Source organism: Pagrus major, chromosome 21 (assembly GCF_040436345.1).
Source record: "Pagrus major chromosome 21, Pma_NU_1.0".
Taxonomy (NCBI): Eukaryota; Metazoa; Chordata; class Actinopteri; order Spariformes; family Sparidae; genus Pagrus; species Pagrus major.
In genome coordinates this window covers 8,877,074-9,021,252 of record NC_133235.1, presented here as the reverse complement: position 1 = coordinate 9,021,252, position 144,179 = coordinate 8,877,074, and the positions used below count along the sequence as shown (strand labels likewise).

The 144,179-nt window shown below is 41.2% G+C and overlaps 2 protein-coding genes across 11 annotated transcripts; both read left to right on the top strand.

The window, feature by feature from the left end:
- Positions 1 to 26,185: 26,185 nt before the first annotated feature.
- carmil3 (capping protein regulator and myosin 1 linker 3) lies at positions 26,186 to 123,597 on the top strand. Of its 10 annotated transcripts, none has more exons than XM_073490469.1 (40): positions 26,186 to 26,464; positions 30,889 to 30,983; positions 44,520 to 44,570; positions 46,436 to 46,495; positions 46,590 to 46,711; positions 50,497 to 50,591; positions 51,019 to 51,089; positions 51,286 to 51,359; positions 57,659 to 57,734; positions 59,476 to 59,564; positions 62,172 to 62,266; positions 63,671 to 63,757; positions 66,811 to 66,920; positions 70,605 to 70,682; positions 75,342 to 75,418; positions 81,719 to 81,823; positions 85,535 to 85,604; positions 85,715 to 85,796; positions 89,937 to 90,033; positions 90,122 to 90,176; positions 92,846 to 93,018; positions 94,038 to 94,106; positions 94,523 to 94,616; positions 97,533 to 97,631; positions 97,765 to 97,884; positions 99,639 to 99,752; positions 100,387 to 100,562; positions 100,672 to 100,759; positions 103,535 to 103,660; positions 105,543 to 105,609; positions 106,174 to 106,361; positions 107,106 to 107,185; positions 112,532 to 112,651; positions 113,668 to 113,833; positions 115,213 to 115,579; positions 118,002 to 118,108; positions 118,213 to 118,426; positions 119,735 to 119,803; positions 120,117 to 120,236; positions 122,810 to 123,597. In XM_073490469.1, the coding sequence occupies exons 1-40, from the start codon at positions 26,407 to 26,409 to the stop codon at positions 122,848 to 122,850; spliced, it is 4,245 nt and encodes a 1,414-aa protein (XP_073346570.1). In that variant the 5' UTR covers positions 26,186 to 26,406; the 3' UTR covers positions 122,851 to 123,597. The 10 variants fall into 10 exon arrangements, with proteins under 10 accessions (XP_073346570.1, XP_073346568.1, XP_073346569.1 ...); XM_073490467.1 differs by having other exon boundaries at positions 113,665 to 113,833; XM_073490468.1 differs by having other exon boundaries at positions 100,672 to 100,765; positions 106,180 to 106,361; positions 113,665 to 113,833.
- Positions 123,598 to 136,736: 13,139 nt separating this feature from the next.
- Positions 136,737 to 139,420, top strand: LOC141016997 (somatostatin receptor type 5). The gene is made up of 2 exons (XM_073491618.1): positions 136,737 to 137,143; positions 138,697 to 139,420. Exons 1-2 carry the CDS (start codon positions 136,737 to 136,739, stop codon positions 139,418 to 139,420), a joined length of 1,131 nt encoding a protein of 376 aa, XP_073347719.1.
- Positions 139,421 to 144,179: the final 4,759 nt, after the last annotated feature.

Below are 144,179 nucleotides of genomic sequence, written 5' to 3'. Positions count from 1 at the left end.
TGGTGTCTGAACATTTCAATCAGAGACTGCTTTCAAACACCCCTTTTCAGCCAGATATTAGAGTAAGCTCATCTGTGTGTGTGTGTGTGTGTGTGTGTGTGTGTGTGTGTGTGCATGCAGGAGTAGGAGTAGATTTCGGGCCTGCAAGGCATCACGCTGTTTCTGAAATTCATGACAATTGCAATAATGGAGCAACTCTGATCTGCTGTGCTCTGGTAAATGAGTTGAGGGGCGCCTTATTAGAGCGCCCACAGTTCCAATGAAACTGACACCACAGCATGTCCAGCCACACTTACATAAACAGGCTCGTCCAGCTACGTGCACATTGGTTTGTCTCTGCTGCCACCTGCTGGAACGATAACCTTATATTCATTCCCAGGCTGTCCGGAGCCTCTCCCAGTGAGCACCCTTCACAGATCATCTGTTCATTACAAAGCTAACTCACTTGTACGGACTATCATTCACATTCACGCCCTCGGTCAATTAGAATTCTCCCGTCTACCTGACCTGCATGTCTTCAGAACACGGGGGAAGAAATTCAAATCCCACAGAGTTCACAAAGTAACGGCCGGGCTGAGGAATTGAACCTTTTTGGTTGGGAGATAAACACACCAGGGGTTTAAGCTCCAGAACACCTCGACTGACTGATGTAAAGAATTTCAATTTGGTTGAAAAGCTTGTTGAAATGACTCATTGCATAAATCAAACATGAGGGAAGGGATTACATGTGCATGCTGTTTTAGAGAATAGACGTGCTCATTGGAGCTTCATTAATATCATATATATGTAATGATATTAGCTGATTCTGCTACGTGATGAAAAAAGTACGTCTTTGCAATTACAGTATCTATATAAGCTGACATTTATGAACTTACAGTAGAGTACAGTTCAGCTCATGAAGCTGATGTCAATCCACTGAGAAATCCTGAGGTTGGGATAGATGTCAGGAGGGTGAGAAGCTGTAATCCTGCTTTGGCAATGTAAAACTGCCCTCAAAGTATTTTAGTTTATGTATGACGCCTGCATGACAACTCTAATGAGATTATGGGAGTTTTATTGGCTTTCTGTGAAGTCTGACGATGAGCAGCCTGTATGGCCTAAAAGACAGCCGTGAAATGTCATGTCTATTTTAAAAACCCAACGTATACGTGACTATAGCATAATTTACATGTCTGTACTCTGTGACTTCGAGTATTCAGCACTTGGAAATCATTTCTCCTATAAAGGGATCTCTTGGCAGCTGATGATAATATTTCCACCATGTGTCTGAAAAACACATTATATAAGGACGTGATCATACAAATATGAACCCTGAAAAAAGTTAGTGATTATAAAACAGAATCACAGACTTTCTAAAATATATGTATAACAATATGTATCCACTATTTGCATTTATATTTTGATTAACCTCCTGTCTTTTGCTGACATTTGCTTTACTTGTATCTTTTATTTTTTTTCCCCTTTTTCTTCTGACCTTATTTATTCAAGCTTTTATTTAAGATTCAGGGAGTCTACAGACCCTTTTCCCAGAGGACATTTTGACTTGTCAGAGCAGGAAAAGCACAGGTAGAATTTATAACATTAACGATGGCTGCATTCCATTTAGGTGAGCTGGTTTCATGGCTCTGGTATTGTGCGTGTTCGCTCACTGACATGGCTTACTGGGACACTTAAATGGTAACACATTAAAGTGTGTTTACAGGTCTTGGGGAGCACTACTGCATGTGTTCAGAAGCAGTATAAAGCCTTTAGTGGCTCCAGAGGAAGCTGTATGTAATCTGATAAACTGCCTCCAGTGATGTCACTCAAATGATCCAAATAGATACAGCAGAACCAGAGATATCACCTCCTTTTCAAAACCGTACGTTACCCACAATGCAACTCAGCAGTCCGCTGGTCTAGCATTGCACTAAACAAATGGTCAAAACTAATGCAGAGACATCGCCTTTTTTGTTTCACCTATTCTTCTTCCTTTTCAAACCTTGCACCTATATTACCCACAATGCAACATACCCACTGAGTGACATCACCGGAGGCAATTCATCAGATTACATGTAGCTTCCTCTGGAACCACAAAAGGTTTTATACTACTGTTTTCACATATGCGGTAGTACTCCTCAAGACCTCTTTGAAATTGGTGGAGGTACCCTTTAAGATGTGGTCATTGGTTAATATGTTAATATATTGGAGCCATCGTTAACGTTATTAGTCACATCTGTGCTTTTCCTGCTTTGACACAATGTCAAAGCAAATGGTCTTCTGAGGGAGAGCCTCATTTTTAATTTTGCCGAGCTGGAACAAAGACGTCAGGCAAACAATCAAAAGCAGACCAATTAAAATAGAACTATAAACATACAAAAGTGGACCGTTATTGAGTAAAGACCTAAAGTAAGCAAAATAAAATTCAGTTTTGGGTAATTTTGGGACAGATTCCAAGAAACTGCAGCAGTAACACTAAAAGCAGTCTTTCCAAGATCAGACCTGGCACGAGGCACCTGAAGAACCAGCCGGTCACTGGAGCGAGTTAAAAGTGGTCCTTGATTCTGATGGAACATAGATGTAATATTTAAAACTTTTATGTAGAAAGTTTTGCAGTAAAAATCCTTTCCCTTTGCATAAGCTTGACTGGTGCATTTGGTGAAGGTGACAAAGTAGGGCAATGATGAGAAAGCATTGCAGTGACACCAAGTATGACCTATGCATGAACATGTGCCTCATTCATCATGTACAGTGGGGTACAGTGTGGTTACTGTGTGCTCGGGGTCAGATAGACCCTGTTTGACCTCCTATGAACAAACTGTTCTCAAACTCCAATAACAGAAATGCAAGTAGATTGTTTTAGGACTTTAGAAAATTGTTGTGAATGTCAAGCATAAATGAAAATCCATTGTATTGCACAGGCGATTTGAAAAGTGATGCCATCACCCCTTGTTAGCAAAATGCCCAAAAATCATCCTCCTCGTTTACCTGCCATCCCCTATCATCTTCCCCTTAAAGCACAGAGAGTGCAGGAGCAGAGGGGGTTGTTTAGTTGAATATGTTGGTCTAGTCTGCCTGACTCATTCATCCTTTATCTGACTGAGGTTTGTACAAGCAAGAATCTATGGCATCGACCATTGGCTCTGAAATATCAGCAGCCTGACTGTGCTGTGTATTGATAAACAGTGACACTGTCCGTGGTGCTGAAGCAGCAGACGTAGTGCCCTTTTTTTCTCTCAGGCCTATGCTTCTGTTAGTTTCGTCTTGGATCTATAATATCGTTTATAATCATATGCTATGTCTACTAACAAAGACTATGCCATTATATACCATAAAAGTAAGTGGTCAGTCGCCGGGTGGTGAATGGAGTCGTGGTGTGGCTGCAGCATCAAGGAGAGGGTGATTGCACAGATAATTGAAGTGAGGTGGGTAAATTAGTAAGAATGGTGTGGTCTTGTTCCCGAACCTTAATAACTTCATTCTTTACTATCGGGCTAAGGTTAGTATTAAGAGGGGTTAGGCTTTGGGTCATCCCCCTTGTTAAAAATGAATAAATCATCAATTGGTGGTATTTAACCATGTTTAACTATTAATGACTAACGACAATATTGACTATGTTGAGTAAAAGCCCCACAGATTTTTTTCTGTTTGAGGTAGAAACACAGAATTTGAGTTCACATATTTTTCGTTCTTAAAGGGGCAATATGTAAAGTGTGTTAGTTGATCATTTTTGTTAATTTTTGAACTTTTTCAAGAGAATGTGAAGAAATGGCAGTTCTGAACTTATGAAGTCTGTGTAGTGGGTGTCTTCTGAAGTTAGCATGCTAACCAGCTAGCCCAAGCCCATCCCAGTCCATAAAATCCTACTAGCAGTGTAAACACTAAAACTCCCCTGGCCCCAGAGTTCCCAGTCTGGATTGCTAGCTGCACGGCTAAATGAGCTAACTTGCTAATGGCAGCTACAGTTAGCAGCAGGAAGCAGTTAGTCTGGTGATATGCTGCCCCCTATTTGTTTTGAGTATGAATTTGACAGGTGGTCTGCCTTTAATGGTCGACAAAGTTGATTTTCTTTGAAAGGTGCAAACATTCTGAAACAACTGGCACCAAGAATTTGATATAACTCCTTGTAGTTTTTTGATAAAGCCATTTGCACATCATAACATTTAGTCGTTTGTCATATTGGTTTTCTCCCCTGAGTGACAGTACAGGTTCCTGTGATCCCTTTGGACTAACGACTAACTGCTCTTTGACCGGTTTGGCTGAGACAGAGACACCATTCACCCTCATTCATTCATAATGTTGCTTTAATGGGTTAATAGTTGGGGTCTAATTAGCAAAAATGATTTATAGTGGACTGTCAAGCTGACAAAAACTGATGTTTGATTTAAGATCTGTTATGGAAGGGTGATATGGAACATTAAACTCTACCTTAAAAGTCCTATCAGTCACTTTTGACCAGGTATATAATATAATTGGAGTTTGGCTGATGGATCAAAATGATGAATTTGTTTCTTTTATTTTTTTGTCTGATCTTTCATGCCTAGTTTATTAAAAAAAACTGATGTAATGGCACTTTCAACAGTATCAGAAAGCATCTCAAGCTTTGTGCTCATTGCCATCTAGATTGAGTCTTTGTATTAGAAAACCTGTCGGTCCCTCTGGGAGTGATAGCTGCTTTCAAAGCTCGGATCTGTTTACATTTGGATCACAGACCTTTAAAGCTTCCAACGCTTTGTTTATGACTACATATGGATCAAGAGACAATCTGGTGTTTCACAATTTCTTGGGAGGCAATAACACAAAACTTTTTTATGAGTTTTTGCAGAGCTACATCTGCTTTTTCAAACATAGTCACTCACAAAAGCAACACTGTGGATATATATGTCGGATAGAGTTTTGTGTTAAATGTACTTTTGCCCTCACTTTTGCTCTGACTTTTTGTTCACCACGGGCTGTTTTATTTCTCAGACTAAGGCCTCTCAGTCAGTGATCATTCTCTTTCATCCCATGTCTATCAATCTGCTCTGCTCCAAACCCCTGTCTGCCTCCTACCTTCTGCCCCCTGGCCATCATCTCAAACAATCACATTCAAGTTTTGGTTCCAAGTAACATAAAGTGGGACAAGCTGAGAGACTACCATGTAAAGTTTCCTCAGGCTTTTTGCAGCATGACACAGGAAAACAGCTTGCATGGTTGCCATGTTTCAGGATATATCTTTGCAGCTGGAAGATGAAAAATCGGTATTTTTATATGGATAGACTCTTTTGCTTACACCTACACTCTTTCTGATAGAAACACAATTTCTGCTCTTTTATATAAGGGCTAATAAGACAAAACATTACTCCTCTGTATGCAAAATAGAGCTGGATTTGGCATCTTTCATCTTTTTCTTTTAGCCGTTTGTATTCCACTCACTTTTCTCCACCTCCAAGTCTCAATAATTGCATTTTCCACATTAGGGCTCAATTCCCTATTGAGTGACAACCACAAGAGGTCAAGTGACACTCCTATGTGAGACATCAGCACAAAAAGCACTGAAGATAATACCCCATTCGGTCTCCAGATAACAATTTAATACATTTTACAGACTTATAGACTCAGTAGGTTTTATAACCCAGCTGTCTCAAATCCTTTTCCTGTGATTGCTGTCATCAGTCCCCTGCTGATGAAGCGGTGGAAAATATAGACCACAGCTGCTTTTTTGATAGCTGCTGTGAAGGATGGGCAAACAGAGCTGTCAATAAAATTAAGGGCAGAGAAGGAGGAAACTCTGAATGGGCACTGAGAGAGTTGAAAGGCACGACTCAGATGAATAAAAGTGGAGCAATCGGTCCATAATTAGGGCCACAATAAATCTTTTGAAAGTGGATACTTGAAAGTGTCGAAAAGGGAACGCTTAGGGATCCTTGGGTGGATTCCAGATGGTCCCCTGAAAAATTAGCAGGCATTTAGTCTTAATTCCCTAATTAGCACATATTTATTTATCAGATTTTATTCCTCCAGTCATTATCTGACCATTCATTGACTGCACATTTTACTACCATTCAAACACAGTCCTTTGTGTTAACTATTAGTTCACCTGGACATACAGGTGTCAAAGCAGGACAGCACAGGTGTGACCAATAATGTTAATGATGGCTCCATTCTATAAAGCGTTGCAGTCAGCCATGTCAGTCGGTGAGCATGTGCAATACCAGAGCCCTGAAACTAGTTCACCTAAAGGGAATGCAGCCATAATTAAAATCATAAATTAAACCTGTGCCGTCATTTTTTAATTCCAGTGACCTTCTCGCCTCCTTTTGGACAACACTTTGGACCATGATAAAATGCCTGATGAAATCGGACTGACCCACATATGTCATCGATTCTTGCGTTTAGCTGTGGAGATTTCTCTTGCATCACTGTGGAAATCCTGCTGATGGAGATGGAAAAGCATGTATCAAGTCATCAAATAAAAAAGAACACTACTTCATTACTTAGCCTCTAGCGGCGCTTTATAGGCTAACATTAGCAACCCGTGCTCCAACCCTGTGCACTGATATTAGAGGAGCGGTACCATTTGCAGCAACTTCACTGCTGGACTACAGTTCAATTTGTCATGCACAATTCAGCAGTGACAATGTGTCTGTAGCTAGCCAGCTAGTAGCTAGTTAGTTAAGGACAGTTCAGAAAGATTGGAGGGTCATGTAGCCCTAACACTTTGTCCTTACCCCTCTATTCCAACAGGAATCAGGACACACTTCCCCTTGGTGTGAACCCACAACATGGAGGGGTGATGCTAAGTGGTAGAGACAACGGGTGTTTTTGGAATTGGGCCCTAGTGTTGATCTGATCTTTTTTTTGTACATGAAAATGTACTGGCTGATGGTCTTTCTGAGAAATGTCTTGGTCCCCAGAGGATGAGTCCTAATGTCCACAGGTGATATTGTCCTCTTTTATGCAAAAAATCTCAAGTGGTTTGACATTAGAATGTACTATGATAGCGAAGAATAAACTGCAGTAATGCCCACTGCTGCAGTAATTTTTACCTCGAAGATTTTCATTGTCCCGAGAAGATGATTCCTAGTGATTTTGGTGACTTCTTGATTGTTCATTAATCATTTTAACACCATCAGGTAAAAAAAAAAAAACACTTGGCTAAAACATCAGAATAACTTTTGGCCAATTTTCCCTAAACCTTGCTCTGCCTGTTCATGGTCCTCTGAAGACGAATCCTACATTTTCTGGTGCCACCTGACCTCAACTTCAGCACCACCATCAAATCGTACTTTCCTTTTAAAAGCAAAGCAAAAACTAAGAAAATGTTACATGCAGCTGCTATTAAAATGTGTTGAGTTGTTATGAAGGTATCTATCCACTGGGGAGCATGAATCCCTACCATTGGACACTCCATCAACAGTCCTTTTGCACCACCTTCAGGCAACAATGTCACCTTTCCACAGAAGTCAGTGTATCTCATAAAAAAGTAAAGAGCCTATTAAAATTTTTTGGGAGCGTGGTGAAAGAAGGTGCGGAATTAATCATCACTGTGGGAGGTGAGTCCTTGAGAGAGGTAATTTTTTGAATAACTTTGAAAATAGGAGGCTGCTGTGAAGTCGAATCTGTCTTCTGTTGTCACTGTAAAAACACATCAATGACTGCTTTTCTCATATCTTCCCTTCTCCTCTCCTCAGTTTCTATTGAAGCCACAGACTTAAAATAAAGGAAACAGAACATTTGTCACTTGTCCAAAGCCTAAGAGAACAATTCCTCCTCTGTTTGTTTCGCTGCCTGCTGGTTATTGAAAAGTAATTTGATTTGGAGTCTGTGATCGATGAGTAACTTCGTGTTCAACCTGCGCTTCTACAACAAAATATCAAAAAGGTACAACTGTTTTCAAATGAGCTCTTTCACAGTATGTAGTATTGCTGATGATACTAGAAATCCTGAAACAGTTTTTCATCCACCAAACTAGCAGTCCTATTTCTGACATCTCTACTTTGATGCTCAAATAAATGGCAAAGGCTGTGCTGCATATAAATCTTTACCTTAATAAATCATTAATCCCGTCTCGCGTCCAAGCCACCCCTGAGAAATATGTTGAGAAAATCCTACTTTCGGCGCCTAAGAACTTGTTTCAAGTCCTTTTTTCAGCTTGGCTTGACTTATTCTGAATTAGACAGATGACTATTTTGTTCAGGATTGTGCGATGAGCTCCATTTGAACTTTCCTCACTTGAGTGGCAGAACTTTGAACTTGTGGAACTATTCTTTTGACTGAATATGAAATAACATGACACGGGACACTGTGGAAAAAGGTGTACTTGTGCGATGACAGCTCTGTTATACTCTGCAGCCCTGTCTCTTTCAGCTTGACCTGTTTGCCTACCATCCTGAAGAAACCCACCATGTACTCGCCTCTCTCTGAGAAACAGACTAGCCGAAGGGCAGATCTTGGCAGGGGTCTGCAGCGCAAATATCCCCGGAAAAAACAACAGAGTCTTTGATCATTTTTCGCTACAGCAAAAACTCCTGCAGCTCATATTCCCACCCAGAGATTTATATCACGAGTTCACAACCACTCGAGTGCATCAGATCAAATCACGTTGTATGGGATTAAATAAGGGTCATAATGCCCTGAACTTTTGAAATGATGTTGAGAAACAATAACACAGCTGGTGGTTGGGTATAAGCTTTTGTGAGCCTGTGAAAAACAACCATCTAAGAAGTGAAGTTTGTGAATCTGCAGAAAAGAAGGAAGGAAGTGAAAATAACACCAGCTGATTTATGAAATGAAGGAACACAGAAGGTCTACACATGGCCATGCATACGTGAATGCCGCCTGCCGGTGTTGAATGTGGGAAGTGCAGGATGTGACACACACGCAACTGAGTTTGGTCGGTTTGAGGGGTGAGATGTGTGTGTACATCTTTGCTGTTGGTTGTGCCTGCTACTTTGCCTGTCAAAGTTCGCCATCATTGAACTCCACTCAAAACCGTGATGTGAATTTGCCTCACCTCTGGAAACAAATCTTGTATTTGACCTTTTGCTCACATAGAATGGAAGTGAATGAGAGGCAAATATTTGCCAATGTTGATTTTGCACGTTACCTTGCCCTAAGAGATCAACACTCAGAATGCAATTTCAAAACAGAACACCCAAACTTCCAACTCTTTGGGTGACATTAAAAGTTACAAGCATGATTTTTGTCTTTACAAACACGCCATCTAGAGTGAATGACTGCCTACTATTAATCTAAACAAAAAATGAGTTGTAACCTCCAGTTACACCTCCAAAATAGGTGTGACGTCTCCATTGTAAAGGGGCAAAGTGTCTCCCCTGTTACCAGCTTTTCTTGTCAAACTTTCAAAGAAATGCAATGTTTTGTTCGCATTCAACTCAAGAGCATAGGTTCAGTCTCAATATTGAATAGGGACTCAGCGACCTCCCCCTGTACCAAGCTTTAGTAACTGAAGTTACTGTTAAGAATTGCAAGGGGGCGATTATTTTTTCATCATATAAAATTAATTAGTTCAACCATTTAACTTCATAGTTTCCCAACGCCGTCCACCTTATTCGACAGTTTACATGGGTACTCATGACATACATTGTTAGAAAGCTGAGATTCTTGTGTATCCATTCACGCAAACCATTTCAAGATAAAACCACATCAGGCAGATACAGTCAACAAACATTCAAACAAACAAGCAGACAAATAAAAAAAATAAGCATTTTGAGTTTTGGCAACTCACCAATTAAGTGTTTTCTTGTTTCAATAGTCCAGGTCAAGATCCAGTAGATCTATACCAGTAAAATATTTAGTCCAAAACACAGTATTCCATGCATGACAGACGCCAAATAGCGACCAACTGTGATCGTGGATGCTATTATATTCTTTTATCTGCCCAAAAACTCCTTCCAAACACTCATTATTCTCAATACAGCAGATCTGTATCGGCCGCTGTTTGATATTTCATTTGAACAGATATGAGCTTCTATGCCCGCCCTGGAGCCTACAACTGCCAACGAGTGATCACGTAAACAGGAGACCCACTCTCTATTCTCTCCTGAACCACTTAGACGCCAGTCACTGGATGACACATCATGTACCCAATGAGATTTCAAATCTGGCAATATACAGTTAATATCGGTTATCTAAGGCCAAAACTTGGAAATCATGTAAGTTTATATTGTTTTGCTCTTTGTATGGGCTGTTTTACAATTCAAACATTTGTTTTTGACTCTTTAATATGCACAAAGTTAGTGGAAATAAGTAAATAAAGAACTACAATGAGTTTATGCTCATGTTGATGCTGTTTATTTGCCAGGCACCTGGATATTTCCTTAGAAAAACATATGTTAAGTGTTCTTTTTCAGTGATATTGTTATCAAATTTGAACTTGGACCATGTAAGGCTATAGTTGTTTTTACAAATATTTTTTTCCAATATTTCAGTGTGTTCAAACTCAATGCCAGAAGCACTTACACAGCTTCTGACAAGAGCCCAAAACCATGCCTGTACTCCAAAGGGTTCAACAAAAGCTTTGACTTGACTTTGGGATAGGCGTTTTAGGATAATTTAACATACATTTTCAGGAGTAGTAAGAGTTAATATCCTCAGAAAGGCTAAAAAACATGCCATGGGTGGGTGTTCATACAGCATTTTTTTTCTGTGGCAGAAAAGTGCTGGCAGGGCGCCGGGGAGCGCTTGGATTAAGCGCTTGTGTGGCGAAAGAAAAAGATGCTATTGGGACACAAGTCCTAAAGCTAGTGTTTCAGAATCAAAGAATGAATTTTAAAATCAGAGCACTCACATAAGAAAATAGCCTAGTGGTGCTAAATGATGAACGTTTCTATGTCAAAACTCAGCAGGGGGAGGCTCGGAGAAACAGTTGTTTGCTGCTTGTATATCTCTCTATTCCACGGTTCTGACACAACAGCAGTGTTGAGTTTGCTCAAATATTGAAAGGTCCTCTGTCCTCCCTACTCCTGCTGTCCACTGTCTACTGAATATTAACCAAATAATCTTTATTGTACTGAAATGTCCCCTAATGTAGTGAAAACCATGATGCCAAATGTGTCCACCAAGTAAGGTTATATCAAATATCATCGCACAGATATGAGGTGTCAGAGCCCTTCACCTTTACTGTTAGACTGTGATATGTTGTCAAGCTGTAAACTCCACACTACCCTGAAAGGACTGACAGGTGTGTTGACCCCTCACCCACAGTGTTGTCACATCTCGTTCTGTTCTGGCTCTCTAAGTTACAAAAGACACTACCTGGCAGTTTCCCTCTCATAGTGGTTAAGGTCTTCAAAACTGATGACCCGGTATCCTGCAAGATGTACAAATTAATTTGTCTGTTAAAGAGTCACAGCTGTGCTCATCCTTTGGGACATTTGCATATAAACAAAGCATCACCAGATGTACTAAAGAGAATAAACTTTTACATTGTTATTCCTCTTATGCTACACTGAGCATCTCTCTCTCTCTTCAAGATGAAAGACTGAAGTAATGAAAAAAAGATATGTAAGTGCCTTACTCCTGATCTGGAGGATGTACTGTACTGACTAACACAAAGCTCCTGATAAAAGAGTGCTCCACATATTACATCTTTCCAGTGTAAAATTGTTTCTTGACGTAAAGGTTGTTGCACGTACTGTATTGATGTGATGCAGACAGAGCATGAGAACTGCATGGATCGGTCCTGTCCTGTAAGCCAGAGGACGTGTACCTGATGCCCCAGGTCATTCATTAAGCTTCCAAAATGAGAATTAGTATTGTTGATCTTTTTAAGCATGCAATGCATTGTAATTCAGTCAATAAACACACACCATTTGAGTTCGACTAAATTACACTTTTGACTTTTGTGCCCTTGCAACATTCTAAATCACATCTTGATGGAACCATATGGTGTTTTTTTTAGAGAAACGATGTGACAGCATGAATACATCTTAGTTAAGAAATGTTGGCTGCTTTAGTCATCAGTATGACTGCACACTGTCAGCAGAGAGTCATCAAGCCACATTTTAAAAGTGCGACTGATGGTTCAAAGAACTATGTAAGGGTATTGGTAAGGAATTATGACTGACGAGATGTCCTTTATCAGGGATTAATGGACAAACGGGTGCCTCCACAGAGTCCATTGATTCCTGATTACAGTCACCTTGAAGGACGTTATCCTGCTTACACCATGGCCACTTGCCAAAGAAAAAAATTAGACCATTAATTTATATTTTCATGTGCTTTGCGACCAAAATCAAACATTTTTAACATCAAGCAATAACTTTCTCTCCCTAACAACACCCGGAGGTCTGACTAAATACCTGGAGCAGTTATTGCAATCCCATGAGGTTCTTATGCAATGGAAAAGTTGTTCACTACTTCAGTAAATAGGATGAACTTCAGATACGACTTGACAACAGGAGATAAGCTCAGCTATTAACCAGAAAGCTAATGGTATGCTAGCAAGATTCAAAGTCAGCAACCTTGCGTACAATTGCCAAACAGTAAATATAATTTGATGGTATGTTTAACAGACTAGCTAGCCAGCCACGTTATTGTCTCCAAATCAATATCAAGATTTTCACAAACGATCGGCCATGATGCATGTCAGCCTAAAGAAGCAGCCAATCAGAATCAAGTGTTCACCCATAAATGAATATAATATAAAATCTGGTCCAAACTCTTAGCCACAACAGATCAATGAGCCTACAGACAAATTACAGCACGGCACTACACAGAATATTATAGGAAACCATGTGGAAAGCTCATGCTGCTCACAATAATTTAAACAAAAGACATTGTGGGGGACAGGTCCCGTGAGGGGGTGTACATGACAAAGAAAAACCTATACACATAATATTCCCCAGAATTAACCACCTGGGAGTGGGGAGCTGCTGCAGCACCCACAGCACCTTCTCACAGCTGTGTCTCTAGTCTCTGAATCTAACACAGTGGAGCATTTAGCAGGTAAAGAGCCAGATCTATCCCTCAGGGGGTGGTGAAGACCAAAACAGAGCTAAAAGGAGAGTGAATATTGAACCTATATTTCCTGAGGATCCAGAGATGTGATTCTCATGAGACAATACTGTTGGTCTTTGTTCTGTGGATGAGTAAGAAGGCAACATGTTAGCCATAACTACTTGACTCATATGACAGGGCTGTGTGTGTGGAGTTTTTCAGCCACCTTGAGGACAAAAATAAATGCAGCCTTTAAAGAAGAGTTTTAAACCTTATATTGGTTATTTAATACATTTATGTAGGTAGTTTTAATGTTAATGAAAAAATCATTTTAATCTTTTAAGGGCAGATTAATGAAACAGAATTATTAATTTGCACTCCTAATTACAGTCTTATAAAAGCATATATGTACATATAATTGCACACATTTTTACTAATATCTTTAATTGCATAATTTAAGTTCAAATTTAATCAGTCACTTTGGAAGTGATGTTTAAAGGCAATCACTGAGTAACTGTTAAGTTATAATTAACCAGTAAGTAGTGCATCATTATTCCGGTGGTGTGCCTCAGAATCCCAAGTGTTGTAGATGGATTCAGGTGATTTTCAACACCATGATTTAAAAAAGAAAGAAAAAAGAAGGAAGGCTACAGAACATGTAGTCTGTGTATAGAAACAGCATGACTGCAAAAAGAATAATCAGGTATTCAAGTGCTGTACTTAAGCACAAGTTTGACATATTTCTACTTTAAATGGCATGCAATTCACAGTGCTCTTATCTGTAATCTTGAGTCTTCATGCTGTCAATGATTAGCAGTTGTGAAAGTAAACATTTCTGTGAGAGGCTCAGTCTTTATCTGAAGTGTTCTGGTGTCATGAGACACACTGATGCTGCTTTATTGAGTGGAATAGACTAAATTGGTTTGTTGTGGCATTTATACGCTAGATTAAGTTTACATTGCTGTGCTAGTTAATTTTTAACTTCAGGATGCAGATCCACATCCACAGAGAATCCAACTGCATTAAGTGTGCATCAGCCAGCTTTAACAGAAACAACATTATGTTTTGCCTGATGCAATAAGGCATGTGTTTGTTACCAGGAATGAGTTCTAATGCACAAAACTGCACTCTTCTTGTGTTGAGTATAACTTGTTTTTTCACCGATCTGGTCTTGCTTTCCATCCAGTGCATGCTGGGATGGGCTCCAGCCCTCCTGCCCCTGAGAAGGAACAGATGGGCAAAGAAAATTAATGAGTGAATAAATGAGGAGCTGCAGGTATGCTTGACTAGGCTGCACACAGATTCTTAAGGACTGAAGGAATAGTACTTTTAAATAGTTCAAATGCATCCATCTGTGGTCTAATATTAAAACTTCTACATTTAGTGACTTTAGATTATAATTTTTCTCATTGTAATTTTGAAAACATGTTCCTGAACATGTGTTTTCATGACAATGCATGCAATACTACTACAAGTACTACTTTGTTTCACTAGGGTGTCACGTAAAATGTGGATTACTTCTTCTATTTATAATTTTGTACCAAATATTTCCAATCCTTTTCCTGTCAGACATGTTTATTGCAGCGTTTGAATGACACTGATTCTTGCTGTTCCCCACAAGATATTACATGTCAATTCAAAGTGTCTGTTTGCAATAAGGCCCAGAGCAAAGATGAATAAGATGCATCAAAAACATACATTAGTATAGAATTCATTTGTATTTAACAACCATATCTGCAGCAGTCCATCATGGTTCCACAGTCAGGTACATCTGTAGTCTGGCACATACAGTGTGATTGACTCCATGGTTACCATCTTTGATTAATGTCATGCACATTGTTATGCAAATGCAATTAAACTTTTTATGACTGCAACCTGTTAATGTGTTGTAATGTGCTGCTGGTCACAAATGTCTGGATGCTAATATGTAGGACTGTTGTCCAAAAAACAACATAAAAACTGAATGGGATTCAGTCAGTACTTTTTCAGTGGATTTGTTATGTAGGGATGAAGCTCTGAACAGGGGGAGTATAGCTCTTTCATGTGCAGGTCTTAAAGGGTAACTCCACCAATTTGACATATTAAAGTGTGTTTACAGGTCTTGGGGAGTACTTCATATGTGAAATGTGTAGTTTAAAGCTTTTTTGTGTTCCAGAAGAAACTGTATGTAATCTGATAAATTTGCATTGTGCGAACACTAACTTTGCTTTGTGGGTTGAAGTGTGGGACATTTCTCTGTTATTTGATGAGTGAGGGACCTGTTTCATTGACTGAATGCCATCAAAAGACAATGTGAATGGGGCTAGTGTTATAGGAGATATGCTAGACCAGAGGACTAATTTCAAGACCTACATTACCCATAATGCAACCTGGCCACTTAGTGACATCAGTGGATGCAATTTGTCAGATTACATGCATCTACTGGTGCAACAAAAGTCTTTATATAGTATTAGTATTATTTTTTCACATATGCAGAAGTACTCCCCAAGACCTGTAAACACACTTACACATGTAAGATTGGTGGAATTACCCTTTAATATGTTTCTGTTTGAATTTCTCCGCCATACCACAGTAAAACCAAATTAGCTCTAATACACCAAAACACAGATGAAACTTAAACCACAAAAAAAATTTAAAGATCTCAATTGGTTATTTTGTCGGACTGACAGTACTCTCCTCTCAGTATCATATAATATGCACAAGCACCTAAACAACTACCACCTAATTACTGTAAGCCCATGGGCAAGCTGTTATCTGTTAGGGATGGAAACTAACCCTGCCTACTCCCTTTCCTTAATTTTCTTACTTCCCTGCATTTTAATTTATTATAATTTATTAGTCTACCCAACTGTGTTCTTATTGTATCTCTTGCTTTCGTGTCCCTTAATAAAGATTCTTGGGGGGAAAAAACCTGAATGGACAGATGAGCACACGCAGAATAGAGACTTTTCAATACCACAGGTGTTGTAATAACCCTCTGTAAGCTGGAAGTGGTAATCATCCCCTGCAGCACCCACTGATCACACACCCATGAATGTCGTCCTTAAAAGCATAAACATTTGCCCACTCTTCCACTTGAGCTATGCTGTTAATTTAAATGGAGTGTGCTTTACTATGTCTCTCTTAAACTCTTAGCCCAAACTAATGCAGGCCGTGCAGATATTAAAACCTGATGCTTGAATACATTTATGGACTTTTTAAGCCATTAGAACCACTCTGTCTTTTGCTTTATTCATGTTTTACCTCAAGAACCTTAAAATTCCTCTTTTGCGTCAAGGACCAGGAATAATTATCTTTGCTGTAACTCAAAGCCTTCTGCTGTATGCCACATAATTCTTCAGGGTCTGGGCTCTATTGAATCAACTCAGAATGGGAGTGCATATCACAACCAGGCAGCTGGCCATTGTTGTCAAAGTTACCAGACAGGAACACAGTCAACAGAGTCCAGACCTCTACTGAAGCCTAACAGGCCTCGCAGTTAGCTACCACTCTCACAGTCATCACTGTACTGACATGTTAGTTATATAAGAGAAGCCAAAGAGTGGCCTGATGGTGGTGATTTTCTTGTGGGAGTGTGAATGTACACAACAGCTCTCATGCCAATTCAGTCATTAGCCTTCAAAATATGTTGAGCACAGACAAAGAAAACAAACACAGATGGATGGAAAGGATCAGATAACCTTCTTGGTCGAGTCAAATAGATAAAAATCGCAGAGAAGAATACGTTCCCTTCTTGGTATTGGCTTCTAATCGCAAAAAAGACATGCATCACTGCTTCATTTTGTGAGTTTCTGGTATCACGTATCACCTACTGGACACGGGTACTTGTTTCGGTGTGGCTACAGTGTGGTCAGCTGGTAAAAGCTGCTCTCTGGATGCAGCTGAGATTTGTCGAACACTCTTATCGACTCTCTCCAAGCAGCAAATATTTGTCCAAAAGTTGATATATTTACGCTTGGCTTGTTTTTGAAAAGAAAATGTTGTAAAAGGGACATGTGTATCCTTTCAGCTATAAATGACACCGTGAACATCTGTTATGAGAATTTGTTTTTCTAACAAAACTAACAAAAGAAAGACATTGGTGGAAGATTATATATTTGGACAGAGTCAACTAATACAGGCCTATTTTCATTCACTCCATTATAAAAAAAGGCTCCAGTTTAAGGCTATTACCATGTGAATGTTCCCATAAATATTGGTCTTAAATTAAATGATGAAAATAAACATTTTGTATAATAAATGGTTACACATATTTCTTTTCTTTTAGATTTTAAAGGACAGGACAGACACACACGCGCGCGCGCACACACACACGTGCACACACACACAAATACACACAAGCTTACATCTTAAAATGAGATATTATGGTACATTAAACTGCATTTTAAAGTAGTAATTTCAATGATTATTGCTTATTTAAAGGTGCAATATGTAAGAATTGTTTTTTAATGTTCAAAAATGAACTACAATTATCAACTTATCGACTGCAAAGAAATAACATTTCTGACATTATGTCAGATGTCTATGTATTGTGTTGCACAGATATCTATGTAAGTTAACATGCTAACCAGCTAGCCCCTAGCCACTTTGTGAGGTGATAGTCCTATAGTAAACAACACAAACACTCCCCGGGTGCTCTGAGCTCCCAGTACAGGCAGAGTCAACAAACACAACTGGTAGCTGCACAGGTAACTGGGCAGCTACAATTAGCAGCAGTTAGCGGTTACTCTGGTGATATGCTGCACCCTGTATGTTTGGAGTGTGAATTAGACAGGGGGGCAATTCTCACACATTGCACATTTTAATCTGTTTTGAAATATTTGAAAACCTAACAATGCAAATATCCTGCCTTCTTTTGACTTGAAACATTATTGAAAATACACTGTAAAAAATGCTGATGAAGACCTTGCGATGTACCTGAAAGCCTGTGTAGGATTATTTTTGTCAAACTACTCTTTCCAAAATTGAAAAACAAAAAGGAAATTTCATGATCAAATAGTTTTAAATGTGCAATATGTGAAAATTTTAGTCTCAAACATTAAAAAAAATCAACTAAACTTAAACAACTAGTGATGTAAAAGCCATCACTCCAACACCTTGTAGCCTGGTTAGCTGCACGGCTAACTGAGCTAACAGTAGCCACAGTAATGGACGTATAAACATAATACAGTCAGCAGCAGTTAGCAGTCACTCTGGTGGTAGCTGCCCCTATTTGTTGGGGGGCAATTCTTACATATTTTACCTTGAATGTGTCAGAGGTTATATATACTGTATATATACTGTCCAGACATATATGTCCACTTTATCTTTGGTGCTTCTTCCTTCTGCCTACTCCAACGCTCAGCACAGATCCTTGTTGCCACACCACCTCGTTATGCTCCCTCCACCTCCCCTGCCTCCCCCTACATTAGCATTTAGATGTTGTTGGATGTTTTTCTCTATGGGTTCGTGTTCATTCAAATGGTTTGTATCTGAGGCTGTGCCGGAGGGGTCTGAGAGCTCAGAGACAGTCAAACCCTCTTAAGTTTGTGTTGGGAGCATTTCGAGGGCAGAGCCACCACCAAACCCAGAACGATTGCTGCAATAAAAAGTCAAAACCTTGATGTGAGTGTCTTGTCGGAAATTTATTCAAGTGAAGGTCTCGGCCGTCCACCCGTTCTGGCATGATGTCAAATCCTGCCTGTTACGAAACATCTAAGACCTCAAAGATGTCTGGGAAAGGACAGTGGAGCCCTTTAGGCATCATGTCCAATCAATACTCTTTTTGGTGTGTGACATTAACAGATCAGTGGAGCCATGAAATAGAAAGCCAGAGAGTTCAGCTCATGCTGTTATCCACTCTCCACTCTTAAAAGTGATCTTCCGCGTTACTTCCAATAAGTCACTGACTTGCTATCTCTATTTTTTTTTTCTTTCTGGAGGCGCCAATGCAGTAAGGAGGAGAATCAGACAAAATAAAGCCTTGTAACAGCAGGAACCCTGACAAAGCAGAGTGTGTAGCCTCTGGTGGAGTGCAGCACATGCAGGCAGTCAAGATGTCTCCATGTAGCCAGCTGTTCGACACTCTCTCTTAATCTGTATGCAGGCTCATTTAGCGACGGGCTGCTGTGGATTTGGTTTTCTCAGGCAGAGTCATTGCTGTGAAGGTCAACTAAAATGTATGCTCCTGGGAGGCCCCAAAAATAGATGGGAGTCGAGCCCTGGAGTACATCTGTGAAAGTGCTAGCAGGATAGCAGTGGTGGTTAGTAACAAAGTATATTTAATCAAGTACTGTAATTTGAGCTACTTGTACTTTACTTGAGTATTTTCACTACACAATATTTCCTCTGAAATATTGTGTAGTGAAAATACTGAAAAGTGACACTGTCAAAAAATGTAGTATAAGTATACTACATTTTTTGACAGTGTCATTTTTCAGGTTAAAGGAGAACTTTTATTGTTTTTCCCCTTCAGTGTTTTATGTTCTTAAGATCTTGAAATTTAAAAAGGTCAAAGTCAGCACCAACAGAAAACACTGCTCCTGAAGTGCCTAAAACGCCTCGTCAGCAGTCTCGCCTTTAATTACATGACTCTGTGACATCACACTATCACCATGTCACACATTCGCATAATTTATGCCTAGTTTGGCATGTAAGAATTAATATAGCACTGCTGCCCTGTTGTTGTTATTGATGCTTGGTCAGGTGTATGAGAGCTGACCAATCAGAGCAGACTGGTTAATCAGGAGGGGGTTGGTCTTAAAGAGACAGGAGCTAAAACAGAGCATTTTAGACAGAGATGCTGCTGAACTGTACAGTATGAGAAAACTGATGTGTTTTTTGAGCACTGAAGCATGTAAACCTATTCTAGTAGTAACTCAAACAAAATTATAAAATGATATTGGTATGGTTGAGTTGTGCTAAAAAAAAAGTAGTTCATGTGAAGGGTTGTCTGACCACGTCAGGAGACAAAAGCGTTTGTTTTAAGTGTGACAGTCTCTCCCAGAAGGCGATCATAGTGTTGCACTTGGCTGTACACATGAAAATTCCCACAAATAGTTGCGTAACAAATTATCAAAGAGAGCTTTAGAGAGAATTTTAAGCCCAGCTTAATTTTTCACCTTCACACAGCCGACCAATCATGACATGAGGTGTATATATAGAAATAACTAGATGCAACCATCCAAATTAGACATCGGGAAGGTGAGTGTGTGTGTGTGTGTGTGTGAGAGAGAGAGAGAGAGAGAGAGAGAGAGAGAGAGAGAGAGAGAGGCTTCTAAACTCCTTAGGTGGTTTCATTTAAATACACATTTGAGGCCAATGGAGGTAAAATTGTCCCAAAAAAGATAAGATTAGAGAAAGAAAATACAATTTTATGCAGCAGAACTCTATTCTTCTCTCTTCCCTGCCTCAATAACCATCTTACAACCCCTCAGATTTATCTTGCGACTCAGCTGAAGGGGTCTGATCAGTGTTTGCAGATTGGGATTTGGGCGGCCTGTGATCATTTTACTGCTTTTTGTACCATTCGGCTGGTTTCCCCACTGAAACAATTTGGCTATGTTCCCCTCAGTATATACCTATCATTGAGACTGACAACACACACAGTCAGGCTGTGTGCACAAGAGGCTTGATACATGGTGAGACAAAACCTAATGACAGTTCAGTTCTTTTCAACTGGGCTGAAAAACCTTATTTCATTTCATATAGTATGCCTTAAAAAAGCTAATTATAAGCCAACCATCCATATAACAGACGACCAAAGTCACATCTTAGGTCTTGTTTTCAGCCATATAATATATATTTGTACATGTGTAGAAAAAAAAAAACTGGGCCACTTTGTTTTTGTATTTATTTGTTTGTATGGGACAGTGTTCATAAATCAACAGTGACGTGAATAACATCATAAACGTGCTTGGCTCAGCTTGACAGCTAATTTGCACCCGCAGTCCCAGACACAACTAAAAATGACAAATGATAAAAAGCATTTTCTACATAATTACATTACAATGAGGAGAAGAGAGATAATAAACTGGATGAGATGTAACAGAACACTTTGTGAGAACAATCTCAAACTAACAACACAACCAGACAAGTATAAAATACTACAAACAAGCTCATCAATAAGCAGCAGCAGATCATTAAAATATGTATCTGAGTAAATTCAAACAATATGACCATCAAAATGCTGAATGTTGTGCAGTTCCTTACTTTCATGGCATTTATATTGCTGCTCTCATGGATCATAATTAACATTTTATGATAATTGAGTATATTTGGAGCAACAGATCTGGGCTACCAGGAGGAAGACAAAACTGGCAACACTGGGCCTTATCATTAAATTGGGAACCACTGGACTAAACTACCTCAAGGTTCAAGGTTAATTTAATTGTAAATCAACAGCACAGGATTGTACAAAGAAATGCAAGTTGTAGTCCCTTTATGCTACACAAGAAAATGGTGGAATGGTGGATGATGAATTGAGGGGTCTCACAGCCTGAGGAAAGAAGCTGCTTAGTAGTCCAGTGCTATGGCAGTGTTGAGGATGAGTTCAGGAGTCTTAACCTGATGAAAGAAGCTGCTCTGTACTCCGTTTGTGTGGCAGCAGATACTTCTGTATCTCTTGCCAGACAGGGAGGCAGGGTGAACAGACTGTGGCTGGGGTAGAAAATCTCGTTGTTATGATGGAGTGTTGAGGATGAGTTTAAGAGTATCACAGCCTGAGGAAAGAAGCTGCTTAGTAGTCCTGTTGTATGGCAGCGGATACTTCTGTACCTTTTGCAAGAGGGCAGCAGTGTGAACAGCCTGTGGCTAGGGTGGGTGTTGTCTTTTAGTATCCTTTGGGCCTCTGTGCAGACAGCAAACAACAGTAAAATACTACACATTGATGTATCAGCAAAAATGTAAGTCATATATGAAAACATATCAGTTACCAGGACCATTTTTTTTTTGCAGAACACAATTGACTTTTTATGCTTGGAAATATATTTTGCTGATACATCTTAGGATAAATAGGATTTTGATTGCAGGTGTTTTGCTTTCAAATGAATATTTTTACACTGCTGTCGTAGTGCATTGCCCCAAATAAGGTATCTGGAAACATTTTGGTCAAAAGTGTTAAACAGTTAACAGATTGATGCATCCTAACTTGCATTTCAGAATGTACCTTCTTCTTGCATGAAATAAACTTGTCAGTGGGAGAGATGTTGACTGTATTCAACCAGATGAGGGCAGTGTATCACAGCTCTGCCGCACAGCCTCAAAGTAACTCTAGCACATTCTATCCACTGAGGAGAACCCAGCCTGCGGTGAATATTGGGGACTGATCGAAAGCCTGCTTTGAAGCATTATCTTGAGTTATTACTGACATCAGGAAGAACAGTGATACGGCGGCTGCTAACACTTTTATATCCGCTGGCTGTTACAAACTGGATGTGGTTGCCAGTGTGTTATACAATGTTATCCCTCCTCTTCTGTTGCCTCTCTCTCTCCCTCACTGCCTCCCTAAGTGTCTCTGTGATATGTGGATTGTCTCTCATCGTCTATGGGCAGATGTTGCGTTGTCTTGTGTGGTTATTGCCTGCCAAATGACTACCAAATGTCTGCAGAAGTAGGAGCACAGAACGCATTTCCAACAAATGAGTGTTTTCATTGTAAAACATTGTGCTGCCTGAACAGAAGCGCCTTTGTAAAATCCTTTCATTCCTTTCAGCACCAACATTGTTTTATGCAAGCAGATTCATGCACATACCTAGACAGACAAGTAATTGAGGGCATATTGAGCATCTCGACTCCTGTCTACGAGATGCTGCATTGATGAATAAATAATGGAGCGTCTTTTCAAGTGCTTCTTTGAACAGTGCTGAAGTTTTTAACCCGATCAAACCTGGAGACAGCTACAGTCCCCCAGACTATAAACCTCTTATTCAAGCTGTCTTGGCCCCCCGCCCTTCTCCTTCAGCGTCCCCACCCCCTCTTTCGCTGGCATGATGCCCCCCACTGGGTCTTCTTTCATCAGAGTGAAGTAACAGTGAGACGCAGACACAAAGGTCTCTCACACACATGCGCAAATATAGATGCATACATGCATATAATGTAGCAGACGCTGCACTTCTGTTGTATGGCTTTGAGGGGCCAATTTTTGGAAATGACACCCAACACAGCTGCACCCTCCACAGCCCATTCATTTATGTCTTCATGAGCACATTTGTCATATTAGGAAGTGATGTATGGGGTCAAAGGGTTAAAAATACCAAGCTAATTTTGGCTGCATCAATGAAAGACAGCTGAACTGTGTTGCATAAGCGATGACACTGACAAGTAGCAGCCATTCAGATGAGTGGATGAATCATATATCATTGTTACCTACAGCTTGAGCTTCAACCTGGCCTCCCAATTCTCCATCCCAAATCCTATCAGAGCCATGATTGGTGATCTCACAACTCCGAGCAGAAAGGCACTGAATGAAGCTGTTTGATAAATGACTCTATTTCCTCAGTGTCCTCACATCATTACAGAAATATTGCCACAAAAACACATCTATCAACAGCATCGAATCAACTTTCTGCTCTGACATAATAAAACATTACTTTTGAGGAGCCATAGTTTAAACCCTTTCAGATAATATGATTGCTTATTTTCTGTCCAAAGAGAAGCAGACACAGGAAGGATCTAGATGTGTGCTTTGATACATGAAAGCCTTTCGAATGATCTAATCCTAGATTTTTTAAATCATTTTGAAGATTTTTTTTTTTTGATCTTCTCATTCAGTCAATACATGTGTGCCTTTCTATTCATGTGGCAGAATGAAAACATCAGAATAACTCTGACCTCCATTTGGTTATCAGACTTATAGCTTTAAATGTATGATTCTCCCTCTGCCTGGAATTGTCACAGTTGGATCTAAACTGGCAACATGTTGTGCTTTTCAGAAAATGTGCTCCTCTGGCTGCTGATGTTTGGGGAATTTTAGAATCTTTATATGTATAATCTGACTGAGTTTCATTAAGTTTTTTGATTGGTCTTTGATTTTATAGGTCTAGCCAGCTTTTCATTAAGGTGTAATTTAGGTTGCCTCTAGGATGAAAATCTTTTGTATCAAATTGTATTCATTATTTTGTAATCACATTTACGATCAATTATTTTTTTTAAGCACATTTTTATTTATTGAGTTTGAACAATTGGCAACAGCCCCTGGTAACAGGAGGGAACAAATAGCCATGCATACATAAATTGGTAGGAGATCTATCAGAAGTAGGCCAGTTCATGTCTGATTTTGTTGAACATATATTGTGCCTTTTAGGAGTACCTGGTCTGTTTTGGTCAGGATATTTTTTATAGTCTTAATCAGGATTTCCAGGATAAACATTGAAAAAACATTATTACACCCTTAACTATTCAATATTGCCTAAAAAAGTAACCCATTCTGAAATAAATTATCATATGACTGAATGTAAAATATCTTAGGAAACCAAACAATTCTGAAATGCTTAATCAAATGTAAAATTGTATTGTGTGTGTTTGTTTAAATAATGTTACTTTTCATTATAGTGGAGTTGTCATCAGTGACCGCCCCCCCTTACCTTTCAGCCAATCACATGCCCTCAGCCTCCCAGTGGACTAACAAACCGCCACCGTCACTCATCAAGTTTGGCTGCAACAATGGAGGAGACAGGCTACATATATAATTCCCAGTAAGTGAGTAAATGAGGCCATGTATACATACAGCACGTTTGTGTATGCTCTTCACGGAGTTGTGTCTTTCTCTGAGAACATCTTTAAAATCAGGGCACTGCCAAGGTAACTTTAAATTAACTAACGTTAGCTAGCTAGCTAAATGTCGCTAACACTGGCTCTTTCTTGTATTGCTGAATAATATTTCGAATTAACTAGCTGACAGTTAATTAGCTGGCTGGTTGGGTAGCGTTTGTAGCATTTTTAAGCAATAAAGGGAGAAGTTGCTTCGCGCTGCGTTTAGGCTGTAGTTCACAAATACTTGGCAGTCAACTCCAGGAGCTAGCTTAGCAGGCTACATTTTGGTAACTGTTGGCCTGTTCAGTGATTGGATGAAAGGTGAGGGGGGCGGGCACAGGTGACAACTCAAAATGTTTTAGGGAAAACTTTTTTGAGAGGTTATGAAAACAAAACAAAAATTATAATGAAAAAAATAAAAAAATGAATTTTAGTCATTCATTAAAATACTTTGAAGCTAATTGGCTCTTTTAAAAAATTTTTTTTACTGTATTTTAACTATATTCATATATTTAATAATGTATTATTAATGCTAGATATTTAATGTTGAACAATTTGCTGCTTTATAGAAACAGCCATTAAAAATAAGAAAATGATTGCTTAGAACTATCAAAATATCAGTGGATGGTTCAGATAGATTTACTCACCTCTACTATATGTTGTCAGTGATGGATTGGTCAGTCAGGGATTACAAGAAATCCCCTGGGGTAATACTTCTTGCAGCTGAACCCCCCTCCTGTCTGATTATTTATTGATTGATTACTTTCAATCGGAGACATCTTTCTTGTGGAATTACTAAGTTACAGGATCTTCCCAAGTTTAATTGCTACCAGGGGGAATCAATGTGTGTTATTTTATTGATTATAAATCTCAGATCCCCTTCAGCTGTTCCCAGTGACTTAAACTCACTTAAACACTGACCAGTACCACACCCATTGTGTTACATCCATGCTGAGCAAAACCAAATGACAAGTAAATCACGACCCCTTGTCCCTTTGCATTCGATTCGGTTTTGTATGATCTTAACATTAAAGGAGCACTATGTAGTTTTGGAGAATACATTTTGAATCTGAAGAGAAAGACTGATTTTTTCAATGCCTAAACAAACTAAATAAACAAACTCTTCGTTTCTGCTTCAAACAGTGTTCTGGGGACCTCATTTTCTTCTGAGAACGGCTTGTTTATGCAGTTACGGAAACGATAAATAATTCTGTTTTTTTTGTTATCACCTCATTAATATTATAAATATTAAAAGTCTGAGTTTCAATTTCTTCTCCAAAACTACATAGTGCCCCTCTAAGGGGCCCCTCTCTGTTTGGGGGCCCTCTGAATGTCATTCCCTGTCATTAAAACATACACTGAGGTGAAAGTGGCAGATTTTACAAAAATATATAGAATTTTAAACATAGTGATGCAAACACAATGGCACAGCCTGTAACCCCTCCACCTCTCATAACCCCCCCTCCTCCCTCTCTCTCTCTCTCTCTCTCTCTCTCCGTCTCTCATGTGCTTCCTTGAGTGAGCTGAAGTCCTCGCACTCCTCGGCTTTTTTTTCGCCAGTGCGCACCACGGCATCATCGCTCCACACCACACTGTGTACGGACTGTTGCTGCGTCCGGAGCACCTGCAGGTGAAAAAGAAGGGGGGTAAAAGGAAGAAGAAGGAGAAGAAGAAGAAGGAGAAGAAGAGGCGCGCTCAGGGGACATTAGAGAGCGGAGGAAGGAGAAGGGGCCGGACCGGCGGCAGGAGCGCACCATGGCCTCAAAGGAGACCACAGCGGCGGGCTTCGCCAACGTCAGCAGAGAAATCACAGGTGAGCACGAGTTTTTCGGGGGGTGGGGGTGGAGGGGAAGTGTGTTTTAACCTCTCTTTGAGAAGATGAGACTGGAAGTAGGAGCTTTCTCAGGACGCGCGGGGTTAGTTTGCCTTCGCTCGGCTGCTCTTTAAATCTTTCCCAGCGCGTTTCATCTGTAAGGAGTTATCACCGCAGGCAAAGCGCAGGAAATGTCTCCCAAGGTAAAAGCAGAGTTAATGGCTGTTGAAGCTCGTGAAGATCGTAATCCCATCGATCTCGGAGCGGTGGAGCTCCGGGATTGATTTGACATAAAGATCTGCTGTGAAATTTATCGCGCACAAGAGTCCTGTAGAGTTATTTTTAAGTGTTATGCCCGTGCATGTGTGTGCGTGTCGTTGCTTTAATGTGCGTTCGTTCGTTAGTTTTCATCTTTTTCTCCTCTGCGTGTGCGCGCGTAGGAGTTACTGTGCGACTGCGAGCGCTTTGCGTGCAGCAGCAGCAGGCAGCATGGGTTCAGCTGCACGAGGGGAGATTGGACAGTTGTACAGCGCGCGCGCGCGCGCACACACACACACACACACACACACACACACACACACACACACACACACACACACACACACACACACACACCAACATGTTTGGATGATCAGGTGTTAGAGAAGGTGTGTCTTTCACTGCTAATTATCCTGACGGCGAGTTAAATCCCGATGTTTACCAGCTCAACCTGGTCAAAGCCCCGTCTGTCTGGCCTGGTGATCAGAGCCAGGCGGCATTAGGCCATGATCACACCTGTCAGGACAAGATGGGGAGGGGGGAGTGGGGGAGGCGAGTGAGGATCTGTCAAAGTGTCAAAAAGGCAAAAAGCAGAGAGAATTGAGGAGGAAAAGGTGACCGACCCTTCCTCGTTCTTTTTCTTCATCCCCCAATCTCTTTTGGGAGCAGATGCTGAGGTCACACCACGCAGCAGGCCTTTGGGAGGCGGGGGAGACCACAGAGTGTGTTAAAAGGTTTAAGCGATTGGGTCTTACCCAGCTTAATGTCAATAACTCTCTGTTTGTCTTTGGCTGATCCTCCCTTCGATCCCCTCACACCCCACCCCTGCCCTGTCCCTGCCTCGTCCTCCTGGCTGCTGCTGCTGCTGCTGCTGCTCGCTCAAGTGTGAGAGCCAACTTCATGGCTGTTGCTGGATGTGCAAAGTGAGAATTATGAGTGTGCAGTAGTGAAAGAGAGAGAGAGAGACTGGGAAAGAGAGTTGGGAGATTGTGACACAGTGGAGCATCGTGACACAGCATGACGCACTGTATCTCCATCTGGTGGGCTCATATTTAGAATGGGTTGCCCCCCGTGCCCGCAATGTGAACATCGCGCAGCCTGCAGGCATATGTGCGCGTTTGCCGTACGAGTTTATAGGTTGACATTGTGTTTGTGAAGAGCAGGTCGTATTGTGAAGGGGATGTAAATGGTGGAGGCCTCTGGTGCGGTTCAGTGAGCCTCAGCAGGGTCGTGTCGTGTGGTGGAGTAGAGGCCCCTAAAGACTGCAGCTCTGGGTCTTGTGGTCGGTTCCATTGAGATGAGCCAGGCTGCTTCTTTCTTTTATTTCTTTCTTTCTCTGAGGCTAAAAATAGCCCAGTCCTCTTCAGCTAGAGGATATATGTGTGTATGCGTGTGTGTCTCCCCGGCCTCATGTTTGTGTCTTTGTAGCTGTCTACTTGTCTCTGTGACTGTTCACCCCTGTGCGTCTGTCTTTAAAGGAATAATCTAGCAGTCTATCCCAAAGATGAAAATCAAAGACAAAACACGATGACAGCATCAGCAGCTCCAACACAGTGAATTTATCGGGAGACGGGAACACTTTCTAATACTCGGCTATATTTCAGACACTGTAGGACTAATTTGGATGGAAGATTTCAAGCAAAGGCTCACAGATAAGAGTCGCTGGTGTCCTAGTACTCTGATGTGCAGCTTACTTTACTATTGTGAGCCACTGTACTAATAGCACAATGTACAGGTGGGTGAAAAAAGGAAACCCAACATGAAGTGCTTTAGCGAGGGCTTTGGCCACCACTGTCCTTCAGAACAGCATTGTTGCTTCTTGGCATAGCTTATTGAGAGCACTGCACTGATTTAACATTGCCCTCCTATAACATTGTCAGGCTCATCACATACAGAAAAAAGGAATCAATGCAGCAACTCTACAGTTTTTTATTCTGTGCGTTCTTCCTCCTTGTCAAAACCTGGTGCCTACATTACACAGAATGCAATTCAACTGCCGTCTGTCCACAAAGGGGGTTCGTGCAATGTGTAATGAATGTTATGGTGTTAATGTGTTAGCGGCTAATGTAGCCTCGAGCCACTTGCCTCAAGCAGAGATAAGGAGCATGCTGCAGAGGTCTAATAGGCTCGCTTCTTTCTGACTCCACACCCCTAAATTCTTTATATTTTTAAACTTGTAGACTCCAACTGACACTGACTCAAATGACATCACCTGAGGGAGTTTATCAGACTTCACACAGCTCCCTCTGGACCCACAAAAGGCTTTGAATAACTTTTATTTTCATGTGCCGTGGTGTCCCTCCAAGATCTGTGAACAGACTTCGGTGTCTGTTCCCCTTTCAGTGTCTGGTGATCTACTGGAGGGATAAACATTATTCTTGGCTGACAAAACAATCTCGGCGCGAGAGCCACTTACTTTTCTTTTGACGAGGTCTGCAAGTGAAGATTATTTTGATGAATCTCTTGATTTTTTTCTCTCAATTTAATCGTTTGGTTTATAAATGTGAAATGGAAATTCTGACAAAATGTTCCGGAAGATGCGGAAAAGATGCCTTTTCATTTTAACTCTCAAAAATCAAAGTGTTTCATTTGAGTTTCACGGAATGATCAGAAAAAACGGCAAATATTTTTTTTAATTTTAAACTTTTGGCATTTTTGCTTAAAAAGTGCTTAATCAGTTTAGAGCTACAACTATTTTGACGGTCGATCGAATAAGAAGATGTCAGTTTGGGCTCTGGGAAATTACGATGAGCATTTTTCACAATTTATTGACATATACAAACTCAATGATTAATACAATTACAAATTATAATAATCGATAACTTGTGAGAATAATCGTTAGATTAATGTATAATGAAAATAATTTTTAGTTGCAGCCCTGAATCAATTATCTTTTTTTTTTATTAGGCGAGCAAATGGCATATTTAGATACGTTTCCAGGTATGAAAGTGCCATAAAATAATAAAATGTATAATGGTGTCTGTTTTACCTCCATGTATAGCTTTCCCTTCTTTATTTAGTTTGTTTTATTTTCATCTGTAAGGAGGCTGCACTGCTGAGGCGCGATTGTGTGTACACTTTACCAAAGAGAAATCATTTTGTTGCGGTTAGCCAAGTTCTTTGTTCATTGTTGGCGTTTTCCACCTGGAATGCTTGGAGGTCGAGGTTTTAACTAGTTTAATTTCAACAAGGAAATTCCGACCTCCATCGCTCACTGGAAGCAGCTTTTCACACATTGTGTTCATCAGCAACAGATTTTTGCTTGTTTGTCGTGAAGCACTTATGTTAAAACTTTTCATTATTCTGAGCCCTTTCTTAAACTTGTCGTCCGTTTTGGCTTAAATCTTGAGCTTGTCAGTTCATTCTTGACCTCAAGCAAATTTGATCTGCTAATGAACTGATGATGGTGGTGGAAAGCACAGTGTGACTCACTCCAAAATTCTCCTATAGATGTGTGCACAGGTATTATGTACACATCCAGTATGATCAGTATCATCAGCACCAGTACTGACCTTGTTAAGAGGATCGCGTATTGGCCTGATCTGCTTTCAGATTTGCTTATTAGTCACTGCTGTTATAAAATGCAGCGATCTAACACGATCTCATTGGGTTGTCAACAGCATTTTGAGCACCACAGCATCCCCTTGTGTACAATATTGTCTTGTATATCAATATTTCCGAGGAGTTATTATTCCCTCTCACCGCTTAAACAGCGTTGTCACAGCAGGAGCTCCATTTTTTCTGTTTCGCTCCCTCCATTTGCTGTAGTGAGCTAATTTCACATAGTTAATAAGTCATGTGTAGTTATATCCTCATATTAACGTACACAAGAGGAATGACCCAATCATACGCTTCCAGTGAGGCACAAAGGGGTAAAAAAGGCCCTGTTATTGGAGCTTCACTCTAACATCCTGAGTTATGTTATGAGAACTGGTATTGGCAGACACAATCTGTGTATCTCTAATGTTTCTCCACTCATTTATTACGGTTTTTCCTTTCATTCATCACCCAGCCGCATTTTTGAATTTATCGATTCCCCCCCATAAAAGCTTTTTACAGTGTTTCAGAGTGCATCTCAGGGCAGCGCTTTTCACTCTGTTATGTGTTTACATTATGTAATTAGCTCTCCTCGTTTTCCCCTCTTTTCTCTCCACTCTTCTCTGCAGAGAGCATCAGGAAGGTGCTGGACAAGCAGGCCATTAAGTTTGTGCGAGCCATCAAGCAGGACACGAGGAGCGGCAAAACGGAGGACAGGATTCTGGTGAGAGACGCCAACACCCTCACACCCACCGACACCCCCCTCCTCCGTCTGCCGTCACACCAGGTCACCTGAAGGGGTTTTTATTGTTAAAGTGAAAGCATCTTCACATGCCAGTTACTGAATATGGAATGGAATGGCACTTGCAGAGCAAATGGAAATCAATGGAAGTTAATTACAGCAAGTTGAAAGAGCCATAAGAAGTGGCAGATTGCATCCTGAGACACCCAACAGACGTGCTGAAAATCAGGCTTAAGACAGATGCTGCCAAAGCAGAGCAAAGTGGACACCATGCCATGGCCTACTGAGTCTATCCTCAGAGTTTATTAGATGTGGCAGGATGGCCTTAATGCCACAGGCAAGAGTTCGGCGTGTGTGTGTATGTGCAAGCCTGACACAGTGTACATACAGGGGCATCAGTTATTGTTTTCTTTCTGTCTGAAGAAGCTCACGTGAGTGTATGCCAGAGGGTGTGTGGGCAGCCTGTGATGTGTTGAAGGAGCTTGTGCGAAGCAAGGCCACCGCTGTTATTGTGAAATCGTCAACTAGTTGTCCACATTAGTGACTGATCAGTTACTCACACGCTTTGTCGCCACAGCATGTGAGAAAGCGAGCTCGTTTCCTCCCCTGAGGACGACAGAAAAGACAAGCTGATAAGCCAATCAAAACTATTAATCAGTACTTCTCTCGGTTTCCCGTATCTGCTATTATTTCTCTTCCTCTCCCTCGCCTTCATCTATCCCCATCATTACCACCACCCCCTTTATTTTTGTCGTCTCCTCTCTTTGTTTCCTCTCTCCCTCCCTCCTTATCTGTCCATCTCAATTATTCTCTACCCCGTCATCACCCCCCTCCTCCCACCTTCCACCACCACCCCAGTCGCCTCTCACTTTCTCTCCGTCTATCCCCTTTCTGCCCTTCCCTCCATCTTTACTCAAACCTGTTAAAGGGTATTGAGCTCCTCCTTCCATCAGAAGCAATTCAATTAGGTCTCTCTGCCTTATGAGAGTTTTTTTTTACTATCCAAATGGGCCTTGGCTGCTACTACTGCCACTGCTCCAAATTCTTTCAAGGGAAAGCAGGCGAGGGGGGAGGTGGCTTGATATAAGCATTCATTCTAGCTCGTTGTCAAGGTCTCCCCCTCTAAAAGGCAATCTTTTCACTCTAATGGATAAATTTGTTTGGATGTATGAAAGGTGAACAGATGAGGGAGTTTGTAAATAGACTGTTTGTTTCAGTCTCGCTGGGTATTGTGTACAAAATGTTCACTCATGCTTGAAAATGTCATACATGGTTGTTAGAGAAAGTGGAGTAATTTAGGATTGCCTTCTAATACGGTGACAAGACTTGGTCTTGCAAACAGTTTTTCTAAGCCTGAAGGCTTAAGCGAAGCCTTCTCCTACCTTCATCCTCCCTTTCATGTTGATTCCACCTTCATGGCTGAAGTGGATTTAGCAGGACAGGATCATAGCTTTCATCTCAGTTCTTCTGTTTGTTTAGTTTTAGTTTTACGGAAAGTTTTTTCATTATGTTATCTATTGGGTTTATACTGACTGCATCAAAGTCTTTGTTCTACATCTCGCTCTTTCTTTTTGGCCCCCTTCTCCCTCCGGAGACTGCTGGTATCCAGCTGTCTGTGTGTGTTGACTGTACCAGCCATCATGCAGCGAGACACACACACACACACACACACACACACACACACACACACACACACACACACCCAGGGTCGACTCCCCCCCCCCCATGGCAGACAGACACATGGAGTGCTCGGCATGACATCCGAACGGCACCCAGGGCAATGCGAAGGGGAGCATCAACATTCATGTTTCCATCACGGGGCGTGCATGCACAAAAACACATACATACGCGCACACACATGCACACACACACACACACACACACACACACACACACACACAGACACACACACACACTCGTGGGTACAGTTTGACATGTGCAGAAGGCATCTACGCAGACACACATGGTTCAGCGCATCAAAACTTGCCCGCATACACACACTTAGGGCCATTATTAGATCACCCTATTTGAAGATTAGAGGCGAGTCAGAAAACAAAGCATCTTCAAAGGCAGAGAGAGGGAGAGACACAGGGAGGCTGGGGGGGAGGAGTGGGTGGGTGTGTTGGAGGAGGAGGGGAGGGCACCCCATATTAGGAAAAGGAATGGAGGAGGGAGACAGGGGGAAGGAGATTTCTGATGTGTTGTGATGCCCCAGTTGCCGATTTGGTTCTTCCGCCACTTATTTATCCTGATTGGTCGCTCTGTGTTATCCTCCGTTGACTCTGTGGTTCCCTCGCTCCTACCTAATAATGGGCCTATTACTGGCTGAGATTGCCACTGTTTGACAGTCCTGAGCACACTCGGATGCTTCGGACGCTTATTTCCACTTAGGTTGTGCGCTTACGCAAAGGCCCCGCTCATGAGACTCTCGGAGGACTGAGGTTTGAGGTTGAGTCAGTGGTGCAGCATTTAAAGATTTGGTTGTGGTTGTGTGTTCAGAGTCTGTCCGAGGAAGTTTACAGCAGGCCTGTTATTTAGAAAGTTGTTGGTTGTTATATAATAATGATTTATGGTCAGCAATCATTTTTAAAGATGATTTATTCTGCACAAAAATCATTATGCATTACCTAACCCTTTTATCATCCCAGCCAGTTCCCTTGGCACTTACAATTTATGTTTATACATATTTACATTTATAAACTACCAAATGATAGAAATGGCCATTTGCAGTTAAAGTACACTTTTAGCAATCTGCATGAATTTTTCTACATTTAAGTAAAACAAGACATTTTTATTGATCTATTTTTATGGAGAAGCAATTTATGGACACAAGAAATAAAACAATTCATAATGCAATGTAGTATTTTCTGTGATGGATCGTCTTTTTGTGGTTTGCTACAAACTTTAGCCGACTTTGCTAATTTTTTATTTATTTTTTTCTGAGGGAGTGTCTCGCTCTCATGTCCACAACTGTTACTGTGAATAAATGTGGCTTTGTTGTATTAGTTTAATTGAATTGGTACCAATAATATCAGAATCACTCAAAATACTACAGACACTGGAATAAAAATACTTATTAAATACTAATTTAAAATAAGTTTCGTCCTCGCTCTAGTATATTGTTTCAACCTATTAGTCTACCTAGTCACGTTCATGCACGTCGCATCATCCATGATTAATTACAAGCTAATCTCAAAGGGAAGGTAGTAAACGGAGGTAAAATGAAAGGTTCAAAAACACTACACATGAACTATCAGGAAGAGAAGTGCTCGGCAGGAGGAGAATACTTCAAACAGCCCTGTTTGAATAGAAGTTGACGGCAGTGTTCCAAGCATCATTGCCAGTGGCTACTTTAAGCAGCACTGTTGAAGCATTCATGCCACCTGCTAATGTTAGCAGCATGATATGACTCGACGACAGTCGTAACAGTGGTACTTCAAGAGCTTAATATCTTCTGAGGTGGTACACTGGGTAAAAAGTTTGAAAAAGGTTTTAGACATTTTGGGGGTATTCATTTACACAGCTTTTGCACAGTAAACCCTCTGTACCTAAACTCAATACAAACAATATAACTGCTTATGAAAACTTCACCACAAGCAGGATACATGCTGAGTGATTTCTCCTTGAAGGCAGCCCCCTGAAAACATCTGAGCTGCATTCCAGATCACATACTTTTTATTTTTGCTTTTAGTACGTACTGCAGCTGCCCTTACAAAGTACATACTGTTGCATGCAGTATGCATACAACTAGGAAATACTACTTTGTCAGAACATTGTGCACTGAACTTTGACCCTCTTGCTCTAGCATCTGTTGAAATTTTGAAGTAAAAAATCTGGGATTTGGAACACAGCCAATGAGCTGTCATCAGTCTGTGGCTCAATAGATGTGGCGTATTTTTTGCTGCACAGATGATTGTGGGTCAGAATAGTCAAAAAAAGCATGCTGGCTTAACTGCAAAATTTGACCGGATGAAATCTGACATTAGGTTTGGGCGATATGTTAAAAATTTCCAACCGGCCACCGTCAGCTCATCAACCAGCGGTTGCTGATATATTCGGCAGTTGTGTATGTGGTGGAGAAAAAAAAAAGAGGGGGGATGTTGCATTCATGTGATGTCGGAAAAAATCTAAAAATGACTTTCACAATGGGATAATTCACATGAAGTCACCTCATGTCAGAAAAACAACTCGGCAACTCGGATCTTCCGACACCACATGAATGCAGCAAAAAAGTTTAGCGTGCTTTGCGGGCGCAGGGGGCGAGGCTGCAGTAGGACGCATTCACTCACAGCCTCTAAATGAGCAAACAGGTGGGAGATCAGGATAACATACCTGTCCTATTATAACGATCGGGGTGCACAACTGCACAGCTTTTTTTGATGTAGTTCTCAAATATGGTTTATGAATTAACGTTACTTTCACCACCGCCATTTTGTGAAAGACTCGTTGGAAATACGTGTGAAGCTGCCAGTTCCAATACGCGCACACTTTGAATTGTGCTCTACATAGTAATTATGAACTATATGAACCGTGTTGAATTCTGTGGAGGCAGACCATTAATTAAGCAAAATAAAATGACAAAAATCGCCCAAAAAATCACCAAAAATGAAACCAACCGTGATGGACTCAGCTGATGGGCGATTGGCGATATATTCGTACAATCGCCCAAGCCTATCTGACATCCATGTATTTTCGGAATAATGCATTTAATATACAAAGCATTGGGATATACTAAATCCTTTTTCTAGCATGCTAAAGAGTATAGCAGAATTGGTATTAGAAAATGTTTTTGAAAACTGCAGTGCACCCTGGGAATATTTTTGGGCATAGTATGTAAAAAATCTTTTTTCTACATATAACAGGTGAAAATATCCTCTATCAGATGTTTGAGAGGACTATTCAAGGGTTAATAAACTTTCTTTACTTTTAAGAACACTTCATATTATTATTTTGTAAGTTTCTTCTGATACTCTTTCACCATATACTAATTCAGTGACTGCTACCTCTATCTACCCTGCACGTTGCATTGAAGAGGGATCCCTCCTATGCTTCTTTTTTTATGGGCTTCTTCCTTGTCTGAGTCGATAGTCTAAACAGTTAACAGACTGTGAAGACCCTAACCCTAATCCTGAGAGAAACTTGTTTGTGTGCTAAATGCTGTTTGACTTTAAATTTATTGCAGCTGGCAGTCATTAGCATTGCCAAATCTGGATCTGTGGCTAAGAGTGTTTTGGGACTAAATAAATAAAATAAAAGTAGTGAAAAGCTGGTTGTTTCAAGATCTGCCTCCAGTTTGTAGTGAATCAACATCATCAACATCTTTCTTTGAGCTTTTTCTCATTTGCCTTTGCTTTTTAGTGTAATGTTGTTACTGTTGTTTTATTTTTTCTTCCTTTATTGTTTCGAAGCGTCTATGTTTCTTTATACTCCTTGGGGTCTTGTAACCTCATCTGCATGAATTAGCGTTTTCAATCTCCTCGCTCTGCATCTTTTTAATTATTGAATTTTATCGCTCTTTGGAATTGTTAAATTGCTTCTGTTCCTCAGTGGTCTGTCCTGTGTAAACCACATCATTGACTTGTGCTTAACTGATTTGTCCAGACCCTGAGGTAATGCGCTGCTGCAAAATTCAAGCCTGCGTAGTTAGGAGTTCTCATATTAGACAACTGACATTAAATTATGTGTATTAATTTACACATCACGTTCAGTTACTCATCATGAGGAGTGCAGCTCAGCCTGCCCAGCCTTGTTATTGTTGTTGTCATTATTATTATAATATAGTGTCTACTGCGGCCTTGGAAGGAGCTCTTCAAAGTTAGAAAAAATACCGCTGATGATGTTGTCTTGGTTATCTTGGCCAGGAGACTACAGATTTTTAATGACAAGCTGCCTTTCAAAACAGAGACGTAGAGTTTGAAAGACATTGGCATTTACCAGGCAGAGATGGTCTAATAAAGACATACTATCGGTTGCTTTATTGGACAATGTAGGATCTAGCATTTTTGGAATCTTAACGAGTATTTGGGACTAATATGTCAAGCAAAGTCACAGTCAAATGATTTATACATGTTTCAAGTTTAGATTTGTTTCAATGGATGTATCAAATGATCAAACTGGAGGGGCACTCAGTAGAGCTCATACTTCCCCTAAGGCCCAACAGTCCCCTTTAAATCAACCAAACCTAATCCAATATTAAATAAGATATATTTACAGCCACTACATCTGGATTTTTATTTGGAGCCGCATGAAATTGTACTCACTCAGAGATACCAGCCCCCTAAATACGCCTGATTTTTTTTTTTCCCATCAAGATCCATGCATTATTTAAAACCCCCTATCTCACAATGTTATAGAAAGCAAGAAAAAAATCCTGGGTCTGTCCCTATATCCTGATCCACACCAAAAGTTAATGGAGTCTATTCTGGGCCGAGATCCATCCTCAGTCCAGGTTTTGTTGAAATCCACTCAGTACATTTTGCGCAATCCTGCTGACAAACCAACCAACCAAAAGTAAAAAAAAAAAACAGGGTCTGGACACTAGATAATGCTCCCATGAGCATTTATTACCTCCACGGGTGATGGTCCCAAGTCCTTCTTCTGTCATAAACCAAATGCAGAGACACACCATACAAGTACAGAGGACAGGTCACCAACCGACCAACCAGTAAGCCGACACAGGCATGGTATTATCACAGTGACCTTCAATCTTTGCTGAAATACTCTCGTTAGAGCTAAAATGAAATCAGCCGTGAATAGTGAAAAACACCATGTTTGCCTTAGATATTATCAAATCTAACAAACTGATCAACACCAAATACACTTTACACACCATTAACAAACACAGGCTGGTTGTTAGAGGTTGTTTTCATAGATGGACTGATATGTTTTGCTTTAATAGTCACAGAAACAACCAAAATAACCCTAATTCGTTCATTTTGCCTAACCTACCTACTCGTCGAAAAATAAAGTGTGTACAAGAAATGGATGACGTGCAGGACTTTTTGGTTCTTTACAGTATATGATTGGACACGCCTGTCTGAGATGCAAGATTCAACCACCAGGCATTAGCTACTAAGCGTTTATGGCTAGAATAATTTTTAAAAGACAAAGCACACTGAATATCATAGCAATGCATCCTGGCACAGTTTGAGTTCTTACAAACCTCTGCACACTCGGCACTCCTCCTTAAACACCACGGGCAGAGCAGAGATGTTAGCATAGCAATCCATGGCCAGAGTAGCTCAAGGTGGATGAGCAGGAGCCTTATTTGTTGGCACCCTCTGAAAACCTTGATCTCAATCATAATCAATTTGTGATCATTATGTTGTAACTGTAGTGATAGGTGTTGTAATTTACTCTGTCAGTGAACCCACCTTCCAGGATCTTGCCTCACGTTATTCAATTACCGATTTGCTACATTTCCCAGAATCCCTTTTGACAACTCCTAGAAAATGTGACTGAACTTGCAGGTGCAGTGAGAAATGTAGCAAGGCCAAGCAACAAAAATGCTCCAAACAGCGTGGAAGATTTACGAAGCCTCTTTCCTTTTCTGACATTTATGACTTCCACACTGTACAACCAGACAGAGGCGATCTGGGGAGGGAGAATGTATTTGACTCTCATGGTCCCAGTCCGGATTCAATTTTGTACTCTACATTGTTTATACGCCTGCGGGACAGTGAATACACAATCACTGGGGCTTAAACAGCGCCAGCTTCTTAGCATCTTTTCAACTACCTGTTTTGTAAGCTCTGAAAACCGTGGTTGATGGTAAACAAAGTCAAACGATTACACGCTCACTGTATTACATTATCATCTTGTACATTTTAAATGGTGAATTTGGGCCTTGCTTTCAAGATGACACCTTGTTGCAGAGGGACTCCGACGGTGCGCTGGGCTGTGAAAGAAAGCCGAGTACAAAGCAGTAAAGCAGAGACAGCCCGTGCTCGCAGCAGAATCTTCTCTTTCTTTTCAGTCTCTCGACAACAACACTTCCATCTGTTAGTGTAATATGCTTGCGTAATGTTGCGAACGTTACCACTGCATCATCCACGGCTTTCTCTTCATGGCTTTTCGCTGCAAGATGCTCAGCATGGAGTCGTTTTCTCTGTGAGCGTTCGGGATTTAGCATCTGACGGTGCGTAGCGAGCGCTCTGTGCTGTAATTAGGACTGTGCTTTCCTTTGATTATCATAACACATGTTGGTAGCCTATGGTGGAGGGGCTATGAAGTGTGACTGCTGACCTTCTCTTTTCCCCCATGAGAAGGCGAGAAAGTGTGTGTGTGTGTGTGTGTGTGTGTGTGTGTGTGTGTGTGTGTGTGTGTGTGTGTGTGTGTGTGTGTGTGTGTGTGTGTGTGTGTGTGTGTGTGTGTGTGTGTGTGTGTGTGTGTGTGTGTGTGTGTGTGTGTGTGTGTGTGTGTGTGTACTGAGGCAGCTCAAAGTATCTCTGCCTCTCCTTTTCTCTCTCCTTTGCTCTTTTGCTCTCATTGTCCTGATGCTCCTGTATCCTACCCCTCTTTTCTCTTTTTTCCTCCATCTGTCTGGCCTCTCCCACACTCGCTGCTCACTTACTTGTCTCCATCTCATCCCACATTCCCCCCTTTTATTTGTATTTTCCCCTACCCCTTTCTTTCCTCTGAGCCCATTCACCCAATCGTGGCAGGTCTTCAGCTTCTGTTTCTCCTCGTATGCACTCTATCCCATCTCTAGTACAACCCTGCAACCTCTTCCCATTATCTGTCTCTTACCCTATCTTTTTTCTCTTTTTTTTTAAGAGGTCCTTTGGGTTTCAGAGCTCTCTCTTTGCCATCTCTTTGATTTCGACGCATTGGACTTTTTTTTTTATAAGAGAATCTGGAACAAGATGTGTTTTTGAGCTTTGCATTTCTTTCCTCTCATTTGGCTCCATCTCTCCCTCTCTCTCTCTGTCTTTCAACCACTCTAAAGTCCACTTATAAAGCCAGACCTGGGGCATCTGTGCTTTCAAACCCCCGTCACTTACAGACACACACACACGCACGCATGTAAGCTGACAGATTGACTGATGGCAGGGTTGTGTTTTTGTGATGCTGAGTTCACTTGAGTGATGGGAGCTGACTGACTCTGTGTGTGTGTGTGTGTGTGTGTGTGTGTGTGTGTGTGTGTGTGTGTGTGTGTGTGTGTGTGTGTGTGTGTGTGTGTGTGTGTGTGTGTGTGTGAGAGACAGAGAGAGAGAGAGAGAGAGAGAGAGAGGAGGAAAGATGGGCAAGCGTAGTCCAAAGCCAGCTTAGCAAGCTATTGTGCATCATTATACGTGCATGAGAGTCAAAACGAGTGTGCGCTGTTCTAGCATGTCGGACTTATGCAAATGTTTGTATCGGAATGTTTCTGATTTCGTAGTGTGTGTGTGTGTGTGTGTGTGTGTGTGTGTGTGTGTGTGTGTGTGTGATGTGCGTGTGTTTTAAAATGCCCTTGTGGACGAGCCAGAAATACCGCAGGCGGCAAAATCTGGCACTGATCCTTAGCTTGTTCCCTCAGAGGCAGCGCTGCAACACACACACACACGACCCAGAGACACACTTTGATTTGCACCATCTCGTTTGAAGTGCAAGACCCAGAGCCTGACAGCTTATGATTAATATAAGCCCCCGCCCTCTGCCCTCTCGGCTGCGAGTGCACGCAAACGCACACATCCAGAATGAGATACATTTGTTGTTTTTCATGCGCGTACTGTACACGTGCTCTCTCTGTGTGACACACACTCCCAGCCTGCCCTCGCAGGCTGTTTCAGGGGTTGGCCGGCTCGCTGGCTCTTTGAACTGGTGCTTCTGACACTGTGCTGTCACAGCAAGGGCACCTCTGTACCCCCCCATCCCAGCATCTTCGCCTACCGGTCCTTCTCTCTGCCACTTCCTCATCACTTCTTGAGATTGTCACCTGCTGCGTCCTTTGCTGACCACAAGTCAAAAAGTCGAACCATCTCATCTCTGAGGATTTCTTTGGCAGGAAACGAATCTTTGTGCAGCTTTTAGGATTTTTGATTGATCCGTGGAGGAGGAGATTGCCAAAAAGCTACACAAGGGGAAAAAAGTCCTGGTTATGGTTTCTGGCTCATGGGGCTTGAATTTAGCTCTGGCTATTTGTGGCAGTTAATATTCATAGCTGGATAATTTATCCTTATGGCCTGATACTTCAGAGAAAAATAATTTTATGTTACTTTAGAATAACCTTCATTGTCTCACCTGTTTCTGGCAGTTCATTTATCTGCAGAGTATGAGTCAGGCTTGTCTGGTGGGCCCATTGATACTTTTCTAGGGGGTTACAACTCCATCTAGAATACTGTGAAAATATACACACAGTGAGTGCTTTAAAATATTAAAATAGTATGAAGTTTTTAAACATATAGTTGTTAAACACAACCAATTTTCTTTTCAATTACTCTGAGGAAATCAACATTTCTCAATGAAAAATAGAGTGAAAGTAATCTCCTTTCATCAGGACTTAACTTATTCTGAATGCGCAGTTATTCGCAATTAGTTGGAATGATCATTTTTGCATCACAATTTTCATTTTCAATGAAAGAAAGTGTTGAAATCATAATGACGTGACATTTGTTGGGGTCTGTACCAAACAAACATGTTTTCTTTCATCTGGAGAAAGATTTGTAGGCCAGGGCGTCGCTGCAGCACTGCTGATTGATTGTGCAGCCTTAGTATTTCACTTGTAGTCAACTACAAAGTTAATCTATACCTGGAAAAGTGGACCAATTTACCATAGTGTACATTAAGTGTTAACAACTGCTTGACTGTGATAGGTGAAATTACTTCATTCATTCATTTTCTAATCATTACATATGAAATTGGAATTATATTCAGAGGTGAGTTCTAAATGAGTCACATCTGACAGAAAGTCACATCTGCCAATTAAAGTGGAAAAATTGGATATCTTCTGAACTCCTCTTGCTGACAGTTCAGTCTACTCTTTAGCCACTGAGCTAATGTTTAGCTAATACTACATTAGTTAACACTATAATTTCACAGGCTGACGGGACAAGCTGCTGCTCAGCTCTGAATCCTGTATAAGGTGATTAAATACTGATGTGATGTAGGATTGCATGATGCTGACTAATGTTAACTGTAGCTGTGCTAGCATTAGCTCTCAATTAGCACTATGCAATTGCTATCTTGCTACCACGTACAGGCTGGAAAATGACATGCGTAGCTATCACTACTAGATCATTTATCAACTGACAGACTTCTCTCTCTGTTGGTCTTCGAGAACAGCAAAAAGACTCTTGCTAACATTTCAAATATAAAAATAAAAAGTAAAAAAAAAAAGGGATTTGCAGATATTTCAGTCCCTAGAAAACACTTTTGGCTGAGTGTACAGACACTGGCTTGCAATGCAGGTTTATCAGATAAAAGCCAACAGTTCATTTTGGCTAACTTTGGAAACGCATGTTGGTACTGCTTAAAAAAAATCTAACACTGTGTCTAGCCCACATAGTGAAAGCAGCAACAAGTTCAGTTCTCCATCTGTGTCTACACATGATGCGTTCAGGCACTGTAGTAAATGTAGGCCACCAGTGTTTTTGACAGCGCTCAGAACTCAACACTTGATTAAAATAGAAGCATAACCGTTCAGTCAGACGTGCGTGAGACAGACCACACTGACATGCACTGTGTAGATATGCTGTAAAAATGATAAGCCTGCCAACAGCATAGATCCTGTCCTCGATATTATGCGAGACAGTTGGGCGCAGGGAGGTTGTAGTGAAGGGACTTAATAAGTATGTAGGGAGACAATAGTGTGCTCTGGTTTAAACCCTGTATCTGGTATAGATATTGAATGAATATCCTGTAGATTTTTTCCATTACCGCTGCACATACCCTGTCCAAGCAGGCAAAAATAACAGTCCTGAGTATTGATTGTCTCTAATGATACTTCAATGGGCTGTAAATGATATATCAAGAGAGGAGAAACCGTACGCAAGAGGCCTTGTTGAGCATCGGAGGATCAAATCGGCACCCGTCAGAGACTTTGCATTATTGATGCCTCTGTTTACACGATGAGACCTTCTGTCAGCTCACAAGGCTTTTGAAGGGAGAAGATGCTTCTGTCTTTCATTTTCCCTCTCCATAGATCTCTCTCACCTCTTTTTTTCCTTTTTCTGTGTGCCTCAAGGTCCCATCACGCTTCCCCCGCTCCTCTCTGGATTTATATAACAGAGTTTTCAAACTTGTCAAGAAGCTGTGATTGGACTAACAATCTTCTGAGAAGGCCCCTCCACTGGCTTAGTGTGCGAGGGATTTTTTTTTTTTTTTTCTTGGTGGGGCTATCATTCTGTCTCCTTCGTTTTAGTCACTCGTTCTCATTTGTCTCCTTCTCCTCTGTCTCTTCTCTGTGGGAGTCTGTTATGGATGTCTATATAGTTAAGACACACGGCTGATCTGTGAGGCCTGCTTTGCTGGGACTGTAGTATCCGAGGACTTCATTATCATGAGGGAAATCTGGTGTCTCTGTCCTTCTCTCCCCTCCTCTATCTCTCCCTCTTCCTCACTCTCTCTTTGTATGTTTGATTTTCTTTCTTCCTCTCACCGCCACTCAGCGGGGCGCCATTAGCCATTCAGCACAGAGAGGCCTTGAGGAATTGAAAGCGACAGAGCAGAAAAAGAATAGAAAAACTGAAACGGGAAAGGAGACAGGGGAGTTGAGCGAAGGGAGGCGGTGAGGGCAGGCGGAGGGGATGGAGTGAGGTGTTAAGGCGGGAGCAATCCAGACAGGGCACTGTGGCACACAGAGAGATGGAGGGATTAGGGATTAAGGAAGAGGATGGGGGGGAAAATGAACAGATTTCCATGGAGATGAAGAGAGAAATGACAGGAATGACAGGATGCAAAGGAGAGAATTATGGACAAGACAGGAGTGGAGTTTGAGCCAGCTGAAAAAGAGCAAAAGGAAAGTGTGGCCAAGGATTGGAGAAAGAGCTGGAGAGGGATAGAGATACACAGTGCATGGATGGGGTATGCTAATTATAGATTTTTGAATTATGAATGAGATTAATTACATAGGCAGATGTGAATTTATTCACATTTTCCTTCTCTTTCTTTACTCCAGACACTTTTAAATGGTAATGTCTTTCTTTTGGCAAAAGCACACCTCTCTTTGTGCTTACTCCTCCTGTCTTCTTTCTCCTCTTCCTCCCTCTCATCCCACCATCAGCTTCCTCCATGACGCAGTGAAGCATCTGTTGAATATGCGCTACTTAGTTCCATCAACACAATTTAGCGCGATGAATCGGACTGTCATATGACTCTCAATCTCGCCACAATATTTCTTTCACACACGCGCTCTCACGCGCTATCATCATTAGCTTGCTAATGTCTTGAGTGCTTAGCATGACTTACGAGCCATTCGGATGAGCTGCAGAGATGATTTGCTCTCTTTATGGGGTGTTTGTGCTGTGCTATTTTTTGCTGCGATTAGCATTTTGCATTTCCTGCTCTGTGACAGAAAAATGAATGTGTTTCTCCCCTCAGGTCCTGGCAACATGGAGGCTGTATCTCTTTGCTGTCAAAGTGCCCACCAAGGTAAATGTTCCCCCGCTCTCAGTGGAATTTTATGGCTTTCACTTGCCAGCCTTGATCTCATGGTAATTCGCAAGAGATGTGACAAAAAAAGTCACAGACTTTCAGAGCAGGAGAGAAGAGATAACGATGATGACTGTGGTGATGATGTTTCAGAATGATAGGAGTCATGACAACGCTCACAATGAAGATGATAAGGTGGTAGGTGGCTGAAGTCAGTGGTTTAAAGCAATAGTTTGACATTGTGGGAAATAAGCTTATTAGCTTTCTTGCTGAGAATTGGATGAAGAGATCAATACTGCTCACATATTTTGAAATGAAGCTGCAGACAGCAATTGGTTAGCTTAGCTTTTTTTGTGATTTTACACTTCTTTTTTTTGTACGGATTAAATAATGAGGCAACATGTTAATTAGTGAGCTTAAGAGGTGCTGGTAGGTGGATTTTGTCGCCTTTGGACAGAGCCTGGCAAGCTGTTTCTCCCTGCTTACTGTATTTGTGCTAAGCTAAGCTAACCAGCTGCTGACTGTAGATTCATATTTACTGCACAGACATGAGAGCAGTATTGATTTTGTCATCCATCTCCTCGGCAAGAAATCGAATAAGCACACTTACCAAACTGTTGAATGACTCCTTAAAGAATAATTCAGGTTTATTTAAACATGGGTCTTATTTATGTAGTTTTTTTTGCCATCATTTAAATCAGTCCTGATAACACTGTACACACCAGCATAATTTCTGAGATGTGGGTCAGTGACATCACTGCAATCAAGTACAACAGGCCAAGAAACACAAGAGATAAAATGGGCCAACTGTAAATAAGTCAGCAATAGAAGTGCTTAATATTCTTTCATAGACGGGCACAAGTGGATTGCAGTTGATCTATCATGGCATGGCTGGCAGAAATTACTTTCTCTTCCAGGCTAGGCAATAGTTTCTCTGTATTTGTCAGATTTATGCAGATCTTTCAGTCTCTGGAGGCATGTGCAGCATTAACCTGGCTAGCATTAGGCTGTTGCACATCCTCATTTTCACTAATGTTTTTCCTCTACACAAGCTTTTGGTAGGAAGCAAACTAATGCACAAAGTTTTGATAGATGTATCAAGTTTTCTCAAACTTAGTCTAAGATTTAACAGAGCTCTCCACCAAGTCATTAAGCCAAGTTTTGAAACCGAAACTGAACAGACCCAAAATGGTAATAGTGTCTTTGCACAGTTTTGTGCACATTACAGTAAAAACGGTAGGTCAGAGTTGAAAAACAATTTGGACTGTACCCTGTGACTGATGTTTACAACGAGCAGGGCAGTAAGAGTCATCTTCTGTTAGGTTTCAGCAAACTTCTCTGTTTGCTTACAACATGAGTGTCAGACACTCACCGTTGCTAGTGAAACTGTATCTACATGGCTCAGGCACAAATATTCAGGGTTAAGTTAATGTTAAAGTTAATTTTCACGCTATGTTTACTCACATTAGCTTTTTTCCCTCCTTGTTCTCTGACGAATAATCTGATGTTTCCCTGAAATTATAGCGAAGAGTGACAAAATGAAATGCTCTGTTGCCTTGAGTAAACTTCCTGATTTCTCTGGGTTTCATAATTATCAGAGGGATTTAAGATTAAGTACACAGCTCAACAAAATATATAAGAAAGGTGTAGTTGTTTTTAGATGTTTTAATGCAGAAATGTTACATACTTTACCTTTTAAGTTATGTCGCTGCGTTCCCCAATCTAGGCACTTTTGCGTACAATATTATTGTGTTTACAACTTGGGTCCTATTTTCTGACATGATTATCCTATAAAGATGATGTAGACAATGAATTCTGACAACATGTCAGTGTGAATCACAGTCATGTTTTTCTGCTGTTTTCAGATGGAGGTCACCTTCAACTTCTTGGAAATCCGAGCAATGAACACCTATCCAGAGCACCAGGTGACACACTGGTGTTCGATTGTTTTTCCTGCTGTTAGGATCTTCACAGCAGTATGAAGTATCATTTTCGATAAACTGTCATGTCCATGTACAGGTTGTCATCGACACAGACAAGACCACCTACTCACTGAGACTACAAACCCAGGACCAGCTGGATCACATGGTCAACCACATCAACTACGCCCTCTCCCGAGTATTCAACAACTCCATTTACGCGTAAGCATCTCCGAGCATCTCCGAGCATCCTCGCCTCCAGCAAAGAAACTAGGCTCTCTGTTGTTGTGTTGTGTGTGTGTGTGCTCTGAGGAGCGAAGACAAGTTGGCCGACGTTAACAGCACTCGACAGTGCGTTGGCAAGTTGGCAGCCTCACTTTCGTCCAGCTTTACTCTTCAGCAGCCAAATGCATTCTTGTATTGCTGTAGTTTGCATCCGACCCATTTCTGTGTCACAGTAGACTATAACACCCAGCAATCACTGGGATTAAATCAGCCAGCTGACACTGAGTAGGCTGTTACCTGAAGGCATTGTGTTGCCTCTTTTTTTCTTTTTGAAGCAGCTTATTTAGTAAAAGCAGTGAGTCGCAGAACACAGAGTCACTGACGAGGCAATAAACTCGGGCTCTACGTCCCTGCACTTCCTTCCTTCTGAAGAGGGAAGCTCAGAGGACACACACTGAAGAAAAGCCTCGATAGGGTTCAGTTCAAGTGGTAAAACTTCTTGTCCTGTTGGTCATGTGAGTGTTTAAGGGTGAGCAGGCCTGCAAGGCAGAGCGTATTCCTCTTTCTCGTGGGTCTCATCTCCACTTTCTAAAAGCAGTTGGATTGACTCAGTGCTCTGACTATTGACCTGCACAAGGCTATCTCCGCACTCTATCATCTTTCCGAATGGCTCTTTTCCATTAGGGCCACGCCAGATGATTGCTTCCAGTGAGAACATTTAAAGAGAATAAAGGGAGAGGGGAGGACGGAGAGTAGGGAGGTTGCTGTGGGTTTGATTGTGCAGCCTTGTAACTGATTGGTACCGCTGCGTTGAAGTACATAATGCAGATAGCATCAAGATAACGGGCACATACACAAACACGCGCACATCCAGGGGCGGATGATGATTGTGGAGATAAGGTAGGGATTAAGGTCATGGATGTGGCGAGGTGTTGTGCGTGATTTTGTTGACAAATGGGATTAAGGGTGATGTGTGTTGAATGCAACAGTATAGTGGTGTAATCCTATCAAAAAGCCAAAGCAGGTACAGCACAGCATTATGTGCGAGCACAGTATTTACTTTGTGATCCCAGTCCTTACTCTTTTCTGCTTGCTGGATGCTTTTCTGTGAAAGAGAATGCTTAAAAGAAAACAACCAGTAAGCCGAGGAATATGTTTCTTTTTATATAACTGCAACGGTAGCTTCAAACAGCATCCCAGGGATCCAATTTGACAGTTTACGTGTGATTTATTCACTACCAAAGCAATGTCATAAGCAGTTTTGACACTGGAGACGTTCACTTTCCATCTCAACTCTGACTGGAGCAGCTATAATCAATGAAAACCAAGTCTCCTGCAAATTAGCATCTTGCCAATGCAAATAAGACGGTATTACCATTTTGAAAACATTATGCAGCTGTGTTTCGTTTAGTAGGCATAAGATAAATTTGGTTCTGAATCTTTGTAAGTCAAGTACCCTTTCGTTAGTCTTATTTGCTAAGTTGTCTGAGAATTTATTACATTTAATGTCTTGTAAGAAGAGTGCCAGCAGGGAGTGGGAGGGTTATACTCAGCCTTGTACCAGTGTACTGGCTCTTGGGCACTGAAGTGCTCTACTTATTCAGCTGGGAGTTCAGTGTCTTGCTTAGGGGCACTTCAGCAGTAGCAGCTAAGGGAGGTGAAAGCATAATAATTACCATCCATGTCCACCCAAACCTGTTGGGAGCAGAGGGTTTCTAATCATAACTTTGCCGCCGTCTAAAGTGAAAGAAATCGGCTCTCCCGAAAATATAGATAATGAAGATGATGCACTTTCAGCCCCACTTGTGGCAGTTCAATGTGTGCCAATGTCAGACTGTAGGTTGGTGCACCACTTTGGCCCAGACTGAAATATCATCATAGTTATGTGTCGGATCACCCTGATTGCTTTTTGTACAGAAAGACAAAGTGCCCAGAGGATAATTCCTAATGACTGTGGTTGTGATCCACCGTTGTATTTAAAGTCTGATGCTGTGGCCACCCCCTGAGACAAAATCCAGACACCTGTGCTGCCCAGGGTGCCTGCAGGTCCTGAGAGAGTCATACCCCCAGATTCCATTAGGTACAACTGAGTGACACACTGGAAGCAGACAGTATTCAAGTCAAGTTGCATACAGCAAATCAAGCCAGGCAGGTAGTCATACACAGAAACGACATAGAGCGTCCGATCAATTTTCAAAATAACCCTGTGCAGACTTCTACAGCAATCTACAGCACAACAGAGTTGGAAATGATAACAAAAACAGACAAAAAAGAATCAATTTAACTATGTAGCCTACTCACCCATGGTAGAAGCACAAAAATCAAGGAAAAATGCTGAAATAAAAACAATCTGAGCAGGATGCACAACATCAGGCAGGCATGACATTCTGCTTCTGAAACACTCCCAGTGGGGTATGAAGCTGTCTGGAGGACACAATAAGACTAAGTTGCACCTGTGAGGTCACAGAGACGTGTCCAGTGAAATCAAGGCATTAAAATGTCTTGTAGTGATTAAGATAAGGATAAACATTTGGCCTTAAAAGTTATGAAAAGGTCTGAAATGAATTCGAAGGGTCTCCATTGCTACAGACATTTTATCTAATTTCATTCTCTGCTCTTCTGCATGGAAATCCACATATCTGATGTTAAAAATATTAAAACCTACGACTGAACCCAACACTGTCTTTTTACTTTATACTTGCACTTATGTGTTGGCTCATATGCACTCTAATAACCACATTTCTTCATAAAACCTACCTCTGCACAGGACCACGTATACTGTAGACCACATACCTTTATACTCTTCAGTGCTTGAATAAGAAAAACATGATTTATCCAGAAATCTGTGTATGTGTCGGATCCCTGTAGAAACCTTGCTGCTGCTTTTGCAGTTGTGCTCGTTGTGTGACCGCGGTTACCTTCAGTTCATGTTGTTAAACTCCTTCATTACTCTCCTATCTCCTTGGAAAAAAACTCCAATCTTGATTTGTGGCAAAGTTTACTTCCATCATTAGCTAGCTCTCTTTTACAAAGTAAAGTTTCCAAAGTAAGCTTAGCTCGAGGTACTGTACATCATGCTTTTGATGTTTTAGTTTGGCTCCTGCAATTCAGCCTGCAATGCCCTTGCTATTAAAACTCCCATTTATTTCCTGCCTCATGTACCTTAATCATTCTATGAGCTGTGTCTCACAGCCTGTGCTGCAACTGCTGATTGTGTTTATAAGTGGTCAAACTCAGCAGGCCAGACTATAAAAACTTCCAGCCTCACATCTCTCACCCTGTGTCCACCTTCAAATCTCCCCATGGTACACAGATTCATGTTCCTTTTAAGATATAATGTAATCACTTGGGTAACCCCTTAGCTTTTATCAAGCCAACATTTAAATTTGTTCAGTGCTTTGTTTTATGATCAAATGCTTGCAAATCTACCTTTTTAGGCTATATCTGGATACACAATATGAATCTTGGTATTTTGAAATCTCAGAAATGCTGCTATGGGGCGACAAATCAAAGTCATATTTTTGACCAAATTACTTGATATCAACATTCTGACAATATCGTAGGGATGACTATTTACTTTATTGCATCCTTTAGAACCAGGAAAAGACAACAGTTATGCCATATCACGATATGATACACAAAATCCAAGATAATATATATCATCAGCGTTAGCAATGTCAGTGTGAGCATGTTAGCATGCTGAAATTAGTATTTAGCTCACAGCATTTTAGGGAGTGACTCTCATCGTGTTTGAACCTCTTCTCCTGCTCTTTGTCTTTCAGTCCTCCTATTTGTCGAGCAGAGGGAGACCTCACTGATGAAGGTCACAAGTTTTCACCGAACTCTGAATCGTCGTTGGACCCCCAGAAAACCTGCGGTGAGCTATGCTTCTGTCTGCATCGCACCAAACACAATGCATACAGACGTACACGGTTGCTTTTCAGTCCATCCACTCGCTGACTCACTGACTCGCACCAAATCATGTCGGCGACTCATCCTTAAGTGGGTCAGAAGACCAAAGTTGCTGGATGCACTCCTCTTTTGCTGGTAATCCTATTAATCTACAAGAAGAGCTCTTTCATGGTGCAATACTTTCATCTCACCTCAATTTTTACAGCCAATCTCTCTCGCTCTCTGCTGACTATCTGTGTCGCACTCTTCCTCACTTCCTCTTTCATCTCTGGCCTGTACTCTCTCTCCTTCTCACTCCTTCATACGTCCTCTGCCCGTCTTTATCCTGTCCTTGTCATTTCTTATCTTTTACGGTCTTTGTTGGATTGATTTGTTGTCTCTCCATCTTTCAGGAGGTTTTTCTGAGACGTATGCAGCTCTTTGTGACTACAATGGAATCGGCTGTAAAGAAGAAGTGCAGTGGGTGAGGACGCTTAACAAGCTGTACAAAAGCGCTTTCGTCTTGTTTTTAATATACAACTTTCTTTTGTACAAATGGAAAAAAGTGGGATGTCTTTGTGTGTAACCTTTCTTTCTTTTGCTCTCCCTCTCTGTTGCTGTTTGTTTCCTTTTCTCTCATTATCCTTCTCCTTCTCTTTTACTCTCCTTCTCTGTTTCAGGATGTTGACACCATCTACCACTCACAGGACAACAGGGAGTTCAACTTGCTGGATTTCAGCCATCTTGACAGCAGGTGACATAGTTAACTGGCATCATAACCACACCCAGGCTGATTGCAGCACGCTAGCACACACTGATTGGAGGAAAACAATTAACTTGTGTCAAACTAAGACAGCAGCAGTGTACAGCACAGTCACTGTGTGTGTTTTGGCTCTGTACTTATTGTTGCGCATTGGATTTGAAATGAAGTAATGAAGTTGAAGGTAAAGTGCTGAGTTTAAGCATGAGTTTTAGGGTGTTAACATCTACATCAGGGGACATTTAGGTGACATAAAGTAATTGGACAAATTAACACAGCCTCATTATGTTTGATATTTGTTCTGTTGCAGTCAATGTCTGGCTGTAAACCTCAGAGGACATTTGGCATACTCGTTGATGATGCTTTGCCAGAACCGTGCTGCAGCTGTCCTTATTTTTCCTGTTTTCATCAGCCCTTTCTTTCCTCAGTCTTGTCTTCTGAAAGTTAAGACACCTTCTCTAGCTGCAATGTTCAAGTAGATGGCTCAGTGTAGATATCATTTCCTAAAAAGTTTGACTGGAATTATTTTTCTAACATTTTTGTAAAGGTCCGTTCATTCATGCTGGAGGTTTAAGTTTCCACATCACACTTTTTTAAATTGCATATTGGACCATGAATGGCCTCGAAACTTGTCGTGATGTTGCAAAATCCTGCTGGTGTATATACATCTCAAACTCACATTTAAGTTCTTACGCTTCACAGATGAATTTGAAAGAGCCTTTCACCCTGTCAAACTCTGCAAATATCAATCATTCTGCACAGTGAAGCTTAAACGTCTAATTGCGGTTTCAGGTGGACAGATTTTGGAGCTGTTTATGGCCTGCCTTTTTGAGCAACAGATGTCCAATTAGTGAGTTAGGTTCTTTTTTAGAAACAGAAGTTGGCCACTGTGCTTCATCTAATATGTCCCCAGCAGTGGAAAATAAACTGTACCCTCTTGCTGCAAGGCTGGTACCAGGGAGACCTATTGTTATCCCCTACACTGCACAGACACAGGTTGTTTGAACTGAAACAGGCTGTGGACTGAGTTATTTCTTCGCCCAGTCAGAGTTGGCTGAAAGTTTGTTAAAACACTTGCTATTGCTGGAGTTCAGTGCTACAGTTTGCTGGCGGTGGTCTCTGAGTGATGATGTACGTGACCCGTCGAGTTTGCAACATTCCCAAAACACTTCACTTTGCAAGGCTTACGTATTGCACGAGTCACACTGTATCACACCAATTCTTCCTGGGGATTTATTAAATTTGAATATGCCCAAAGGCTTCACTACAGTGTTTAAATGCAATCATCTTTCCTGGGGCTACACTTTGCCCTCGTAGCACAGTTACAACTTTCCCAGTCCGTCAACATGGTGAGGAGAAACCATAACATTACAAATGTACAAAATACATTTTTTGCCATCTGTAAATTGATTTTAGGATTATTGGAGAGAAGAAATTAGATTTATGTGTGAATAGATTTTCTCCCCACTCCTTGGCTTAAGGCATTGACAGGAACAGTGCACATGGACATGAAGCAGAAGACACAAACCAAATTATCGACTGGCCTCTCTTGCCTTATTTCATAAAGCGATGTGATGGGCTTCATCCTCCACAGTTTTCTGGATGTGTTGCAAACAGATACACGAGTTGCTCTTCTGTTCTATTTCTGACAGAGTACAGTAGCTGCTTAAGGTTTGCTTGCTGCCAGTGGTCGATGCAGTCGTCATGGGACCTGTAACCAACATTTCGAATGTTGTTTCATTTCAGATCCACTGTGCTTGAGTACAGAACATATCATTGTCCTTACAATTTCTGACTACACTGTACTTTTGAAAGGCTTTTGCTTCCTTTTCATCCATCATGATGTTTTCCAAAAAATGTTTCCTATACCATCATCTGTCAGCCCCTGTCTTATCTGACATTACAGATGCTGTTTGTCTAACAAGACCTTCCCTGGGTAAAATGTTGAGTGCATTAATCTTGGCTGTGTTTTCTCTGTTTAGATTTGTTCGAAGTTTGGTAAGATCATAGAGAGGGGTAAAAATATGCTTGTCAGAGGCAGAATACAGGGCTTGGAAACAGCTGTAAGATGCCACATGTCTTCTCTACCTCCCAACTGCTATCTTACGTCCCTAGACATATTGTGGAAGAATGCATGTGTCGCTCGAGTGCTGCCAATCATAAAAGATTTGACAGCTGACGGCACATGGAGAATTCAACCTAGCTTGCTTGTCTTCTGTTTGAAGAATACTTTGTCCTCAGAACACCCCGAGGCTTATAGAACTCTTTCTACGTTCCCGTGTAGAAACAACAATCCCGACTGGAGAGGATACACTCACACTTAAAAATGCATATCTCATCATAGGAGCAAAGCCTTGCTATGCTGCTAAATCAAAAAGCCATTCATAGGAGCATGATTGCAGCAGCAACTCATGAATATATTAATGCCTTTCATATTGAGAGCCAAAATCACTGCACCGCTGTTGTTTTTGCACCTATATTTTATATAGTGTGTGATAAAAGAGAGAGCCTTCGCAGGGTGAGCTGCCTGCTTTTGCTGTTTTTTTTTTTTTTAACATATTGTTCCCTTGAGCCCACAGTCCGACACTAAAGACTCTCCTTGCTCTTCAAGAGAGGTTGTATTAAATTGAAACTGATAGAGGAAGCTAAGATTTAACAAAAGACCACTAGGAGTCTCAAAAAATGCAAAGAAGAAATTAAAAAGGAATGCAAATGTCCAAAGAAAGGATCTAAGAATCGGTCTTTCCATGACCAGAGGCTGGGAGCTATTTGTGGTGTGTTACTCCATTCCTCCCCTCCCCGCCCTTCCACACTTCCAGCACCTCGATCTACCCCGATTGAGCCCATCTACTGTTACCGCGAGCGACAGGGCCATGCTTTTTCTGCTGACTGCTGTCTGTTCCAACATCGTCTCCGCTCATTCGTCCCGACTGAAAGCAGACACCTTCTTTCTCTGGCCTCGTTATCCACTTCCTGTGTTTTCAACCCTTTCGTTTTCCTCAGCTCTCTTGTTCCATCTCTCTTTCTCTGAACCCCCACCAAATACACAAACACACAATCTGTCTCTGTTGGCCACTGCAGGTTGACACCATGTTTGTGTGTGTGGGTGGAGTGATTCTGTGCTTGCATACATCTCTGTTTATGTTTGTTTTGAGTGTGTGAGAGAGAAATTGTGATGTCTAATTAATGCCTCAAGAACTTCTTTGGGCACCTCTTGGCTTGACAGTCACTCCTCTCTGTGCATACGCACGCACGCACACACACACACACACATACTCACATATATAAACAGTAGTCTGGATGCACTGCCCAACTTTTCTTCAACTTTCTGTCTGATTAGTTGAGTTTGCTACGGAAGCAGGACAGCTGCTCAACAGCTCACTGCTACCATCTGCCACCCCTGTCACTGTTACCGGACCCGAGGCTGAGACTGTAGCTTTGATTTATTACAATACAGCAACAAATCCCCAAAGGATGATTCCTAATGATTTTAGTGTCCTCTGATCTTTCACTCTAATGCCACGAATCAGGTCAGAATATCCCCACTCCATGTGTTGAAGGATATTCTCACTTGTGCTTTAAATATTCATAGTCCTCACAGAGTGAATATTGTTTTTGATAACCCTGCTGACCTATTGTCTATCACTACAATAAGAATAATAATCCACTTGTACACAAGAAATATGAAATTCTAATGGACAGATAGCTGGGAAATTTAGTGAGCATATTCATGCTCCCCAGTGGACACTTGGTGACCTTCCCTCAGCTTAACCCACAAACTGTTTAATAATCTAATAGGCTTATTGCCATGAAATGTACTGAGATCACTCATGCTCCCGGGGAGACTTTGATTCGAATGACCCGATGACCTTTTCTCCAGCACCACCTCAGGACAAACTCCATCTCAGAGCTGGGATTTTGATATACTTAGACCTTAGCAGAGAGAGGTCTTATTTGTGCAGATTGTGGGCTGTAACATTTTGAAGCCTTTAGGGTTTGCTAGAAGGTCGTATTGAGAAAGCCTAAATAAAAAAGTTAAGTTTTACTGCAAAATGTTGAACAGTCAGTCAAGACCTGATATATACTCAAACGGACATGATGTGACCAGTGAATGCTTGTGCTACTTCTTTTTATAGCGCATCGGGTGCCTGCGTGGTCCTAACATTTGGGCTGAATGCAGATGTCTACATGGGCAGCTGACTAAATCTGGGCAAATAATGAACCTTACTGCTATGCAGAAATTTCAATTTAAGCGTAAAGAATCAGTTAACCCAGAAATGAAAATTCAGTCATCATCTACTGATGCCGATGGAAAGTCGGGTGAAGTTTTGTAGTGCACAAAAAATTTCTGAAGCCTCACAACAGAACAGAATTGTAGCATTCTCCTAAACAACTGAAGTAGATGGGGACTTGTTTTAAAATATAATAAAAAAAAAACATAAAATGGCTCCATATAGCTCAAATATCAAATTACTGCCGTTGCTGGGAATGATGTCATACTCAAGTTGACCAGGTTCTAATACAACAAGTCCGAAAACAAGTTCTAGTCAGGTTAGCAGTTGTACCAGCTTATAACCATCCATTAAATGGTGTCTTGCACATACAAACACAGAAGCGAGACAGAAGTGCTCATAACCAGAATAACCTACAGTTTTCACAGCTGTTGTTACCCGGAGCAGCCATCTTGGATTTTGAGATTGGGGTTGATGGGGTGCATCCAACTTTGCGAGTCGGAAATCCAACTTCATGGATTGTTCCAGTTGAAGTTTTTGACTGGGAAGTTGGAATTTCTGAGTTGAAATGGAACACACCACGAGCGCCCTCCTACTCATCCTCCCCTTCCTTCCTTCATAACCTGCGGTGGCTGTGAAAAATGCGCACGCTGTGTGTGTGTGCTGTGGGCTACTGTAGAAACATCCCGCTGCAACAAGGTGGACTGTGTGTAATAAGACTCGGTCCCTCTGTAGATGCAGTTTAAGCTCATTCTGTGGCAACAAAAACACAACTGATCTTACTTTCAGGTGATTATACACTAATGAGAACACCATTTTTAATATTATATTCAATTTCTACCAATAGATTCTACACAATGGAAAATCAGAATTTAGAAAATATTTGACACTTTGGATATAAGTGTAGTAAATACACTTTCTTGCCAAGAGTTGGATGTGAACTCGTTTATCTGTATGCTAAATATGATGCTACAGCCAGCAGCCAATTAGCCTAGCTTAAAGCATAAACACTGGAAACAGGCGGAACGCTCGATAATCACTCCCTGGAGTCTTGTCGTCACCGAAACCTAAATTGAACTGAGTGTAGAAGAAAACAGCGACAGATTGACCTGCTGTGCCAACAAGTCGTCGTGTACAAGTACAAGACGACCCATCAACACCGACACGCTGCATGACTGAGTGACGCATCATAGAGGTCAATTACATGTCCTGCTGTCAAAACATGAATCAACAGCCAGCGTTGATGATGAATCCTGACATGTGCATCATCTGCTCGCACACACTCACAGACTCAGCTGTGGTAGTGAGAATGGACTGGTCTGATGGCTGGCACGGTAATGAAAAAGGAACACAGCCTGTAGCCATTTTACTCCTGTGAGATATACTGTAATGTCCTGGCTACTGCAGTTACTGGCAACAGGACCCTCCCTGGCTAGATTACACTCTTTCTTCCTCTCCCCGCTCTGTATTTTCCCTTCTGTCTCACTCTCCTCCTTTCTTCCTCTCTCTGGGCTTATTCTCTTTCCCTGTGCCTCCCTGCTCTCTGTGTTGCTGCCTGTTTGTCAGATGATGTATAGCAGGTGTAGCAGCAGTATGGCTTTAGTTGGACCTTGGAGGATTCTAAAACCCTCTCCCTCCTCCCTGTTTCTGTCTCCGTCACAAACCCACAAAGGCTGGTCTGCGGGCTCTGGGTCTGTTTGTGTAGCAGTAGATGTAGCAGTGTTTGAGGTCTGTAGCTAGGATCAAACTGTGGCTTTATTGAATAATCCACTGACCCAGCCATCGATCTTTACATCACTCTCTCTTTTTTTTCTGTTTCCCAGCCTCTCCTCAGCGGGGCTGCAGTATCAGTCATCTTTTAGAAAGCAGCCCTGCCCACCGTGTTCTCCTTGTCACAATGATAAACTGCTTTTTACCAAACGGGGAGCAAAGAAAAAGTTTGGCCCAAGATAATGTGGATTTATGGATCAATGACATCAAATGGTTCTGAGCAGATGGAGTTTGCTAATTTAAAGTTTTTTTGAATTTTGTCTCTAATATGTGTGTCTCTCTCCATCCTAGGGACTTGGCAGTGATCGTGGCATCCATTGCGTACAACACCTGGTTCACCAAGCTGTACTGCAAAGACATGCGCATAGTAACTATCTTTTTATTAATCTTCCTCACTTATAAACCTTCTTGCCAGATGTAGACTACTAATCAGTTCTCTTTTATAGTTTTCTTCCCTCATGTTTCCTCTGCTCGCTTTTGTGTTTGATCAGATTACATCCTTTTTATTGAATCAGCTGTTATATCTGCTCATTTGGCCAACTGCTGTCCAAATGCATAAAAAAGCCTCTGTCAAATGATGGTTCTGGGATTGGTTGGCATTTTCTAAATCAACTTGAATCAATTTGCTGGTGATTTGGACCAATGCATCATGTACATAAAACCTTACTGGACTGTCATTTAATATGTTGAGATAAAACATTAAATGGAAATCAAGTTAAGGAAGCGAGACAGAGGACACTGAGTCAAGTTACCCTCAGCATAGTTTTATGTATCAATGTCAATCTTTATTAAATATTCATATTATGCATTAGAGTAAGTGCTATCCATCTGAGGTGAACCACATGAAAATCGTCTGTTGAAAAAATTAAACAAATAAATATTTGAAAGGTATTGAATTGAATGTATTAATATGTAAAGCCCCTCAAAACTTGGCTTTTGAATTTTTAAAGGTGCCCTGTGGAAGATTTTGTAAACAAACAAAAGTTGTTTTGACAGTCAGTGTTTTCACCAAAACACACCGTGTGCATCCCCGAGGGCAAACTAACTTGTCGGATGCATTTTGTCCTTCATGAAACATTTGCAGAGCTGAAGAATACTTTAAGTCCTGAATTGTTTTCATCCGTGTTTACTTGCAGGCAGTCTTATTGATATTTATAAGAGTTTAGCGCTCAAAAAACCTCAACAACCGAGGTCCGATTTTTTTTTTTCTTCACAGAAGAAAACACAGGAACACAGAGACAAAAGAATTTGGTTATTCCATTAGACAATTTCTGGTAGAAAATGTCATGTTATATAGGGATACATTGTAGGCTGTGTCTCTTATTTCTATCTCTAACTTGAATACTACTGGCTACTGACCTTAAAGATATTATATGTTACATTTCTGCATTAAACGCATAAAAATAAATAGACCTTTGACCTTTTGATTTATATTTTTTCAACAATGTTCAAACCCAAAGGAAACCATAATTTTATTCAAGGTTACGGTGTGTTTCATTTAGTCGCCCGTCCCTACAACTTCTGAGGCAGAGAGTGAGGAAGGAAGCAGGGTAGGGGGAATGTCCACCAAAATCAGCATATGACGTTGTCAACAGTTAAGCATTGTGATTGACAATATCATTGTTATTGATTACTATGTGTTTATGAATTTTAGGAAGTGTTGTTGTTGGAAGAGTTGTCGTAAGGCAGGCATAGCTCATTAGCACACAACTGTACTCACTGCTGTCACTATTTCCCGATACACTGATCTCACCCACCAGAAAATTGTCGCCCGTCACCACCGACATACATCCCAATGCCGGACTTTAAAAGCCTTTTCGTCTCTGCACTACATGTTTCCTTAGTGTAGCTGTGTTCAGTCCCACAAGCTTGAAACAAAGTTAGCCGGCTAGCTATACTGAGGAAGCTAAGATAAGAAAACGCAATAACAATGTTTTTTTGTTTTGTTTTGATTGAGAGACACCCAGTGGCAAAAATTACGTACTGATTCAGAATCCACCAATACAAAAACATCATCTGATTTCTATTGCTTCAGATCACTGCCTGCTTTTCTCTTCCCCCGCCTAGATTCTTGCTCCATTTGAGATGATTGTTGTGTTTGTCTCCAGGGGTCGGAGGTGGTGGACCAGGTCCTGCACACAGTCAGCAAGTCCAACAGTCTGGAGGAGCTCACTCTGGAGAATGCAGGACTCAAATCGTAGGTTCCCTCTGCCCCGTCATCATCCTCAGCCCTGCCTGTCACCTCTCCTTGTTTAATCTAATTTCCTCTGCCTTTTCTTCTCCTCACACCTTCACTTCTCCTCTTTTGTGCTTTCCACTCGCTCCAGTCTTTTCTCTCCTTCCCTCTTTCGATTGTGTCCTCTCATCTCACTTCCATTTCTTCCATCTCACCCCTTCACCTCAGCTCATCTCACCTCTCCACTCCTCCCCACCTTCCCCTTCCCCCGCTGTCTTGACCTTTCCAATTCTGTCTCTCCTCCCTTTCCTCTCCTTCTCACCTCTCTTAACCTCTGCTCTTTCATCCAATCATACTCCAATAAAGCTGCCTCCTGTTTGCCTCTGGCAGAGTGTATTATTTCTCCACTGAAACATTAGTCAAATTTTGGGCTTCACCTGGCAAGACGTTTCACCTTCTATGCATGGATAGCGTCATTTAGCAAAGCAGTTTCCTTATTAGGATTAATTGTGATGAATTGGCTGCCTCGGGGTGAGATGATTTACTGCAGCATAATGATGAAGTTACCAAGTTTTTATACTTCCCCTGTGTTAAATCACTTCCAATAGAGAGAGACGTTTTTTATTGGAGGCTCTCCGCAAGCACTGCACCAAAAGCCGGCAGTGACGTGAAAATAATACCCAAAGACTTTATAATAAGTGAGTAAGTAAGATACTTAAACAGCATGGTGAACGTCTGACCCCCACAGAAATACAATTTCCGATTTGAAAAATGTGAATTTAAAAGAAAATGATTGTGCGGCACAAATATATTAATACAGCACAGTAAGAAAAAATGTGTCTGAGAATTTAAAAGCCTTACTGCTTGGAGGAGATTTTTCTGGAATAAATCTGTGAATTGTTTTAATATGAGTTGGCTGGCTTATTTAAAGCAGCATTAATTGATTCTTTTTTCTTGTCCACTTTGAAAAGAATAAACATAACAATGATGTATTATAATCTCATAAAGTTGTTGTGGCTAACATGCAATCAATCACCCAGTGCACATCCAGCAGACACACGGCAACAACAGCATTGTGTTTCTATCCACCTAATAATGTAAACCTAATATTCCCTCTCCTTTTAGCTGTTTCAGGTCTCCACTTACTCCTGAGGGAAATATCTTGCTCGATAGCTGCTAAATGCTCTGCTGTGTTTACCAGCTAGTCACTAACTTTGTTTTTCTGCCATTTAGTGCTGTGTAGGTAATGGTCAGTCGCTGTATCAGAGTTTTTACACTGAAAACAGCTGCCTGCTGTAGCTGGAACAAGGTTGATGGGAGCTGTGAGAGAGAATGGTGTATTTACAGCCCACAAAACCAAAACAATGCACTGAAAGACGCTAAAAAGCCCCACAGAGCTGAGCCCCAATTCTATCCCTCCACTGCCATCAGAGATCACAAATAATTGAGAAGCAAATTTAATGTAACCTCCCTTGTATCTTTTGACATGTTTTGATACTGGTGCCAATACCGTACTTGAGTTTTATACCAGTGTGCAAATAAAACCTCACATGAATTAGTATGTAAGAACTTTTTGCCTATAAAGAGTCACAAAGCAAAACTAAAGACCATCTTATGATGGGATCACGCCACACACACGTTCCAAACCATTTGGTATTCAGTAATAATTACTATATTAGTACATGGCTGCTCAGTACTCATGGGTCAGGCGACATCCATCTTTGAACTCGGCCTATATATTAATCTCCACTACACACCCGTGAATTTTCATGACTGCATCTTGCACGCTTGTGGTGCTATCGTGTTTACAAAATCTGTCTGCAGACCGACAGACACACAGACACACAGATGCATCGTCTAGAGATAGATGCTAGGTTATGATAAGCGTCCATCTGTCTATCTACAGGTGTCTATACTCCTGGAGACACTGATTTATATATCGGTGTGGGCCAGGTGACTGTATCCTGCACATGATGCTGTCGTGCTGACAAAAATCTGTCAAAATCACATCTGCAGTAGTTCCAGCTCCACATGTTGCTGATGACACACACACACAGACTCTCAAACTGAAAACGTTACCAGCCGATGCTGTCGCAGCTGGTAATTAGCAACTTAGCAAAGTTATTATTTAAATCAGGAAATTGCTTGTCATAGATAAAATATACATGATTTAGAATATCACCAATCTTTTAATACTTTCGTTAATTTTTTAGCACGTTTTTAATTTCCGTTGCTTAAAATTCAGTACCCAAAAAGTTTACATCTCAGCTCTATTCCGTCTTCCATTTCCCCGTCATACAGAGACCGACATTATTGTGCATTTTAATAGTTGAGTCAACTTTTACTGCATGCATGTACGTACATTTTAAATCAGCTTCCTTTATATTCTACTAAACAGAACAAATTAAGTCCAAAAGTACTTAAATTCCGTTAACATCTGCAAAGGGACAATACTGCAGCTGGTGTCCGTTGTCATTGTCAAGAGGCGTAATGGTGAAACTTTATCAGTTTCATTCAATTGAATTAGAGAAATCTCTCCCGCAGATTTCTCAGTCGTCTTTAAGACCAGTATTGAATCAGCAATTTCTACAGAGAAGTTAATTTTGCTTTTTAACGTTCTGTCTCCAGGGATTTTCCACAGAAGATGGCGTCGGCGCTGTCAGAGAACCCCGCCTCTGTGATTCACTCTCTCAACCTGGCTCATAACACGCTAGACAACCAAGGTAGCGTCCTGGAATCTGTGAACTCTTTCTCCCTCCCACTGCCGTCTCTCTCAGGACACCACTGATTGTTCTTCTGCTCTGGCTTTTGTTTGCGCTCAAAGAATTCAAAATCAATCCCTGTCCTCACCGAACCCTCATTCTTCTGTTTCGCTTTGTATTTCTCTTTTTCTTTCTCTCTTTCCCTTCTCATCTATCTTTCATACTGTGTGTCTATGAGCGCTCCTTCTCTTTGGAGAAAATGCCTTTATTCTCAGTCTCGCCCACAGTTCACCACACAAACTCTCGCCTTTCTCTATACATGAACACACATAAAGAAGCGTGCATTGGAATTGCGTTTGCATTGCCTCTGTAATATAACAAATACTATTCACCTTCTGCTCTGTTGTATGAGTGTGAAGGAGGCACGGGGGGGGGATGTGTGTGTCTACCAGTAGCACTCATTAGCTAATTTTTGTCCTCCTGTCTCGCACTTGTCACTTCCACTCGCTTCAGTAAGTTCTTCGTGCTCAAACTTACTGCCCCCTGTGTGTGTGTGTGTGTGTGTCTGTGTGTGTGTGTGTGTGTCTGTGTGTGTGTCTGTGTGTGTGTGTGTGTGTGTGTCCGCCACAAATGTGTTGCATCCTTAACCACCATCACAATAATGCACATAAACCCATGACCTTCCTCGTGTGCCTGTTTGAAAAGGCATAAAATACACTTTGTAACAGCAAAGTACGAGTTCTGCACATTCAGTACACATTAATACTAGCTGAGACAGCCGAGAAAATAGGGGAACCAGGAGACAAGGTTTGGCACTTCAGTGAATTCCATTTTTAATAAAGCAGAGCGTTTCATATTATCATCATCAGGGCTGTAATGTGTTTAATCAAATCGCCGAGCTGAAACTAGTTGCTATGTAATTCAGCTTGGCATATTGTGTTCATATGAGTTTGTCTCTGCACAGGGTGTGTGGGAGAAAGTGAGATTGTAAAGTATGTTGGTGTGATGGTTTTTTTTAGCTGTAGTATACTTGTGGGTATGTATGTGTATGTTTTGGAGGGGGTGTAGTGAGAGAGGCTGCATTTTAGCCTGATGTTATGTGGCAAAGCTCTGCGTGGGTTGCTAACTCTTGAAGAGTGGACAAGTGTAGGGCTGTAAGTATGGTCATTATCCATTAATCTGTCAGTTATTTTGTTATAAGTGTTTGGTCTGCTTAGAAACCCAGCAAATTTTCACATTCAACAGGTTGGAAGCAGTGACATTTTTGTCATTTTTTATTATATCAAAATACTTGAGCAATTAATCGGCAGTCAGAAGAGTTGGGACTCATTTATTGCCAATCAACTAATCAATTGTTTTGCTTCTAGATGGGTGAATATGTTCTTGTGATTTATGAACTCTCTTCGTCTCCTCGCCTTATTTCAGGAGTCTCCAACCTGATTCAACAAGTGTGTCGCCTCAACAAGGGACTGCGCCTCCTCAATCTCTCCAAGACCTCCCTTTCCTCCAAGGGTAAGGGTGCTCCTCTGAGATACAGCAGCCTCTAGTGGCTGACCCTGCGCACAAACACACATTTTCAACGTCTTTAAAAGTAAATGAATGTCCTCTTCAATTTTAGAGCTGCGGCTGGCTCAAAGACACTTTAGCCGAGTGGAAGCTTTCCATTAAATCTGGGTTTGAATATGGTTTCTTCTGTTCATGCAACAGTTTCTCAGACCACAAGGCTGCCCTGCTGCCGCACACGCAGTTTTATTTGGGCTGGCGTTTACTCCCACGGATAAAAAGAGAGCCGTACAGTATGATCCATCAACCAAATGATAATCAGGCCAGAATCATAAGTAGTTGATCTGTTTTTTTCCCCCCTAAAATCCCACAGAGGAATTAGTGCGCTGTCCCAGTTCTGTTGCTTTTATCCCACACAATACAACCCTCCACTAGTATTACAGCAGATCCAACAGGATCATATTGATAAAGATGTGACTCTATAAATTAATAGCCTGGTCTTGATAGCATTTAGCTCAGAATAGCTTACAGTATTTTGTTGCATTTTTCATCTTTTATCGCATTTATGGGTAATAATGTTTATCTGATTGAGCTTATACAATGACTTCTTACCGAGTTACAAAATAGTATTATGCTGCCCTACATAGGCAGACACAGTAACTACATTTTTGATCATAAGTGTGTTAAGTACACAATCTGACTTTTTAATGTCTGTTTTCCCATATAAACAATGGTTTTATATGATAAAACAGAGAGGTGGGGTTAGCAGAGGTAAGCCTACGTCAGGCGAGATTTCTCCCTCCACCATGTAAGAGATTATCTCTTCACGTCTAGTGTTGTGCACGGATTCTGGAAAGAGATGTTAAGTTTACCAAACAAAAAAAAAAAACAAGCTGCCTGCTGCAGAGAGACGGTTAGCTAAAGAGGTAAAGAAAGAACTATGTCAAGAGAAACCTGGCTGGTATGATAGCCATGGCTAGCCTATGCTAAAGCTAAAAACATCTTTACATGATTCATTTTCCCTAGCTGTTATATGTAATCGAAAAATATCCTTTCTGCTGAACTGTCATCTAGTTTTGTTAACCAACATATTTAGGAATGTACAAGGAACGTAAATTAATTAGTATTTTAGGTTCTATGGCAGTATTTTGGGGGCTTAAATAGCTATCCCATAATGACATGACACGACCTGGTCTGACTCATTGAATGTATAACTGGGTATAAGTCTGCCATTGGCCGACGATTTCAGTAGGCATTCTCCTCCTTCCTCCGTCTGCATGTTAGCGTTTTCCAAATCCCAATCTTTAAGGACACAACGACATCAACTTCCAAGCTAGCAACCGACATGTTACCCAAACCCTAACCTGATTATGAGTGGTACAAACCTAAACAAGCTAGCAGCACTTACCTTTTCTTCTGCCGGGGTTTAGCCATTTCAATGCCAGAGTTTGCCTCCCCACATGCAAAAAAAGTTCCCCCTGACACTAGGGGGCACCGTTGCTGCAGGGCTTTGTGCCACCAAAGTAGATTGTGATTGATTTAAAGAAATACAACCAAGGCAGAGTGCTTTTTTTTCCCCTTCACCAGGATGATAATGGGTTCAGCCAGACCTTTCTCCAGAGCTGACACAGCACTGTGGAGATAGGTCTGCCTAGGCGAGACTAAAAAAGACATAAAATGGAGGCAGTACAACCTTTTTGTCTGTTACGCAGTTTGATGGCCAGCTTGAAAATTACACTCTTTTATCTGACTTCTCTGCCTCTGTAGTTACTACTGTCTGCCTTTGTAGGGCAGTATAGCAGAGGTGGTGTTGAATGTAATTATAAAGCTGAAAGCTGAGTGTTATCTATAGACGCCACAAACAACAACCTCGATACGCTGTTAGTGTACATTATGAATGGGGAGCCCACAATAGGTGTGATTTGAAACGGCATTGTGTTGACACAGTGATTCAAGGGAATGCAGTGATGATGCTGACCTTGAATGGTGGGTGGTGGTATGACTTTGCAGGGGCTGAGTATTTTTTGTTGAATATTTATAGATCTCTCTCCGTCTCCCCTCCTTCTGTCTGTCTCTAAAACACCTACACATATGCCGACACAAGCATGCGCACACACGCTAAGTCCTCACACACACGAATGCATAGATTTGATCAGACATGCAAATAGGCAGATATATCGCGGCCGCGCTCACACCCGTGCTCCCACACACACACTTGACATTGTCACACAGACTGGATGGTTTCTAAAAGTCTCCACTTCGAGCAGAATCAAGCAGCTGATAGATGGATGGATGGATGGATGGATGGAGGGGGGATTAGACACCGTGTCCCCTCTTCCCCTCATTTCTCTCCTAATCGCTACAAATTAGGGATGAAGAGCTTAGCGCCTTGCCAGTTTCAGAGCGGCACATGTAGTAGCTGTCTTCCTCCACACAAACTCCCCAATGCTGGAGAACAGGAGAAAAACACTTCCTCTAACTGCTGGCTATACTCTGACACATCATATAGTGAGTGACACACAAAGTAACTATGTTTGTCAACTTTTTTATTTGTTGCTGCTGTTAGATATTCCTCCTGTGTTGTTATTGTGTCTATATTTAATCCTCAACTTGCCGTGTCGTGCTGTGCTGTGCTGTGCTGTGCTTCGCTTGAGTTTTGCAGGGTGAGGATTTTAATGAGGGGTTCCATCGGGCCTGTGGGTGTAATTGTGTAGTGATCTGATTTGAGAGAATGATCGTCTTTTGTTTTGGCTTTCAGGGTACACTTGGATACTGGGATAGGGAAAAAAAAATATGGCTGGCTTCCTCCAAAAGCTCCTTTCATAACTCGCCTGCCATACAAGTCCGTGCTCAATTATTTCTTTTGCCACCGAGATTGCTCACCCTCTTCCATTATGTAGTTTTGTATTCATTAGTTGCTAATAAGTCACGTCCAGAGCATTAAATTGGCTCATTTAAAAAAAAAAAGGGATCATTATAAGATGATTAAGTTGTTTATCCATACTCCCTATCTCTTCTCCCCTATTTCTTCCCCTCTATCCCATCTCCTCTCCCCCCTTTAGGTGTGGTTTCTCTGTCGCAGGCGTTGTGTTCAAGTGACGACTACTCCAATTCTCTGCTGCATCTGGATCTCAGCAAAAACCCCGGGGTTCTGTCTGGAGAGGATGCCACAGTGAGGAACACACATACAGACATATATGCAGTGCTTATAAAAAGTTTTCAATCCTCTGTGAATTTTTATTTGGTGACACTAAGTGAATTTCCATCCACCTGTTTTTATGCACACCTTTTGATTTGCATATAACAAAACCTGAGAGCAATTGTACTAAATTTTAAACAAAAGGAAAAGAAAGTTGAATCACCCAAAAAAAAGGTTTTTTGTTGCATTGCAAAACCAAAATGCAACAAAATCATAGTTTTCTGTGTGAAGGCAGTTTTAATCCTGTGCTGGATTGCCGCTACCAATGAAAACTAAACTTATAAAATGTATATATATTGGAATGGCTATGTTTGGAGAATGCAGACCATAAATATTACAAAACACAGGGTTTAATTTCATTAAAATTTCAAGGACTAGAACTGTTGAAACTCCTTCACTTTTACCAGAAACATCATACTATACTATATTGTATGTTCAGTATACATAAAACACTATGAAGGGCCATTCTAAATGAGTGCTCTCACTTTTCCTACTTCAAGTACATTTGGACGATAATGCTTTTACTTTTTCTGAAGGTTAAAGGTTTTCTTGATATTGTTGTATCACTACTTCTGCTGAACACTTCCACCGCGCAGAAATGCAACAAAGTTAAATGGAAACCGACTGAGCAAATCTATAATGACGTGCATTGAGACTGATTTAAACCTGAAGAGAAAAATGACAGCAGTCAAAAACATCACATCTGTGTTTTCCATTGTGTTTTCTACATGATTTGAGGTTCGACTGGCATTTCCTTAAATATGTTAAAATGTTGCGCTGTCTTCCTCTGCAGTGCTTTAACAGCACCTGACTGCAAACGGTTCACCACCAGCTGTTAATCTTAATGAATGAATTCCTAATATTTACATAATGGTAGTGTTCATTTGCATTTTCCTATTGCAGATTTTCTAGAACTTTGACTAGAATTTAATGAAGTATGTAAAGGGGAAAGAGCCTTGAATGTCAATCTGAAAACGGATTGCTACAAAGTGATCTAAATTCACTTCAAAAAGCTCGCTCTATAAGTATTGACCCCATTCCTCTGCGCAACTGCTCAAGCTCAGTCAGGCTATACGGGGATTGTGAGTGAGCAGCATTTTCAAATCCTGCCACAAGTTCTGGATTGAATTGAGATGTGGACTCTCTCCAGGAAGACCTGAGCATTGTTGTTTTTAGTTGTTTAGCTTTGGCTTTATGCCTGGGCTCATTGTTTTCCTAGAAAACAAATATTGTCCTAAGTTGCAGCGTTTCTTTTTGCAGACTTCATCAGGTTTTCATCCAGGATATCTCTCTATTTCTCTGCCTTCATTTTTACTAAGGGTAAAATGAATGGAGCCGTCTAGGAAATATTGCAGAAAAGTGTCCTCACAGCATGATGCTGCACAACATCATGCTTCACACCAGGGAGGCTACAGTATGTTCATGATGATATGATGAATAAAAATCTCAATTTTCTCACCAGTCTCACCAGATCAAAGAACCTTCTTCCAGCTGAGTTCAGACTTTCACACGCGTCTTTTGGCAAAAATGTAGCTGAGATGTCATGTGAGGGTTTTTTCCTGAGTGACTTTTTCTTGGCTACTCTTCCTGCCTGCAACAGGCAAAGCACCTGGCCAACTTTTTTGTCGTCTGCACCGTCTCTCTAGTCTGAGCCTCTGAAACTTGGATCTCCTTCAGGCTTGGCAGAGATCTCCTGGTGGCCTCCTTCATGCTCACTCACTCAGTTTTTGAGGACAGCCTATTCTCAGCAGATTTATAGCTGTGCCATTTTCTTTCCATTACTCAATGATTGACGCAATTGAACCTTATCCAAGTGATCTTTTGGCAGTTGGAAATCTTCTCTGACCTGTGTTTCTTTGTCTGCTATGGAGGGATCTTTTTGTTTTGAAAAAAAATCGACTTTGTTTTAATGTGGTAAAACAAGAAAACATGAAAACTTTCAAAAGAGGATAAGTATAAGGATGCATTTTTATAAGCACTGCGTATTTTTGTATATATTGTATGCATGTATATTTTTAACAGTCCCTTCCAAAACTATTGGAACAGCACAGCCAATTCCTTTATTTTGGCTGTGCGCTGAAAACTTTTGGGTTTGACACCAAAATATGGATATGAGACAAGAGATCAGTATGTCAGCTACCATTTCAGGTTTTCTAGATCTGTTAACAAACTTAGAATATAGCACCTTTTGTTTGAACCCAACCATTTTTCAAGTGAGCAAAATTATTGGAACATATGACTGACAGGTGTTTTTTGCTACCCAGTTGTGTCCTATTACATTGATTATTCAAACAGCAAATAGTGCTGACTGTCTACTCTCAGTTTCAGCTTTGGGTTTTGCCTTTGCAGACTGCATTTATACTTAAAAGGGTATAACCAACATGAAGACCAGAGAGCTGTCTATAGGAGAAAAGCAAGCAACTTTGAAGCTAAGGGAGATGATGGGTCTTAGCCAGTACAACCCTTTGGAATGTCCTGAAGAAGAAAGAAACCACTGGTGTACTCAGCAACAGCTGTCGAACTGGTAGACGAAGGAAAACATCAGCAGTTGATGACAGAAACATTATAATATATATAAAGAAAAATTCACCAACAACCTCCAGAGGGTAGGAGTGAAGGTATCACAATCCACCGTTCACAGAAGACTTCAGGAACAAAAGTACAGAGGCTACACCAGGAGATGCAAACCACTCATAGCAATAAGAATAGGAAGGCCAGATAGGAATTTGCCAAAAGGTACAGAGACGAGGCTCATTAGTTCTGGGACAACGTTTTATGGACTGATGAGACAAAGATTAACCTTCACCAAAGTGATGGACAGGCTAATGTGTGGAGAAAGGAAGGATCTGCTCATGATCCCAAACACACAAGCTCATCTGTGAAACAAGGTGGAGGTAATATCATGGCTTGGGCTTGCATGGCTTCTTCTGGGACAGGCTCATTGATCTTCATTGATGATGTAACACATGATGGTAACAGCAAAATAAACTCAGAAGTCTAGAAACATTTTGTCGGCCAATTTAAAGAGAGATGGAACCAAACTGATCGGGAGATCCTTCATCATGCAGCAAGACAACGATCCAGAACACACTACCAAAACAACCAAGGAGTTCATCAGGGGAAAGAAGTGGAAGGTTTAAGACTGGCCAAGTCAGTCTCCAGACTTGAACCCTATTGAGCATTTTACCTGCTAAAGAGGAGACTGAAGGGAGAACCCCCCCGAAACAAACATCAACTGAAAGAGGCTGCGGTGAAAGCCTGGAAAAGCATCACAAAAGAAGAATGCAAAGGTTTGGTGATGTCAGTGGGTTGCAGGCTTGATGCAGTTATTGCAAGCAAAGGATTTGCAACTAAATATTAAGTATTATTCACTCTAATCTATTTTAAGTCTACCTGCTCTTATACTTTTGCTCACCTAAAAATGTGGTGTTCCATTACAAATGATGCTATCGTCTAAGTTTTTTAACAGATCTAGATTTAAATACCTGGAAATGAAAGCTGAAATGCCGATCTATTGTCTCATATTCATCTTTTGATGTCAAACCCAAAGGTTTTCAGTGTACAGCCAAAAAAAAGGAATTGGCCTCGCTGTTCCAATAGTTTTGGAGGGGACTGTATGTTCATCTTCTAAAAGACACATTCTTTCTTCCTGTGCAGAACCTGTACTTGTTCCTGGCCCAGCCTAACTGCCTGGTCCACTTGGACCTGTCTGGAACAGACTGCACCGTGGACTCGGTTTGTACTCACCATCTCTTGTACACCTACTATCCACCCATCACTTTCTGATCTCATCTCTGTGATGGGATTCTGGCCAAGAAAACGGGAAGAGGTAGCGCCTTGAATACGAATCAACCACCACACAAAAACAATGTTAGATCAGTTGACTCACAGGCCTCCTTCGAGCTCCTCTGTGCATAATGCTCTGAGTGTTGGTAAAAGCTCTTAGAAAGGCACCACAATAGAAAACGTATACCGCTTATGAATTATCCAACAGATACATTGTGTGAATAGCATACAGGAGCCTCTTGTGTGTTTCATGCGTTTGTTCACATCCTTGTCACTTCAGAGAGATGACTTTGTCTGTGTTGTTACTGTGTCTAAATTTAGCACATCTGCCAGTGTGACAAAACGCTGTCTTGCCGCATTAACAGATACGCTAAAAGCTGAAAGGATGACGGAGCTCTCTCTCTCTCTCTGAAAGTGTTCAGTCACCACGCTTGAATGTGTCTGCCCCTGCTGGTTACTGCTGAGATGGCAGTTCGACCTGGCTGGCTGTGAATCGACAAGACTGTAACAACTGTACTCAGGATGTTTTAAGTGTGTGTCTCCCACTGGAAGATGTAGAGGTTTGTGAAAAGCGCTGGCTGAACGGGAGATCACATCTATTGTTTATGTGCAGTTGCTGCCGCTTTGTCAGTGCTGAATTACTGCTGACAGGATAATATGCGGCAGGGACGTGCAAGGTTGGGTAGAACAGTCATAAATGCTCTGCTGCCGGGAGGTCAGAGTGCACTAGAGATCTACTCTGAGCTCTACTCTTGCTCAGTGACACCTCAGCAGGGTTGCTGACATGGAGGGTGGTGTCTATACTCCCTGTATTGCCACGATGCCTTGTCGTATTATAGATCATATTAGCTACACTCAAGGTCTTAGTCCAACACTTTTATCGACTTGAATTAATGTCATTTTTCAGTACTGTGTTCCTCCCAGTGGTGGAATGTAACTTATGAGCATTTACTGTGTGAAACAAGTAGTTATGAGGAAGTACTGCACTCAAGTTCAGTTTAAAGGAACTCTGACTTTACTTCAGACTTTACTAAACTTTATTTACTTGTACTTTACACATTTTTTGCGCTTTTTACTTTACATTTTTGAAACAGTTGTAGTTACTGATTACTTTGCATGTTTTAGAAACCTTTTCCATAGAAAACCTATAAACCGCTTCTAAAACATGATCATTCAGTCAATTTGTTCTGGAATTGAATCCTTTTTTATAGTTTCAGTTGTTCAGTTTGCATTGGCAGTAGTTGAATCAGGCTCTGATTCAGCTGTGGCAGAGTGAAAAGTAAAACAGGAAGGCTGATATCAATGACATCAAATTTTAAATGGTAATGCAGGATTAGATACATTCACACTTTCCTGTGTGAAGGTCATTTTAATCCAGTGTGGGAATGGCAGACTCTGCCACTGAGAATTAAAAACTACCATATAAGGAGGAAATCATAAAATGTTCATGTATTGAATGGCTATTTTTGGAGAATGCAGACCATAAATACCCATTCAAAAACATAAAAACAAGGATTAGTACTTTAAACTGCCCAATACTTAATAAAGTAATTTAAAACTGCTCCACCTCGACCAAAAACTGTGATAATTATACTATGATGTATGTACAGTAAACTGTATATATATAACGCTATGACTTGTAATGAAGTTCACCCCTTCTACTTAAGATACTGAGCACTTCCAGCCCTGGTTTTTTCGTCACCACAGTCGCTGCACTTTACTGTGCCCGTGTTTGCTTTCCTTCCTTGCTGCACTTCACTTGAGCGGTTTTAAACGCCTACGAGCAGGCAGCATGCCGAGCAGGTATCTGTTTCAGGAAGGAATAGTCCACCCCGTGAAACTAATCTTCCTCCCGCCCTGTAAATGTGGGCCATGAATTTTGTATTAAATTATGTGCATGAATGGAAGTCATTGCATCTATTCTGCTTTATTTGCAAGTTCTCAAACTTTGTCTCCCCCCTATTTCTCTTTAAAACTCCCCTTGAGACTAAAAGAGAGCTCTCTGTGATAGCTGCTTCATGTCCTGTCCCGTTTGGCTAATTGTCATTTATCCTTTAGAGAGAAACCGTCTGAGAGAGAATTTGTCTTTTTTAGTGTTGGCTTGTTGGATTGAATTATTAATAAGTTCCTGTTTTAATCTGCGTTGATGTACCGACAACGGTCGATTAGTCAGTTTGCGTGATGGATGACACTGCCAGGGAAAAAATAGATTTGTCCAATAGTTTAACCTCTCACAAGCAATGAGATGCTACTTAAAGTCTTACGAGAAATTGGGTTTTGATGGCGATCATATTTGCCTAGAGCTCTCTCCTGTCTAATAAACACACATATATCATCTTTATTTCTAGATTAATTGGCTCACAGATTCCTGAACATTCATTTAGGTACTTTCAGAGCCCCGTAGTTTGAATGTGAACCATATCTTCTCAAGATGAGAGCTTGATTGGATATGCCCTTTGATGGATGGCCGATGAATGGCTGCATAGCTGCATGATTTTACATTGATCATTAAAGCAGGTGACGCAGCAGACTTAATTTCCCCACACAAGTTTTGAGTGACTTTTTTCCATATTTAATGTGAAACTTGGCGTTTGACGGATGTTCAATAGAACAAATTGAAGAATGTAAGTAATTATTTTCTGGTATGGTTTCAGCTTGACTTTGACTCAGTGTAATACAATTACACTTCTTATTGCCCATTTGGTCCAGCGATCGGGAATTAGTGGACTTTCTGTGACGGATGAGCACTTTCCATACACGCTTTGAAAGATTGGTGGAAACACAGCCTCTGCCGTGTTTCACTCGGCTGCTGGAGCTCGAGCATTAACCCTGAAGTGGACAACAGCTTGCAGTCACTGTTCTCTTCAAAATATTAGTGCCTAAATAACATTTTTCCCTTTGGAGAATATATAGTTTTTATTTTCATCATTGCCCATTCAGGATATATACTTTAAAAGATAATGACAACAACAACTTTGAATACTGAATTGCCAAGCATTTCAACCAATGCTAGTGGCACAGCTCCATAGATGACAATCTCAGTGTGTCTGTTTTTACCTTTAGTTGCATCTTTGAGGTTGACATTTGTGGTTTTCAGTGAATAGTCCCAACAACTTGAGTGGATGTATTGCCGTGAAAATTGGGTTGACACATCAGTACTCGTCTCAGAAAGAAATGTTTTCACTTGGGTGATCTTGTTTCCTCTGACTTTTTCTGTAGCCCCATCATCAGGTCAGTATGATCTAAGCCTGCAAAACTAATGAAATTCCCATTAACCTCAGCTGTACTTTGTTTTAAATTTTGTTATGCTAACATGCTAAACTAAGATGGTGTCCACAGTAAACCTCATAGCTGCTTAACATCAGCACATTAACTTAGGATTGCTGTGCCTCGGTGTGGCCTTGTAGAGCTGCCAGCAAGGTTTTTGAAATAACACCAAATTTTAGTACTTTATCTAAGTAGAACAGTTTAAAATTGTTGTAACTAACAATATTGTGTGGCCATTAAATCGTAGAAAGCCTCATTAAAGTCGCTGGCAGTGGAAAGTATGGAAAGCAGTTCGAGCTTTTCGTCTCTTGACAATGTGAAGCCTAACTTTGCTGGATTTTGATGGAGGTCAGGTCATTGAAGTTCCCCCCGCATTGACCTTTCTCTGGATTTCACTGATATTCTGTAAGGACTCACAGGTCATCAATGTTGAACTGCTGGTTTAATCTTTAACAATTCATTGTATTTTATATGCTTTAGATATTTTGTTTTATGTTAAATATGAATCTGAAAAGTAACCAGTAGCTAAATCTGTCAGATAAATGTAGTGGAGTAAAACGTATAGAGCATAAGGGAACATAAAATGGAAGTACAGTGCATTACACTAAATGTTACTGTCCACCACTGTATAAGGTGAAATTAGTCATTGTTTCCCACTGTAACTGAGACAGTTTAGAGTCATTTTAGGGTTTAGTGCCTTGCTCAAGTGCGTACAGTCATAATGTAGCATCTTACCTAGAACTCTAAGCAAAATCTGAACACGTATTCAGAACAGATATGTCTTTGTTTTCACCTGTTGAAAGTGCCATTTCCCAGAATATATGTCATATGATTCCATGTCCCTCGGCAGGCACATACTATAAATGCTCAGTACACTTGCGTGTGGATGTACGAAAGTAATGACAAATGTTGCATTATCTTTTACAAACTCTAACCATATGGTACTGAAAAGGATCAAATAAATTGTGATTGTCCTCATTTGACCAGCAGTAACATCTCATTTAGTTCTGGTCCATTTTCACACACACCAATCTGCAGAGTCAGGCCACTTCTATGAAATTCAGGTTTTTTTTAATGCCCTCCATAATGAAATTCTATTTTTAATACCATCTGTGATGCTATCATGATCCGTTTCTGGACATTTCTTGGATGACGTTTCAGCCAAGATAGGAATATAGTAGCCTTATTTTTTTAGTGCTTTCACATTGCATTTGTGTCGGCTTTAATCTGTACTGTAACCATTGTGCAGTGTTCAAGAGCCAAAATAACTGTTATACAACTCAATCACATCGCTGTAGTGAACCTAACACAACCCTATCCGTCTCTCTGTTTCCCTGCCAGTTGTTTGGGGCCTTGCTGCGAGGCTGCTGCGCTGACCTCTCCTACCTGAATCTATCCAAGAACTCCTTCTCTCACAGGTGGGTGTTCACCTCAAATGTAAATTCCTGTTGAGGCTATTTTTCGGTTTCTTCCTCTGACTCAGCCGAATAGCTCTGGAGGAATTCCAGTCATGAGGCGCTGAGCGGAGCGAGCATCATCCTTTATTTTCTGCTGTAGATTAGTGTTTAGCCTTGGACCTTGCTGACGGAATTAACGCGCACGCTCGGCTCACCCCGCTCATTTGTTCTGGCTCGCTGCGTGTGTGTGCGTGTGTGCAGAATGCCTGTCTTACTTTAATGTACACATGTCTCTGTTTGCTAACAAGTTCCCCATCTGTCAAGCGCTTGTTTGCCCACAAGTCTTTTTTTTTTTTCCTCGGGTAACAATACGTGTGTGTGTGTGTGTGTGTGTGTGTGTGTGTGTGTGTGTGTGTGTGTGTGTGTGTGTGTGTGTGTGTGTGTGTGTGTGTGTGTGTGTGTGTGTGTGTGTGTGTGTGTGTGTGTGTGTGTGTGTGTGTGTGTGTGTGTGTGTGTGTGTGTGTGTGTGTGTGTGTTTGTGGGGGTGTATGCGTCTGCTGTGTTTACCTAGCTAGCAGGCAGAAGCAGCTCCGGCTCTCATCATGTCGTGTCCCTCAGGAGCCCAGGAGCTTCCCTGCTCAGCATATTACATTACAGAATTACAGAGAGAGAAGTTCATGAAAAATGAGACTAATTTTAGACAGGAATTATTGTTCCAGTCCCCAGGCTCCCACGCCTGCATGTTTTTTTTCCCCCTCTCTCTCGCTCTGTATGCTTCTTTCTATCTACTGTATCTCTCAATCCATCTTCTACTTTTCGCTGGCTGCACCTCTTCACCTTTCTTCTTTCATTCTTAATGATGGGAACTTTTTGCTCTTGCTGGAGTTCTTGAACGCACAACTCTCTAATTTCTAACACTCCATCCATCTTCTCTGTCTGTTTTTTATCTTTTACTTTCCACAGCCGTTTTCTCCTCTTATCCCTCTCGCCTTGCTTACTGCCTCCTTCGCTCTATCACCACCTTTACTTCCTCTACTCTTTCATTCCTCCCTGCTTATATTCCCTTCTCCTCTCTCCTCCTCCCTTCATCCCCTTACCAGCACTCTTTCTCCTTGTATCTTCCTCCTCTCCCCGTCTCCATCCCTGTGTTCGGTCCACGTCCTGCCGGTCATGGGTCTTGTGGTATTAAATGCACTCTGGCTCAGTGCTGCCGGTCAGACGGCTGCGGTGTTGTGGTGACAACACGGATCCACAGAGCTGAACCTAGCTGATAAGAACCGCCCGGCTGCCGCTCATGAATATGGAACGGACTGCCTCAGACACCTCCTTTACCCATCACACACACACACCAGAGTTACACACACACACAAATATGGCACTTTCCAGAAACAATGAGCGGCCCATGTAGATGGAGTTGCACACATACGCACGTGTGGTAACGAGTTGCTGATACAGCTCTCCGGAGAGTGTTTTGTGAGACAGACAGTGACACAGTATCTGCTTATGCGACAGAAGCCATTCTGTATCGCTGCAGTCCTGACAGGCTGTATGCTAATCATTACAAATGGGTCAAAGAAGAGCTGGTGTTCCACACACTGGGAGGTTATCAAAATAGCAATGACAGGGGCTTGTAATGCAGCTGCCTGGTTTTCCCTCACTTCTGCTCTTCTGTCTTCATCTTGGTCTTTTTTTCTTCTCTCTTTCTGCCTTCTGCCATCACTCACTCCTGTATGACCTTTTCCATTTTTTACCCCTTGTAACTTAATTTCCTCCGACTTTTTTCCTGTCTTCTCACGTTGTCCCTTTATTCATTTCCTCTCGCTACATGCAGTTTTATCTTTAAACCAATTCAACATGGTTTTATCTGTGTGGGGTGAATGTCAGTCAAGCATACATTTGCTAATCACAAAAATGTATATACTGAAGTTCATGGAATAAAAGGATTTTTTGCCCAGTGTGCGTGTATGCAAGCCTAGAATTGAACACCAGCCAAATGATGGCGGGTATTATTGTTACAAGCCAACTGTGAGAGTCTTAAATCAAATTGTGATGGTCTTATTATAACAGTGCAATCATAACAATCAGCGTTAAGCACCGGGTCATGTGCACAAGGACAATAAGGGCTTATACTGACAGTGCAATATGCACAAAGGAATTTGGCGAAGCAGAATAGAAATTGGAGGACTGGAGTGATCATTCATTATATTCTCAGCCAGTCACATTACTGCTCTCATACCTATTAAACAGCTGTGCCAAACACATGGGCACATGCCAATGCTGGCTCAGTAATCACAGAGCAGAGCAGCTTTTCAGTTATGATGTCCTAGAGGTTCAGAGATGCCACCAATATGGTGCTAAAGGCAGATGATATTTTGTTTTGGGTTGAATTTGCATCAGTGGAGATTTGGGCAGTCATGATATTAGATTTTCACTACACGATTATTGTGGCCTAAAGAATTCACTGTAACGATATTATTGCAATATCTATAGAAATATTAAAAAACAATTCTCGGTAAAATCAAGCTTTTATTGTGTGTCATGCCTCTTTGACTCAAATGACACTCAAAATGCAACTTAGGGAGGTGGAAAGACAGTCTGTAGCAACCAGCCTTCAGGTGCATAACGCGTCCAACAATGACAAAACAATTATGTATTGTTTCCACGATATTATCATATGTTTATTACTAACACGATGTCAGTATTTCATTTTTAGATATTGACAGCCGTAGTGGAGATATTTTCCTAATGTATAGCAATGTGGAGTTTTATTTTGAAAGGAAATATGATGCAACCTCATTTGAAATGAACTTTTTCTGTAGCAAATAAATTGGTTAAATGATAATGATTACACATAGGACAACTACAAAAGGCAACAAATTAAAAAAAAAAAATACAGTCGCGGCCAAACGTTTACATACACTTAAAGAACGTAAAGAAGTGAGTTCCAATGACTTCTACAGCTCTCATTGTTCTGTGATGGAATGAGTGGAACACATTCTGCTTTGTAACAATAAATATTCATGAAGTTTGCTTCAAATCTGAATTTATTTTGGGTCTTCTGAAAAAGGGGCCAAATCTGCTGGCTCAAAAATATACATACAGCTACTTGAACAATCAATTCAGGTGATTATAGAAAGTTGTGTGAATCAGATTTTCTTTGCAGCATGGCCTCTTAACTTCTTCTGAGTGATTCTTTTGAGAACAGCTGGTGACTTTTCTGGGCCCATTTTAATAGAGCTTGTTTGATACACCCACTAGACTCAGCCACAAACACTACAATGGGAAAGTCTCAAGAGCTCAGCATTGATCTGAAAGAGCACATTATTGATCTGAACAAGTCAGGAAAGTCCCTTTCTGAAATCATCAGCAGATGATTGGCTCTTGGGTGCACTTGGGTGTTCCAATGGGACAATGATCCCAAAAGTGGTAGATGAATGGCTAAATCAGGTTAGAATTGAGGTTTTGGGAATGGCCTTCCCAAGTCCTGATTTGAGAAACAAGTCTGTACCAGGAAGCCAACAAATTTAGTTGAACTTCAGTTGAAAATTCAGCCAGAGGACTACCTGAAGCTTGTGGATGGCTATCAACAGCACCTAACTGGGGTGAAAATAGCCAAGAGACATTTAACCAAATATTAAATATTACTGTATGTATATTTTTGAGTCAGCAGATTTGGTCACATTTTCAGAAGACCCATAATAAATTCAGATTTGAAGCAAACTTCATGAATGTGTTTTGTGACAAAGTAGTTTGTGTTCCACTCATTCCATCACAGAAAAATGAGAACTGTAGAAATCACTGGAAGTGAAGACTGCCATGATATAAATTTTCTTTACAAGTGTATGTAAACTTCTGACCGTGACTGTATGTTTGCTCAAAGCTGAGAATTTGCGGTTGAAGCATTTAGATATGTGGTCATGTTGAGTCTTTGTAGCCTTTAAAATGTCTTTGTATGGGAGTAAGTTGATAAAGTTATAAGAGTTAAAGTGACAGTTAAAGTTGAAACACTCCAAGTGTCAGCAGCTGCTGAACTGTAAACTGTATATATTTTTTTCTTTCAGTGCACAATTCACCAATTTTGTGACTCAGCAATCACGCAGTAGTCAACACAGTGAGATACAGGTCATAGTTTAGAGAGTATTCCACGTGTCAGCAGGATTTAAAATAGTAATGGTCACTATCCTAATAATGTAACATACTGTACAAACCCACCCTCATGCTATGAGAAATAATCCCCAACTCAAACTAAAACACATAGACAAAGATAAAAACTAAGATGTTTCAAACAAGGGAAATCAGAAGTGCAATCAATAAATACATCAGACTTTAATTTGATTTACAGGATGGAGAATTTCAGTTTGACCAATATTTAACCCAAATGAAACATTCAATAATCAGACCAACTGACCTTGAACTTACCATTGGAACTGTAAGAAAGAATGGCTAGATAGAGCGAATAGATTTGTATCCATTGTGAGAGGAAAAGAGGAGACAGAAATTCTCACAAGACGACGTCTTGTTCACATTCAACAAGAAAATCCCAGAGTGTCTTACTCTCCTAACAGACTGATTTAAACTCTTTTGGTAGAATAAGTCTTTACAGAAGAACTGGCAGGAGAATATAGTACTGCTTGTCACAAAGCAAGACATATTTCAGTATAAGATTCTTATTCTTTCTTTTATTTCCTTTAATTATTCATTATTTTCTACTACTTTATATGTGACATTTTGCTCTGCAACAAGTTTGATTCAGAATGTCATGCCAGTAAAGCCAATTGAACTGATGTTCATACAGGCTGTTGGTCTACAACTTTGGTCCAGACTTAAATTAGTTTGGCATGGGATTTTGTACAGAGGATCATAATGCCAAGAGGATGAAGGCAAATGACTTTGGTGATACCATGACTCCAAGAGGTTCACAACTTTTCAGTTTTAATCACTTTTTATTACAAATGACCAACAAAATGAACAACATTCCACCCAACTGTCATGCTAATTAGCAACAGCTAGTTAAGCTTACAGCACAGTTGGTCCTAAGCATCGCCTAACAAAGCTGCAAGTATGGCTGTAGACTCTTGTTTTTCTCTTTTGCTCTACTATGTGTTGTGAAAATGACCAACCATATCTTGACTGTGTAGTGAAAGAAAGAAAAGTCCAGCCAAAGTATAAGATAGAAAACATGTCATAGCAGAAAGCACACGGCAGTATTTGGTAACACTGATGACTGCAATCCGTTTATGGAGCTGAGCACCCAAAAACAGAATGAGTAACACCTGTGTTTTTCCTGCTATGATGAGTCTAAATGTCTGCCATCAAAAAGGTTTACATGAAATTCTAACATCATAGCATAATTACCTGAAAATGTCAGATTTCTCTCTTTTTCCCCGTTAATAGAGTAACTGATATACTGACTTTGTAGTCTATGAAGAACTCAAATGCTGAATGTCATCGTCGTATAACTATGACATTCAAAGTGGCTCATCTCAGAAACAATAGTAGTTATTTATCAGGATGAGGGTGAAAAAATAGAGCAGTGAAAAACAGCTTCTGTGCTGCTCAAGTAAACAACATATCAGCCGCCTGAAGAGAGGTAGCAGGTAATCTTTTCCTGGAAAAACAAGCCTCATGTTTCTGGAAGATGAATTCATCCTCCCTGTCTCACCCTCTCTCTCTGTCTCTCTGTGCTCCCCTGCCTCCCATCACTTTCTCCTGCTGTTTCCAGACCCCCTCCTCATCCTCCCCTGTGGTGAATTATTTGTGCAGTGGGGGTTGAAATGGCAGATTGGCTGCTTTGACAAGTTCTAAACACAGATCTGCACCAGTGTAGTACATCCATCCTGTGAAGGCAGAGGATAGTCCCCTTATGTGTCATGTCTCAGATGGATGTCGTACGTACACGCAGACATATTCTGTGTCCTTCCTCTGATGACAGGCTAATCTACTGTATATGCCAAACAGATGGTTGGATAATTGGTCAGTGTTACCTTTTTAACTTCTGGCAGTAATTAATGCCAACTCCACCTTATCACAGTCCCTGCTTGATATAATACTGACCTAAATGTCACAGCCGCCATCTGTCTGCTTTCGCCTTCTTTCTCTCTCGCTCATGTCGTTCCATTCGTCTCTTGTCACTCTCCATCAGCATATCAAGTCCTCCCATCTTCCTCTGTCTCCGTCTCTTATCTGCTGTCGTCTTTCTCTCACCTCCTTTCATTTTTTGCCTGTCTTACCGCCTGATTTGTATCCATCTTTATTGCTCACCCTCCCATTCCTACACACTTTAAAATCTGTCTTTTCTTTTTATTCGCTGCTCTTTTCCAGGAAAGCGAGAGACTCTCTGCCGACTTTCCGCCAGTTCTTCAGCTCAGCATTCAGCCTGACCCATGTCAGCCTGGCCTCGATGAAAGTCCCTCCTGATTCACTGAGGTGAGTCACTGTCACGGGCGAGGATTCAAAGGGACCTCTGAGACTCTGAACTTCCTCAAGCATGTGTAAGATGCAAATAAATTCTGACCTGCAAACAGATGAAGAAGGAGCAGCTGTTCATCCTACAGTAACCTCATTCAGTTTGACCCCCTTTGCATGTTCCATTATTTATATGAATAAGTGAGGCTGATCAGATTATACAGCAAAAAAGAATGAAATTAATATGTAAATGTACCCGAGCTGTAATAATGATGTGATCCCCAAAAGACCTTGGAAGGCTGTAACAGGTGCATATGGTCATGCTACTTCAAAATCAATCTCTGTAATCAAGTTATAAATAAGTTAGTGGAAAATAAACAAATCAATCCAAGAAGCATATTAAGGCGGAGAATAGACAACTTTCCAACTTTCCCTCCCACTGAGGATGTTTCCCTATTGGCGCAATGTTAGCAACATAGCTAACAGTAGCAGCCCGGCTACTGTCCAAAGCAAAAAACAACTGCAAGAATCTCAATTTGAACCAGTGCGATGAAAAGTGCAAATGAGCAAATGCCTGTCCGCTCAGTCTAGTTTAACCTCGGTTTCTAGATCATTCTCCATCTTTGCCTCCTTTGCCTCCTCCGTTTTCCAGTTTGTTCGACCATGATCTTATGATAGTGACCTAGTACAACAGCGGCTTGTCCTTTTTTGGTTGCACAATTGCAGACTTGCTCCTTTTGTGACTTAATTCAGCCTTGGTTTTTCCGGAAAAAATCGAGCCTGGTGGCAGAACAAACTGCTTACTAAAAGTGAGGTTTATGGGGAACAAATCTGTACGCAGATGGTGTCATTTCTCTATAGCCATTACACTGTGCAATCAGTATTTAGTTAGTCCAGGTTAATTCCACATATAAAGTGGATCAAAGGACATATTCAAGTTTAAATTCAGCACAAACAGGGACCTACGTATAGTATGTCATCAGGATTGCTTAGGTTTACACTGAGATTGATTGAGAGGGCAATACATTACATACTAAGGTGCAGGCTACTGAGGTTTTAAATGCATGAGATTAGCAGATTTAATATTTGTCTTTATGGCGTGGCTAGCTTGTGATTGTCAGGTGTCTACCATGACGTGTCCACAGGTACTCAGAAACAATTAGAATAGAGGAGCAGCAATTTTTCTAGTTCCCAGCTCCACCGTCTTGTCCAAATATGGTCACTTCTGGCCCCAAAGCAATAGGTGAGGCCATGATAGTTTATACACTACAGAATTAACAAATACCCTAAAGGGGTGGGAGTTGGTATTGGTAGACAAAAAGCTGAATCAGGACATCCCTGACGACAATGCCAAGCCACTAAATATAGTCAGTGGATGGTCCCTGTAGCACTCACTCATCTTCTATTTTTGTTTGTATTTGCTGCCACATTACTTGTGACTTGCTGTGGTTATGTGATGGATATTCCACTGACAGTGATCAGCCTGTGTGTCACCACCTGTGACGGCCAACTGGCAAACAATCACTTCCTCTTTATTTGGAGCACCTCTGGACAGGGTGAGCGCTCTGAGCTGGCAAAATAAACTGCATTAAAAGCCAAGAGGGTGCGATAATATACACAATAATCTGTCCTGTAATATTCTACCGATATTATGTGAGAAAGATGCCATAAACTCACTGCTGAGGAGCAAAAACAGAAAGTATGTTATGATATATGTTAATATAAGTCAGTATAGATGCATATTTTACTATGATTAGTCCTAATTGGAATGGGGACTATTATACAGGGCTTGAAATCATTAAACAAGTGAATTAAAAAAATCCTTTAATTGTTACAATGCGTCCTCCAGCATTTTTGTAATGAATTTCACACAGAGTAGGAGTAAGTGAAATCCATAAAATAATCCAATTAATAACTGAAACAAGCCAATTCGGAGGTGAAAAGTAGGAGGCATGACTGTAATGCTGGAGCCAGTGTTTAGCTGTATGCTCTTATAAATGTGAGTCTGGCAGTGAACGGGGGAGATCTGAAATATTTTTGTGATAGCAGTAGCTTATCTGACATGACTCATGTTTCTATCTCCCCACCTCTTTGAGTGTTTGCAGCAGTTTTTTAACTGCTGCCGCCTCTCTGAGTCAACAACCATTTGTGCTGCTGACAATGTTTAGTCAGACATGGAGTGTAAGTGTTAAAGTGTGAGATGAATTCCCACTGGGGCCACTCGTACTAAAAATGTGTCCACTCACGATGCTGTAAGGTGCTTTAGTTTGAAACACTGTTTAAATGACACACAATGCCTTTTAAATTTTGTATTCAACCTTTTGGCAAACAGCTAAAGATGAGACTCTTAGATATTTGAGAATTCACATGCATTATTCCAGCGTTACCCAGCCTGTGCTCCTTAATGCATAGCTGATGAACGGTGGCCTTGAGAGGACAGTGCTATATTCCACCGTCAGTAGAAGCAGAGCCTCTCAGCACACAGGGATGTTACTTTTCAGTTGTTCTTTGTTTCAGGCTTCAGTACTAAAATAGCTTGTACCATACGGAGCGCAGTTCGCATCCAAGCCATCAGTGAGATTTAATCGTCGAGGCCCGCATTAGGTTTCAAACGCTGTTCCTCGACGGCGGAGACATTTTCTGTGATGTTAGTAGACTGGCCTTCAATCAGAGGACACAGATAGATTGAAGCCCCCCGTGTTGGCCGGCATCCACTGTGCTGACGTGTGTTTGTGCAGGACTCTGTTTCTCTACCAGCTTCAGGAGATCTGTCGCTAAACCGGCTCAGAGAGCGGCCAAGCAAAAAAGCATGTTTCCCTCCGGGGCTGAATGGGATATTGCTATACTAGTGTTTCTCTGTTAGGTGTGTAGCCTGCTGTTAGCTTCTCACAGCCAAAGAAACACAATCAATAGTCGAGTAAACAAAGCAAACTGCCAACAATTGAGATGATTGTGTGCTGCATGATGGATCTCGGCCAAAATGGACAGAGCGGGCTCCCCACTTAGCACTTCTCCTCATTACCTCCTCATGGTGCATAACTTTTAAATGTGTGTTCAGTGCACACGAACAACCTCCAGCAGAGCCTTGATGTGCAAATGCAGTTTTCCTCTCTGCATCCAGCTGTGTGTGTGTGTGTGTGTGTGTGTGTGTGTGTGTGTGTGTGTGTGTGTGTGTGTGTGTGTGTGTGTGTGTGTGTGTGTGTGTGTGTGTGTGTGTGTGTGTGTGTGTGTGTGTGTGTGTGTGTGTGTGTGTGTGTGTGTGTGTGTGTGTGTGTGTGTGCGCGCGTCAGCAACAATTGGCCACTTCTCCTGAATGAATGCTGAAGGTTTTTAAGGTGATTTCTGCTGCGGTGTTTCTGAGCTATGAATCTTCTTTTTAAGCTACTTTTCTCTAAATCCTTTAAGATGACTCTAAAACTTTTAGGTGTGCAGAGGAGAACGCATGGCTGGCAGGGAGGGGTCGGATCATCTGTTCAGGTTGTTAGTGGGAGGAAAAGAAGCAATTGGATTTATGTGGGATTGATCTTTCTTTTTTCTCTTTTTTTCACCTTTTCATTTTCGCCTCTACTTTGCCCATTAATTGCCCTTTGTTTCGCTCCCGATTCTTCTTATCTACCCATCATTCTGTTCACTTCTCTTTCCTTGTTTGATTTTCCACTAATCTCTCCTTCTCTCTCCCTTTCCTCTTCTATCTTGCTCTTCCCATCCAACCCTGCCTGTGTTTCCCTTCAGGGCTCTGTTCCTAGGTCTGTCCAATAACCCTCATATCACTGATTTACACCTGGACATCAGCAGCTGTGAGGTACGCTCTGTCGGTCTGTGCTGCTCTGGGTATATTCACTCATCTTCTTCATAGATTAACGCTCCGAGCTACCCCATCATGCCCCGCTCCTCTCTGTCTTCCTCCCACAGTTGAGGTCAGCAGGTGCCGGGGTGATTCAGGAGCTGTTTCCTCGAGTTTCATGCGTGGGGACTCTAGACATCTCTGATAATGGTAAGAGACAACGCCTGCACACTCACCCACAGGGGACAGACTGAGATAGTTTGTAGTTGTGTATTTTAGATTAGGACACATTTAAATTTAACTGATGCAGACGATTTGAAATCCTGTCAGTCCTGGTCATCACAGTCTGCAAATGTCATGTTAATTTGAAATGCATCATTTTATTTGATTTCTGCCCTTATTCCTAGTAAGCCGTTTACACGGCTGTGCATACTTAACATGCCCCAACATGTCGTTTATCACATCAAAATATTGAAAAGTGGAACAGCTGGATTTGCTTGTGCCAGTCAAAATAAGACTTTTTTCCGGCTGTGACAGACATGTTCAACCATCCGAGCACAAGCTCCCTTTTACACTCCCTCAACCGCCTTCATGAGAAAACTTAAATCTGGCGTAACAACCCGCTTATTCCAAGAGGTCCACTCCACAGATTTTACACACAAAGTTCAGTTTACTCCTCATGTGAAGGACTACTCGACTTAAAGGAATAGTTCACTCTAGAACGAAATTCAGTCATTATCGACTCACGCTCATGCTGATGAGAAGTCCGGTGTAGTTTCTTATTCCTCAAAGTGCAGCTGGAGACCCGCGGGGGTACCGTCCTGCAGCAAAAATCCATATAACGGGCGTCAATGGTGCCCGAGACGAAAAGGTCCATAAAACTACATAAAAACTTTGTAATATTCCTCCATACTGCTCGTCCGCTGCAATCCAAGTTTCCTGAAGTGGCGACATCCAGAGTTTACTCGAAACAACATCATTTAGTACATTTTCCCACGTGCACGTGAGTCTCCCTCACAGCCGCTCGCACTACGGAAGCCTCGAGTTTCAAAGTTTCAAATCACTAGTGCAGGCAGATCCCTCTTGTGTTTGTGTGTCGCTCGGTCGCTCACAGCTGGATGTAAATACCGGTGTGTATCTATCGCGAGTTCTGTTGATCTTGTCTGGCATGGCTTCCGTAGTGCAAACCGCTGTGAGGGAGACTCGCGTGCATGCGGGAGCGTGCCTCCAGGCAAATATAGTATAGTGACTGTTTAGGCTAGAAAAATGTACTAAATGACAATGTTTCGAGTAAACTCTGGATGTCGCCACTTCAGGACACTTGGATTGCAGCGGACGAGCAGTATGGAGGAATATTACAAAATTTTTGTGTAGTTTTATGGACCTTTTCGTCTCGGGCACATTGACGCCCGTTATATGGATTTTTGCTGCAGGAGGGTACCCCCGCGGGTCTCCAGCTGCACTTTGAAGAATAAGAAACTACATCAGACTTCTCATCAGCATGAGGGTGAGTCGATAATGACTGAATTTCGTTCTAGAGTGAACTATTCCTTTAAGATGTAAACTTATCAGGAAGCCTGAGTTACCCCTCGATTCCACTGGGCACATCTGTGTTACCTGCATTGTCCGACGCTGTTTTGTCTTGTCCTCCACACAGCTTCATATCCCACTGGGAGCATTCAGAAGCAGGGCGTCATGCCTGCCTGATGTTGTTGTCTTGCGCAGATTGTGTTTATTTCATAATTTTTCTTTGATTTTGACGCGTATTCTCCGCGGAGCAGAGCGGAGGGCCGCATCTGGGACGCTGCTGGAACGTGCTGTGTCTCAGCCATTGGAAATACAAGCATCGTCTAAAAATGGCTGCAGGGCAGATCGCAGCCATTTTTAGACAATGCTTTATTTCCAATGGCTAGGATCCAGCGTTTTGGAGCTTGACTCATACTAGAGATTACTTTGTCAGGACATCTCAGCCTCTGCTGCTTGACAATTTTTCATAAATTTCTTGAATTGAAGTGTAATACTGATTTGTTGGAGTATCCCTTTAAAGGATAGCCTTTAATAGAGATGCACCGATTGCAGTTTTCTTGTCCAATTCCAGTTTTAATAATAATTGACAGCATACGCAAACAATTAAATAACTGTTACATTTTCTCCTAAACTGCACAAGGTTGCAGGACCGTCTCTCACTCTCACTGAAGGAAATCTCAAGTGCTCTGCTACTGGACAGAGCGTTTTTTTGTACAAAGAACATCCAACTAAAAATGAATTGCAGTATATCCCACTGTATCTAACATGCTGTAGGTAACACAGCACCCACGGTGAAACACACAGACAGGCAGCAGAGAAAAGGAGAAATAAAGGAGGTGCACATAAATCAGGTGAAATAAACAATCTTTCAGTTCGGGCTCGCAGTCCCGTTGGGGGGCAGATGACGTGTGTGTACATTTTCAGCACAGAATCAAAATGATCTGAGGCTGATCGGCCAGTCACTGGACATGGCTCATCATGCTGAAAATGCCTGTCACCTGTCACCTGTCACCAGTCACTGGTCACTGGTCACTGGTCAATCGATCTGTGCATCTCTACCTTTAAAGGAGTGGGACTGCATAAAAGTCTCATGAGAAACAAATGTATTTAAAGGTCTTTTAACTCTATAAATTCATCTGTGAAATGTTTTTACTAACGCCACATCAAAAAATAGTCAGAGACACTGAAGTAAGTCAAGGATTTGATCATGTATAGCAAATGCTTGTACAGCTAAATCTGTGAGAGAGGGCTCTGCTCTTTGAGGAATCTCAGATGAATCCAAGCAGCAATAAGGATTCTGTTGGGAGTGCTAAATCCCCTCAGTAAACATACATGAACATTAAAGCTTAGTTTAATCAACAATACCAATTAAACTAATCACATGAGGAGCAGTGGGGGGAGATGATGGAGCTACATCTGGAAACATGTTAACATTAATGTATCAGCAGAGGAATAGTGAGAACTGTCAGAGCTGTTCAAAAACATGAATACGGTTGGATGTTACTAGTCAGCTGGCAGGCTGCTTCTTCTCCCTCTCCTGTTTCTTCTGTGTTTATTGGCGAATTGCAAACCAACTTTAACTGTATCAGAGTGTATAGATGCTGCGCTTGTTAGTCAGTGGGAGCAATTTGGCTCCCCATTAGCTATGCCCTAAAGCACAACCACTGTTCCCGGGGTCTACACAAAGGATAAACTCTGTAATGAAATGATTAATAGCAATAAACAGAGCCAATTTTACAAATAATACAGATAAATATCCAATAATATACATTTTCTGATAAATTATTGGCCTGTTATATCATGTGTCCCCAGTTATCCCCTCATGCAAGTGTAAGTGGAGCGTGTGCTGTCTCCATGATAAATCTGAATAAACAGCTTTATTTGAAAGTAACAAAATTGATGACAGATTTTCAACTAAAGTTCTGTCAGAGTTCTCTTCACATGAACTAACATTGCTGCTTGCTAGCATTCATTGGAGCCTCAATCACTGAACTTCACCAAATGCACATCTTGGCATATATTCCAGACAGAGTCCTTTTTCTACCATTTATACTTCCAACCACCTCCCACTCACTAAAATGAGCCACCAGATGACCACTGCCTCACTTCCTAAACAGCCATTAAGCATTTTATTAGTTTAATAAAATCTAGTAGTATTAGAGGAAACATTAATGTGCCTCTCCTGCTCTGTCATGGCATAATTTCCTGTCATTGCCACAAGAATAAGGTCATTTCTCATTAGAGGCATGAAGCTTATTCAATCAGAGATATTCTTGGTCACTGAATGAGCTGTTTCGGTCTTTGTGGCTGGGATATCTTGCCATGGTAACTACATCCTTTTAGCAGAATCCTCCATCCTTGAGCTTTTGTAAATGTGAGTGGGCGTGAGTGGGGGATGGGTGGGGGGTTAATTGGGAGTATTTTGGAATCTCAGTAGGCAGTGAGATTTTGTTCCAAAAGAGACCATGAGACAAAATTGAGCTTTTGAAGCCAGAAATGTTCGCACCTGGCACAGTAAATAGTGAGTCACTGGTATGACAACCCAGATATTCTCATTTCTCTGTAGTTAAAAATGTGACTGCTTCAGTTTAATATTTCAGTTAATATCTCACCTTTTTATATTAACTTAATTTATATTAACTCGACGTTTCATGCCTGTTGTCTCGTGTGATTGCTGACAAGCTTGTAATTAAACATCTACCTACAAGTGAGATTTCACAAAAGGCTCCATGGAGTGTGTAGTATTGCTGGCGTTGCACCTTGTACTCCCCTGATGTGTGTGTGTGTGTGTGTGTGTGTGTGTGTGTGTCGTGTCATGTGCAGGTTTGGATGCTGACTTGCTGGCTGTCATCCCAGCATTCTCCAGGCACCCCTCCCTCAAACACCTGATGCTGGGGAAGAACTTCAACATCAAGGGCAGGTACGAAGCACGCGGGGAACCAGCTATACAGATGGTGGCGAAGATGATACTGATGATGAATGTTTTCCTCTTCTCTCTGCCTCCTCAGGGTGCTGGATGAGATTCTGCAGAAACTGGTTCATTTGGTGCAAGAGGAAGAGTGTGTGAGTTGGATTATGTAACATATTGCGCTCACACACACACACACAAATCCTCTGTGACATTCTGCACAGATGCACGCCTACACACGCCTCACAGATTTGTAGCCACACACACATCCTGTGCACGCGCAAACACACACTTGTCACCGTTTAAATTCTAGTGTCGTTCATTCATGTGCATTTAAGCCGAGTGCCCCACTTGCCACACACACAAGGTGCAAACATGCACACAAGCCATGTTTGCACCTTGTTGTTGCTTGACGGATGATTCATTTGGTCTTAGTTTATTTGCGAGGTTCCCGGGGCTCTCTCCGCTCTCTGCTCTGCAAATGCAGCATGACAAGTAGCTTACTCAATTATTTACCACTGTTGATGGTGATAGCTCACAACTATGCTCTCGCAGTGAGAACGGTCTGATGCATTTGTGCAAGCCCACTAACAGGGGCACAGACGGGTGTAAATATGCAAGTTCAAAGGAAGTACACCAAGTTTGTCAGAGATTTGGCCTCTTAGTCAACTTGCCCAGCAAGCCATAACAGCACAAACATCAGAATCATCTGTGTGTGTACCCTGCACAGCTTTGGTCCGGTGCCCCATGCTAACACTTCAGAATGTGAGTCACAGAAGGCTGCGAGGATTAAAATTGAGAAAATAAAAAGAAAACAAACAAGGAGGCGCCTCACTTTCTGTAGTTTAGTAAAAAGACTGGACGCAGGGGAAAACAGCTATTCTGGCTCTGTTCAAAGTAGGGGTGGGAATCAGAGTAACTTAAAGATGAGTTGTCCATGATAACAATAGTATCATGATATAGCCATTCACACATTGCTAGACATTCATCCAATGATACATCACAATATCTGAAGAAGTCTAACTGCTTTTTTTGAGTTATTTTGCATTCTTCAAAGTGCAGGAATTATGGATTTATTCACTTTGTGGTGTCAGTTTCACAGAATTCTTAAGAAACTGAGATGAAACGTTGTATAAAAAAGTGCATAGACTCTCATCTTTGTGCCTCTTTATCACAAACTGACTGCATCTTGTCCATGTGTGTCGTCATCCCTATGTACAATAGCCACAAACTGGCAAAAAGGCTGAACTGCCAGAAAGTACAACAGTTCTTAAATTGTTCAAATGTTTAAAGGAAGGATACATTTATGCCTCGCTCAACTCTTTTCAATCTGTGTAAATTAGATTTAGACAAGTTTACACCACAAAGAGTTATGCAGTAGTGACGATAAGTCAAATTATCAGGGGAATCTGTTTTGAGAAGCTGAACGTTTTTAATGAAAATTTCAATATTCCACCAGTATATCAATCATGGTATTGCAAAAGAAAGCAACAAGATATTTAGTCCCACTTATTCCAAAGATAACAAATTCCACCAGCCAACAACTCTGAACATTTTGTTTTTGTTGGTTTAAAGATGCAAAATGTAACAATTTTAGTTCAAAACATGAAAAAAAAAAAAGAGCAATAAAACCTCTTTCTCCTAGCGGTCCAAAGCCCCTGTGCTAGTGGTGTACACAACAGCACTCCCCTGGTAGACCGGCTAGCTGCACGGCTAACTGAGCTAACAAGATAACAGTAGCTACAATCAAGGATGTATAAATAGAACACAGTCAACAGCAGTTGGTAGATACTCTGGTGATATGCTGCCTCCATTTGTAGGGAGTATGAATTCAAGGTCACCAGTTCTTACGTAATGCACCTTTTAAGCTGCGCAAAAGCCAAAACTATAAAAAAGACAAGTTGCAGTTTCCCCTCGTTTCTGGTATTTATGCTAACCTAAGCTGTTAGCTCCAGCTTCAAATTTAGCTTATTGACATGAGCGCTGTATGGTGTCTAAGTGCCTAGAAAGTGAACAAGAGTAGCAAACTGTTTTAAACCCACCAGGGACTTCAATTTCTGTTTCCATAACAACTTAACATAAATGGTTATTGGAGGCTGTGTACGCCTAAAAATGACTTGCCAGTAGAATATGTTGAACTCATCTAAAATGCTTTTAGAGATTGAAAAATGTGATTACACTGTAGTTTAACCTTGTTTTCCACTGAGAAGTTTTTTTTTTTGTTGTTCTCTGGTTGGTTAAGACCTACTCTAACACCAAAATGATTTCCCTTTGTTCTCATCAGTTGTAATGTTTCGCTGCAAGATGACACTGTTGAAAGTTTATAGTAGATGAGGCCCTAACACAAAAGGCACTGCTCAGAAAGTTGTTCTGATAAAAGAACGTGGAGAAAAAATGAAAAGTGCAAATAAGCAGGGCATTATTATGCACTAGGCATCTCTGAGTAAAAAAAAACAATAAATGATTCAGTTGCAGAAGGTTTGAGCTGAAAATGTTTATTTAAAATCAGATTTTCATCAAGCTTCTTGTTATATTTTATTGATTTGCTTAAAAATTTACATTTGATACGTTTTGTAAAAATGATCAAAACACAGATAAATGTCCAGATAATTTGAAAGTAAAAGTTTAATTCAACAAGCCGTGCTTAGTATAATCTACCTGGAATACACGTATAATTTTGTTGCCTCTGTTCCTCACCTAATGACAGGTCGATGTCTCGTAAAAACCTCTATCCCTCTAACATAGACATGACCACTCATATTTCATCTATGACAGTTCTCGTTTTCAAAACATCTTCCATCTTTTCTCCTCCTGCCTCCTCCAGGTCCTGCAGTCCCTCTCCCTGTCTGACTCGAGGCTTCGCCAGCGGGGCACGGTGCTCGTCAACGCTCTGGGCTCCAACGCCTGCCTACGGAAGGTGGACTTGAGCGGGAACCTCCTGGAGGACTCTGGGGCCAAGATGCTCAGCAAAGCCCTGCAGATCAACACAACACTCAGGTGTGTGAGTGATTTAAGGAGGGTTCTCCTTGCAGATCAGAGGACTCTGTTATAGAGGTGTTAGAGGACAGATGAAAGAATGGGGTCAGAGAGAAAATTAATATGTTTGGTATGGTTTGAAGAGCGGATATACTGAGGTTGCTGAGAGGCAGAACAGTGAGTTCAGCGCAGCGCTTCAAAGTGAACCTTGTAGGAGATAAGAAGGTAAGACTCAGGGGTTGGAGGGATAGCGAGGAGAATCGGTGGAAGAAGGGGAAAGAGGGATAATGACCTTCAGGCATACAATGTTAGAAAAGAGAAGAGACTGAATGGAGACGTGTGTGTGTGTGTGTGTGTGTGTGTGTGTGTGTGTGTGTGTGTGTGTGTGTCTTTTTGAAGGTGTGTTGCAGGTGGAAGGGATGGAAGGAGTAGATAGAGATGCTCAAAAAGAGTGGGGTAAAAGAGGACACACGTGAAACAGGAGGGTAGGATCCAAGTGTTAGGATGGATGTGGGCAAGAGAGGAAGAAAGTTGCGAAGGAATGGGAGAGGGAGACCACCTAAGGAGTGAGATTTGGGCTTAGCTGATTGAATTTCTAGGGCAGAGAGAGTCGGGGGTGGGGGAAGGAAGAGAGGGAGGGGAGGGGGATGGATGAAAGGGAAGAAGGGCTGAAAATGACTGATACATTAAAAACGGGAGTTAGACAGCGTGGAGTGTAGGTGGAGAACCAGCGCTGAGAAATAACAGAAGCTCATTAGTTGCAAGGCAGTTGTTCAGGCATCGCTAATGTTGTGATACGAACTGGGTTTATGCATGTAGCAATACAATAAAGGGGAATAAAAGTCCTGACAAATGTCTTGTTAATCCATCTGTGATGTGTCTGTGCAGCTGCATGGTCAGATAAGTGCTGTAACGATGATACTATGCCTCGTGTGTGTGTGTGTATGTGTGTGTTGGGAGCTTCAGAAAGCGACTGATCTTCTTCCTCTTCCTCTCCGTGCCTGTCCTCCCCGATTTCCTGCCGGTTTGATCCCTCTCAGGAGTGTGACGTGGGATCGCAACAACACCACAGCGACGGGCCTCCAAGATGTGGCGAGAGCGCTGGAGCAGTAAGACGAGCACGACGCGCGCACACACCCCCAAAAAAAACAAAAAAAAAAACGTTTGAAGATGGGAATACACACATAGGAAGGATGAGTCACACATAGACCCATATGAAAGGCTGATACCCATCTCTGTACAGTGTTTACTATTACACAGTGTTTCATCAGTCGTCTGACTTGCGTGCCAGTCAAACCCTTTTTTTTTTATGTGTGTGTGTGTGTGTGTGTGTGTGTGTGTGTGTGTGTGTGTGTGTGTGTGTGTGTGTGGCGTATTTGCGTATTAGGGAATTGGAGACAACTGTTCTAAGTGCTCTGGGTGTTTCCTGTTTGTTCCTGTTAACATCACAGTTCTTCCACCTTCTTATTGTGAGGGTAATCTTTCTTTCCTCCCTCTTTCTCTCCCTTCTCCCTCCACTTAACAGCAACTTCACCCTTCAGTACATGCCCCTCCCCCTCAGTGATGTCACTCAGGCGTACCGCAGCGCCCCGGAGAAGACGGACCAGGCCCTGACCAAGGTGAGAGGAGCTTTGTTTCCTTCGCTTTGTGACATCTGAATTTGCTGTGTCATGTTCTGAAACTTGCAGGTGGTGAATAATAGCATTACCTGACAATTAGGCTCAGAGTGAATAATGGCTTTGATGAATGACTTTAATTTGCATGAGTGTGAGAGAGGTGATGATAAAATGTGAACGTTTTTCACAGGTTATTATATTGCTGTTGTGGAGAACCTGCACCTGGAATGCCAATTTTATCAATTACTTGTCACAGACTTGCTAATGTCTTCTGAATATTTGATTTTCTGTATCTAACCAGTACAACAGGAGAGATTACAAATGCCTTTATATAAACTGAAGCACTTGATACCTGCCTTAGTTGTTCAGTTTATCATGTTCACATGGCAGGCAAATATCTCAGTCTCTCTCAATTAAGGAATGAAGAAGAGCTACTTCAAATTCAAATTCCTTGGGGGAAAAAAAACAATTATTGAAGCCAGGGTTGGTTAGATTGTTGAAACCAGCAAGAGCAAGCTAAACTGTGAGAGTAGCCAACCGAAAAAATCCCACCCTGTCTCTCCAGGCCTCTCTACAGAGCCACTTCTCAGAAACGCCTGCAAGGACAAACTACCCCGTAGCTCTCGCAGGCCACCTGGGAGATGGTTGTAATGGCTAGTTTGCTACGTTCAACATGGTCTCTTAGCTTGTCTAATACAGTTACTTGTTATTGCTGTAGGCTGGAGCTTTGTGCTTTTGGCAGGAAAATCCTTCTCTTAGGTTTTGTGCATTGTTTTGAGTTGACAATCCAGGTTGCCCTTCTTTGCTAGCACAATGCAAGCTTTGCATTTCAGGAACACGCATTTTCAGTTTGACATGATGAAGAAAAAAAATCCTATTCCGAGTGAAAGAGGTCCTCTTTTTCTTATCTGTTCCAGTGTCCATGTTTCGTTTTGCTGCAGCCTACTTAAAAAAACAGGAATGCTAACACCGCAGCTTAGCAAGCACAGCTGGGCTCTGTACGTCTATTCTCGGCTCACAGCACAGCATGGGTTGTCAGACTGTGTTCTGTTTTTCAGGTTACCGCGGTACTTTGCATGTTCAGAACTAGCCAACCAGTAGGGGGCGGTACGTGACAACTAATAAACATTCATGGACTGACTGTTTGGATGCAGACACTGACACTTACAAAGCGCTGTGTCAGGGATTCTTTGAGATACAGAAAAAGATTTTGATTTGTTGGGCGCCACTGCCACTGATTTATGCTCCATGCTTGAAGCCAAAACGATGAGTAGACTGACAAAACATTAATCTGCAACCATTCTGATAACTCACTAATCATTTAGGTAATTTTTCAAGAAAATACGCTGAATATTTCCTAAATCAGTCTTTTAAATGTGAGTATTCATTGCCATGTCATAATAAATTGGATATCTGTGGATTTTGGACTGTTAGAAACAGTTGTAAACCCTTTAGGATATTGTTATTAGAAATAAATGTAATTAATCATCAGCAGACAAATTGTTATTTAAAAAAAAAGGTCATTTTTTAATACCTGCTTGTCTAAAAGACTTGACAGCAGGTTGCTGCAGGTTTAGCTTAAAGTGGAGGTCAGCTTCATTTTGGGAACTTGGGTTAATCATACAGTAGGTCCTATTTAAAAACAGGGGTGTTAAGACTTTGTCAAGCCTGGGTCTGTTTATGCTGTTATTGTTAGCAGCTGTATGCTAGTCAGTGGACAGCAACATGCAACAAGTGTGCCTTTCTATCAGTTTGATGTGTCACTGTTTGTCATATGGCATGTTATCAAGATTGTCTAGAAGTTTGTCAGTCCAGCTCACACTGGACAGTTTTGTATCTCTCTTACTGCTAACATGCTGTTTTTAGCTCCTGATTTGTCAGGTTGCTTCAACATTTCTGATGTGGTTGTGTTGGGGTGAAGGTGGTGACCCTGTCTTTTCATATATGTGTCCACGTGCTGTTATCTAGCTAAGTAATTGGACATCGATTTTTCATACAGACAGTGAAAACCTTAACTTTCAAGGCACATCCACCTTAAGCAGTAACCTTCTCTCTGACTGATATTTACTGACAGCCTATGATGAATACGCAAAAGAGACAAAGACTGTGTGCAAACAATGAATGTTATCTTTTTGGGCGTATTGTCTCTTTTTGCCTTGACACGTATCTTATCTTGCACCTTCAAAACAAATATTCATAATGGAAAAATGGGCAGAGTAGACAAGAGTGGTGGCTGTGACTAAATAAGAGAAACTGTCATCTTAGATACTGAGTGGTGTGGTCATTTTTCTTTAGTACCATCGCTAGCCAGATGCTGTTTGTCACATGGCTTGTAGACTGCAGTTAACAGAGCAAGTCTGTTTACATTGCGTGTCATACGCTGTTGCCCTGGCGGCTCGGCTGTCAGTCAATCATGCCCAACATCCCCCGAGGCCTGGATAGTGATGGAGCATTTCCGATCCGTCTCCAGAAACACTATATCTGTGCATTGGTTTAACATGATATATTTCTATCTGCTGTGGAACTAGCCTAATGGATCATTTTCTGGTTCTAGTCTAAGAGTGAGTATGTAGCGTACAAGGCTGTCACTTAGGTTGGGGTCCTTGTTTGTCTGCGCATTGTCAGCGAAGATCCTAAGTCCTTGAGCAACCCTTGATTCCACCTTTCTTTGCATAAGATGAATAAGCAGTGAACACTCCCACCTGCTGAGTAAAGAAAATAAATCAATGGCATCCCGTTTATTTCTCGGGATCAAAACTCTCTCTCCAGCCTCCTTATTACCATGCAAATGGACTCGTCTCCTGTCTCCTGCACACTGCGCTTTGTAAACACCTGTCATCTCCACTGCTCTCTCTCTCCTTGTTTGTTTTCAATGTGTGTGTGTGTGTGTGTGTGTGTGTGTGTGTGTGTGTGTGACAGATCCAACGTGCCCTGCTTAGGAACAACCAGACTCAGCGTTTCTCCCAGAAACAGGCTCTCAGGCTGCACCAGGGCCTTGTCACCAGCACTGCTGAACAGGTGTGTGTCGGTGTTTATGCACATGATGGTGAACAAGTCAAGATGTTTTGTTTGAATGTTATTTGACTGACATTTCTGCATATGATGATGTGCGTTCACGTGTTTGTTTTGAATGTGTTTCATGTGTGTGTAGGTGATGGAGCGGCTGTGTGTGCGGGTGCAGCAGCAGGTGTGCGTCCTGAAAGGGTGCGAGGAAGGAGAGGATGTGCAGACGGCCAGACAGATCCTCAAAGAAGCCAGGGACTCAAGAGCTGTGAGGAGACTCCTGCTTTATTTTATGTGTGTGTGGTCATGTGTATGTATTTGCAGGTGTACTTGCTTCATTGTGAGGACTGGAACCGGTTTTATTCAACAGAGTGAGGACGTTTTTTGACAGTGTGTACACTCACTAGAGCCAGCTACTATCGATATTGGGGAGTAAACAGTTCCTTTATTGATCTACTGGCCAATTAGCACTCAGTTTTACAATGATCCCTCATGAAACACTTGACATGTTAAGGAGGCAGGACATTTTACAGTTCAACAATAACCTATTATCTAAAAGGACATAGGTGCACTGAAACAGTAAACCTCACCTCACATCGTTCATCATAATCTCTAGTTTTCATATCAGCCAGTCTCAGACAACATTGACGGTGATACCAATAACATCAGACAATCGATATATCAGCCGTGTGAGTGTGTTATATTATAATGTGTGGTACAGGCATCAAAAGAAAGTGTGCATTATCTCTAGTTTACATAAAGTTTACATATTTCAGCCAATGGTTGACGATAAGTAGACTACAGGCACTGTATTTAAAGGGCCTACACTACTGTTTATGTTTTTAGATTAAGAATAAATAACTCTTTGTTGAAGGAGTCAACTCGGAATGAATGCTAATGTTTTGTGGGATGTGTAAAAGGGCAAGTTCACCATATCAGCTTCTTAAGTGATGATATGTGAATGACGCCAAGTGGCCAAAAAATCTATTTGTATTTTTTTGTTTCAGTGCAGTTTTGAGGTTCTTGTACTTTATACTTGTACTTTGTACTTTCATTGGGGAATATTGTAGAGCCCATTCCATTCCATTCATTACACTAATATACATAGGTATTTTAGTTATTTTGCAGCTTAAGATTTTTTACACTTTAATGAGGCACCCTTTATAAATGGTTTAAAAAGCTGCAACTACTGACTTTATTATAGTTAATTAATAACTTATACTTTATAGATCAGTTGTTTGGAAAGAATGAGGAAATAATTACTTTTAGGTTGACATCTGTCTGTCATGAATAAATTCAATAATACATAAAATAAGCCCTCAGGTCGGCATTTAAGATGAAAGGAAACTTGTTTTAGAGTTGTGTTTCTACCACACAGTATATACAGTGTATGTACTGTAGGAATACACGTGACTTACTGCGAGCATTGCAATGCATTTGAAGTTACAGAAAACATCAAACAACAAAATGAAAATCACCACAAATTGTTACAGTAACAAAGGAATTTCACGTCCATAAACTGTATATCAGACATATTATCACCTATTAAACCACAAATTCAAGATTATGAATTACCTGTACCTTGTAAGTCATAATAATAATGCTCACAGGTCTCTGTCTTTCTAATAAGCAAAAGTTAGTAGAGCTCGAGAATTTTCCCAACCTGGCAACTGTTCTTTTTAATGTATTTTTAAATCAAAATTATTTATGAATAAAATAATGAAATAGAAAATGGTACCAATTTAGTACACAAAACAATGCAGCTTCTAAAATATGATGATTTTGTTTTATTGATTAAACAGATTTTTACTGTTATTAAACCAGTCAACAGTTTAATATAGTCAAAGGTAAATCCATCTGGCTACGACATCAAAATACTTCTTACACATTAATGATAACAATAATGGTATATTTATAGTGTTAGAAGTTTCAGAAAAGGATCATTCTGCTTAGCTTTTTCCTTTTTGGTAACAATCCTTTTTAACTCTTTATCTTCCCTGTCTGGTTGTGTGTTTGTATCAGCTGTATCCCTCTCTGTGCGAGCTGGCCCATGTGTTGTCAGTAGATGGCCCCGTCAAACAGCGACTGGACACTCTGGCTGGAGAACTGGCCAAAGCTGCAGACAAAGAGCTGCAGGTAGGTGGGAGGTGAAGCCGAGGCTCTAATTGCAGAAACGGCCGTTCCCCGATGGATCTGTATTTTAAACAGTAGCTGAGTTCTGGACTAGTTGCATTTAAATTGCCCATTAATAGCATGCGGCTGTGTGTGTGCGGCACAGGTATGCTGACTTCAAAAGAAATGTAGCATTTAAATTCACAGGGAAGGAACGATTTAATATGTTTTTAGTTCCATTCTGTTCCCTTTGGGGTTCAGTAGCACAGTGGAGTCGAGTGATAAAGAAACGGCACACCCTGACGACAAATCTGAATAGTTTGTATTGCATTGCAGCACAATTGAGCACAAATTACATTTCAATTTACAATTTATTTTTTATGCACCAGGCTACATTTCTAATTTGAAGGTCAAGATAAATACAACTGCAATAATATAATTTGGGGAATTTTGACTGATGTATTCAAGCACAAATATTCAACTTTGGTGTGAACAGATAAAGTTAAAGGTGTGAATGGATCATACAAGTTCATACATGGATGAATGGATTGCAGCAATGCACATAAATAAAAGATGAGACCAAGTACCAGTTAAAAAAACACTGCATAAATAATTCAGTGCTTTGGAAATATATGTGTTTTGGGTCAATTGTGTCCAGGTGGTCGTGGACTCTATGGTGTCTCTGTGCCGCGAGTTGTGTCCCATGTCCTGCTCGGCCGCCGAGAGACTCAGCCCGCCTCTCTCGTCCATCTCTGAACAAGTTTCCATCCCTCGCTCGGCCATCCGCAGCGCCCTCATGGAGAGAGCAGCCGAGGATATTAACAGAGCCCTGGAGTAAGAACGAGAGCCGGTCAAACAGTTCAGGTCAAGCAGCGAACCTGAGCTAACACACTGGTCTAATTGGCATTCCCTCTTCTCTTGTCCTGTGCTCTCCTCTTTTCAGGGAGGTGAAGTTGTCCGTGGTCTCCTATCTGACCAACACAATCGTGGATCAGATTCTACAAGAGCTGTATACCACTCATAAAACCCTGGTACTGGTAATATCGCTTTACTGCATGACTTCTTTGTAGTGATGTAGAAAAACACTGTTTCATTGTTTAAAGCTGAAATCTTTAGGGGTGCACCTCACAATTCAATTCTGATTCAGAGGGCTAAGATGCGATTTTAACCTGATTTTCGATGCATTTACATGCATAAGAATGTTTGATTTCTATACATGATTTATTTTTCCTTCATGTGTCACTCCTTGCCACTTTAAAGCATACTTGTAATGACCCATAATTAAAGTAAAACAGATTAATTTACTTCCATTATCTTTGCTCAGTCTCCTCACCAAAACTCAAGAAGTAGCCTAGCTTTGAATGCTAATATGATGCACGTTTACGTCTTTTCTGTTACGTAATGCCACCAATTTAACACATTAAAGTGTGTTTACAGGTCTTGGGGAGTACAACTGCATATATGAAAATGCTGCTCCAAAGGATGTTGCAATTAATCTGATAAGTTGCATCATGGGTAATGTAGGAGCAAGGTTTTGGAAAGCAATCACTGGTCTAGTATTGCACTCCTATAACACTGTTGGACTCGTTATAGACAATTTGAAAACAAATGATCCATGTCGCCTTTTTTATTTCACACATTCCTCTTCCTTTTCAAAACCTGCCGACTACATCACCCATACTCTAAGTTGGCCAGTGATCACTGAAGGCAATTTATCAGAGTACATGCAGCTTCATCTGGAGCCACAAAAGACTTTATACTAGTTTTTCACACGCAGTAGTCCTCCCCGAGACCTGTAAAAATGCTTTAATGTGTAATATTGGTGGAGGTACCCTTAAAGGAACCTAGAGGGGATCATAATGATGAGATTGGGTTTTAAATTGACTTTTCTGTATCAAGAAAGTCTTTCAAAAGAGACAAAGCAGAACAATAACAAAGATTTTTTCCCCTCACCTCTAGACTGAGGTTCACAAAGTTGTTTCACCTTGATTTTGATTTATTTATCACTGAAGGACATGATGAAATTTCACAGCAAAGATTGGAGAGTGGTGCAATCCACAGAAGAATCCCCCCTTTTTGTAAATGTTAACTAAAAGGTGGGCATTATATTCATCTCAAGCCAGATTTCAGCTTTAATTTCATAGTTTTGAAATTATGTTTTTTTGGGAATTAGCCTTATCTGCCTTCTTGCAGAGAGTTACATGTAGGATGAGAAAATTGATAAGGCTCTTATGTCTATCTGCTTGATCTGTATCTGGAGCCAGGAGATGGTAGCCTAGCATACAGACAGGAAGCAGAGAGAAGAAGCTTTTTCTTGCACTTTCCACTTACCTACTTCTACCTACCTGCAGCTGCAACACTGACTAATTAACAACACCTACTTTTAAAAATGATAAGTGGGAAACAACAACTTCCTGGAGACTTTGCCGGTTACCTGGCAAAGTCACAGCGATGACAAGACTCCATCTAACTCTCAGCAAAAAGCGACTCCTTTAGGTTTATATCCGCAATCTCAAAGTAAGTTTTGGAGTAAAGCATTCAAATCTACAGAAATTGAAACCTATGAATGAATGAAGCTCTTACATTGATCAGAGGTACGTGCTTTAAAAAGGGCCATAGTCTTATATCTTTTCTTGCTGCTCACCAAAACAACAATTTATTTTAATTGCTTCTCTATATAATCTATGAGTAACCCTCTGCAGTTGAATCACTGCTGTGTATGCTCACTCATTTGGGCTGCGGGTCAATATTTTTCTACAGTACGATGAGTAATGGATTCGTGTGAACAGTCTCACAATAACTATGGAATATGTCAGTGTGTCACGCACATTAATTATTAAATGTTGCAAAATCAGTAAACTCTGCCTCCTGGCACATCAATGTACAGCACATATCAGAAGCATCAAAAGTCAACACTTAGCTTACTAAATCAAAACTTAAAGTAAAAGTTATAATTTGGTAAGAAACACTAGTGAGCTAATTTGATTTAAGAGCAGAAGCTCCTTATGACTCTCTGGTCTCGTATGAAAGACTTCCTGTAGCGCAGAGGAGCCATAAAATTCTGATTATGTGTTAAAATTTGTGATAGAAATCTCCTGTGCTGCCAATAAGGTTGTGTGTTTAATATGAAGTGTCTTTAAGTGATTGAGTAGGCACCACGTCTGAGCTGCTGTGTGTCATTACCATATCAGGATGAAGGGTTATAAGTATAGAGCAGCTTTTTTAAGGAGAATATTGCACTTTGAAACAACATAACAACTCGATTTGAGTCCATTGAGGCTATGATTAAACCCTGCAGGTTCTCCTCTCAATAAAACAGAATTGTTTAAAATGAAGCCAGTGGAAAAGGAGGCAAAAAATAGACTTTTGGCAATAACACCGCCTGCCCCGCTCTGCTTTACATTCCATGCACTGCTTCTACTGTTACATCTCATTTTCCTGCCTCTGTTTTACCGCAGTGCCAGTTTGTCCTCTATCATGCCTCCCTCCACTTTGATAATCAAGATATTGTATTTTATTCATATTCTTCTTGGGCTCTGCAAACTGCAGCAAAGTACCCTTTGTTTTGTTTGTGAAATTCTGCGGTACGAGGGCAGACACACTTCTCCTCTGAGATTGTGCTGAAGGAGGTCATTTCAGGTGTCATCTGTGCTGTGTGTGTGTGTGTGTGTGTGTGTGTGTGTGTGTGTGTGTGTGTGTGTGTGTGTGTGTGTGTGTGTGTGTGTGTGTGTGTGTGTGTGTGTGTGTGTGTGTGTGTGTGTGTGTGTGTGTGTTCATGCGTGTGTTTGATGTGTGTGTTGCATCAGCTGCGGCAGGTGTCGCAGGCAAAGCGTTGGGATGACGTCGGGACGGGCAGGCGCACGATCAGACAGTCGAGATTAATAGAGTCTCTGGATTTTCCTGATGAGGACTTGGGCGTCAACCTGGGAATTGTAAGTGTCTGAGGACATGCTAATAATGTATGTGTGTGTGCTTGGAAGGTGAAAATATATGTAGAATTATTCATCATGAATGAATTACCAATATATTTAATTCAATTGGCTGATTTGCATCAAATGAATAACAATTTTGCCAATCAGCTGATAGTTTAAATCATTTCTCGAATGAAAAATATTCACCAGTTTCAGCTTCTGAATGTGAGCCGATGCTATTTTTCCTCTGTAGTAAATCCTGTAATTAAACACTGTTGGATTTGGGCTGTTGAAATTTGAGAATGTGCCCTCGTCCTCTCACACGTCTGACATTTTCACTATTTTGGAATTTTAAGATTAATGTTGGAATCAGTCAAATCAAAACAAAGACTGATACATTGATTGAAATTATCATTTGTTACAGATCTAATTATTAGGGCCCGAGCAGTGAAACTGCGAGGACCCTATTGTTTTTGTAATGATTATTATTTTTAGTTTTTCTTTGTCGCAAATGATCGCATTTTTCACTACCTGAACATGTATGAAAACGCGATTTTATTTGGCAAACACATTTGGCCTGGCGAAAAATTTTATAATCTGCTGTCGTTATGAATTTTCAGCACTAGGTGCGTTTTGCCTAATAACTCCCACATACTTTGTCGCACATTCAAAAACCTTACATCCACGCTTTCAGTGAATTGTGCTGAATCTCCTGAGATAGGCCACGCCCATTTCCGCCTACCGGTTTTTTTGGCTAGCTCGCGGAATGTCGAAAACCTACTTTTTCGAACTCCTCCCAGGCAATTTCACCGATTTGCACGAAACTTTGCACACACCATCTGTGGACCCTTCTGACAAAAATTTATTAAAAGAATTTTGATACGCCAAAGAATGCTCAAGTTATTACATAACTACTTCCTGTGGATTCGGGTCAAAACAGGAAGTGTTGCATATCTCCACATTGGTGTGTCCGAATGACGTGAAACTCAGGGTACTACTTTTCCATGAGCCCCTAAGGCTCTGTGCAAAATATTATCCGATGACCACTAGGTGGCGCTCTTTAAATTGAAGTATTTTATATCTCCACATCGGTTGGTCCCATTAACACGAAACTTGGTAGAATTATTGCCAATACCCTCCTGAGGCCAGCTGACGAAGGTCTTACCCATCCGACACTAGGTGGCGCTCTGGTGGCAGTTTCATTTTATAATTGGCACTGTGCCCACACCATAACACTTATGGATATGAAACTGATTGGGGTGGTATAGACCGGCCCCTGTAACTCACACACCAAATATCACCAGCGGGTGGCGCTATTATCAACACAAAACCACTTTTTGGCTATCAATTAAGACATGCCCGCACAATAACGGGGCAATGGGTCCGGGTAAGGAGCACGCCCCGACAGCAGCACGGCCCGACCCGCGTGGCCTGCGAGGGCCCGTTCAACGCTGCTTGCAGCTTTAATTTAGTATGTTATTGTAGTGTGCTTATACATGTACTACTGTACAATATGTAATTGCTGCTGTATTTTTAGTGTGAGTCTTTCTCAAAATCCGGCAACATTTCCCATAATCCCTGTAGATTCCCACTGCAAAGAAGCTGCTGATTCCCTCCTCTTCACTCTTGTACATTGTATGTGTTCTTTTCTTCACTGAGAAGGACAAACTTGTTGAAAGTAATTCCCTCATCAGCTTTTCATTCCCTCCACTCTTCTCCCAAATGTCTGAAACCTTTTTCTCCACTCTCCTGTTATGTGCTGTAAAGCAACCAAGCAAAATTCCTGTGAAATAAAGGCAAAGTGTTTTTCATTGTTTGTTGTTGAAAACATTTATGCTAATACTTCGAAATGCACTGTCGGTACAAGTCACCGCTCATTAAACATTTTCTGCTTTAACAAAAGGACACGATGGCTATTAAGAAGCGGAGCTCCAGAACTAGAAGAATTCGTCCCGTCTCCACCAGACTGAGTGAGTTTGTGTGCCCCGATGCGCAGCTAATTTCCCTGAAGTGCTCATACAGCATGATGTATTTACAGTGATAGCAGGGTCAGGGTCAATTGACTCTCTATTTGTAGTAAAATGAGGAGGAGAAGTACTGTATTTCTTCAGCCATATAAGTGGTGTGCACCTTGCCATGATGAAATTACTCTGGTCTTTCAATATTTAATCTGCCTTTAACTTTTCTCACCCCGTGGTCATACTTATGCTAATGCTAATAGCAACTGTGTTATTTCCAGCATGTAATATCTTAGAATGAATGGATTAACCCTATTTAACAATAACACAGCCTTTTCTCTGATACTGCCCTCAGGCCAAACTTGACATTTTTTGCCCCATTAGTGGTAATGGTCCAGGAATAACAGAGAGGCCCCTCTCCATTTTCATCCATTTTCTGCCTCAGAGGGCAGCTAGTGTGGCTATGGGCTTCTTTTAAAATGCAAAATCATTTTAAAAGCAACTTTGTCTGTGTAATCAAAATCAAAGAGTTCAAAATGTGGGCTGACATGAAAATAATTGTGTGCTTATTTGGAGGTCTAGGTGATGAGGCCAGTCCCTCTCCGACGCCCTCTGCTCCACCGCACTCAACCCCGCTCACCCACTCAGCATCATGGGAGTGTCTGTCAACCCTCCCCACCAACGGCTCGCCCTTGCGTCACGTGACCCACGTAAGGCCTCGCCCACCACGGAGACACAGAGCAGGGCACCTTCCCCCAGAATCTGTAAGTTGCTGGCAAACCTTTAACCTCATTATGAGCTTCAGTAGGCAGCTTCACCTTTCCCTCGAGCTTCTGCTGATGGAGAAAAATCTGCAGTGCAGTTTCTCCAACGTGAACAAATGTATTGGATCTGTATGCTCACCAGATTCTAACAGCTAGCACTTTTAAAATGGTGTCTGGTCTTTTTTATGGCACCTAGAAGGTAAAGGAGTTTTTATTGTGCCAGTTTAAGTGCCCCATTTTTTACCTCATCCACGTCCATGTTTCCACAAAAGAGTGGGTGCAGAGGTGAAAAAGTAAACCCGACATGTATAGGTTTTAGGGTTTTTTTTTATCTTGTGACTGCTCTGTGTAAACTGTTATTTATCTTGTTTTCCATGCCAGTGGCACTTTCTAAAAATAAGTTCCTTTTAAAGCAGGAAGCTGTCGCATGTGTCTCTGTGACTCAAATGATAATCATGAACAAGCATCTCCCAAGGGCCCCGGGGCAGCCTCTAACTTAGCAGCTTGTTTGTTTTGAGACTTTGTAAAAAGCTTTTTCTAAATCGGTACAAACTCAGTTAGCGCAGCATGATGAGGAGTTGTTTTACAAACACACTTCTTTTGGCAGTCGATTGGATTTTGCCAGCCAGCCAGCCATTTGAAATGATAATACCTTTTGTCAGCCTTTCAGCTTTCTGACGACATGGTGGATTGATCATTGTTATCCTGTTATTCTATCTGTTTCCTGTGTGTTTGTGTGTGTAGCATTGCTCAGAGAACGGAGGAGTCAATATGCTGGAGGATGGATTGCCTGATTTCTACAGCAAGAGAGTTCTACCAGACAGGTAGCTCACAGATTCAGTTTTATTTTTGTGCAGTCGTTTAAAAATGCAGTAGCTGTATCATTACTTCAGTGGCCCCTGAGGACGACACACACACGAGTGAAAGCACAAACATTAAGGGCGCTGCGCTCCAAATCCAGTGGATCAGTAAAACCTGATATTTTATTCTTTTGCATCTAGGCAGACATGTAAGAACTCAATCTTGTTATTATGTGAGAGAATTCTCATTAGTGTTACACTGGTGACTGTGACTTGGGGCTGGTAGATTACTAGAGAAACCTTAAAGCAGCTAGAATCAATATTTCTATATGAACAGTGGATCAAGAGACTACTTGGTGTTGAAAGAAGCCATTGCAATGGTGAACCCAAAGTGAATTATCGAAAAACACGGAAGTTCCCCTCAGCTCTATGGAGCATTTTAGTGTATTTTATGTCATTGTTTTGGTTTTACAAGCCACAGCTATCAGCACAGCTAATTATCTTGGTTCACTCTCATCCATGTCGGTTGTTCCAGACTGATCTTAGGAAGTCTGGACAGCAGAAAAACACGTGATTTTTGCCGATCAGATCCAACCCACATTTGGAGGTGGTTTGAAATGTGGTTTAAAATCGGATTTCCACAGATGCATCTCAGTCCAGACGCTCTGGGCTCTCATATTTCAAAGCGTCTTTGACGATGTTAAATCCAGAGAGACTGAAGTGCATCAGAGCTGCTACTGCCAACAAAGTGAAACGGGAGACAACACAGAGAACAGTAGTCTGTGGAAAGTTACACTGATATAAATTGTTTACTCCGCGACTTGGAAGCAAGATTGTTTGGAGAGGGAGATGATGGATCTTCATTTCTCATGCTTCAATGTAGTTGCTGATGCCTGCGTTATTACCACAGCAACCCATGCAGATAGGTTTGTGGTGTCTGGACACAGAAATCCAATCTGATTACTTGCAAGGGATAGTGCAGACTGTCTATCTTAAAGATGTGATCTCAGAAACTCTAAATGTAATTCAGTTCAGTCTGAACACGGGGTATGCTGTTTGATATTGTGCACATGCACGAGGACACATGCACACATGAGTGATGCATCACATTCCAGCCAATGGTTTCATGCTGTTCCAGTCAGCAGTGACACTACTAGAAATGAAACAAAGTGGCGGAAGAGACGAGGAGGAAGCCAGCGAGCTAGCAAAACAATTTAGATTTTTGAAATGTTTTAGAAAAATTGGCCTTAAAAATGAAGGAAATGCGTTCAACATTTTTTTAAACAACTAAAGAATACAGACAATACATTTAGTGAGTAGCACTTCATGTAAAGACAAGTCCACAGAGCACCTTTAATGGCAAAAACGCAAAGTTAACAACTAGCTGATGGACACAGTGGAGCATTTAGAAGCTTAGTGGAAACCAAAAAAGAGCTAAAAGGAGAGTGAAAGTCAGACTTAAAGTCACCAGATGGCAACAAACATGACTCGGAACAAATGCCAATGTTGCTCGGTATCTGCTAGATGTGTGAATACTGTGAGCAAGGTTGCCATGTCAAGCTGTCCCCTTAGCGTGCAAAAATCACCTAACACAGGTCTGAGTAAATCTTAAAGTGTTCTACACATTAACAAGTCCAATAACTACTGTAAAGTTTCTGGGGCAGTGTTGACATGCGATATGAATATCTCCGTGAGGAATAGTCAGTGACTCAGTGTCTTTCTAAGCCTCTAACCAAGCAGGATATATTACTGTATGTCTCACAGTCCGTCTTCTCAATGGTGACTGGTCTTCTTCTTTATCCAAAATATGGGATAGTTCTCTCATCATTATCACATTAAGATTTCCTAATTATAAAAATGAGTCCTCATAATTACACGATGCAAACTTGTAATCATGAGATACTGAGTCATAATTATGAGAGATTTATACTGACGCTAGAAGGCCTCTGAGTTTTTTTTTTTCCCTTTCGTGAATGTGATGTGCCTCAGTACTATATCAGTATAATTAGAATGGAAATGTTATCAGAGTCCATCCTGTTGTATTGAATTGAACAGAATCATTTCATACATTTCATCCAGATAGGGTTGAAGTAAGTGATATAGATACTGCGGTTGCTTAACACGCATCTAGATCCATCAAATTAATTGTGTAAGAAAGCGTGAATCAAATTGGTTTTAGTGGGTGAGATGCACGGACTGACTATAGGGTACATCTACTAGACACAAAATAAAAGTACATCTATGAACCTGCTGCACCAAGAATAGCAATATCTTAATATGAACCCACGTAAGACAAGGACATACTGTACGCATTAAAACCAGGACTATAAGATGTCCTTCTCTATAATGCTTTTGTAATGGTATAATGAGTGAACCGCATGCTCTTAAAGCAGCTGAATACAGATGTAGTGAAGAGGTTCCATTTGCGCTAAATAGAAGCCTAATTTGTAGCCCTGTTTTTAACTAACTACAACATTTTCCTTTATATAAAATAAATGCTTGTTTACAGATACGGTCCAGCCTCCTCTTCTTTCTTTTCTTTGAAACTGTACAGTGGCCCACACAAAATTGTTCCTTTGCTTTTTCTGTATTAGAGACAGCACTGAATGTCTCCATATACCGATCTGTGTTAGTATTTATATACTGAGGAAAAACAACTACTTGCTCTCATTAAAATAATCATTAAATCCTGCAACAACAGCCAACAAAAGCCAACAACAACTCTCCCAACAGCAACCAACAACACCCCCCCAACACAACCAACAACAACAAACAGCAACATCCCCCCAACAACAACAAACAGCAACAACATCCCCCCCAACACAACCAACAGCAACAACATCCCCCCGACAACAACCAACAATAACAACCCCCCAACACAACCAACAGCAACGACATCCCCCCCAACACAACCAACAGCAACAACATCCCCCCAACAACAACCAACAATAACATCCCCCCAACAACAACCAACAATAACATCCCCCCAACACAACCAACAGCAACAACATCCCCCCCAACAGCAATAACACCCCCAACAACAACCAACAATAACAACCCCCCAACACAACCAACAGCAACAACATCCCCCCCCCAACAACAACCAACAACCATTACCAAGCATCAGGAAAGGCTAGTCTAAACAGGTGAGTTTTTAGTTTTGACTTAAAAGAAGCAACAGATGTGCACTGACACAAACACTGAGAGAGAGCATTCCAGATGTTGGGGCCAGCCACACTGAAGGCTCTGTCACCCATAGTGCAAACTCTATGGGCGGAGTGGAGAGAAGATGGGCATCAGATAATTGTAGGGAGTAGGGATGTAAAAGACCGGACAGGGAGGGTGGAACAGAGGGTGGAATAAAAAATGACACCCCGATTTTTGACTGCCATGGGAGAGGGGCAGTATACTTACTAATAGAAACAAACTGTTGTCTATCTGTGAGGTAGGATTTGATCCAGGATTGCAGAGTACTGGTGACAAGTAGTGATGCTGACCGGTTTAGTAGAAAACTATGACAGACCGTATCAAAAGCTGCAGTAAGATCTAGGGGGATACTTATGTTAAAATACCCAGAGTCAGCATCTAAAAGCAGGTCATGCAAGACAGCCTATACTATTTATTTTTTTCCCCCTGAACCCAGATTTAAACTCTTCCCATAATTTGTTACTAGACATATGAGCCTGGAGCTGACTGCCAACAGTTTGCTCGAGAAGTTTTTGCAAGAAATGGGATATTGGTCTAAAGTTATTATAGACCTTCAGGTCAGTTCCAGGACTGTGGTAATATCAGACATTTCTTCAAACTGTAGGGAACAAAGCCAGACAAGAGAGATGCATTAATGGTTTTTGTCAGCGTGGGGCAGAGCACAGGCAGACTTAAATTAATCAGAGGAGTGGGCATGGTCTCAAGAGTACATGGTGGTCCTGGATTTCATGACTAGTTTTGTAAGAAACTGCTTATCAGCAAGGGAGAAAGCATAGAAACGGCTAACCATTACAATCATAATCAATACACTTCACTCAGTCATCATTTAGTGCGGTGCAGATATGATTATATGCTTTTGGGTCAGTTTAAGGTAGCTATAATCAATATTTCTTATTGTACACACTTATTGTACACACTTGAAAAGGCAGAGTTAAGTGATGAGCCCGCAGATAGAGTGCATCTTTAATGTAATTGTTTGGGTTTTCAGGCCCTCAGCAGGTGGCTAGATTCACTGACTAAGCTAGAAAAACACACTTTACACTCCACACTTGGCACCAAAAGGCAGACAAAGTTGGCTTTTATCTGTGAACATAGTGGAACATTTAGCAGCTAAAAGGTCAGATATTTCCCTCAGGAGTTTGTGGAAATACAGCTAAAAGGAGGATGAATTTGGACGGTCATTTTTCAAGAGGACAGATACAGAGCTCCAAATGAATGCGAATGCTAATATTATGCTAATGTATCCAGTAGACAGGGTGTATAAAAAGTCAACTGACTGCTAACAAGTTTTCCATGTCAACATGATATGTTAATGTTAACATTTACAGCTTGTTGTCGCTGCCCTCAAGTGACCACTTCATCTGAGTCTTGGTGTATTTTATTTTTAGTATGTCACCAAAAAGAAATCCATGCTTAAAGAAATGTGAAAGAAATTGGTAAATGAAATGCTCAAGCTACCATGAAAATAAAATCGACCACAGAGGTTTTGCCAACAACAAAAAACTCCACCACCTAGGGGCAAATGCTGCTCTTGCTTATTTTCAAACTACCAACTACATTTGGAAAATCTACTGTATTGTACTGGAAGTAGTTTGGGTTAATGAAGATTTTGACACATTAATACCCTGTTTTTAAGCTTGTCATTTACTTAATTTGGGTTGATCATAGCCTAAAAACACTGACTAAAATCGCAAAATCATACATGGCTCAGATTTTCACAACTGAAACAGAATGACTAAACAACTGAAATGGAAATAGTTTTTCACAAACACTGTTATCTAAGGCTAGATGACGGTGTGTGCTTAATGTGCACCAGCAGCGCATGAAAAAGATTCAGCGAGGGAGCATAAACTATGCCTCCTGTCAAATATATTAAACTATGTGCACAGGCTCAGCAAGAATGAACTCTGTTATTGTCAAATGGTTCATTAGCATAACAAGAATGGACCAGAGTTACACTGCTAACGCTGCTTTCATGGAAGTGTTGTGCATATGACAAATAAAAAACCTAAACATAAGTAACACATATATTGTAGTCGGCTGTAAACAATGAACTCTGCTAGCCAACGACGATATATATAGGATGTATATATCCACTCCTTCTGTTACTCTGTTGTTACCACCAATAACTTCTCTCATTTCTCCTCCTCTTCTCCCCTTCAGTCAGTTGTCATCCCTCCATCAGGGCCAGTCACTGAGGAGAAAGAAAAGACGCAGCGTCTTGTCCATTTTCTCCGGCTTCCGCAAGAACCGCAACTCCACCATCTCTAATCAGGACTCAGAGTAAGTCTGCAGCAACAGGGGCTGAGTGGAAGGAGGGGAAGAAAGTAACATTTAAGTGCACAGACGCAGAGAATGAGATGGCTGTTAAATTAATCCAGCGCAGGGCATTAACGTCACTTCCCAGCTTCATAAATATTTTAATGGGAGAAAATATTTCGCCGTCTCCAACTGTTTTCATTTGCTCCAAAATTATGGCATTACATACATTTAATCTGCTGTTACATAACAAGGCCTATAGTTAAAAAGTGTTGCAAAGAGGAATAAAGTACAAAGCGGCAAACTTATTGTTAAAAATGAATTACAAAGATGAGTAGCTGAGAGAACAACACTCCGAAGGCACTCTTTGGAAACTTCCCCATTAAAAGGAGTTACACAAAATGGAGGCGGAAAAGGCATTAAGTGGGAGTGACAGCATGTGTTTCAGCTGATGGAGGCCCTAACAAGTTCAACTTAAAGGAACTGTGGCAAGGCTAAAAAGGGGTGACGCCATCGCCTCTGCTGGATTGCGGAGTTTAGCTCCTCCACGGACACAAAGTTTTACAGCAGCCTACAGCTGTCTGATGGGGAGGCATAAAAGAACAGATGACTCATCTTAAAGCCAGCTATAGATAGAAACGGCTTTTTAAAGACAGTTTAGCATGTTTTGTAGTGTTTCACCTGCAGATTGTTGGTAAGCAATCAAAGAGATTGTCAGAACATTCACTTGGCTGCCCTCTGCATCCGTCTCTTTTGTCTTTCTACAACAGCACAGTGTGTGTGGGAAGTGTAACAGCATCTGGGCCAAAGATGTGTTCATTAACTACAACATTTTCAAATGGATTACAGATTAAGTTTGTGCCACAGTACATTTTATCTGTATTTATTAATAACAAATACAGGTTTTTTATCTACAGAATATTAATAATACAGCAATTTTACCTACCTCCGCCTCACAGCTCAAACCTGAACCCCATCACTGTGAGTAAATATGACTCGGTCATCAAAATTTCTTACATTTTTTCTGTCTGTTCCAGCAGCGCCTTAGAGAACGTCTACTCGATGATTCAGCACCCTAAGGACGCTGGGAGGCCAGACAGCACTGTTCCCGGGGCAAACGGGACCATGTCTTCACCTCGGCCGACACAGGGCGTACCTGTGCATGCATTGAGGGCTGCCAGCCCCCCCTGCCTCATCCAAAGACAGGTGCAGAGAGAAATCCAAACTCTTATGAAAAGCAAACGGCTACAGACAGTGAATCTCAACCAGCTCCAAGGAGACTGTGCTCTAGCCAACTGTGACCTTTGACCTTTGCCAGCATACAGATCAATATCAACACACATCTTGGACAAATTTATTTAAGCCTTGAAGAAAAATGTACTGGATGGAATCAAACTTTCAATTTAATGTATTGAAGCAGGCATGTCTTCCCGGTCTCTTCGTGCCACACAAAACACTCACTGTTAAAGTGCTTTTGTGGTAAATGTAATATGTATGAACCTTACGCAGAAATATGCGTTTCAGTGAGCTTAATGTCACATAAGGTTGCTGACATAACCAGAATATTTGGGAGGGTAGGTGAAGAAAGAGACAGCAAGACAGTTTATGTTAAGCTTGTTTACATCCAGGCTGCCAAGATGTGATATTTCAGAATTTGTCTAACGTTGTGTAACTGTAATGTTAGCTAATGGGTTATCAAATTTGTTGTTTTACCTTGAAATACGACCCGATGACCCTTCAGATTTTCACTATCCATTCTATTTACAGTTGCTGATCAATCAGGTAGCTGTATTTTTTAACATTTTGTGTGATTCCCTACTTTTATACAACTTGCAACCTGGAACACAACATTTGAGCTTCCCACCCTGCAGAGGAAAATGGCCCTGTGAATGTGGTCTATAGTGACTCTCCTTAAGTGTGTCTTAAACTTTCAAATAGCCGAAACATTGTGGCACACACTGTATTATTATTCCTTTTTGTGGAGTAATGCACCAGGCTGGTGCAACAAAGAGTTTGAATGCAAATGTGTAAAAAAAACTATTTTCATATCATATATTTTGCCTTTTTCCAATCCAACTCATAAATCAAAATGTTAGAGTCCTTCTCCCAGTTCCTATGGTTCAACATGGAACTACGCAGTGCATGCTGCCCACCACCTGCTATTTCCAGCCTTTTTATCTGTCGTACTTGTGTAGCTTGTCAGAGGTGTGGAGGACTTTATGGCCTATTTTAAATCTCTGCCAAAACGTGCACACACACACGCACACATGCACACACTTGGAGTCATCCAAATCCTTTGGTTCTCAAAGTGGAGTCCAGGGATCCTCACTGATCCATGAGGGGATTTGAGGACATCAACAGTAAAATGAGTGATAATTGAATTCTGGTATAATTGAATTTGCTTGAAATGCAAATTTGAATCATCACCTTCACTGTCTATTGTCAGCACCAGACTGTACAGTTAAATGATTCAGTACGTAATCAGTAGCAGGGAATCCTAATCAGTTTGTTGTATGAAGAAGAGGTGTGTGAACAATGTGCTGAATATTTGACTCATTTATTGATCTATTTTTATCCGTCTGCAGTCCACAGACCTGGTCAGCATGGTGTACAGCTGCATCGGAGCAGAAATCGAGGACTCAGATGGGAGCAGCACCTGTGACATCAAAGTGACAGACGACACTGACGGATCGACCACCATCTCAGATGCCCCCGCGGATAGTCGGAGTAACGGCCACGTGCCGTCTTCCAAACAGCAGACGGACAGACAGATGGAGACAGGCCGGCAGGAGAGGATCGTACCCCTGACAGACTCACGGACTGAGACGGAGGAGGACAGACAGAGCGGCGGTGGAAGCGTGGCCCCCTCTGGGACGAGGCCGGAGCCTCCTCCACAGTGCACCAAGCCCAGCCTGGCTGCCATGAGGCAGAGACATCTGCAGGAGAGTTTAGGTACTGCAACTTAGACAGCAAGTGAAGGTGCACCACAGTATTTTGTGATTGATATGGCTCAGTTTGATCAATAGAGATTACAAATCACATGTTCAATCCTCAGAATACAGACAGTTAGTTTCAGCTTTTATTTTGAAGGGTACAGATCACTGCTGCACTAGTGTAAATTGTGGTTTAATTTTCTATGCTTTGCAGCATTACAGTGTTATTATTGTCTACGTTATTTTACAGTGATGATGAAACTTTCGTTAGGTTTGAAAAGTAAATTGATGCAGTGACATACAATCACAAGCATTATCTCTTGATTTCATTATCTATAATTATCTTATTACAGCAAATTTAATACATAAAGTCAAAGTTTCCTGAGGTCATCCTCACCACGCCGTTTCAAACACTGACTTCGCAAAATTGTGCCCTTTCTTCTTCAGTGCTATTTGTATAATCTTGAGGAAATGACTGTTGCAGATTATGTATTGATGAGAATAAAGCTCCACTCACACAGCACTAGTATTACTTCGGGATTTGTAGTAATCAGAAATAATTGCGGCGCACTTCTGCGATCTTAATCCCGTGCAAATCTGCCATGTCTGTGACTCGCAAAGTATTCCACCACAAATGCCCTACCATATTTTGTTAAACGTGGAGGTCATGTGACAATATTAACTGGCATCTGTGTGATTTGGGGTTGTGTTTTATTTAGCTTCTGTTTTCGGCTGTCAGACGACTGAACAATTCAGAAATTTGACTGCAGCTCATAATATGTTGAGCAGTAAACAGCTGAGCTATGAGATGGGCTACATAGATGATTAAACTGAGTGATGACAGAGAAGGTTAGGAGCAGGATCATATTCAAGTCCAGCCACAAAGCATCAGACCTGAACGAGCTGCAAATGCTATGTCTCAGTGGGAGAAACAACTCTAAACTATTTTATTAATGTGGCTGCTGAAAAACTGATGCTTCACCTCTGAAAACATGTTCTGCTGATGCCTCGACATCATATTCGAGGCATGATGTCAGTAACTATGAGTAAAATATAGAATAAGCTTATTCCATGCAAATGCGCGAAACACTGATGTAGGGATGCAATTTTCTAAATCACAAGGTCCCCTGGTAATTCTAGTCCAGTGTTTACAGGGCTAACAATACTACTGACAACATTATTTGATAAACACCACTTTATTATAAAACAATCATTTAATTTAGAGCAAATCAACATTATGATAAACAGAATATTTTGATGCTTCGATAAATGACCAGTATAATGTGGCATTTAAAAATGTTGCATATTTAAACTTTGTTTGGAAAATTGAGCCAATAGAAGTTGCTGTATACTGTCATGGTTGTGTGTGTGTCATTCAGAATCAGCCAGATATTTGCGGTGCAGTGCCATGGTATAATTACTGTAAACAAATGAGGAAGAAAGCTGGCTGCCTCTGTGTAATTACACACTTTATCCAAACTGCTTTAGCTGATGTTAAAATGCAGCATATGGCACCTGCTTTTATCATGCTGGGGCCTTCAATTACAAATAAATGCAGGCAAAAATGTTACTTTAATGATGCGTTATCAGATCTACATATACAAAGAAATATATAGATGTCAGCTGATACATTTTTGTGGCACTGTTCTGGGGAAAAAAGCTCAGAAGAAGCCATATAAAAAGTAAGAGAACAAACTTCTGTAAAAAAAATACATCAACATCATTAAAAGAAGGTTTGTTCAAAACAATTCTGTCAAAGTGAGTTCAATCAGAGACATGGTAGTGGACAGATAGGCCTTTGGCTTCGTCTGAAAAGGTACGCTGCTCCGAACTATAGAGGCCTTTAAAGAGAGAGGGCCATTGTTAAAGTCTTTTTATCAGTTTCAAGTCTAGACTTTTTAATGAGCCAAACCATCTCAGTTACAAAAGTAGCCATCGACTGCACTCTGGCTCAAAGGGAATCAAAAGGTCAGTACAATAGCTCGAAGCCAGAACGGGTCAGACCATAAAAATCAATGTGAAAATATGCAGAATGACATTAAGAATAGAGGTAGAATACAAAAAAGTGCACTTTCATCCTCTGATTGAAAATCTTGCTGATAGATGTGGACAGCACAAAGGTTATTAATAAGAGCTGCTGCTGTTTCTTTTACTCGCCAATTAGCAAACTACATATCAATGCTTCTCTCTTGAAGTTGTAGCAAGCACTTAACACACAAATGTAGCAGCAACCCGGTCCATTACACTGTCAGTTGTTTACTTTATATTTATGTTTTGTTTTTTGCTGTATATGTTTGGCAATGATTCAGTCCCAGCCTAGCTTAGGCTTACATTCCAATTACTGAATATGTGTGAAAGGTGTGTTTCTACTTTTAGTTCTCAAACAAAGCTTTAAAGCATCATTGTAATCATCATTGTTTACTGTGTTTCTGTCTTTCCAGAAGAGGCAGGAAGGCTGATGGGAGAAGAAGACCTGAGTGAGAGAAGGCATGAAGAGAAACAGAGAGCGCGAGGGCCAGAGGGACAGCGTCCTCTTATACCCACTAAGGTGTGTGTACAGCATGGAAAACATGAAGAAAGAAGAAAAAGAAGACACATTTTGTAGGACCTCTCTGATGCATAACATGTACAAATTCTGTGTTCTTCCTTTAGCCCAGTCTCGACCTCTCAAGAGACAAGACCTCTCCGGAAAAGGCTGTGACCTCTCCCAAAAGCTCACCCCTCAGTCCAGTTGAAGAAGCAACCAACGAGCAGAGGAGCTTGCCTTCTGCTCAGCCAATCATTGAAGAAGAGGGAACTGAGAGGAAAAGCCCACCACCAGCATCTGCCAGGCCGGGGACAGAAGCAGCAGATCCTGCCAGTCCAGGTACTGTCTGTTTCATCATGAGTGATCTACCACTTTACAACGTCTGACAGTGTGCTTGGTTCAAGGCCCTGTTCAGACCTTGTATTAACATCCTACCTCCTCAGTCCCGTCAGTTCACTTGAGTTTCACATCTCAAGTGACCTCTTGTGATCAGATCACATTTCCCTCTCTATATGTAAATAAACACGCACATCCCTGAGACAAACGGACACAACGTTGTTTACACACAGAAAGAAATATCTCCATGTATAACATTTGCCGAATTTACAAGAATGCCCAAAATGTGGGCATTTGTCAGAGACAACCTTTTACAATGTTAATAAAGTTTCACCAAACTCAGCAACTCACAAAATTGTGCAGTTTTGTAAGGGAGTCTGGACTTTACCCATGGGCAACAAAGAAGGTGTATATATTGGTTACTGTTAACTTTATTTGTAAAATCTGACAGTGTCTTGTCCAAACTGCATGGACAAAGAGCTGTTGGGAGATTCAGTGCATTTTATTGACACTGAGTAGCAGACAGGCTGGTACAGCAATGCTGTGGCAAACCGACACTTTTCACAAGGGATGCAACTTAATCTTATGCATTTAATGCAGAGTTTACAAGAAGGCGTGAATAATTTAGAATTTGCCGTAGCTGTTTAGCAGACTTTTTTTTATGTTTCTCCTCACTTAAAAACTCTCAAAACTGAGCAATTTATCAGGGAGTCTGGGGATATTATAGTTTCTAGTTAAATGGTTTCATCGGTTGAAACAGCGAGTTCACAAATATCTGCTGCTAACACTGGCAGATTAAAAAGAGCTCAATCACATAATTTACATTACATTTATAACTACATGGAAGTCACACAGGGTGTAGTCCATTCTTTCTGTTGTTATGGCTTCTTGCTTTTACGCAGAGGACGTCAGTTTGAGTAGGCGGTCCTCCGATGTGGCCCAGGACACGTGTGTACACACTGCTAACAGAATGTGGTCACATGTGGCCCAGACCACTTCTGAATGTGGTCTTACTGATCAGATCTCAAGTGCATCTTGCAGGCTTTCACACCTGTACTTACAGCTGTCGGATCACTCAGGACGGATGTCAATACCCGGTCTGAAAAGGGCCTAATATGAGTTTTCTTTTCTTGGATTTTCTGTTGAAGAGGATTCAGATTCAATAGCTGCTAATGCTAATATCCAAGTCTGCTAGGTAGAACAAACTGCATGTAGAAGACGGAATACTGTATGTTATTGATGTAAGTAGGAGCCAGAGTAAGTGCAGACGACGATGATGATGATGATGGTTATGATTGTTCCACCAACCAGATGATGAAGGTCGTAATGGATTTCCAGCAACATCACAGCACACCAGGAAGTCCAACTCATTTGACATAGGTACCGTCTGCCTGACACTCCCCTGCTGTTGTGCACACACGACACGCACAATATGCATGCTGTTCAGCTCCACACACGCGGCTGTCTGAGTCAAGTGTACATCTTGCTGCTTTTGTTCATAATTCATAACAATGGTGCAATACCTTTGTTATTTTTTTATCAAATGGAAGCAGCAGGCGGTCCGTTATTTGATGTGCTCCCAAGCCCATAGAGTTTGCCGGCTGTGTACTGCGTTACGCTTTATCCTGCAACCTCCCTTTTTTCAGTTCCCACACCCCTCTCTGTGTGTCTGTCTCGTGCCGTTTCCCTTCAGGCATGGAACCGGACAGCCCCTACGATCTGGAGAGGTCTTCAGATCGCAGATTCCCTCTGAAAAAGCCCTGTTTCCCCCAGTACAGAAACAGATCTCTGGACTACCCTGCTGGGACCAGGTGTATGTATCTGTTTCTCCTCCTGCAAATATGTGTGGGGTGACAGCCATGTGGACGTCTGCACCATGGAGAATTATTGCAATAATGATTTAGGTCTAAATTTTACAACAAGAAATTCAGTTAATCTTTATGAAGTCAATGAAAAGCAAAGAGAAAGTTGTGCAAACATAAACGTTTCATGGCGGTGCACATGGATGAGTCATACCATACATATTGAAAGCATGCTTGTTCTGGTATTTTATAAATGGCTGACCGAAAAAAAAAGATCATAAAACATCATTTAAAGATCTAATTTGGCTGTTTTCCAAAACGTCTCATTGCAGCTGGCAGCCAGATGTGACACTGGCTGGATGAGCGCGCTATAAGCCGAGAACTTTAGCATTTTTGAAATAAGGACCTTGTATCCTTCCTGCTTTAATTGGAGCTGATTCTTTTTTAAAACAACTCTGCCCCATTATTGAGATAATTGGCAGCCATGTACAGCTGATTAATCAGCCATTTCTACGTGGAGCCGTTTGGCATTGAAGATGAAAACCCCGAGGCGGTGGAATTCAAGGGGCCGCTAATGACACGGCAAAACTACTGCCAATAAGCTCTGTAATACTGAACTGTGTGTGTGCAACCTGCTGCAGGGGACTCAATTAGCAGCACTGCGAGAATGATAAAAGGGTCCACATGTCACAAATGACGGCATAAAAGGCAGTTATATAGCGAGTGTGAAAGCTGAGTGCTCCTCTGTGTCCTGTCTGGGTACGTTTTAGGTAAGCTGATGCATCAAGCAGTGACATGGACAGGCACATGTGCTTCCTGTAACCACTGGTTGTGTAACGTCTGTGTTGGAGAGATTCATTCTGTTTGTGGCTAAATCAATTTGCTCTTAATTCCCAGTTTGGACAACTTAAAGCTGCATCAATTGATTTCTCTGTGGCCACTTGAAAGCACATCTGACGTACAGTGTTATCATCTTATAAGATGTAAAACTGATCTGGCAAATGTGTTGGCAAACATCAGCACACACAGAGCAACATTAGCATTTGGAGTTGTTTTTGTGAGTGTGAATCTGATTTTCATTCTCCTTTTTCCATTTAGCAGCCTCTCAGCTAACTTTGTCTATCCAGTGTTTATTTCTGAGCAGGCAGAGTACAGTTGGTTTATTTATTATTATTTTATTTTTTTTCATTGGTTGGAAACATGTTTCTGCTGTGGTTGAAAAGAAGATTGTTGGGAGCTGAATTTCATGCCAGAAATCCAGAAACCATGATCCAAACTAGATTTAATGCTGTGCAGAGCTCAGGGTAACTGCAGAGTCTGAAGGTTATTCTCTGTTTGCCCCATGGGACCTTATTTCAGAAAAACTTTGTATGGTGAATGGAGAGAGACAAATAATTTTTTTTATCCCTTTTGAATTGTGTCATGAACTACACATATGATGTTTGTCAATTTAAAACCTTCACCTTAACCTTAGCCTTTCATATAACTGCAGTTGTCAATATGACCAGATTTATTCTGATTTTCTTCTTTTAGTACCTTTTCTGAGCCAAGCTGGCGGCCATGTTGGTGTTGGTGACGTGTGTTTAGCAAAACGGTGTTGTTCACTGAGCGGTTTAACACGAAACTAGATGGTATTTTACTTTGATTATGACAAACTGAAACTTTACTGACTTTTAAAATGATCTTTTAAATTGACAAACATCATGTGTGTACTTCATGGCACAATTCAAGCAGGTTCAGGAATGTATTTGTCTTTCTCCATTCATTACCATACAAAGGATTTCCACCAGAAGGGGCTCTGATTGGCTGTTCAGCTAAACACAATTACATAAACTAGAAAAAAAGGGACACCCTTTGAGCCTGTTTAGAGCGGGTTCTTATTCTTCACCAATGCCATTTGCAACTTTTTATCAGACATGGTGTGAAAACACAGCGGTTTGTATATCTGCAGTCCTGAGTCCTCCAGTTTCCCTTTTAAAAGATGAATGTAGACTACAGCTACCTGGCCGATATGGAGAATTGTTTCCTCTCAGGCTAGTGGGTTATCTACGAAAGTCTAGTCGTCTTGTTTGATGACTGTTTGGTACGTCTGTGCCCTTATACATACAGTAGTTATTAATATAAAATATTGAGTAATGCAGCTTTAAACCTGCAACAAGTGATGTTTTTGGCCACTTGGGGTTATCAGATACAACTTTATAAAAGTAAATATGTTGATCTTTGCTGACTGTATTCTTCTTTTAGCTCTGTGTTCGTCTCCACCACCTCCTGAGCAGCTTAATGCTCCACTATGTTCACTAGCTAGCCACTAACTATGTCTGTTTGGTGCTGAGCAGGTAGTGTACAGCTGGTTATTGGCGCACATTTGCTGAAAAATGTTGCTGCGACCGGAGACCTTGTTAATGAAAGTGGAATTTGTTGACTTTTAAACCAAAACAACTCTAAAATGTTCCATAGAACCAGAGGACTGCAGATTTGGGTGAAGATGCACTGTAGATTTGTCACTCCTATCACACATGTGAGTGTATCATTTTGATGAGTGCAGCTTTAAAGCCGTGTGTTGACATTGTATTTGCTTCTACAGGTTATGACAGTCCCCAGCTCGGAAACAGAGACGCGCTATGACATTACCAGTGGAGCAGAAGAGGTGTGCTGGGAAGGGAAGACTGGAACGTGGAGGACTGGAGAGAGACGAGCTTTTAAAACTTTGTGGACTCACCTGACAAAAATCCAACCGCAGCTGTTTTTTCCTTTTTAATCCATATAGACATTCGTCGCTGCAAATGCATGTACTGTATGCTTTCTGTTTTTAACTGGTTGCACTTGCTATGGTTTTTTCTCTCAGGCATAAGGGAAGCTCTGACCTGCAGAACATAAAGTACCCTTCACACAAGCACACACAGTAGTTCAATGTCTCTCCAGTATGCTCATCATGAACCGTTGTTTTATGCATTTGTGCAGAGTCATTTAATAATGAAAATACTCCGTCTCCTCACCCCCTCCCTGTCTTTTACTGACAATCTGTGACGACTAAGAGTGAGTTTGTACTGTATTTATTCTGATGGAGGTGTAAATACTGAATATCCAACTGCACTAACCATTGTGGTACTCTACCAGTTAACAATCATGTTTTTATTTGTGATGATATACCATTTGATAACTGTGTTTGTAAGTATGCTTTTGGTGTATGCTGACGTTTGATGATTGAGAAATGTGTTTTCATGCACTTAGCACTCCATCTCTCCAAGAGTATTTAAGTCAGTCAGTGGATCACTTACAGGTTGGATCTGATTTTGCAGGCCTGGAAATGAGTATATTTTCTAAAAATGCTTCTATGAATCAGAATAAATAAAATTGACTTTACACAACGAATCATTGCATCATTGAAAGTTATGTTTAGTAAGCATTTTTCTGCATATACAATGTAATGTTATAATATGAGAGTAATATGCATTACCCAACAGGGAATTCCACCTATTTTACACACATAAAGGTCAGGTTAAGACTGGTGGGGTTTGTTTAATGTCTTGTGTGGTTGCAGAGGAGCTTTGTCAGGTCAAAAATAATTCCAGATCGAGTTAATCAGATCATCAGGGTTCGTTTGGCTTGGGCTTGGTAATTACACATTTTAAAGGAACAGTTAGAGATTTTAAGGATTGCACTTTTCTCAGAGTTTGATACAACTTTCATGGGGTCTTAAAATGTCCTGAATTAATTTTTTAAAATAAATTCAAAGTCATGAAAGTCTTTAATAGTCTTATGCTACAAACTTGATCTAATTTCATTTATTCATCTTTTAATTTCTTTTTGTCAAAATGAGTCGAGCTCTTCCAAATTTCAGATGTCGCTAAACTTTAACTCTACCACTGAAACTAATACTGTCTCTTCACTTGCACTGACGTGTTGGCAAAATGTAGATTGTTTTGAAAAGGTTTTAAAAAGATTACATAACAGTGTCTCATACCTGTAGACACCCTGATATGTTGATCTGTTAAGTATGGCGCTGGAGCCATGAGGTGATTATCTTGTTTTTTTTTTTTATGGATTACACAAAAGAGATACTTAGTGAGGGATAGAGGTGTTGGCTTCCATTCCTTATGCTGAGCTAAACTAACCTCCTCCTGGCTAAAGCTTCATTTGAAAAAGAATAGTAAGACATTTGTGCAGACACACACTTTTAAACACACTGCGGTAAATGGACTTGCATTTCTATAGAACCTACTGACCGCTCAATGTGCTTTATAACACTTGTCACATTCACCCATTCACACACACATTCATACACTGATGGCAGAGGCTGCCATGCAAGGTGCCAACTGCTCATCAGGAGCAACTACTACTACGACATGCAGCTGGGGGAGCCGGGGAATCGAACCAGCGATCTTCCAATTACTGGACGTCCGTAGAGATCTCATTTACGATATAGTATATAAAATAATACACTAAAGATCCTACCCTTCCCTTCACAGTAACAAACAAACAGGAAGTTAGATAAAAATCGCAATAAGGTAAAAAAAAATCCAAAATTAGTTTTTAAAAAAAAATACACTTATTACACTTCATTCATTCATTTGTCTTTATGACGTGGAGGTGCAGAGTTTGAAAGATGCAGGCGTTTACCATGCAGGGAGGGCTCCTTCACAGCAGGAGCGGCACAGGTGTGACCAATAACATTCACAATGGTTCTATTACATGCCTCAGTAAGGGGAAGGAAGTGCAGTATCCATCATGTCTGGTGGTGAGAGTAGATTCAGATCAGCTGTTGAGCAGGATGTGAAGACTGACTCCTAATTAATGATTGCAAGCAGCTGGGAGCTTTTCCCTCACAGCCAATCAGAGTGTTTGGAGGCATTTTGATTCTTTCCTTCACATGCTGCAGAACTCAACTTGACAGATCGTCTCCGTTCTTTCTTTTTGAGGGACATTTTAATCATTCTGCAACCCGGTTGAGTGTCACTTAAAAAAGCCACCATCCATCTAGCTTACCTGGATCAGGGCTGTAGTTTTTAAGCTTTGGACCGAAGTGACACGAGTTTTGCTTGCCTTACAATAGACCCTTTTCACAGCAGACATTTTGACCTGTCAAAGTAGGAAAATCACACGTGTGTGACTAACAACATTAACAACTGCTCCGTTCTTTAAGTGTCTCAGTAAATACCAGAGCCCTGGAAGGAGCTCACCTTAAATTGAATGCAGCCATGATTAACGTTAGAAATTCCACCTGTACTTTTCCCTCTGACAATCAAAATATCTGCCATGGAAAGGGTCTATAGCTCGGTGATCTCAGGTTTCTTCTGTTTACTGTCTTCACTGAACCCCTTCATACCCAGTTCCTTTTATACAGATGAACTTTTTCCCTTTTCATTCCATTTGTGAAACTGGAGGGAGGTCGAGGAGGGAAACATTTCAGTTTCTTTATCATTGAACAGGCATTTGAGAGCTTTGGGATATTTTTATGTGGTTCGAAACATCAGACAACAATATATTTAATGTTCTTTCTTTCGGTCATGTGAGAAATATTCTCCAAAAAATCCAAATAGACTAGATTGAAAAATGTGTCTAAAAGCAAAACTCATTAGGCGCAGACTAACAGTCTAATGGTGACACATTATTTCTTGGTGCTGTGATGACCTCAGATCCACCTTTTGACGGACTGTTACAGTTTCCGAGCAGCAGATGGCAGCAGAGACTGAGCTCACCTCCGTCCTGAAGGCGCCTGCTCACTGATCCCATGACATGTCATGATGCACTGACATCACCATGAACATGGATCTCAGCAGCAGTCGCTGTCGCTGCACTGATGAAGGCGGAATATGCATGATGCTGCAGCTGTTGTGGTGTTTTGCAGATGAGATCATTGGATCGTCTGGAGGAGGCTTCCTAATGAGCAGCATCAGAACTTAACTGTCAGACTAAACATGCACAGTAATTACCCCCACCTCTGTCATACAGACAGCAGATTATACCTGTACACACGCGATATCTCCAGCTCGCAGGTGAGCTCAGGCTTTTCCCAAACAATGATGAGCCTGTTTGTCTCGTGAAAATGAGAAGCCTTTAATTCCTTCCCCCCAGGTCACCTGATCCCCCACACAGCCAGGACCACATCACAGCCAGGGGTGTTGCATTCACATTCACTGGGTCACCGGATAAGCTTGCTTAATTCTCGCTCAGTCTTTTCCATCTGCACACAGTCCCACACACCATATGCTCTGCTGAATGTTTCATCACAGTATATGTAAACCTACACGCTTCACACATGCATAAACACAACGTTCCAAAACTCTGTGCACACATTATTACCCAGCTCATTCGTCTTGATGCGTGTCAGATGATGTGAGCTGTGCTTTGGAGGGAAAGTTTGTGTTACCCTGAAGAAGTGTGTGTGTGTTGGTGTGAGTCGCATGTGTTCAGCACCAGCAGATGGGTCAGCAGCGAGCCATTTGACTCGCTGTGTCAACAGTGGAGGGCTGGTAATGAGTTTATTATGAGCCAGTGAACTCCACCGTGCAGCCTACTGTGCAACACAGAACCAGGTGACACATCCTGACACGTGAAGGCTTACGCTGTGTGCACGGTGAGCTTCTGTGGGCAGTAACAGCAGGAAAAAGAAGGGATTTCAGTTCAGTGTCAGTATAATTCCAAACACTTACAGTGCATCCTAGTTTACCTGCAGACGAGCAGCGTTTATTAAACTCCCTCCAGTCAGAGCTCTAAAGGCTTATGACCGATAATTTGGACACGTTTGGCATTATTCGCTCTGAAAGACCCTGATCACACATTATAGGAGCGGACTTGTACCCTTTAGGTGCTCTGATCACTGTAATGCATTCTATGTGCCAAGCATTCAAAGTGAGGCTGATGTATAAGGATGCAAATACAGGCTGACAGCAAAACCTTCTAGCACTCTGTGCAAACTGAATAAACACAAGTCAGAGTCTCAAAGGAAAGAGACGAATGTCACTGTGTATAGACTTCCTGGAACAAAGAAACCAGACCTGATCGGCCCGACTTCTACTACTTAATGCAATAATCTGAACATAACTATCAAATGTATGATAGAAATTAAATAAAATTCCAAATAAATGTTATAAAATATATAATGAAAGTAATCGTCCCCTGGAGCCGGTCACTGGTGTTGCCATGTGACAAAAGTCTATTATTTTGACATAAAATCACATTGATGACATCACTTTAATTCCTTTGACCTATTTCCTGAAGATGTGTGAAGAAAGGACACAGTTAAGTCCACTGTCTCTTTTCAGTTCAAAGAAATGTTCACATTTATCTCAAGACTTCATATGAAGCTTTGAGTTGACGTCACTGGTGTGACCTACTTTATTAGTAGGGAACTGTAAAAGAGTAGAATACAGATGGGTTGAATGACATGATGTAGTGAGTTTACTGTCACTGGTGTTACCTTCCCCATGGGTAACACCAGTTTTTAAAAGGATTAAAAGTCATTAAGCTTTCATTTATGTGTATTCATAGTGTCAATGAGTAATGGAATGATGTGGTCGAAGTTTAAATGTTAGAAAAGGAAGTCAATTTTCAGACATTTTGATCTTCCAAAAGTTTTTCTGTAGAATCAAATATCAAAATTATTTTTTAATTTCTTCTCCAAAACTACATAGTGTCTCTTTAAAGCAGCAACATGTAAGACTTTTAGTTGAAAACATTGAAAAATTATCAAAATTCATCAACAGACTGTGAATAACAGTTTTGATGTTATGACGTCTGTGTATAGTGTTGCATAGTAACCAGCTAGTCCTGTCCCATCCTAGTCCAAAGCTACTGTGCTAGCAGCATTAACACTGACACATCTCCTGTTCTCTGAACTCTTAGTGCGGACCACTAGCTGTACAGCTAACTGAGCTAACTAGCCTACAACAGCTGCAGCTAGCAGCAGTTATCAGTTCTCCATATGCTTGCCCCCTTTTTGTTGTGAGTATGAGTTGGACAGGCGGTCAGTTCTGACATATTGCACCTTTACCATCAACATGAAGTTGATGATAAACACATGAGACAAGTTTGTCACAGATTATCAGGAAGACAAGATGATCCTACTATACATATCCCAACAACATCATGACCATTATCTGACATCTGTTACAAAGCATGAAATACAGTAAAACTACAGAGTGAATGAATGATACAGATCAACAGTTCACCTTCACATTCTTCATGACTAAGACTTTATTATTACGGTCCGTGTGGTATTTAGGGGCAGTGGTAATATTGAGTCTTTTGATGAAAACAACAAAACTGAGTTTAGCTGTTTTTGTTTGGGTTGATCGTGCAGTTCTTCTTTTTTAATCTAATCGTAGCTCTTTGTGCTGTGGAAAGAAAAAAGCTTGAGGTCCAGAAAAATAGTCTCCAGCTTGATTAAGGTTTGGTGAAGTGGACAATAAGACAGATGAATGCAGCAGTGGAGCTGTTTGTCGCACAAAAGCAAACCTAGAGGTGAGGGCTTGAGTCATTTATTGCACGACTTCAGACTTTAAGATTCGGTATAAAAAAACAAAGAAATCTGTATTTTAGAAGGTGTTTTTAAAAATCTTGGTTTCAGCCACCTAAAATGCTGCTTATGTGTAAAGAAGAAGCCGAAACACAAGATGTGTGTTTATATTTTAGAATTAATTTAAGCCTTCCCCAACATATCGTGTAACACTATCAAACAGCAATGTTAGCTACGAAGCAGTTGGATGCTAACGTTAGCTGTTGTCTAACGGAAACTAACGGCTTATCAAATGTTGTTTTACGTTGAGATATGACCTGATGTCCCACTGCATTTTCACCATCAAGTGTCTTTTCAGTTGCTGATCACTCAGGAAGCAGTGTAATGATAATCATTTCTCAGGTTCGCTACTTTTACATGGAAAATGGCTGCCATGGGAATATGCTCTAATGGCCGACTGTTTCAGATGGCCTTCTCCTCCCTTCTGCTGTCTGCGTGTTAACCTCAGAGTTAGCAACCTACTGCCTGAAAATGGCAAGTTACTCTAACCCTAACATGGTGGCTGAGGGTACAATCTAAACAAGCTAATAACTCTTATATTTTGTTTTGAGGTGATGTCGATGTTTCAATGGCAGGTCTCGCCTCACCGTGTGCAAAATAAGTTCCCCTTGGTGTTATTTTTCAGGCGCACCATTGCTGCTCTCTGCACCTGTGACCATTTTAAACCAATCTGATAATTGTGATTGGTTTAAAAAAAAAAAAAACAAGCCAGAGTGATTTTTTCCCCTGTACCTGAATGACAACGCAGCCAGGCAGACAGACTATAAACAGAAGGAAATATCAGATTACATAGCAAAAACAAAGACAATAAACACACAGTCAAACTGAGTGTAGGTTTGAACCCCACTGTGCCGTACATCCTACAAGAGGCAACAACCAGAGCTTCAAGTGAACCAGTAAACCCATAAACTTTACTGCTTTCATTTTCCTGCCGCAGCTCAAGTTAGCACCTTCATCCCTCCATTAAAAGACTGAACAGAGCGCCACACACTTGGATTCCTTTGACTCCATGCTGAAGTCAGACATCTCCCACCGACGCAGCTGTCGCTGTGTTTTTCCTCTCAGGTTTATAAAAGACTGCTATTCACTTTGCATCTGTCTTTACGATCTGAGGAGGCGTGTTTGACACTTTCCACGCAGGCCTCGGTGGAAGCAGTCATCGCCCTCCCTCCCTCCCCTCTTCCGTCCTTCTCATCTCTGCATCTGCCTTGTTCTTAAAGCTCTCTCGCCCTGTTCATCCCACTGCTCTCTCTCTCTCATTTATACCTGTTTGTTTTCCCTGCAAACAAATGAGTCTGATAATAACCACTGCCAGCAATTAGTGGAGATTAAAGCTGTGTGTGGATGTCTAGGTGTTTCTGCACTTGTGTAGGTGTTGTGTTTGTGTGCTCCTTTGTTGAGGTGTGTGTGTGTGTGTGTGTGTGTGTGTGTCAGTTTGTGTGAGTGAAAAAGAAAGTGATAGCGAGGTCTGTGTTGGAGGAGCTGAGGCAGTGTCAGGATTAGTGGGAGTGAGATATTTTGTGGACAACAAATACCTGGAGGCACAGAGGCCGACTGAGGTAACAAAGCCACGGAGGAGAGGTGAAGCTTCACACTTGAGACAGCAAAGTTGTGTACTCAAGACACACTACATGGACAAAACTATGTGGAAACCCTACAGAAGAGTTTTGGCCATGCTGGTGGTGTCACTCTAAGGATGATGAAGTCTGATTTCAGTTTGGTCGATTCAAACATATCTCAAGAACTATTGGATTGTACGCACATTCATGTTCCTCAGAGGATGAATCTCAGTGATCTTGGTGATTTAATGTTTTGTTTTTTGCCGGCGCCAACAGCGGGACAGATTTGTCACTTATCCAGTCAAACATCTTCGCATCAAACAGATGAATTGGCACTTCTTTATTTACAGGCTTTCTTTAGACCATCATCAGGTCCTTTACTTCGTGTCAGCTGCTAATTAGCAATTATTAGCATGCTAACATGCTAAACTAAGATCATGAGGCAGTAAGTCTGACATGCTAAATATCAGCTAAATAAATAACATGTTATAATGCCAATGTTAGCGTTTAGCTCAAACAGCTACTGTGCCTATGAACAGCCTCACAGAGCTGCTACCAGCGCTATAAACAATTAAGGTGAAATAAAACTTTCCGAGTCTGTGAGTGCGGACATCCACATACCTCCAGTTTTTCTTGACATTAGCAAAGTCCACGTCATCTTGGCTACGACGCTACAACAAGCTACAGAATACAGCTACCTGTGTGTAAATCACACACTCTAAGCGAACTCCACGAGGTAGTGTAAGCTCGAGCCTGATCCATGTTGATTGGCCAATATTATCAGCCTATTACAGATATATTGATATCACTGTATATGCTGTTCGATTTGCACTGTATAAACTTTTTTTTTTAAAGATTGTTATGAAGAAAAAGATACTTTGGGTATTTTGTATTAAATGTAAATTATATTATTATTATCATGTAATATTAATTACATTTCCAGTGAACGTTGCTGTTTCAGTGCATTAATGAAATTGTAAGATAAACTGCCTCTATTACATATCTTTGTGTTTGAAAACCACATTTGAGGGATCAATGCAAAGCATGCGTCTATATCAGCCAATATATCGATATCTGAATTTTTTATTCCTAAACATTTGTATCAACATTGGCCCGAAAAATTGAGTATCTGTCAGGCTCTATTAAAAGCATAGCATAGTATATTTTGGCCCTTAGCCATGTTGAATCCAGCCTCTGGTGCAGCCACCAGAGCACTGGTGAAGTCGGGCACTGATATCATTTAAGACGTGCCTCTCAGTCAACATTCCAGGTCATCCCAAAGGTGTTCATTATGGTTGAAAGGGGCCAGTCAAGTTCATCCACACCAATCCCTGAAAACCATGTCTTTATGCATCTTATTCTTTTTGTCATGTTGGAACAAGAGACGGCCCTCCCTCCCTCCCAACTGCTGGTTATAACCTCAAGACTTCCCTTAAATGGAAATAAGTCCAAACCATGCTAAAAGTACATGAAGCATGTGTCCACATATCTTTGGCCATATAGTCTATAAAGGTGTTACAGAATTTGACACAGACGGTAGAAAAAAGGTTTCCCACCAGTGCGATGCCAAAAATGCATTGCGGCTCTATGGAAAATCTGCATGCAATTTTTCCTCATGACAACTATGCACACCGTGTTCCATTTTCGTCTCCGTCCCCGTCCTCCGCGTTTGTGGAAACATTCATAAGTACACAATGATCAGATTTGGTTCCCCCTGGACCCCAAAGCCCCTTCCCATAATGTAATCAAGTGAATGTCAGCTTCTTTACCATCTTCATTGGGCAATCTCAAGCCATGTATTGTCCTTGACGTGGTTGTTGAGGTAGTTTGTGGTGTTTGTCATACAGAACTAAAGACTAAACTGATAAGGTTTTCTCCCATTTTGACCTGAACATCAGCTGAAACAAAGGATTGAATTGTTTTCTGCATATTTCTGCAGGCGGGTCTTCTGGGAATAGCGGTGCTTTAAGCTTCATTCTTTCTGGAGCGCTCCAGTAGCTCAGCTGGTAGAGTGTGTACAGAGGCTGTGTCCCAGGGTTTGAATCCGACCTGTGGTCCTTCGCTGCATGTCTTCCCCTCTCTCTCCCCTCTTCCCTGTCAGTTTTTTAGCCCTCCAGTCAAAAAAGGTGTAAATGGCCACCCAAAAAAACAGCAATTATAAAAGAAAAAGCTTCATTCTTTCTCTAGCAGGGGGCAAATCCACTGGTTGCAAAAAGAAGTCCAGTTGTATGTAATCTTATGAGAAAATGACCCTATTTCTCACTTTATTTATGACCTCAGTAAACAGTTTCCTAGTTATTTTATTGTCTCAATCGCCAGCTTCAAATCTTGTTCAATACTGCACGATGTTCATTTAGCACATTATGAACCCTCTTGACCAAATATGGTCACTTTGGCTCCAAAAACCAAAAAAAGAGAAAAAAGCACAGCCTCCCTCCTTGTCACATCACATACTGCATAAATACACTATACTGTATGTGTGTGTGTGTGTGTGTGTATGTGTGTGAGTGTGTGCATACAGGGCAGCATGGGGAGTGAAGAGGAGGAGGGGATACAGGGAGGACCTCAGGTGTGTGTCCTCTCGTTCTCCTCTTCATTCAGCACATCAGCTGATGGTGAGCGGAGGGCTTTTCCCCTGAGCAGTAAGTGAGCCACATACATTTAACCTCTTTATATTTCCCTGTGGCTCTGTGCACATTTCAGACCTCTGCATTTGCTTTAAAGTTCTACTTTTAGTCCACACCTGGGCCAGAGTTGCTGCACAACATTCTTGGCTTCTGATTTAACCCACTTTAGGTTTGATGATTTGATGAAATTTGTATTTTTATTTATATTTTCGGTGGATGCTCTTGAGACCTACTGAGTGAATGATGTGTTACAAATCTGTGAGTTAACCTTGTGGAAGTGTGTCATTTAAATCTTTTTTCAATGCATTTTTTTGCCTTTTCAGGGCTTTACTGTTACAACAGTAACAGGAAATGGGATGAGAGAGAGAGAGGGGGGTGACATGCAGCAAAACATCAGACTGGAACTCTGGGCCGCTGCAGAGAGGACAGGGCTTCTGTACATGGGACGCCTGCTCTACCAACTGAGCTACTGGGCACCCAAACATTTAAATCTTGATCAGGATGTCCTGGCACATATGAATGTGATTAAGTGATTATGATGTGACTGGACAGCCTGTTATGTCATTTCCCTGTTGTGGGTCGACAGTATGTGCAGAGGAGGACTTAGTGCTGGGTTGAAAAGTTGCCAGTAAAGCCTGAGCTAGGTCTGATGTGCAACTATTCTCTTGTATTTGATCATTACAAAGATCATCACAATCTTTAGACTATGTCAGCTGACATAGTCATTTGGACACATCTGCCCTCCACAGGAGTCAGTGGGAACGACTGGTGTTATCACCTGCATGCAAAATGGGATTTTGGCTAGATTTGTGTTATGCAGATAGTTGAGACTTGGCTGGCTGAGCTGGCTGAGCTGGATGAGCTTCCTGGTCATAGATTCAACAAATCTCGAGAACTCTAATGGAGGAATCAGAGCCACTCTTCCAAAAACATATCCCCTTATTTGGTGTTTTGATGACTGATGGTAATCCAGAGTGCTGTGTTGCACTATACTCCAAAATCTGTATATATATGTGTTCATTTGAGTTTAGATGCGGTGACTCTGAAGGCCAGAGAAAATGATTCACCCATGTGTATTTCTAAATATTTTTTTAGTTTCCTTCTCTTTCCTCTGTAAACAACCTGGATTGATTGATTTTCATGCTGCAGACGAATGTTAATCCATACTGTGTCAGAGGAGTGAAAGTGTTGGGACTAAAAATAGCCCTGAGCACATCACAACTTCTAAACCAGTAAATCAGTTCACATGAAGGTCAGTGTGTCTAAAATGAAACACAATTAGTTTAGCCTTGTGTTGCTCAATTCGTGTCGGTGCACTTCCCATCACAGTGTTCTTGGCTGTCTCTCCTCATCCGTCAAGTTACAGCTCTCCCTTTTAGCTCTTTTCCACTTCTTCTGCTCTCCACTCCTCGTTCAGTTTCTGTAACTGGTGCTGCACTAAACCACAGTGACAAGAGAAATGTAAATACTACGTAGCTCTGTCGTCAGCTTCTGTGTTATGATGTGTGATGTCAACTATAGTAAAGGCTGGAGGCAGGTTGTTAATTTGTTATTTCCCCTCGAAGAAATGATTTAATCGTGTTCGTATAAGGCCTTTATTCAACATAGACAGTCAGTAGTAAGAGATGAATCTTTGTTCAAAACACCAACTGAGCTGCCTCTCTGACCTGTAAAGCCCACATTATCACCCACCCCCAAAGATGAAATTTGGACAGGCATGTTAGGCTTGAGTGAGATGCAGCATGAAAGGGACAGATGGATGAAAATGAATGAACAAACGTTTGTTCATTTGCTTGTCCATCTGTCCCTCACACAGTCTCCGGGACACAGTTGATCAGGTTTTGACAGAAGTGGGAGTAATGATGCATCCCACCGCCACACACTGGCATTTTCAAATCATATTGATGATGTCACATTGAACACAATTAACAGTTAAAGAGCTGATCTGTGGAGCAAAGTTCAGATGCCAGATGGTTTCCATCAAAAACTAGCGGGTTGACAACTTTGCTAACGCAGTCGTACATCGAGCAAACGCAACAGCAGCAACAGCTCAGTGTCTGTCTGCAGCCTTTTAGCTAGCTAAGCTGTCACCAATGACTACAAACCAGTGACTTAGCTCTGTTTTTCTCTCTCTTTACCTCTGTCATGATGTCCTTGTTGGTGCTGTGTGTGATGTAACAATATCAATGTTAGAACATACTAATAAAACGCTGACAGGGGCCATTCTGCATAATGAGTTACAAGTAGTTATCAAAATGAATAGTATGGTATTGCTGTTTTTACTTGAGTAACAGATGTGAGCACTGCTTCCATGGCTGACTGTTGTAGACCTTCAACACTAAGTGATGATTTGTAACTTTGAGCACCTCTTTCAAAACATTCATTCCTTAATGTCATTTGGAAAGCATTTATTATTGTTTATCTCTTAATCTATTATCAGCCTTTTCCTGTAATAGCTATTCAATTAGTTTACATTATGTAATTACGTCTCCATGTAGGAGATTTTAATAGTAACGGTGAAATCTGCAGGTAAAGCCCCTCTGGATTTGGATTATCTACCTGAACCTGAGCGGATTTACAGGAAAATGAAGCATGCATGTAATCCAGTGCAATTTTATCTCATTGATATTGGTTACCGGTCACTCTCTTTACACCAGGTTACATCCTGCTGCTACTGCTTCACATTTTAAGTGTTCAACTGGCAAACACTGTGTGGCTGTCTAAGCTCATCTAGTATTTATGAGGTTTAACAAAATGTGTCAAAGTTGGATAATGTATGGGATTCAAGACGTTTTAATGCCGACGTGTCTCAGGAGACGTCTCCCTGGGTGTTTTAAAGAGCCTTTGGTTTAATCCGTCTTCAAAGTGTTGTGGTTTGTTTGGTGGAGGATGTTCCTCTGGGATGCTCATAGCGACGAGCTGAATCGATCAGCGGAGCCACTGTGACACTGCTGAAACTTAGTGGTATTCTCCTGTTTGTGCATTTGAGGTTGAAGGATTAAGGCAGATGTTGGACACTCTGCTCAGGCACTGATGTAAAATCAATCATTCAGAAATCCTTCCTTAATGTCAGAGCATAGGAAGCCAAGTCATCTAATAAATAGCTATTTACTTTATGGTTGGTTTACTTGCAGGGCTGCACTCTGGTCAACTGTCTGCTCTTTTACCGTGGACTGCACACTTTCCTCTACACAACTAGTCTGTGTGTTGTTTGTCAAGCTCCTGTCTTCTGTCCGTGCCGTGTGCAAGGTGAGTTTCTGACACGATGCAGTCGACTCGCTGATGTCATCAAGTGTTTGTTGCTAAATCCTCCTGAGAGCGAAGAGGGGGACTCATCAGGCCCGTCGGTGGCAGGAGGAGCCTGGTGAGCTCTGAATTACAGGTGATTTGGGGCCCGCGGAGCGCGACTATTATAAACATGAATAATACATGGAGACGGTTCATTATTTAAATGAGTTTTCAAAACTATAATCACTCTGCAGTCACTCTATATTTCTGATTTCGTCTGCCTCGCTGTCACACTTGTTCTCACCTCTAAATATTCTCTACTGCTCATTCTGTTTCTCATCATCTCTGTGCTGCTGCTGTCTCATCTCATTTGTAGTTTCTCACATTGTTTTTTTCTCTCCTCTCGACCCCCGTGTCACCTTCAGTGCTTCATTCCCTTCATCTGGCATTTCCCTCCTCAGCCACAATCCTATTTTGTAGAATTGCTTCAATTTGTTTTTTTGAAGCACCATTTTCTCGCTCTTTAAATCTGCCCTCATCCCAGTGATATTGTGTTTTACCCACAGCCTCGCCTGCACCATGCCTGCCATAGTCAACCTCCTTTTCAACATGGTGTCCACCAACACCATCATCGCCTTCACCGTGGTTCTCCCCTTGGTCAGCCTGATCTCTCTCGTGGTCGGGGTCGGAGGTCACCTCCTGCTGTGGCTGGTGCTGGTGAGGAACCCTCGCAGTCGCTCCAAGCCGAGCTCCCTCCTGCTCCTCAACCTCAGCCTGGCAGACCTGGGCGCCCTGCTCACGCTGCCCTGCGTCCTTCTGAGTGCCAGCTTCCAGGACTGGCAGCTCGGCGGCGGGACCTGCGTCCTCCTGGGCTTCATGACTTCAGTGACGGTGGGAGCGGAGATCTTCAGCCTGGCGGCGCTGTCGGTGCTGAGGTATCGTATTGTTGCACCGCGGACGAGACCGCCTGCTAGCATGATACAAGTGTGAGTATTACTTTGCATGTGCCAGGCTATTATAGGAAATTAACAGCCCTTTTTTTAAAGGATTATCCTTAGTTTTGTGGCATGTTTGAAATGTTTTATGTCTCCAGTAGGAACATTAGTAAAAAAAGACATCCATGTCACCTCCCGGGCTCCGTACATTAGGCTTGGGGCTGACAACTTTGTACTTTAAAAGAGTACTCCATTGATTCAACTGTGCCCTCCCGGGACTCATGATGTATAATCTTTTTTGAAAAATGATTAATATTGATGAAACAGAATCAGAGATAATGTCTTTTTTAGTCCATGAATTATTCTTCCCTGTCAAACCGACGCCTGCCTTGACCATGACCCAACTCACCAGCAGCAGTTTGATTGAAATTCAGGTGTGTGTGTGTTATGTTGGTAACTGAGGCTATAGCCTTGAGCCGCAGCCTCAGGCACAGATGAGGGGCTCACTTTTAACTTTTAACACTCCCAGATTTTTTTTTTGCAAAAAGGCAACTTCACTAACACAGTTCACCACCGGTGAAAGTTAAAAAAGCGCTGTGAAAGTGCCCTCAAGGATGAGAATTATGTCACATTTCACTCCAGCTGCTCTGAAATGTTATAAATTAGGTTTGTTTTGCAACTAAAATGGAAATTGATCAGACACTCAAAAACATTTTTAAAGCAATAGTTCAACATCTTGGGAAAATACGCTAAGTTTGATAATTAGATCGGTACCACTCTCATATCTGTTGCATATGTAAATATGAAGCTACATCTAGCAGCCTGTTGGCTTGGCAAAAAGACTGGAACCAGAGGGACACAGCAAAGCCTGACACTGTCTGAAGGTAACAAAAGTGGACAAAATGTGCGCTGGTGCCCCCCATACATGTGATGCTCTTTTTATTTTTCTTCGCCCCTGCCCAACAAACATCCTGAGTCCGCCACTGACATTCACCGTGACAACTTTATAAGTTGATAATATGTGATTGTTGTGGCCTAAAAACTAATTAATATGGCTTTTAAATATACATCATGTATCATTTTTCTGTGATTACAGTATCTTTCACATTTTTCCCTGATTCCTTGGGTTTGAAGAAAAATGTGGCAGGCATTACTGTCTGTCAGTGTCGTCTGATACTAATGCAGAGGGGCAACAAATTGGCACATTTTCAAATTCTACACACAATGGCTTCATAAATGTGACTGTGAGACACAATAAACAAGACATCAATTCCTAAAAATTGCTTCAGCGATCCTTTAATCTAATCTATTGTCAGAACGTGATGTGAATTATACTGAAATTACTTAAATACAGCCCAGAGGCAGTGAAGATTAAATAAATCATTCAAACATAAAGCAGCTCACACAGCACAAAACCCCAAAGTACCATGAGCATTTTTATATGTCACTGGTCAATGCAGACATCATAGATTAATGTTGGAGTTGTCAGGTAATACCATAAAATCAAACTGTCACTTTCTTTCCCATCGGACCCATGTGTGAGACCTATTTTTTGATCCTCCTGCACTACAAACAAACCAGTGCCCTGTCTTCCTCTTCCACAGGTTATGCACGGTTGTGGCCATTTGGCTGGTCTCAGTAACCATGGCGTTACCCAAGGTCACCTACATCGACTTCGATGGGGGTTGCACGTGGTCAGTGGGCCGAGACGAGTGGCTGTTCTTCCTGGTTCCTGCGTTCCTGCTCTACTACGTGGCCCCTCTCCTCTGTATCGCCATCAACTGTGGCCTCATCATCTCTCACCTCCACAGCTGCAGGGGCACTCTGGCCGCCGACAGGCGCAACAAGAAGGCTACCGCTCTGCTGATTGGTTCAACGCTGGTGTTTGCAATTAGCTGGCTGCCGTATTATGCACTTGAGTTTGTCAATGTTATGTCCCCTCATGTTAGCTCAGCAGCTTCTCCCATAAACAGAATTGGGCATGAGCAGTCCTCCACTTTGTCTCCACCGTATGTGACAGTCACCTCGCCTGGGCCCAGTGTGGGCACTGAGGCGATGGTGTCCCTGCTGTGGGAGGTGGCGTCCCTGACGGCCATTTTGTTGGTGTGTCTGGCTCCATGCTGGAACCCTCCTTTGTACTTCCTGTTGTCACGTCCAGCTGTGCGCCAGCTCCGAGCTCTGCTGCCTTCCTTTTTTCAAAAGCACCTGGGCAGAAAACCAGTGAAGCCCTGGCATATCGCCCCCGCTCCCCCCTCACACCTGCCTCACCCACAGCCTCCTGTACAGTCACCCACTCACCAAACCCTGACACGCAGACTGACTCAGTAAAGTTAAACACACACAACATATCCCCATGACATGTTATTTATATTTGCTATCACACAGAACACTGTACATCTAAACATATGAGTCACAGGCATTTGTTTCACTACCTATGCAGTCATTGCCACATGAGCTTTGCTTTTGCAAAAAGCAGTAAATGTATAAACAGGCTCCAGGCAACAGTGTGTGAGCCTCTCAGACAGATGACTGTATCATAAACAGAACGTATTATGTGCCATAAAAAACACAAGGTTTATAACCCTCATCACAATTCCACAATCACTCAGCAGCTCGCCGTCCCTGCAGAGGAGGAGCGCCTCCAATCCAAAACCATTTAGGAGAAGATTTTAGGGCAGAACAAAAGAGTTTTTCTTTATATCAAAGAGCACATTATCTTTCAAATCCAGGTCACTGAACCTAAAGAGACGTCTTTAGAGCTCCCACGTGGGACCGTGGACAAATCTTAACAGCCTTTTTCAGGGAGTGAGGGATGTCTGCTGAGCCCTTGAAACATCCATGCATGCATACACCAAATCCCCAATGGAGCTTTTAAACAACCGTCCCTGAGCTGCACTAATGCAGTATGATAAGTATGACATATAGCATGTGTACAGTATAAAAAGAGCCTCCATACAGTAGGATGTCATTACATCCCAGAAAGAAATACAACCTTATAACTCTATTACTAAGCCGTCTGACACAGAGCGCCATGCCAGTCTCCCTGTAAAGCTCTTGGTTGCAACATTATCTAAATTCAATGTCATCTTAATAACCCTGGTGAAAAAAAGACCTCTTTGACTTATGAGAAGCATTAATAAAAGCTGATTTGTTTTGTTCTGAGCTTGAATGCGGAGAAGTGCTTATTAAATAGGGATTTGACACAAAGGATCACATCAGGAGACGACTGCATGTGAAAATTACTTCTTAACAAGTGGAGCCCATCTGCATCCGGAGAGGTTTAATATGACACATGTTGAGGGTATGTCATGTACTTCCAGGGGACGGGGGCTTTGTTTGACAAATTGGCTGCGGGTGAGTAATTGGATTTTTTTGTTGTCAGGCTATTTAATACTGAGATGTAAAGCAGTGATTCAAATTTATTGGGAAGTTGGAATCACTCAAGGCGCCCTGAAATGTTATATAATGAGTTTGTTTTGCAACTAAAATGGAAGAAACTCAAGCACTAAAGCATTTTTAAAGCAATAGTTCAACATCTTGGGAAAATATTATATATATATTATATTTTCTTGCTAAAAGATGATTCAGACCACTCACATATCAGTTGCTTATCTGAAATGAAGCTACAGCCAGCACCCTGTTAGCTTAGCTTAGTACGAAGAAGGGGGGTAACAGCTAGCCTGACACTGTCCGAAGGCAACTAAATCTGCCTACAAGTACCTTTTTTCGCTAAAAGGGGCTCTGTACAACTTCTGCGTTGCGAGAAGTCGGTGGTAAGTTTATATTCGCAGACTCATTTCTAAATGTTAGCTACTATAGCTTCCTGCTAGCTTCCATTAGACAATGGCTAATGTTAGCATTCAACCACACTCTTGCTAACGTTACTGTTTGATAAGATACTGTTGATACATCACGATTAGGAAAGGCGTAAACTAATTGAGGAGTATCAACACACATCTTGACATTTTTTCTAAACCTGGAAGTGAAACACACCGGATGTAATCAAACTGTAATGTTAGCTAGGAAGTTGTTGAATGCTAACATCGCTAGCGAGTTATCAAATATGTTGTTTTATCTTGAAATATGGCCGAATGTGCCTCCAGATTTGTACTATCTATCATCTTTTCAGTTGCTGATTAATTGAGAAGCTATAAAATGACAACAATTTGTCAGACTACCTATATGTTTATATGACTTTCAACCTGGAACACAGCAGCATTATATTATCCAAGCTTTCACGTTTCCCACCCTGAGCGTCAGATTGGAAGAAAATGGCCGCCGTGTGAATAAGGTCTACTGGAGAGAGGAAGACTTTCCTCTGTTTCCTGCCTTTACGCTAAGCTAAACTAAGCTAAGCTAAGCTAGCCAGCTGCTGGCTGTAGCTTCACATTTAGCGAACAGATAAGTTTGTCTAAGCTAAGAAAAAACACCTATGTATGTAATAGTTGTCAAAAGGTTTCACATGCTCGTAGTACTGATACTTCACTTACAACTGTTTCATTTTATCGGATGGCAAAAAGTAATTCACCTTCAGTTGTGTCAATATGATGATTTATTGATGACAGGCATGACACTACAATAAATACATAAAGAAGTCTTTGACCTTGCGGGTGTTATCTCCCATAAATCGTACCTCGGTTACCTCTCGACCTTGTGACATCTCCCAGATTGCACCGCTGCACATTCTAATGACACACTGGAGTGTTCCCATTAACAAGGAGCATGCAGCTTCTAGTCGATACCGTCTTGGTGGCTAATGAGAGCACTTATCTCTGTCATCTGTCTGCGCCGTGATCCTCTCACACAGTGCGAGGCACTAGCATGATATGATGTCCTGATGAGACTTAATTAAGTCTGCAGATTAGTGACAGCTTAAAATATCTTAAAAGTCACGCTCAGCGGGCCCATTGAAAGGATCCTTCCCATTTCCATTCAGTGTGTTTACCGAGGCCCTGACATGTGTGGAGGCCTGTTGTAGTTATTGAAATCACAGTGAGATCAGCCGGAACGGCAGAGAGCAGAATGAGCAAAGTGAGGCTGAGAGGAGATTAACATTTAAGGGATTCAGGAGACGGTTATTATATTGGAAGGGACTTCTCATCGTTTGGGAGAGGTATTGATTCTTTGAGTGTGACGGCAGGAACGAACACCTACCACTTAATAGACTTAAAAGGATGTCAGGTCATTCACTGTCATGGAAGACTATTTCAAACCCCCGGGGAGGATCTGTGTAATAAAGAGCTATAGGCCAGTAATGATTCACAAATAAGCCTTCAGGCAGGTCGGCATGTTCAAACAGCACGACTACTTATCTGTTCCTCTCAGCAGTAGGTCGACTACTGTATGTGTACAATTGAAATAAGCAGGATGCACACAGTGTCTTTCATATGCAACCATTTATAATAATCAGAAGATACCTACTCTGCATGAATGCATCTTTCATCTGACACCAGTATTTGTCTGTTTGTAGATGCAGATTGACTGTACTTCATGAGAAAACGATAATTCTCAATGTATTTTTTTCTTTTAAAGGGGCTCTGTGGGACTTCTGTGTTGTGCTGGAAGCCAGTTGTTTGTTTATGTTAGCAGACTCTATTCCTGAAGGAACGTTAGCTACTATTTTTGTCTGTTAGTGGAGCGGAGAGAAGCACTTAATTGCTAGAACTTGTTACATAGAGCCTCTTTAAACTACTAACCCCAACAACTGATTAAAGATAATTTCATGTTTCCCTCTTCGAGACGTTTAAGTTCTTAATAGTGAATTGTGGAACATGAACTGGCAGTCCGAGCTAAACTTAGCAACTGTGGACTGATGGGTGAGTTAATACATACAAATAATTCAACACACGTGCTTGGATACGAGTCAAAGAGGTCATTCTGTTTTCCTGTAGTTGGCTTAAAGGTATTGGTCGTTGTTGATGTGTTTTGTTGAAATGCTAATATTATTTAGCTAACTAAAATTGAATTAGACAAGCAGACATTTAGATAGTTTGTTTGAGTTAAGTTGTAGGTTAACTTTAACGATAAACCGTATAATTTCATGGTAAATATGCCGTTACTGGCTAACGTTGTTGATGTTAGCCGTTAAACGTTAGCCTACTACCAATGACCAGTTAATGTATTCATTCAGATAGAACACGCTCTTTTTCTTTGAATAGCATCAGAGCTAAAACTTGAATGTTGGTGATGTTGAAGATTGAATTACAACATAAACTCCTGGTATTATAATTTCTTTAGAGCTTTAACATGCTAACTGGCCAATTACTGCTACAGGATACTTGATCTTCAGCACAACAAGCATGAATTTTATCAGTGCTAAATTAGCATTGATTTTAAGTGTTGTGTCCGTTCAACTAATGAACGTAAGTCCAATATTTAGCTACCCCTGCTTTGTTTTGGTCTTTAGCCTCTGAAAGCTCCACTATGATCTCACGCTAGCTGATAACAGTGTCAATATACCATTTTGTGCTAGAAGTAAGCTAGCTTATAGCAGGTGTAATGGCGCTTTGTTTGATCGATTGTTAATGTAGAATCATTGATAAATGTAGCTTTAAAACCTTAACTCCTAACCTAACTCTTCCAATTGTTTGTAGCCTAGCCAGTTGAGAAATAGCTAACAGAGCTAAATAGCTTTAAACTGTAGGAACTTGAGTGTTGGTAATGCTGCTGCTATGATATTTAACAGTTGTAAAGTGTGTAGTCTTTCTTTAAAATACATTTGTCTGCTTTACATGTTTAAAGGTTTATTACTACTAAAGGCTGTTTGTGTTAAGCTATACCACAGTAGTTATCTCAGGTCAGGTAGGTTCTGGTAGTGCTCAATTGATCAATTGATTAAGTTATTGATTTACTTATTGATTCAGGATACTGGCTATAAAACACATCGCCCTACAAAGACATTAAATATTCACACTGCAACTCATTGAAAGTCATCCTGAATAACAGAAGTCTGAGCCAGAGGAATAGGCTGCTTAACATTACCGGCAAGTAGCTTTTCACAGCTACGTTCACGTCCTTTTCTGTAAGGGGGAATAAGTGGATCACTCTCATTCATGCTGGATTCATTTCAGATTAAAGACGGTAAGTA

What these genes read in the sequence shown, in the direction of transcription:
- carmil3 (XM_073490464.1), top strand. Translation starts at nt 26,407, where the DNA reads ATGGCCTCAAAGGAGACCACAGCGGCGGGCTTCGCCAACGTCAGCAGA. An exon ending in ACACCTATCCAGAGCACCAG is followed by an intron (nt 46,496 to 46,589) that starts GTGACACACTGG and finishes GTCCATGTACAG; the next exon opens with GTTGTCATCGACACAGACAA. An exon ending in CTCATAAAACCCTGGTACTG is followed by an intron (nt 100,766 to 103,534) that starts GTAATATCGCTT and finishes GTGTTGCATCAG; the next exon opens with CTGCGGCAGGTGTCGCAGGC.
- LOC141016997 (XM_073491618.1), top strand. Translation starts at nt 136,737, where the DNA reads ATGCCTGCCATAGTCAACCTCCTTTTCAACATGGTGTCCACCAACACC. An exon ending in CCTGCTAGCATGATACAAGT is followed by an intron (nt 137,144 to 138,696) that starts GTGAGTATTACT and finishes CCTCTTCCACAG; the next exon opens with GTTATGCACGGTTGTGGCCA.